A 144,179-nucleotide genomic window follows, 5' to 3' on the forward strand; every position below is an offset into this window, starting at 1 on the left:
GGTTTCCCATCGCTTCCGATTCACGTCAGGTGAAAGCAGGCGGGAAGGGCTGGATCTTTGAGGTGAGCGCCTTTATTGCACTGCATGTGGGCCCAGAGAAGCAGGAATGCTTCATCCAGGTCCAACAAGCTCACCTGGCCAACAGGAACCCTGTGATCAGCCGATCCCCCCCGGATGTTGGAATCTCCCTGATGCTGGACCCCCGCGATCCTCTCCAAGGCCCACCCAATGTCGTCCACCTCCCCCCTCTCCTCCTTCTCCCACAGCCCACGATCTCTCTCCCTCCCTCCTCTTTGATTTGCAGCTCCTTTCCCTCCTGACAGGCAGCCAACCTGTCAATCTGGATGCCTGGCGCGTGAGAAACGCAGAAGCACAAATACTTACTTTCAGTTGAGTTGTGATCGCAGATTGTGACGCATTCATTTGGCCCCCAGGTTCCCCAATATTGGCATGGCAACTAAAGATAGCTTGAATACGTGAGCACGCAGTGCTCCAACAAGAGGGATAAGAAACTCAGAATAATTAAATATAGAGAAAAGTGAACGATATATTGAGCCAGATTTTGCTGTAAAAATAACAGTGAGGCTAATAGCGCTTACCGTGATTTATGTGCAAATCGAACAGTAACGTCCGGCGACCGCACATGCGCAGTTAAACGTGAAAATCGGGAAGTTGCCGTTCGAGATGCGATGCCCCTCCAAAAGCAGTGCGAAAATGGCACCTCGCCAGCTGACTCACCGTTCAATTATAGTGAACGGCATGAAGTTCCTGTATTTACCTCATAGATACGGACTAAACTCGCCAAAAATGTTAAGTCAAGTCATTTCAAGTCTAAGTATCCTTTTAACATCATGGTAAGTCTTAATTACTGTCAAACAACCTCTCTGGCACTAAAAATTAACTTTTAAAAGAGTGAAGTCTCATTCCTTCAGATTTTAATTATTGTTGGACATTTAAAAAAGTACAAATTCTTTTATTTTTACTTTTTCTTTATGTCTCTTAATTCAATATTTCTTACCCTCTCTTTGTTTCACTTACTGTACTTAATTTGACATTGAATTCACAATTCTAACACTTCCTGGTTCAGACTCTGCCCTGTTATTAACGATTCTTCAATCTGAGTGGTTGAGGAGATACACAGTTGCTTGCCCTGTTCACACAGGTCCCGGATGCCCTGTAGAGGGTGTCCTGCTGAACGCCTGTCCCATTGACAGTAACTTGCTGTGTAAAAGCTCACAGAATGTCTATGGGCAATGCAAGTCTAACAAACGGTTAGCGCCATTCCTTCGCCGCTCACAGCAAAATCCAGCCCAATGTGTGCGTTCAGTTATTCTTCCCTGGGTTGGCCATCACTGGGTTCTGTCCTTGACTTGTACACTTGTTGCCTGATTTGCTTGCAGCTCTGAGATTTCGAATTGGAATTAACCCTTTTTGCAATCCACAACTCACGCAGGATACATTGATTCTACACAATGGTCTACACACATCTTTTGTTTTTCTTTTTTTAATGCCATTTGTTTATAGTGAAAATAATAAGTACAGTTAGATTTACACTCAGGGGATGAAGTAACTTATTGCCAATACTAGGCCTTCAGAGAAAATGGCCCCTTAAGTATGCCAAGTGATGATTCTTTTTAACCATTCTATTAACCAATGTTCTTCATGTGCTTTCCATGTCTGACCAGTAACAGGCAATGGACATTGGTGAAATGTCATCCATCACCAACGCCTCAACTGACCTTGAAGTCATTAACTTTTTGGGCCTCCTTGGTGTATATTATGAGTTTTTAATGTCACTCAGGACCGGTGTTAAGAGTCAGTTTTATTTAAATACATCTGTTAGATTTATTAGTAATGAGATAAGTTAAGAGCTGACGTACGCTGGTGGGGTTTCTATGTGCACGTATTCAGAGGCCCCAAGAAAAACAGCCTTGCTTTTGAATTTAATCCCATCTCCCCCATTCACGCCTCAGGTGCCTAGCTACACAATCTACAAGCCAATGTTCAGTCATCCTTCATAGGACCGACCAATGCTGGTTGCTAACATCTGGCTGTATACATGTTGTCTGTTTTGTTTGCAGCCCTGGATTTCAAATAGACTGCAAGATTAGAAATAGCTTTCCGGCCCTTTGTGGTTCAAAACTATCGAGTTTCCTCTAAAAGCTACATAGACTACATGCAGAACCAGCCTCCATTTTGGCAAGTGCAGCAGTGTCCAAGTAGAACTGAAGGTGACTAAGTACCCATGCGTCCATCAATAACCACTGTAACGTCTGCACTCTACAAACATCCCTCTCTCCCTTCCTCATGGATCTGGCTCCTTGGTGTCCATGGATTTCTGTATATACAGGGTTAGGCCAGGTCCACAGGATCTTGTTCCAAACTGCTCATGTTCTTAGACCTTAACCATGGTGAGACCATTGGTGTCCACTGGAAAGTTCATCAATCCAACTTTGTCCACCTTCCTCCTAACTGCGAAACTCTTGTGTACCGGAGCTCCCACCGTCGCGAAGGACACGTGTACCGCGCTGAGGGCAGAGCTCGTCTGGCTGGCTGATTCGGAGTTGTATGCATCTGTAAAACAAAAGTTGAATTAGATTTAGCTCCACCAGTGTATAACCCCACCAATACCCCCTAAAATACATCCTCCCACAAGAAGTGACGTCACTAACAGACCTTTATTTGGCCCTCAATGTTCTCCCCTCTTCCCCCAAAGCTGCTGACTTTTGTTGGGTCACGGTCCCATGGATAGCCATAGTCTCCTATTACCTTGCTCCGGTGGTGAAAGCCTAGATAGTAAGTGCAGGCAGGCTGACATTTCAGTACCTTCTGAGGGAGTGCCGCACTGTCTTTTGGAGGAGACATTAAACCACGGCCCCATCTGTGCAAATAAGCTCCAGTGACGACACTTCAAAAAGGTATTTCATAGGCCATGATGCACTTCGGGACGTCCCAAGGTCATGAAAGGTGCTACATAAATGCAACTTTTTTCCTGCTTGCTTATTATTGCACTCATAACTAGTGCCCACATAAATCACTGTGGCTGCAGTCGTTAGTATTTCTGAAGCAAAAATCAATATCACATCTGCCATAATCTTTTACCTTCCTCATAATCTATTTAATACTAGTTAAGGGTCTTCTCCAAGTGCAGCACGAATCAATAAATACTATTTCAGATGAGTTATCCGAACCAAAGCTTCTACTGCAAAAATTGCACCTGGTAATGCGGCCAATGTAACCGGGGTAAAAGAAGCTCCATTTTTAGTAGCCAGTCACTATATTGTATTATGACTTCATGAATTCACACTTTTGACTCCTTCTTCAACAGAAAAACCAAATACAATCTCTATAAACTGTCACAGGAATTGTGTATGTCTGCCCAAAGAAAGCATTATAGGCAGAGTCAAGTTCTGCAAAGGCCAGCTTAACTAGCGTAAATACACAATTTTGTCCTGTCTAACATGTCATATCAGACCCTTTCTGAGAAGCATCAAGCTTACAACAGCTGACTGCTCCACATTGGCAGAGCAAAAGAGGGGGAGAGGGGAGAAAACTGACAGGTGGAAAGTCAACACTGCATCACAATATTATTCATAAACTCAACCTACCTCATAACTGTGGCTCTTGCTGCTAAGAGAATTATGGGTGGAAATACTTTCGATCTAAAGTACTCTCCTCCCCACTGGAAAAAAAATCATTCATAGTTTCTCCTATTAAGAGGACATGTTGCAACTTTTTATAGTGAAAGTGCAGCGAGCCTGAGATCCACTCTATGTTGGGTTCCACGCCAGACAGGACCTGCTTGGGTAGCTCTCAGTAGGTCAAGGAGAGATTGACAGTCATCATGGTCTTGGATGCCAATCATTGCATTGTACGCCAACTAATTTTTTTTTAATTGCACTGTTTTCTCTCTCCAAATGCAAGTGAGAAGATTTTGATTGGGAGTTCCTAAAAAATGCCGATAAGCCATAACAAATCTAGAACCGCAATGTCCCCACCACCACTTCTCAATTGACCTCGTCTTCTCTCCTCTTTTCAAATTTGATGGTGTCCAGCACTTTGGGCTTTGGCCTTCACCTATTGTCCAATCCCCACTACTATTATGTTTAAATCAAACAGGATCATTTTATATCTTTTTTTTTATTCGTTCACGGGATGTGGGCGTCGCTGGCAAGGCCAGCATTTATTGCCCATCCCTAATTGCGCTCGAGAAGGTGGTGGTGAGCCGCCTTCTTGAACCGCTGCAGTCCGTGTGGTGACGGTTCTCCCACAGTGCTGTTAGGAAGGGAGTTCCAGGATTTTGACCCAGCGACAATGAAGGAACGGCGATATATTTCCAAGTCAGGATGGTGTGTGACTTGGAGGGGAACGTGCAGGTGGTGTTGTTCCCATGCGCCTGCTGCTCTTGTCCTTCTAGGTGGTAGAGGTCGCGGGTTTGGGAGGTGCTGTCGAAGAAGCCTTGGCGAGTTGCTGCAGTGCATCCTGTGGATGGTGCACACTGCAGCCACAGTGCGCCGGTGGTGAAGGGAGTGAATGTTTAGGGTGGTGGATGGGGTGCCAATCAAGCGGGCTGCTTTATCTTGGATGTTGTCGAGCTTCTTGAGTGTTGTTGGAGCTGCACTCATCCAGGCAAGTGGAGAGTATTCCATCACACTCCTGACTTGTGCCTTGTAGATGGTGGAAAGGATTTGGGGAGTCAGGAGGTGAGTCACTCACCGCAGAATACCCAGCCTCTGACCTGCTCTCGTAGCCACAGTATTTATATGGCTGGTCCAGTTAAGTTTCTGGTCAATGGTGACCCCCAGGATGTTGATGGTGGGAGATTCGGCGATGGTAATGCCGTTGAATGTCAAGGGGAGGTGGTTAGACTCTCTCTTGTTGGAGATGGTCATTGCCTGGCACTTATCTGGCGCGAGTGTTACTTGCCACTTATGAGCCCAAGCCTGGGTGTTGTCCAGGTCTTGCTGCATGCGGGCTCGGACTGCTTCATTATCTGAGGGGTTGCGAATGGAACTGAACACTGTGCAGTCATCAGCGAACATCCCCATTTCTGACCTTATGATGGAGGGAAGGTCATTGATGAAGCAGCTGCAGATGGTTGGGCCTAGGACACTGCCCTGAGGAACTCCTGCAGCAATGTCCTGGGGCTGAGATGATTGGCCTCCAACAGCCACTACCATCTTCCTTTGTGCTAGGTATGACTCCAGCCACTGGAGAGTTTTCCCCCTGATTCCCATTCACTTCAATTTTACTAGGGCTCCTTGGTGCCACACTCGGTCAAATGCTGCCTTGATGTCAAGGGCAGTCACTCTCACCTCACCTCTGGAATTCAGCTCTTTTGTCCATGTTTGGACCAAGGCTGTAATGAGGTCTGGAGCCGAGTGGTCCTGGCGGAACCCAAACTGAGCATCGGTGAGCAGGTTATTGGTGAGTCAGTGTCGCTTGATAGCACTGTCGACGACACCTTCCATCACTTTGCTGATGATTGAGAGTAGACTGATGGGGCGGTAATTGGCCGGATTGGATTTGTCCTGCTTTTTGTGGACAGGACATACCTGGGCAATTTTCCACATTGTCAGGTAGATGCCAGTGTTGCAGCTGTACTGGAACAGCTTGGCTAGAGGCGCAGCTAGTTCTGGAGCACAAGTCTTCAGCACTACAGCTGGGATGTTGTCGGGGCCCATAGCCTTTGCTGTATCCAGTGCACTCAGCCGTTTCTTGATATCACATGGAGTGAATCGAATTGGCTGAAGACTGGCTTCCGTGATGGTGGGGATATCGGGAGGAGGCTGAGATGGATCATCCACTCGGCACTTCTGGCTGAAGATGGTTGCAAACGCTTCAGCCTTGTCTTTTGCACTCACGTGCTGGACTCCGCCATCATTGAGAATGGGGATGTTTGCAGAGCCTCCTCCTCCCTTTAGTTGTTTAATTGTCCACCACCATTCACGACTGGATGTGGCAGGACTGCAGAACTTTGATCTGATCCGTTGGTTGTGGAATCGCTTAGCTCTGTCTATAGCATGTTGCTTCCGCTGTTTAGCATGCATGTAGTCCTGAGTTGTAGCTTCACCAGGTTGGCACCTCATTTTTAGGTACGCCTGGTGCTGCCTCCTGGCATGCTCTTCTACACTCCTCATTGAACCAGGGTTGATCCCCTGGCTTGTTGGTAATGGTAGAGTGAGGAACATGCCAGGCTATGAGGTTACAGATTGTGCTGGAATACAATTCTGCTGCTTCTGATGATGGCCCACAATGCCTCATGGATGCCCAGTTTTGAGCTGCAAGATCCATTCTGAATCTATCCCATTTAGCACGGTGGTAGTGTCACACAACACGTTGGATGGTGTCCTCAGTGCGAAGACAGGACTTCATCTCCACGAGGACTGTGCGGTGGTCACTCCTACCAATACTGTCATGGACAGATGCATTTGCGACAGGTAGATTGGTGAGGACAAGTAAGTTTTTCCCTCGTGTTGGTTCGCTCACCACCTGCCGCAGGCCCAGTCTAGCAGCTATGTCCTTCAGGACTCGGCCAGCTCGGTCAGTAGTGGTGCTACCAAGCCACTCTTGGTGATGGACATTGAAGTCCCCCACCCAGAGTACATTCTGTGCCCTTGCTACCCTCAGTGCTTCCTCCAAGTGGTGCTCAACATGGAGGAGGACTGATTCATCAGCTGAGGGAGGACGGTAGGTGGTACAGGACATACCCAGGGATGGTGATGGAAGAATATGGGACATTGGCTGAAAGATATGATTCTGTAAGTATGGCTATGTCAGGCTGCTGCTTGACTAGTCTGTGGGACAGCTCTCCCAATTTTGGCACAAGTCCCCAGATGTTAGTAAGGAGGACCTTGCAGGGTCGACTGGGCTTGGTGTTTTGCCGTTGTCGAGTCCAGTGCCTAGTGGTCCATCCGGTTTTATTCTTATGACTTTTCGTAGCGAGATTTTACAACTGAGTGGCTTGCTCGGCCATTTCAGAGGGCAATTAAGAATCAACCACATTGCTGTGGGTCTGGAGTCACATATAGGCCAGACCGGGTAAGGACGGTAGGTTTCCTTCCCGAAAGGGCATTAGTGAACCAGATGGGTTTTTACGACAATCCGGTAGTTTCATGGCCATCATTACTAATAATGGTATTTTAATTCCAGATTTTTATTTAATTAATTGAATTTAAATTCGCCAGCTGCTGTGGCAGGATTTGAACTCATGACTCTGGATTTTAGTCGAGGCCTCTGGATTACTAGCCCAGTAACATAACCACTATACTACCATACCCTCTGTGATGTGACAATGCTGAACAGGCAGCTAGAGGTACATGTCTACTTCCAGGCCCCTGTCACCCATGAGCGTCAATCCTCAGACAGTTCTGCTCTAGGATCTAACTAAGATCCCACCCTTCCTTATCCTGATTTTTCTTTAGGTGTATTTGTAAGCTGGGCATATGGTGGCAGATTGGGTTATCACATCACTCGTTCGACTGTAGTTGTGCCAGGTCCATCACCATCAATTTTAAGATGGAGCAGTCTGCTGGCACGAGGCTTTCCGTTGATTCGCGCAATCCTGAGAATTGGTCAAACTCACCAGTGAGGGTCAGTCAGATCAAATCTGAGCCAAGGCTTGATTTAAACTCTTGACCCTCCCCATGGTTGAGAGTCCAGAAGTCTACAGTCTGGGCTCTCTGTGCAAGCTGAAACAAAACTAATAAATTAGAATTTAATGTTACTCAGTCGATTGTACCAGTGATGCATTTGGCCTTTTGCTGCTGGTCTGAGCTTTTGAAAGGTCCGTTGGGGTTTCTTCCAGCAGCAGTCTGATTTCTCGCTGCGATTCCCACCTTCGGTGTTATTTTGTCTTCTATTTCGTCCGCCCAAGACATATTCCAATCCCAAATCCGACCAGGTTCAGATTCTGGGTACCCATTTGTGACCTCTGAACTTTCTGAGGGATTGTGGGATACAACAGTATCAGGGAAGGCAGTAGGCAGAGCTGGAATTAGAGAAGCAAATGAGTTATAATCATGGAATCAATCTCATTTTATATCTCAAGGAACAGCCAAATATGTGTTGAAAACTAAAGTAATAAACTAAGCTACGGGCAGACCAAAAGGTGCAGCAAACATACGAATTAAAAGCAGGAGTAGGCCTTTCGGGCCCTCGAGCCTGCTCTGCCATTTGATAAGATCACGGCTGATCTGATTGTGCCCTCAACCCTACTTTCCCGTCTACTTACTATAACCTTTGACTCCCTTGATACAAAAGGATTCAAATATCAGGGACACAAGTTAAAAATCGGACTTAGGTGGAGTGCAACCTCAGAGGGCTGTTGGTGGACAGTAACATGGTTCAAGAGACAATGAGATGAATTTCTGAAGACAGCGGGGACTGAGGAATATGGTGAGAAGGTGAACTGGTGAGTTTGATCCATCAGAAAAGCGCTGGTTGTGCCTTATGGCCATCTCTTGTTCCTAAAAATACTGAGCGAGAGACAGCGAGAGGGAGAGACACAGAGAAAGAGGCAACAGAAAGGGAGATAAAGAGAGAGAGAGAAATTAACAGACAGGCAGAGAGGGTGAGAGACAGAGACAAGTAGAGGGGCAGAGAGAGGGGAGACAGAGGCAGACAAGAAGAGAGCGACAGTTGGACACAGACAGAGAGGGAAAGAGCGAGAGAGAGAGAGAGAAGAAAGACAGGCAGTATGAGATACAGAGAGAGATAGGTAGAAAGACAGAGAGAGAGGGGAGAGAGGAGAGAGACAGACAAAAAGAGAGGAACAGACTGTCGGACGTACAGAGAGAGGGGGAGAGAGAAAGGGACAGAGATTTTACAAGCTTAAAAACCTATTTGATGTAAAGTTTTTCATAGTTATTCAGACTATATATGACTAGTGACACAGTTACATCCTTGCTTACCAATCTCATTGTGTATCACAGCGATAATAAACGAGGACATCTCAAGATATTTTTTTCTTTCCAATTTTCCCACCTCCTCTCCTGGACTTACCATCTCATATTAGTGCATCAGGGGCCAGCGACCCTCGGGTATCCCTTTCTTGAAATGTGAGCCTGAGCAGTTTCAGCAGGCTATTTTACCATGAAGGGCATCACAGCTGAGCCCAAGCCTGTACTCACTTGAGGTTTACAGCTTGAGCTCTCTGTTGGGCGGTCGGGAGCTGGGGGCTCGGGATGGCGGGCGCGAGCGGGGGCTATGGAGGGCGGGCGCGAGCGGGGGCTACGGAGGGCGGGCGCGAGCGGGGGCTACGGAGGGCGGGCGCGAGCGGGGGCTACGGAGGGCGGGCGCGAGCGGGGGCTCGGGAGGGCGGGCGCGAGCGGGGGCTACGGAGGGCGGGCGCGAGCGGGGGCTACAGAGGGCGGGCGCGAGCGGGGGCTCGGGAGGGCGGGGCGCGAGCGGGGGCTCGGGAGGGCGGGCGCGAGCGGGGGGCTCGGGAGGGCGGGCGCGAGCGGGGGGCTCGGGAGGGCGGGCGCGAGCGGGGGCTATGGAGGGCGGGCGCGAGCGGGGGCTATGGAGGGCGGGGCGCGAGCGGGGGCTACGGAGGGCGGGCGCGAGCGGGGGCTCGGGAGGGCGGGCGCGAGCGGGGGGCTCGGGGGGGCGGGCGCGAGCGGGGGCTCATGATGACTTTTCCACCTAATTCGGGAGCACTGAGGCCAGTGACTCGGCTGAGATCACTAACAGTGAAAGTGGGGAATCGCGGACTCTCTGCTCTACACGGCCTCGTACTGACTTTACTCAATCGGCCATTGGGGAACTAAGAAATACTCTCTCCAATCAATGCCATTTTAATTGTAAAACAATTCCTGTAAACTAGACACAGCGGCTTGAAGCAAACACGACTCTTGTGAGATTTGCATCATCACTTTGTTCAACTATAAAGTTGAATGAGAGCAGGGCAGATTTAGGATACAGAAGCAGATTAATTAATTGAAGTACTGACTGCTGCTCAATCAGCATTTCTATAGCCCCAGTCTCTGGATCAAACCTTAATGTAGGCCATAAATATCACTGTCTCAGAGACACAAAAAACCCAATAAACGCTGACCCCAATTTAAATGCATTTTACAATTACCCAGTAAATGAGCAGACAAGCAATCCAATAAAACAGGACTTTTACATTTCATTTAATCTGTGCAGTGCACCGTTCGGAAAACGGGCCTGCTGCAAAGGTCAGGGGAGTATGTATTTATCATCGTGACATGTGTACTGTACAGTCCATTTACAAAAACCTTCACAGCAGATTTGAACACTTTGACATCAGCGTTGTAGTGCGTCCATCCAGGCACTAGAGGGGGAAGTAGGAGTATTCTGATAGAACAAAGACCAGGCTGGTCTGTGTCATTTGGAGCGACCATGGACTCTTCATGTCGATAAATAATTAGGGCCTGAAATTGGACTGGGCCTCCAGCCACAACTCCAGCAGGAGACCAGCCGACCGCTGCTCCCCCCTTCCCCCCCCGCCCTGGGAAACGCTGCAGACCCAGTTACACCAGGTCTTCGCCATTCTCGAGAGTTTCCTTGTTGACTTTTAAGGGGTGGGATTTCCATCTGTCCCTTACACAGAAAATGCCAGGCAGGGAGCAGGAACGTGAAATCCCAAAGATGGGAGTTTCCGTTACTGATTCACAGTCGGGACAAGACGTGTCACACACACAGGATAGTGTGTGTCATGCACACAGGAGAGAGTGTGTCACACACACACAGGAACACACAGGAGAGAGTGTGTCACACACACGGGAGAGAGTGTGTCACAAGCACACAGGAGAACGCACAGGAGAGGTGTGACACACACACACGCGGAGAGGGTGTCTCTCACACACACACACACACGAAGAGAGGGGAGAGTGTCACACACACACAGGAGAGGGGAAAGTGTCACACACACACACAGACACACACACAGGAGAGGAGAGAGTGTGACACACATACACAGGAGAGGAGAGAGTGTGACACACACACACACACACAGAGGAGAGGAGAGAGTGTGACACACACACACAGGAGAGGAGAGAGTGTGACACACACACACACACACACACACAGGAGAGGAGAGAGTGTGACACACACACAGAGGAGAGGAGAGAGTGTGACACACACACACAGGAGAGGAGAGAGTGTGACACACACACAGAGGAGAGGAGAGAGTGTGACACACACACACAGGAGAGGAGAGAGTGTGACACACACACACAGGAGAGGAGAGAGTGTCACACACACACAGAGGAGAGGAGTGTGACACACACACACAGGAGAGGAGAGAGTGTGACACACACACACAGGAGAGGAGAGAGTGTGACACACACACACAGGAGAGGAGAGAGTGTGACACACACACAGGAGAGGAGAGAGTGTGACACACACACCGGAGAGGAGAGAGTGTGACACACACACACAGGAGAGGAGAGAGTGTGACACACACACACAGGAGAGGAGAGAGTGTGACACACTCACACAGGAGAGGAAAGAGTGTGACACACACACACAGGAGAGGAGAGAGTGTGACACACACACACAGAAGAGGAGAGAGTGTCACACACACACAGAGGAGAGGAGAGAGTGTCACACACACACAGGAGAGGAGAGAGTGTGACACACACACAGGAGAGAAGAGAGTGTCACACACACACAGAGGAGAGGAGAGAGTGTGACACACACACACAGGAGAGGCGAGAGTGTGACACTCACACACAGGAGAGGAGAGAGTGTGACACACACACACAGGAGAGGAGAGAGTGTCACACACACACACAGGAGAGGAGAGAGTGTCACACACACACACAGGAGAGGAGAGAGTGTGACACACACACACAGGAGAGGAGAGAGTGTGACACACACACAGGAGAGGAGAAAGTGTGACACACACACACACACAGGAGAGGAGAGAGTGTGACACACACACAGGAGAGGAGAAAGTGTGACACACACACACACACAGGAGAGGAGAGTGTGACACACACACACAGGAGAGGAGAGAGTGTGACACACACACACAGGAGAGGAGAGAGTGTGACACACACACACAGGAGAGGAGAAAGTGTGACACACACACACACAGGAGAGGAGAAAGTGTGACACACACACACAGGAGAGGAGAGTGTGACACACACACACAGGAGAGGAGAGAGTGTGACACACACACAGGAGAGGAGAGAGTGTGACACACACACAGGAGAGGAGAGAGTGTGACACACACACAGGAGAGGAGAGAGTGTGACACACACACACAGGAGAGGAGAGAGTGTGACACACACACACACAGGGGAGGAGAGAGTGTGACACACACACAGGAGAGGAGAGAGTGTGACACACACACACAGGAGAGGAGTGAGTGTGACACTCACACACAGGAGAGGAGAGAGTGTGACACACACACACAGGAGAGGAGAGAGTGTCACACACACACAGAGGAGAGGAGAGAGTGTGACACACACACACAGGAGAGGAGAGAGTGTGACACACACACACAGGAGAGGAAAGAGTGTGACACACACACACAGGAGAGGAGAGAGTGTGACACACACACAAAGAGGAGAGAGTGTCACACACACACAGAGGAGAGGAGAGAGTGTCACACACACACAGGTGAGGAGAGAGTGTGACACACACACAGGAGAGCAGAGAGTGTCACACACACACACACAGGAGAGGAGAGAGTGTGACACACACACAGGAGAGGAGAAAGTGTGACACACACACACACACAGGAGAGGAGAGAGTGTGACACACACACACACAGGAGAGGAGAGAGTGTGACACACACACAGGAGAGGAGAAAGTGTGACACACACACACACACAGGAGAGGAGAGAGTGTGACACACACACAGGAGAGGAGAAAGTGTGACACACACACACACACACACACAGGAGAGGAGAGTGTGACACACACACACAGGAGAGGAGAGAGTGTGACACACACACACACAGGAGAGGAGAAAGTGTGACACACACACACACACAGAGAGGAGAGTGTGACACACACACACAGGAGAGGAGAGAGTGTGACACACACACAGGAGAGGAGAGAGTGTGACACACACACACAGGAGAGGAGAGAGTGTGACACACACACACACAGGAGAGGAGAGAGTGTGACACACACACACAGGAGAGGAGAGAGTGTGACACACACACACACAGGAGAGGAGAGAGTGTGACACACACACAGGAGAGGAGAGAGTGTCACACACACACAGAGGAGAGGAGAGAGTGTGACACACACACACAGGAGAGGAGAGAGTGTGACACTCACACACAGGAGAGGAGAGAGTGTGACACACACACACAGGAGAGGAGAGAGTGTGACACACACACACAGGAGAGGAGAGAGTGTGACACACACACACAGGAGAGGAGAGAGTGTGACACACATACAGGAGAGGAGAAAGTGTGACACACACACACACACCGGAGAGGAGAGAGTGTGACACACACACAGGAGAGGAGAAAGTGTGACACACACACACACACAGGAGAGGAGAGTGTGACACACACACACAGGAGAGGAGAGAGTGTGACACACACACACAGGAGAGGAGAGAGTGTGACACACACACACAGGAGAGGAGAGAGTGTGACACACACACAGGAGAGGAGAAAGTGTGACACACACACACACAGGAGAGGAGAAAGTGTGACACACACACACACACACAGGAGAGGAGAGTGTGACACACACACACAGGAGAGGAGAGAGTGTGACACACACACAGGAGAGGAGAGAGTGTGACACACACACAGGAGAGGAGAGAGTGTGACACACACACACAGGAGAGGAGAGAGTGTGACACACACACAGAGGAGAGGAGAGAGTGTGACACACACACACAGGAGAGGAGAGAGTGTGACACACACACAGGAGAGGAGAGAGTGTGACACACACACACAGGAGAGGAGAGAGTGTGACACACACACACAGGAGAGGAGAGAGTGTGACACACACACACAGGAGAGGAGAGAGTGTGACACACACACACAGGAGAGGAGAAAGTGTGACACACACACACACAGGAGAGGAGAAAGTGTGACACACACACACACACACACAGGAGAGGAGAGTGTGACACACACACACAGGAGAGGAGAGAGTGTGACACACACACAGGAGAGGAGAGAGTGTGACACACACACACAGGAGAGCAGAGAGTGTGACACACACACACAGGAGAGGAGAGAGTGTGACACACACACACACAGGAGAGGAGAGAGTGTGACACACACACAGGAGAGGAGAGAGTGTCACACACACACAGAGGAGAGGAGAGAGTGTGACACACACACACAGGAGAGGAGAGAGTGTGACACTCACACACAGGAGAGGAGAGAGTGTGACACACATACAGGAGAGGAGAAAGTGTGACACACACACACACACCGGAGAGGAGAGAGTGTGACACACACACAGGAGAGGAGAAAGTGTGACACACACACACACAGGAGAGGAGAGTGTGACACACACACACAGGAGAGGAGAGAGTGTGACACACACACACAGGAGAGGAGAGAGTGTGACACACACACACAGGAGAGGAGAGAGTGTGACACACACACAGGAGAGGAGAAAGTGTGACACACACACACACAGGAGAGGAGAAAGTGTGACACACACACACACAGGAGAGGAGAAAGTGTGACACACACACACACACACAGGAGAGGAGAGTGTGACACACACACACAGGAGAGGAGAGAGTGTGACACACACACACAGGAGAGGCGAGAGTGTGACACACACACAGAGGAGAGGAGAGAGTGTGACACACACACAGAGGAGAGGAGAGAGTGTGACACACACACACAGGAGAGGAGAGAGTGTGACACACACACACAGGAGAGGAGAGAGTGTGACACACACACACAGGAGAGGAGAGAGTGTGACACACACACACAGGAGAGGAGAGAGTGTGACACACACACAGGAGAGGAGAGAGTGTGACACACACACAGGAGAGGAGAAAGTGTGACACACACACACACACAGGAGAGGAGAGTGTGACACACACACACAGGAGAGGAGAGAGTGTGACACACACACAGGAGAGGAGAGAGTGTGACACACACACACAGGAGAGGAGAGAGTGTGACACACACACACAGGAGAGGAGAGAGTGTGACACACACACACACACACACACACAGGAGAGGAGAGAGTGTGACACACACACACAGGAGAGGAGAGAGTGTGACACACACACACAGGAGAGGAGAGAGTGTGACACACACACACAGGAGAGGAGAGAGTGTGACACACACACACACAGGGGAGGAGAGAGTGTGACACACACACACAGGAGAGGAGAGAGTGTGACACACACACACAGGAGAGGAGAGAGTGTGACACACACACACAGGAGAGGAGAGACTGTGACACACACACACAGGAGAGGAGAGACTGTGACACACACACACAGGAGAGGAGAGAGTGTGACACACACACACAGGAGAGGAGAGAGTGTGACACACACACACAGGAGAGGAGAGAGTGTGACACACACACACAGGAGAGGAGAGAGTGTGACACACACACACACACACACACACAGGAGTGGAGAGAGTGTGACACACACACACAGGAGTGGAGAGAGTGTGACACACACACACAGGAGAGGAGAGAGTGTGACACACACACACAGGAGAGGAGAGAGTGTGACACACACACACAGGAGAGGAGAGAGTGTGACACACACACACAGGAGTGGAGAGAGTGTGACACACACACACAGGAGAGGAGAGAGTGTGACACACACACACAGGAGAGGAGAGAGTGTGACACACACACACACAGGAGAGGAGAGAGTGTGACACACACACACAGGAGAGGAGAGAGTGTCACACACACACACAGGAGAGGAGAGAGTGTGACACACACACACAGGAGAGGAGAGAGTGTGACACACACACACAGGAGAGGAGAGAGTGTGACACACACACACACACACACACACAGGAGAGGAGAGTGTGCATCGCGAACACGCACACAGGAGAGAGCGCGACATGCACACAGGACAAAGCGTGACACACAGGAGGACACACAATATGGAGTGTATGACATTAAAGATAAAAAATGGGAGAGTTTGCCGAGACCTACTAAATATTATTCAGTAGGAGAGTCAATCGCTCATATCGGCAGTAAAGTTTAAAAATATCATCTATTTTGCTGCATGACACTCTGAATAGCTCCATATTTTTAAATGGGTTTGCAGTCTGTCACTCTTACTGATCATAAAGGTCACTTCTAACACTTCACAGATTTTGACAGCCACGTACAGGGGAATGCCCTGACTGCAGTGTGTTGTACACAGACTGGGCTGATATCTTATCCTCACAAGGCATCAGGGATTCAGACACTGATCTACCCTAACATACTGGGGCTCAAGTGCACTTCCTGCCTCACTAGATACCAGGGACTTGGGCGTCAGGAACTCCACCACATACCCACCAATGAGGTAGAGGTGATGTGGGCAATGTTGTGGATGTGGAAGTATGTGATCTTAGGATATGGAGTTAGAAGCTTTGCTCCCAGATGAATAGGACAGCGAGCCTGCGGATGGTTTAGTTCAACCTTAGTGAGCAACCGGGGAGGATGGAGTCGGGGAGAAAGGTGACGAGTTTTTGGCGGGAGCCCATTAAGATGGCCTCAGCTGTCCCAGTGTTCTGGCTCATCCAGGACATCCAATTGAACAGACAGACACACCGGACTTCAGCTTAGCATCTCATCTGAAGGGTGATACCTTCGTTCCAACCCTCCGTCAGTACTGCGCTGGAGTGTCAGCTTAGGTTATGAGCTCAAACTGGATTGGAGGCACAATTTTCTAATTTAGAGGCAATAGTGCTAGCAACTGAGGCAAGGTGATACACCTTAGTGACCAGAGGAAACCATCCCTGCTGGTCTTTGATCAGAAAGACCTATATTCAAATAATGTGAGCTAGATGGAAGTGAGAACTAGAAGTAAAAAGGGCAACATTGGTCGGACACTCCACCCGAATCACCACACTCTACAGCTTCTGCAAATAAGGTTACCTGGATTACAGATGGCTGGCTTACTTTCGTTGCCTTCGATTCATGGGATGGTACTTTCACCTCTGTCATGGGTTCAAACCTCACCGCAGAGACTTGAGTACATAATCTAGACTGACACCTCAGTACAATACTGAGGGAGCGTTGCATAGTTCAGATGACACATTAAACTGAGGCCCTGTTTGCCCTCTTAAGTGGATGCAAATGAACTCATGGGTACTATTCTAAAATGACCAGGGGAGATCTCCCTCGGTGTCCTGGTCAATATTTACCCCTCAACCAGCATCAATAAAAACAGATTATCTGGTCATTTACCTCATTGCTGTTTGTGGGATCTTGCTGTGCCGCAAAATTGGCTGTCACATTTCCTATATTAGAACAGTAACTACACTTCAAAAGTACTTCATTGGCTGTAAAGCTGCTTGGGACATCCTGAGGTCGTGAAAGGTGCTATAAAAATGCTAGTTTCCTTCTCTCTTTCCTTCACAAAAAGAACTTAATGGCACAGTACATAAATAAAAGCAGAGAGGTGCTGTGCCAGGATTTGTGATGAAGTGTTCCGTCCAGAGTTACTCTCTCTTCCCAGACACTAATGCATTTGGCCTATAATGCCTGTTCAGGCACTGGTTTATTAAAATGCCTCAAAAGTAGGGTATTAAAACTCACTGGAGATTGTTTGTGCACTGGTTTGAAGCTTCTTAGGGCTATTTATAGCAACTGAAATGGTTGGATTGGATTATTGAGAACGATTGTTGGAGGAAATTACTATGCGGGAAAGTAAGAATAGCAGCATCAGCAGAATGCTACAACATTCCATTTACAGCCGGACTGTAAATACACTTCTTATCAGACAATGTTGTTGCTTCAAAACATCCGCTGTAAATAGCGCTGATTGCACAAGTTTTGAAATTATATTCTCCCCCAACACTTCATCCAGGAATCTGGCCAGACTCGCTGTCTGGTACAATGGGCTCTGCCTGCACAGAAAGTGTTTGGCAAAACTTTCCATTTATTGCAAACACACAATGTTGCTATAAATCACACTGAAATATGCCAGATACCAGAACATTAAGGACACACTGCTCTTGTCGCTTCTGTGCTACAACCTGCACGGGGAGTGCTTTACAAGTCAGTGTAGAAGAAGCTTTACTCTGTATCTAACCATTGCTACATTTAACCTTGGAGTGTTTGATGCAACAGCGTAGAGGGAGCTTTACTCTATATCGAGCCAGCGCTCCACCTGCCCTGGGAGTGCTTCACTGGACAGTGTAGAGGGAGCTTTACTCTGTATCTAACCAATGCTGTACCTGAGCTGTGGTTGTTTGATGGGACAGTGTAGAGGGAGCGTTACTCTGTACCTAATCCATGCTGTACCTGACCGGGGAATGTTTGATGGGAGCGTTTAGAGCGGAGGAGTCAAATGTACGGCCCACGGATCCTGCTCGTGGAACAGGTTCACCTGGCCCACAGACCGAGATTTCTTGCGTATGGACCTAACAGCTGATCAGCCCCGCCCACCCACCCGCCAAATCCCACCTGTAACGGCCAAGCATCCTTGGTGGACTCTGGGTAATAATCCGTTACTCCTCGAGCCTCCGCTGACAGTCACGGGACATTCTTTTATTGACAGTGTAATTAATCAATGGGAAGCTCGTGGCAATGAGGTTCCAGCCTATAGTAAGCGGCAGGAAGATGAGTCTGCCCGGAGAGGTGGGAGGCAGTTTTTGGTATGACGAGTTCCCTGGTGCCACGCAGTGGGCGAGTTGGTAAAGGTGGTGCAATGAGCCCCTTGCTGAGGTAGGTGCTCTGTGTTGCCTGGGGTTATAAGCACTGGAGCAATAAATAAATGCCGCTTACAGAGGGCGACTGTCAAGGGAGATCCTGCAGGACCGGCCCCTATAATTGGGCGGACTGCTCGTTTCCCTGGGGTTCATTTCCCAGTTTCTGCCAAATCTGGGGCTGCGGCCCCTCTGATCGCGGAAGACTTCAAACTGATAGCCAGGAAGGGATGAGCAGTGCGACAAACCTGGCAGCTGCCACCACGGTGACAAGGCATCAGGAATTTACGCAATGGCGTTGCATATTCATCCCCACTTCTTTGAGGAAGTGACAACCCGAGTGGACTGTAGTAAACCCCATCACATGGTGCACCTCGACTTCCAAAAGGCTTTTAGCAAAGTTCCACATGAAAGGCTTTGCATTAAACTCAAAGCTGAGGGGATTCAGGGTAATCCCTGGGAATTAAAGTAACTGGTTGAAGGGTAGGAAACAATGAATACCATTTGAAGGAGTTATGCTAGAGGGGGTGAAGTAATAAGTGGAGTATCTCAAGGCTCAGGACTGGGACCGCTGCCGTTTCTAATTTATATAAACCACCTCGATTCTGTTTCCACTGCCAGGATGGATGGTAACCAGAGGACACAGATTTAAGATAATTGGCAAAGATCTAGATGTGGAGAATTTTTTTTACGCAGCGAGTTGTTATGATCTGGAATGCACTGCCTCAAAGGGCGGTGGAAGCAGATTCAATAGTAACTTTCAAAAGGGAATTGGATAAATACTTGAAAAGGAAACATTTGCAGGGCTATGGGGAAAGAGCAGGGGAGTGGGACTCATTGGATAGTTCTTTCAAAGAGCCGGCACAGGCACGATGAGCCAAGTGGCCTCCTTCTGTGCTGTATCATTCAATGATTCAGAAACTCAATGCAAAGTGGTCAAATTTACAAATGATACCAAACTAGATGGGACAGTGGAATCAGAAGAGGCAGCTCAGAAATTACAGAATGAGTTGGGCAGGATCAGCAAGTGAACAGAACAATGGGGGATGAAATTTAATGCAGGTGTAAAGTGCTACATGTAAGGAAGAAAAATACATGACACACGCAGTCCATGACTGGTGTCGCAGTAGCTCAGGGTGAAACTAAAAGAAGTCCTGGAGTCTCGGTAAACCCAATGCTAAACATCATCAGTCAATGCAGAACAGCAATCAACAAAGACAACAGGATGTCCAACTATCTGGAAAAAATAGTAGACTCTGAGTTAAAGGAGGGAATGATCACATTTTATGGTGCTCCACTCAGAATACTGCGTCCAGTTCCGGTTGCCAAGAAACAAGAGAAGTTCGAGTGTTGGGGACAATGTAGAGAAGAGGCTGATCTACAGGTATCAGCGAGCAGCAGCACCAGTAAATAACATCTAAATAAAAGTACCAATATGGTTTAATTTATCTATTTCTATTTGAATAACTTTTGCTGAATGTGTCCCACACTGTATAAAAGGAGTTTGACCACCCCTGTGTGGAGAGAGCTTCACTCTGCACTTAACCCATGCTGTACCTGACCTTAGAATACCTCATTTGGACACTGGACACAGAGTAGATACAGGTTCCACTCCCTAATGCTAATGTCTTCTAGCTCCATGAGAATAAAAATTCACCCCCCTCAAAAAAATTTAAAGTGAGCACAATTTTTTTTTCATTCCTGCCCTCTGCTCTACTCCTTCCCTTCTACACTCTTCTCTCCTCTCCTCTCCTCAACTCCCCTCCCTCCTGAATGCATTGACTCCTTGCTGGGGTACAGGGTGACAGACTCCCTCCTGTACCTTGCTCATATGACCATCAATGATGAGTGAGACTTGACGGTGAGTGTCGGAACACTATTCAACCACAGGGTGCATCAGAGAGGAGCCCAATCCTGTCCTCACTCGACAGCAACACAAGTTCACTTTCCAGCAGGGGTCACAGCCAGGAGAAGGGACCTCGTCATATCTCTCCTGCCCCCCCCCCCCCCCCCCCGTAATAGGTCAAGGGTGCTGAGGTTAATTACAGCACTGCTGCCACTGCCCTGGCTGAAATGAGCTAACTCATCTAACATCACATTGAAAGGTGCGATTCTACAGCCCTACACTCCCAGTGGGGGGGCAGTGCTCGTGGGGAGAGCAGCTCGGCTAATCACAGGGTCCGCCCAGAGCACTGCCCCTCCCCCACCCTCCCCCCCCACCCCCCCGGCAGTGTGCTAGATCAGGGCATCCCTAAAAAAGATAAAAAGAAAGATCTTGCATTTATATAGCACCTTCAACAATCTCAGGATGTCCCAAAGTGCTTTACAGTCAATGAAGTACTTTTGAAGTGTCGTCACTGTTGTAACGCAGGAAATGCTGCAGTCAATTTGTGCACAGCAAGGTCCCACAAACAGCAATAAGATAATGACCAGATCATCTGTTTTCAGTGATGTTGGTTGAGGGATAAATATTGGCCAGAACACTGGGGAAAACTGCCCTGCTCTACTTCAAATAGTGCCATGGGATCTTTTAAATCCACCTGAGCAGGCAGGCGGTGCCTTGGTATAACATCTCATCTGAAAAACAGCACCTTCATCAGTGCAGCACTCCCTCAGTATTACACTGGATTGTCAGCCTAGATTTTGCACTCAAGTCTCTGCAGCAGGACTTGAACCAACAACCTTCTGACTCAGAGACCAGATTGCCACCAGCTCACACCTATCCACATGACCCCCCCTCCCGGTCGGTATGGCTCTACAAGTGGCCGAGCCGTGCGTCTAACACGAATCCCCAGGCTGATTATTATCCCAGGCCTCGGTTCTGTTCGGACGCCACGTTGAGATTTACCTGCGTAAGAGGTCTCCGTCTCCGCTTGCGTCAGACCGAAACAGAAACTGTCAACCGCCACGGCGAGAGCTTGGGCGAAGTTGGCATCCATGAGGAAGGAGCCATCGGAGGAGCTGACCATGCTGCAGCGGGCACTGGTGAAATTGTCCTCAGACACCGATCCCCAGCCGTTGGCCAGCGACCCGGCGAGGGAACTCTCGCACTCGCTGAGGCTGGAGGTTGGACTGTGGCAGAGTCTGCGAAAGAACTTGTGCGAGTTCACTCGGGCCACCTCCACGTCCAGGTCATCGTCCTCGTCGTCATAGTCCGCAGCATCTGTTTCCAGGTCAGAGAGCAGCGGTCCGCAGATGTAACCGTATGTATGGGGAGGCGAGAAAGGTCTTTGAAGAGAGGACAGGCTGTCTGTGAAGTGCCTGTATCGAAAAAACATTTAATTATTTCCCATCGCCAGGAACTTCCTGAACGACCGACAACAAATGGCATTGATACAGCGCCTTAAGCGTAGTAAAACATCTCAAAGCCCTTCACAGGAGCGTATTCAGACAAAATTTGACACCGAGCCACTTAAGGAGTTATTAGGACAGGTGACCAAAAGCTTGGTCAAAGAGGTAGGTTTAAGGAGCGTCTTAAAGGAAGAGACGTAGAGAGGCAGAGAGGTTTAGGGAGGGAATTCCAGAGCTTAGGGTCTAGGCAGCTGAAGGCACGGCCGCCAATGGTGGGGTGAAGGAAATCGGGGATGCGCAAGAGGCGAGAATTGGAGGAGCGCAGAGATCTCTTGGGGTTGTAGGGCTGGAGGACATTACAGAGAAAGGGAGGGGCGAGGACACGGAGGGATTTGAACATGAGGATAATCATTTTAAAATCGAGGTGTTGCTGGAGTGGGAACCAGTGGGCAGAGGGGTGATGTGTAAATGGGACCTCGTGCGAGTTAGGATATGGGCAGCAGAGCTTTGGATGAGCTGAAGTTTACGGAGGGTGGAAGATGGGAGGCCGACCAGGAGAGCATTGGAATAGTCAAGTCTGGAGGTAACAAAAGCATAAATGAGGGTTTCAGCATCAGATGGGCTGAGACAGGGCCAGAGATGGGCAATGTTAAGGAAGTGGCAGTGGCCAGAAACTGAGCTCAGAGTCAAATAGGACGCCAAGGTTGCAAACAGTCTAGATCAGCCTCAGACAGTGACCAGGGAAATGGATGGAGTTGGTGGCTAGGGAACAGAGTTTGTTTACTGAAAACACCGTGGGGAAATGAGAATCAAGCAGTTCCTGTTACAAGTAGCTGATTCACAACGTCAGTTTTACGTTCATTGAAAATCCACACCAAAGTATCTATTTTGAGCGAGGTAGAAATTGTACAGTAAGTTCAGCCTAAGAACTTTTAGCAAAGGAATCACAGGAACTCCCTATCCCTCAACCTATCTCCTTTCCTTTCCTGTAAGTGCTGGGATATGGTTCGACAGTACCAGCTGCTCTCCAGTACCTCACGCCAAGCGGCCATTGTTCAGACTCGAGCATTGACAGGCTACTCATAGGCATTGCAGCCCATCTGAACTCTGTCTCCATCAAACGTTCATACACAAACACTTTCCAGCAGGGCTAACTAGAGAGCGGAAACCTGGCTGATTTTTCTCCTCCCTAACCTGAGTGAGCCCTTATGCCAATTGTAACGTCGGAAAATAGAAATCAGAGTAGGCCATTCAGCCTCTCAAGCCTGTCCCGCCATTCAATTAGATCACGGCATCTTCACCACAATCTGAAAGAAAGAAAGAACTTGCATTTATAAAGCGCCTTTCACGATGTGAAGACGTCCCAAAGCGCTTTACAGCCAATTAAGTATTTTTGAAGTGTAGTCACTGTTGTAATGTAGGAAACGCGGCAGCCAATTTGCCCACAGCAAGCTCCCACAAACAGCAATATGATAATGACCAGATAATTTGCTATAATGCTGTTTGTTGAGGAATAAATATTGGCCAGGTCACCAGGGAAAACTCTCCCCCCTCTTCTTCGGAATAGTGCCAAGGGATCTTTTACGTCCAACTGAGAGGGCAGAGGGGGCCCTCAGTTTAACGTCTCATCTGAAAGACGGCAGTGCAGCACTCCCTCAGTACTGCACTCAGCTATCTCAACACTGTACCAGAATCAAAACTGGTACATTCCTGGTCTGTATGTCTCAGTGCAACACCTGGCAGTGCATTTACCAACTGAGTTATAAGTGGAGCCCTATAATTTTAAATTAAAATATTAAACGTACATGTTACTGTGGTGGCATACCAAAGGCATGCTGGGATAGCTTGGTTGCTGGATGACCTCATTTCAAAATGGCTCCCAAAATAACTTTTTCCCCCTCAATAACCTAGTGTAACTCGGATTGTTGAGTGTTGGGCATGCTCATCAATCACTGCGATTAAGAGTCTACCCATCAAACACAATCTCTCTGCCTCTCCGTTCATTTTTCTCCCTCCTCCTCCCCCAACCTTCGATTTGTTCTATTTGTGCTTAAAATTCACTGTTGCTCAACATATATCCCTGATTAATCTACCTTGCTTCTGGAAAAAAAACATTATTCACTTAAAATCCACAGATTTGTTTTTGCAACAAAGAATTCAGGCATGACGCAGAATTTCAAACACTGGCAGCATTTGCTTCAATTTAAAATTGCTGAATTGATCGCTTAAGTTTCACCCTCAGGCTTATGGACTGACTTAGGTGAAACAATACGGGATCAGGACGTTGTTGCAGTGCACGCACACATGTGGAGTGAGGGAACTTAGTGCATTAAAAGCAGAAGATTCACATTGTCCATTCTCCGGGGACAATAACAGATGAGTTGGCTCCCCATGGTGTCAGCCGTAACTCAGTTGGTAGCACTGTGGCCTCAAGGTTTGCGGTTCAAGTCCCACTCCAGTGACTTAAGCACAAAAATCCAGGCTGATACTTCAGTGCAGTACTGAGGGAGTGCTGCACTGTCAGAGGTGCCGTCTCTCAGGTGAGCCATTAAACCAAAGCCCTGTCTGCCCTTTCAAACGGATGTAAAAGATCTCATGGCACTATCTGGGGAAAAAACAGCAGAGTTCTCCCTGGTATCCTGGCTGATATTTATCCCTTAACCAACATCACTAAAACAGATTATCAGGTCATTAACAAGTTGCTGCTTGTGGGAGCTTGCTGTGCACAAATTAACTTCTGTGTTTCCCTACAATACAACAGTGACTACACTTCAAAAAGTACTTCATTGGGTGTGAAGTGTTTGGGATGTCCTGAGGCCATGAAAGTTGCTATAAAAATGCAAGTCTTTCTGAAGGACAAGAAATTTTAATTCTTTGATTTAACTGGAATTATAGTGAGGCCGACCATTTAATTTCAACAACGAGTCCACCTGAGAGATTGTGAAGGCAATTGTCTAAGATTGAGGTTGCATTGTTAGTGACAATACATAGAATGTATTACACAGAAACTGGCCATTGGACCCAACGTGTCTATGCTGGTGTTTATGCTCCACATGAGCCTCCTCCCACCCCACTTCATCTAACCCTATCAGCATAACTTATTCTTTTCTCCCTCATGAGTTTATCTAGCTTCCCCTTAAATGCATCTATACTATTCGCCTCAACTGCTCCTCATGGCAGCGAGTTCCACATTCTTACCACTCTTTGGGTAAAGAAGTTTCTCCTGAATTCCCTATTGGATTTATTAGTGACTATCTTATCCGTATGGCCCCTAGTTTTGGATTTCCCCACAAATGGAAACATTTTCTCTACGTCTACCCTATTGAACCCCTTCATAATTTTAAAGACCTCTATCAGGTCGTCCCTCAGCCTTCTCTTTTCTAGGCATGTTCGAGTGGAAAGTTACTAAGAATTTAGGAAACTCATGAAGACTCCTCAAACCTTTGGTTACCCTCGTCTGTCAGCTCCAGGTACTGAGCTACTTGGTCTGGCCGGAGGCCATTTTCAGCGTTGTCGTTTGCTGACAGCGAGAGGGTGACAGTGGACAGACGGCTGTAGCACGTAGTCTGACAGGACAACTCGTCGTCCCCCGGAGGAGACCAACTCTCCACCCTCGTTTTTCCTGGCGAGACCGTGCTTGATTCTGAAAACTTTGTAGATTTGCTTGGCCTGAAACAGAACACCAATACAAGTGAGACTCTCCCTTCAATTTTCCCGCAACTGCCTCTTCCTGAAGACGTTCATGCTGAGGAATGGGTGCCAATAGCCCTCATAGGAAGCTGAGAACAGGAGGAGGCCTTGCGGCCTCTCAATCCTGCTCCATCATTCAGTTAGATCATGGCTGATCTGTACCTCAAATCCATTGATCCCTATCCTTTGATCCATATCCCTGGATATCCTTACCTAACAAAAATCTATCGATCGCAATCTTGAAAATTTCAATTGACCCAGCATCCACAGCCTTTTGGGGGAGAGTGTTCCAGATTCCCACTACCCTCTGTGTGAAAACTGCTTTCTGATTTCATTCCTGAATGGCCTGGCTCTAATTTTAAGATTGTGTCCCCTTGTTCTGGAGCCCCCACCAAAGGAAAGTTATCCGGTATTTTGCCTGATTTATTTCCACATGTAAACCAAGAGGGCGAGTGTCAGCAGAATATGTGAATGGGGAGACTATGCACAATAGCAAAGTCCATTCCTATTCTCGCCCAACATCCACAGGTATCCAACTTCCAGTAGTGGTCATTGGATAGGCATCCAGAGTGGGGGCCCAGGCTGATCTTTCCCCTCCCTAGCTCAGGCATGCTGGGGAAATTATAGCCCCATCACTATCCTTCCCCTCTAATCTGGTGACAGAGTTGGGGTCGCTGGTAGTGTGGTCAGTTGCATCAGTTTCACTTTTAAACTACAGTGTTTCCAAAGGATAAGTAAATGCAGTTCCCCTTATCCTTCCCCCATTTTTCTCAATACTATAGAACAGTCCTTACCTTTCCTGTGTACCCTGGATTTGCCCAGGTTTCTGTATAGGGAGAGGTGGAGGAGGTGGGAGGGCATCCACCAGTTTTAGCCCAAAACCGTGATGCTGGATCTTTGGAGAACAGAAAGTTTTCAACACTTTCTTCCCATCACCTGCCAACAAGACATAGAGGTTACAATCACAGGGCAGAAGGAGTAGAGAATGGCATTTGGGTAACTGCTTACCCAATCCAGGCATAACTTTTCAGCTTGGTCCTCCCATTATACTGTACAGACCCAGTTGTAAATGATGGCACTTTCTTAGCGATGTTGCTCTCCGCCGTGTAGGGTGTCAACATATCGTTACAACCCTATAGGTTAATACGAGGCTAACTACTGAAGAGCAATCTCATTTTCAAATCGCACAAAGATGAGGCCAATACTTAGTATAAATACACTACAATATCTGAGAGCAATGGTGAACAGCATTGATCACTCCAAAAGAAAGAAAGAACTTGCATTTATACAGCGAGTTTCACGACTTCCCAAAGCACTTTACAGCCAATGAAGTACTTTGGAAGTGTAGTCACTGTTATAATGTAGGAAGTGCAGCGGCCAATTTGTGCACAGCAAGATCCCACAAACAGCAACGTGATAATGACCAGATAATCTGTTTTTTTTTTCGTGATGTTGATTAAGGGATAAATATTTGACAGGACACTGGGAAAACTCTCCTGCTCTTCTTCAAAATAGCGCCATGCGATCTTTTACATCCACCTGAGAGGGCAGACGGGGCCTCAGTTTAACATCTCATCCGAAAGACGGCACCTCCGACAGCGCAGCACTCCCTCAGTACTGCACTGGAGTATCAGCCTGGATTTTGCGTTCAAGTATCTAGGGTGGAACTTAAGCCTACAACCTTCTGACTCAGATGCAAAAGTGCTACCCACTGAGCCAAGGTTGGCACTCTAGAGGTCTCACTGTGTCTTTAGCAGGAGGAGCGAGTGATTGGGTAGGTCTCTCTCTTTGTCTCTCCTGAACTGCTGGGCAGACCCAATCAAAACTGATTATGTAACTTTGATTGTCATTGTTGATTGGAAGGTTTTATCCAAATGTTGATTCTTTTCATCCTCCCTATTTCCCAGATATATAAATACCACACACTTCTTTGTGCAATTTGTTACTACTGATAATGTTCATCTTAACCTGAGCTTATAAATAGCTACAACTATATTCCTGAATGGCTTCAAAGAAGTGGCTTGAGGCTCGTGGCTGCTGTAAACTCCATTCCATTTACATTGCTGGGCAGAGTCCACATCACCATTGCAACCGACAAACAACTGGGAAGGTCCATCCAGACCAGTGAATGATAGACAAACCGTTGGCCAGAACTGATGGTGGTGGTGGGAGTGTATATATTTGCCACCGGCTGCCTGTGGAGTCCACAACTCACCGTGGCATTCGGCAATACCAGAGAGAGACTGGGACATTGGAACCGGTTCTGGGGGAGGTGGGACCAGTACAAATTGGACGGTCTGCATCTGGGCAGGACTGGAACCAATGTCCTAGGGGGAGTGTTTGCTAGTGCTGTTGGGGAGGGTTTAAACTAAAGTGGCAGGGGGATGGGAACCGATGCAGGAAGTCAGTGGGAACTAAAGTGGTGACAGAAACAAAAGGCAGTAAGGGAGAGTGTACAAAACATGACCGGACAGATGGTCTGAGAAAGCAGGGCAAAGACCAAGGGAAGTCTAGATTAAACTGCATTTATTTCAATGCAAGAAGTCTGATGGGCAAGGTAGATGAACTCAGGGCATGGATGGGTAAATGGGACTGGGATGTTATAGCTATTACTGAAACATGGCTAAGGGAGGGGCAGGACTGGCAGCTCAATGTTCCAGGGTACAGATGCTATAGGAAAGATAGAGCAGGAGGTAAGAGAGGAGGGGGAGCTGCGTTCTTGATTAGGGAGAACATCACGGCAGTAGTGAGAGAGGATATATCCGAGGGTTCGCCCACTGAGTCTATATGGGTAGAACTGAAAAATAAGAAGGGAGAGATCACTTTGATAGGATTGTACTACAGACCCCCAAATAGTCAATGGGAAATTGAGGAGCAAATATGTAAGGAGATTACAGACAGCTGCAAGAAAAATAGGGTGGTAATAGTAGGGGACTTTAACTTTCTCAACATTGACTGGGACAGCCATAGCATTAGGGGCTTGGATGGAGAGAAATTTGTTGAGCGTATTCAGGAGGAATTTCTCATTCAGTATGTGGATGGCCCGACTAGAGAGGGGGCAAAACTTGACCTCTTCTTGGGAAATAAGGAAGGGCAGGTGACAGAAGTGTTAGTGAGGGATCACTTTGGGACCAGTGATCATAATTCCATTAGTTTTAAGATAGCTATGGAGAATGATAGGTCTGGCCCAAAAGTTAAAATTGTAAATTGGGGAAAGGCCAATTTTGATGGTATTAGACAGGAACTTTCAGAAGTTGATTGGGAGAGTCTGTTGGCAGGCAAAGGGACGTCTGGTAAGTGGGAGGCCTTCAAAAGTGTGTTAACCAGGGTTCAGGGTAAGCACATTCCTTATAAAGTGAAGGGCAAGGCTGGTGGAAGTAGGGAACCTTGGATGACTCGGGAGATTGAGGCTCTAGTCAGAAAGAAGAAGGAGGCATATGACATGCATAGGCAGCGGGGATCAAGTGGATCCCTTGAAGAGTATAGTGATTGCCGGAGTAGAGTTAAGAGAGAAATCAGGAGGGCAAAAAGGGAACATGAGATTGCTTTGGCAGATAAGGCAAAGGTGAATCCATAGAGATTCTACAAATACATAAAGGGCAAAAGAGTAACTAGGGAGAGAGTAGGGCCTCTTAAGGATCAACAAGGTCATCTATGTGCGGAACCACAAGAGATGGGTGAGATCCTAAATGAATATTTCACATCGGTATTTACGGTTGAGAAAGGCATGGATGTTAGGGAACTTGGGGAAATAAATAGTGATGTCTTGAGGAGTGTACATATTACAGAGAGGGAGGTGCTGGAAGTCTTAATGCGCATCAAGGTAGATAAATCTCCGGGACCTGATGAAATGTATCCCAGGACGTTATGGGAGGTTAGGGAGGAAATTGCAGGTCCCCTAGCAGAGATATTTGAATCATCGACAGCTACAGGTGAGGTGCCTGAAGATTGGAGGGTAGCAAATGTTGTGCCTTTGTTTAAGAAGGGCGGCAGGGAAAAGCCTGGGAACTACAGATCGGTGAGCCTGACATCTGTAGTGGGTAAGTTGTTAGAGGGTATTCTGAGAGACAGGATCTACGGGCATTTGGAGAGGCAGGGACTGATTAGGAACAGTCAGCATGGTTTTGTGAGAGGAAAATCATGTCTCACAAATTTGATTGAGTTTTTTGAAGGGGTAACCAAGAAGATAGATGAGGGCTGTGCAGTAGACGTGGTCTACATGGACTTTAGCAAAGCCTTTGACAAGGTACCGCATGGTAGGTTGTTACATAAGGTTAAATCTCACGGGATCCAAGGTGAGGTAGCCAATTGGATACAAAATTGGATTGACGACAGAAGACAGAGGGTGGTTGTAGAGGGTTGTTTTTCAAATTGGAGGCCTGTGACCAGCGGTGTGCCTCAGGGATCGGTGCTGGGTCCGCTGTTATTTGTTATTTATATTAATGATTTGGATGAGAATTTAGGAGGCATGGTTAGTAAGTTTGTAGATGATACCAAGATTGGTGGCATTGTGGACAGTGAAGAAGGTTATCTAGGATTGCAACGGGATCTTGATAAATTGGGCCAGTGGGCCGATGAATGGCAGATGGAGTTTAATTTAGATAAATGTGAGGTGATGCATTTTGGTAGATCAAATCGGGCCAGGACCTACTCCGTTAATGGTAGGGCGTTGGGGAGAGTTATAGAACAAAGAGATCTAGGAGTACAGGTTCATAGCTCCTTGAAAGTGGAGTCACAGGTGGATAGGGTGGTGAAGAAGACATTCAGCATGCTTGGTTTCATTGGTCAGAACATTGAATACAGGAGTTGGGATGTCTTGTTGAAGTTGTACAAGACATTAGTTAGGCCACACTTGGAATACTGTGTACAGTTCTGGTCACCCTATTATAGAAAGGATATTATTAAACTAGAAAGAGTGCAGAAAATATTTACTAGGATGCTACCGGGACTTGATGGTTTGACTTACAGGGAGAGGTTGGATAGACTGAGACTTTTTTCCCTGGAGAGTAGGAGGTTTAGGGGTGATCTTATAGAAGTCTACAAAATAATGAGGGGCATAGATAAGGTAGATAGTCAAAATCTTTTCCCAAAGGTAGGGGAGTCTATAACGAGGGGGCATAGATTTAAGGTGAGAGGGGAGAGATACAAAAGGGTCCAGAGGGGCAATTTTTTCACTCAAAGGGTGGTGAGTGTCTGGAACGAGCTGCCAGAGGCAGTAATAGAGGCGGGTACAATTTTGTCTTTTAAAAAGCATTTGGACAGTTACATGGGTAAGATGGGTATAGAGGGATATGGGCCAAGTGCAGGCAACTGGGACTAGCTTAGTGGTATAAACTGGGCGACATGGACATGTTGGGCCGAAGGGCCTGTTTCCATGTTGTAAACTTCTATGATTCTAGGGAGCTGTGCCACCTCGTAAATCTTACAGCACCGACACCAAAATTAGGGTTGGTGCCAATAGATGTTTTATAATGGGAAGGAGCACTTAAGAGGTAGAGTTAGTACTCCGTCTGTCTGGAACGATTATTTCCCTGCTTGTATACAGATTAAAATAAATCACTTGTTTTATAGAGTTTTTGATCTGATCCAATCCCAGTATAACGATATGTCACCCTATATAACTATATAGTTCTATATACTTTATACTGCCCTATATATTGTATTATGTAACTAGATACTCTAAGTACCATATACCACCCTATATAACGATATGCTACATATATAACTATACACTGCAGTTTATACTACATATCGTCCTAAATACTACCCTTTGTAACTATATACTGCCCTATGTGTTGTCCTATATAATTATATGCTACCTTATAAACAACACCTTATACCATATACTGCCTTTTACACTCTATATACTGATCTACATACTGCCCTATTTACTATATACTGTCATATATGCTATACACTTCCTACATACTGCCCATTATACTCTATATATTGCCATATGTACTATATACTGCCTTTTACAATTCATACTTATCTATATACTGTATAATACTCTATATACTGGCTTACATCCTATATATTGTATATGGCAGAACAGGCTCAAGGGGCTGAATGGCTTACTCCTGCTCCTATGATCCTATTTTACTGTTTATAACTCTTACTCTGGTACTGTGATGCCTCACTTGGTGAACAGAACTGAACCATCCAGAACCTGCTTCCAATTTCACCCTGCGTCCAATTTCACCCTGGGTACAATTTCACGAAAACAGCAGTGCAGGGGGGTTCTAGCTGTAGTTACAGTGTGAATATCAGCGAGTTATAAGATTACTACTAGGATATCAGGGCATTACACATATTACTACCAGTTGCATATAGACTATCACTGAGTTATTGTATCACTGTTGCTTCTGAGTGGAATCAAAAATCCCCCCACCTCTGGTTTCCTCCGCGAATCTCTCCCCCGCCCTCGGCCTCCCTTCCTCCCCTCTTCCCCCGCCCTCCCCTCCCCTCGGTTTCCCCTGCCCTCGGTTTCCCCTCTTCCCCCCACTCTCAGTTTCCCCTGCCCTCGGTTTCCCCTCTCCCCCACCCTCGGTTTCCCCCACCCTCGGTTTCCCCCCACCCTCGGTTTCCCCCCACCCTCGGTTTCCCCCCACCCTCAGTTTCCCCCCACCCTCAGTTTCCCCTCTCCCCCCCTTTCTCGATTCACCTCTCCCCCGACTCTCGGTTTCCCCCCGCCCTCCGTTTCCCCCCATCCTTGGGCGGTCTCCTGTTTCTCAGAACCTCTCGCACAACAGCAGCTGGCACTAAACCACAAGCAAAAATACTCAATTACGGAGAACCCGACCTTTATAAAAGGTAAACAAAATAACATTTGTAGACATCATGCAATCAGACGTCACGTGACCAGATGTCACGTGACCCTTTACCACATGGTCTGGTGACATGTAATCAAGCCTCAGGAGTTGGAAACTCTAGCCCAAACGCAGGTAACCAGGTTTATTTTTAAGAAGAACATAATGAACGAGATACATTCAAATAGGTAAAATTATTTCAAGGAAAATGAGCAAGGCAAGTTTGAGCTAATAAGCCAGGATTCAAGCTCCTGTTCATTATTCAGTGACTCAGGCTGGACGTTGGGACCAAGCTCAGCTGTGATAGCCCCATGATCAAATACACTGCTGGCACTCACTGTCCAGACATACACAATACTTGGGTGAGGGACCAGAGAGCTGTCCCTACCTGAGGAACTGTACTCCAGTCACTTTAGAAGAGCAGAGAAAGGAAATGAAGTATCAGGTTAACAGAGCAACTGTGAGTCGGTGCTGCTCTCTAGAGGCAGAAATCAGCAACTGCATGGGACTGGGACTTTTGAAAGACTTGTATCTGATCACATCTCAGAAACATCCCATAAACAGCAGCGATGAATATCCGAGATGCTGTAAACTGAGGACAAATCCCTGCATCCAGAACAAGCAAACGCGGCTCCGTTTGACATCTCATCCAAAGGACAGTGCCGCACTCCCTTAGAACAGCACTGGAGTGTCAGCCTAGATTATGTGTTCAAATCCTGGAGTGGGGCTTGAACACATCACCTGCGCTGACTCCGAGGTGAGAACGCAACCGACTGAGCTAAACTGATTTAGAAAGAAGACTTGGCGGTTTGAAATATGGGGATCGAACAAGATTGTGGCACAGACAGGACCAATGTAGAAATGATGTACATCCCTCACAAGATAAATGACGAGCAGGGGGCAGGACCAGGGGTGGGGTCTCCCTAAACAGTTGTAGTGCCGGCTGGTATGTCGAGTGAGTGGAGGCAAATCGGCATCCACAAGAGCGTGTGCACACCCCACCAGTGGGGTCTAGGCCAGGCGACCTGGGTAACCCCCATGGGTGGATGATTGTGGCAGTTTCTGTGGGCATGGGGCAAGCGGGAATAAATGAGGAATTTTGTGGACCACTAATTTAGACTTCGGTTCATGCGCTCCCTGGGAGGGGGGGGGGGGAGGGGAAGCAGAGAGCAGGAGGAGGAGGGGAAACCGCTGCGCGGCGGGAACGAGCGCCGCTCCCTGCCCGGCGGGACCGAACGCCGCTCCCTGCCCGGCGGGACCGAACGCCGCTCCCTGTGAAGTGGGAGCACTTTTAATTTGGATGGTCCAGTTAATTTGAAAGAGGGCAGCACTGGTTCGTGATTGTTCTGGTCAACATTGCTGCTTATGCCTGGGTTGACGCCTCTATCAGCCCAGACAAGGGAGGTTCCGATGTAGGAAGAGGGAAAATCTCGCTAGCAATCCAACTCCTGATCACTATCCTACTGGAAAACAAGAGCTGGGAGAGGACAGGATTGGCTCAGGTTGCAAGCCGAGTAGCTCACACATGAAGAATGGCTACCTTGTGTGAAGTATTGAGGGCTGTTAGCATCCATGAGGAAAGGGGAAAGTAGGAGAGAATATTGAAATGATAATAAGATTTGGAATTCTGTGCCTTATTAAATAAGGGTCAGTACAGAGGACGGGTCAGTGGTGTGGATACTGCATGATGCACATATCACTTTTGTTCCAAGACCCTAACTTTGAAGTTGGGCAGATTAGGTGAAAGCTTCCAACGGATCAGATCAAAGCTCTGCAGTCCCGCCACATCCAGTCGTGAATGGTGGTGGACAATTAAACAACTAACGGGAGTCTCTGTAAACATCCCCATCCTCAATGACGGCGGAGTCCAGCACATGAGTGCAAAAGACAAGGCTGAAGCTTTTGCAACCAGAAGTGCTGAGTGGATGATCCATCTCGGCCTCCTCCCGATATCCCCAGCATCACGGAAGCCAGTCTTCAGCCAATTCGATTCACTGCACGTGATATCAAGAAATGGCTGAGTGCACTGGATACAGCAAAGGCTATGGGCCCCGACAACATCCCGTATGTAGTGCTGAAAACTTGCACTCCAGAACTAGCCGCGCCTCTAGCCAAGCTGTTCCAGTACAGCTACAACACTGGCATCTACCCAACAATGTGGAAAATTGCCCAGGTATGTCCTGTCCACAAAAAGCAGGACAAATCCAATCCGGCCAATTACCGCCCCATCAGTCTACTCTCAATCATCAGCAAAGTGATGGAAGGTGTCGTCGACAGTGCTATCAAGCGGCACTTACTTACCAATAACCTGCTCACCGATGCTCAGTTTGGGTTCCGCCAGGACCACTCGGCTCCAGACCTCATTACAGCCTTGGTCCAAACATGGACAAAAGAGCTGAATTCCAGAGGTGAGGTGAGAGTGACTGCCCTTGACATCAAGGCAACATTTGATCGAGTGTGGCACCAAGGAGCCCTAGTAAAATTGAAGTCAATGGGAATCAGGGGGAAATCTCTCCAGTGGCTGGAGTCATACCTAGCACAAAGGAAGATGGTAGTTGTTGTTGGAGGCCAATCATCTCAGCTCCAGGATATTGCTGCAGGAGTTCCTCAGAGCAGTGTCCTAGGCCCAACCATTTTCAGCTGATTTATCAATGACCTTCCCTCCATCATAAGGTCAGAAATGGGGATGTTCGCTGATGATTGCACAGTGTTCAGTTCCATTCGCAACCCCTCAGATAATGAAGCAGTCCGTGCCCGCATGCAGCAAGGCCTGGACAACATCCAGGCTTGGGCTCATAAGTGGCAAGTAACATTCGCGCCAGACAAATGTCAGGCAATGACCATCTCCAACAAGAGAGCGTCTAACCACCCCCCCTTGACATTCAACGGCATTACCATCACTAAATCCCCCACTATCAACATCCTGGGTGTCACCATTGACCAGAAACTTAACTGGAACAGCCATATAAATATTATGGCTACAAGAGCAGGTCAGAGGCTGGGTATTCTGCGGCGAGTGACTCACCTCCTGACTCCCCAAAGCCTTTCCACCATCTACAAGGCACAAGTCAGGAGTGTGATGGAATACTCTCCACTTGCCTGGATGAGTGCAGCTCCAACAACACTCAAAGAAGCTCGACACCATCCAGGACAAAGCAGCCCGCTTGATTGGCACCCCATCCACCACCCTAAACACTCACTCCCTTCACCACCAGTACACTGTGCCTGCAGTGTGCACCATCCACAGGATGCACTGTAGCAACTCGCCAAGGCTTCTTCGACAGTACCTCCCAAACCCGCGACCTCTACCACCTAGAAGGACAGGGCAGCAGGCACATGGGAACAACACTACCTGCACGTTCCCCTCCAAGTCACACACCATTCCGACTTGGAAATATATTGCCGTTCCTTCATTGTTGCTGGGTCAAAATCCTGGAACTCCCTTCCTAACAGCACTGTGGGAGAAACTTCACCACACGGACTGCAGCGGTTCAAGAAGGCGGCTCACCACCACCTTCTCAAGGGCAATTAGGGATGGGCAATAAATGCTGGCCTCGCCAGCGAGCCCACATCCCATGAACGAATAAAAATAAACATTCTTGTAGGATGAGGGTTCATTTCCGCAGTTTCTTAATCTCAGTTGGTCAACAGGGGGCCGGGTAAGGCACTACTGAATGGGGAGGGAGGCACAATTAGAAGCTAAGCTGTTCCCATTGCTTGGTGACCCCTTCTGAATCATTGGTTAGAATGACACAGGCAGAGGATGCTATCTGCACAGAATAGGGACAACCTCATAGAGGAGGGTATAATTATAAAATGTGGATTAAAAGAAACGTTGGTTAAACCAAAAGTAAATAAAATGGGGAATGGGTAGCGTTGTCAGTTAGAACGTAACCCTTTCCATTCAAAACTCACATAGACTGTGGACAGACATCTCCTCTCTCTGCTCACCATAAGGGCCCCATGTGGAACGAGTTAGAGCAATCAGTCTCATTTCAGTTTCGAGTGGGCAATGTAGAGAGACAATTTTTTTTTAATATTCGTTCATGGGATGTGGGCGTCGCTGGCGAGGCTGGCATTTATTGCCCATCCCAAATTGCCCTTGAGAAGGTGGTGGTCAGCAACCTTCTTGAACTGCTGCAGCCCGTCTGATGAAGGTTCTCCCACAGGTAGGGAGTTCCAGGATTTTGACCCAGCAACGATGAAGGAACTGCGATATATTTCCAAGTCGGGATGGTATGTAACTTGGAGGGGAACGTGCAGGTGCTGTTGTTCCCATGTGCCTGCTGCCCTTGTCCTTCTAGGTGGTAGAGGTCGCGGGTTTGGGATGTGCTGTTGAAGAAGCCTTGACGAGTTGCTACAGTGCATCCTGTGGATGGTGCACACTGCAGCTACAGTGCGCTGGTGGTGAAGGGAGTGAATGTTTAGGGTGGTGGATGGGGTGCCAATCAAGCGGGCTACTTTGTCCTGGATGGTGTCGAGCTTCTTGAGTGTTGTTGGAGCTGCACTCATCCAGGCAAGTGGAGAGTATTCCATCACACTCCTGACTTGTGCCTTGTAGATGGTGGAAAGGCTTTGAGGAGTCAGGAGGTGAGTCACTCGCCGCAGACCTGCTCTTGTACCCACGGTATTTATATGGCTGGTCCAGTTAAGTTTCTGGTCAATGGTGACCCCCAGGGTGTTGATGGTGGGGGATTCAGTGATGGTAATGCCGTTGAATGTCAAGGGGAGGTGGTTAGACTCTCTCTTGTTGGAGATGGACACTGCCAATGTGGTGCAATGTAGCGCCTCAATCAGCACCCTTCCAGACGTATTCTGGCCTCATTCAGGCAAGATCCCTAAAATGAAGGTCAATTCCTTCATGAAAAAGAGAATGCTGCTGGCTTTACCTTTGTGGCTTAATCCTGGGCTGGTGATGGGGCCAAACACGTTCCCTGTACTTGGGTTCCGACTGACAGTAATTACGGATCCATTATTTCCTAGAATTGGAAGCAAAAGAGCTCAATGAAAGGCTAAAAATGATAAAGGAACATCAGTCCCCTGGCTTCCTCAGGCTATGTACAACCCAGACTATCATGGACTTTGTGAAGAAAGGGTGTATAAAGTTTGTCTCGCCCACCAAGAGTCTACAAAGTTCCTTCACCCATCCCACCAAAGGTCTAGAAAGTACCTTGTCCCACTTCAAGGTACAAGGTAACATTTACAAGGTAAATCGAGCAAAACTCCAGTGTAACTGGCCTTACATCCTATGTTATAGATTCTGGAGTGGAAGGCTGGATTGGCCATGTGTGAAATGGGGAGATTTCTCGGGTGCCTCCGTTAATGGTTCTCCAGCATTGTTTTAACAGCGCCTCCCCCTTTTTCTGTGAGAATCCCAAAGAATTCCGTGCCCTTTCGGGGGAGCTAGTCCCCCTGTGCAGTGGTTACTTTCCCTGCCATGAAAATATCAACTGCAATATGAACTGCAACTCAGACTAAGACTATAAAAAGAAATTTACAGCTCAGAAACTGAGCACACAGAACAAACCTCCAGTGAGCGGGAAGATGGTTTTTCAAAGCTTATAGTTTTTGGATTGATTAATGTGTTCATATGAAACAATTTTAATAGGCATTTAAAATAACCAGGTTAAAGAAATCGGGTTAAAACAGGTTACAGTAAAAGGGATAAACAGCTTAAAGTGAAGAGTTTAAACGGTTTAAACAAACAGGTCAAAATAATGGAATTTAATAAACAGATCAATAATAAATAAGTTAAATTAAACAGGTTGAAACAAATGGGTTAAATAAATTGGTTGAACAGGTTAAAATGAAACAGATTAAATAAATGGATTAACATAAATAGCTTAACATAATGGGTTAAGATGAACGGGTAAAGCAGGCTAGAATAAATGGGTTTAAATAGTTATACTAGACAGGTTAAAATAATTGATTAATGTCTAAGTTAAAACTGCAATTGCAAATAAGCACATTAATGGATTTTTACTCTAATGTCACACAGCGTGATCCCAGCTGTCTCCATTAATAACCTAATCTTCACAGTTCGGGGTAATTATCACTAATAGTTACTATGGAAATACAGGCAAACAAATCACAGACTTTTTTGGGAGGGAGAAGGGTTTGAAACAAAGGCACCGACTCCATCAGCTCTGATTTCTAGACTCTGAGGATTCGGGTTAAAACAAGAGAAATGTATAAACATCAACTTCCTCCCCCTCTCTGCCTCAATTTATTCCCACCTTTTCTCCATCAGTTATTTTCTCGTTTCCCTTTCCTGAAACTGTTGACTCCTTGCCGGGAAATGGATTCACGGACACTAGGAAACCTCCAGTGCATCCAAGTGAGAGGACAGTCGGCCAATTTGTGACCCTACGCAATGAGTGTGGGCAGGCTTCTCGACCATTGGAGGCATCACAGCCGAGCCCAATCCTGTGCTCACCTGACATCTGAGCACGTGCACTCTCAGCAGAGCGTTGTTGGATAGTGATTGGGCGCAGGAACCCTAACCAATTCTTCACTGCCTTAACCAGCAGCGGTGAGGCCAAACAGCAAGCCCCTGATGGAGCACTGGCTGCGATCAGCTATCTGGGCACAGACCAGTGATTAAACTTTAGACCTTTGTTGTTCTGTACAGCTCGGTAACTCTCTGCCTTAAGTGTTCTGTCTCATTTGCTTTCTCTGCACCAGCTCGATGTGGAGTGTTGACAAGTGCACTGAAGCCAGGCCTCAGGCTGTTCTGTTAAGCCGTGTGTACAGTTATACAACAAGGAAACTGTCTGCAGAATTCCAAGTGGCACATTCCGTAACAAAAGCGAGCCAGTTGCTAGGCATCGTGTCGAATGGACTACTTTGTGCCCATTATACCGTGCCTCCTGTGCCAGCTGATCAGAGCCTGCCAAATATCAGCCACTGGAATTGACAATCACTTTTCTGATTTTAAAATGTGGCCCAATATATAGAGCTCTTTACCATGGGTACGGTAATATGGTGGTTATGTTACTGGACTAGTAATTCAGAGGCCTGTGGTAATAATCCAGAGAACATGAGCTCAAATCCCACCCATTGCAGTTTGAGAATTTGAATTCAGTTTAACAAATTTCTGGAAAGCAAAATCTCGTATCAGTAAAAGTTACCACGAAACTGTTGGATTGTCGTAAAAACTCACCTGGTTCACTAATGGGAAGGAAAGCTGCTGTCCTTACCCAGTCTGGCCCATATGTGACTCCAGTCCCACACCAAGGTGGTTGACTCTTAACTGCCCTCTGAAAGGGCCTAGCAAGCCACTTAGTAATGAGGGATGGGCAATAAATGCCGGACTTGTCACATCCCCAGAATGAACTTTTAAACATATGTACTTTTTCCTTCTTATTTTCGAGCTGTCTTTCCCCCCCCCCTCTTCTTCCCTGAATATTGTACCCCTAGTCTAATCCTCTGGTCCCTCATCCAGTCACACACCCTGAGAGTCAGCAGGATATGCGACTGTGGAGGGCATCAGTGCGGAGGCTGCCTTGCTTATACGACTCATTTAAATCGGTTTTTGCTTCTCATCAACATGACTCTCGCTGCCCCGAGTGGCTCAGTGGGTAACAGCACTGCATGGAAGGCCCCCGATTCCATCTCCAGTCTGCTCCGAGTTAGCTGATCTCAGCTGTTGGGACACAATTGCCTGCAGCAAACTTGGATTAGGAAAGGGGGAGGGGAAATCAGTCAAATTTCCTGCTTCTTATCTGTACAGTGACCTTTGCTGCAACATGTTCCTATGTGGATGCTGGTGGGGGGGGGGGGGGGGGGGGGAAATGTGATTGGACTCGGCGTGAGGTCCCCCTTAGTTGAATAGCCTGTTGACATTCACCGGCAAGACTCAAATAGCCACTTGGGTAAAGTACCAGAAGACGATGACCACCCATGGCACCATAGCACAGTGATGGTGCCAACACCTTCAGGGAAGGGAGGGAACGGAAGTACTATTGTGAGATTTTTTTTTTAAAAACTAGATTATTCCAGGCCTGATAGTGTTTCAATCTCTCACCTTTATTGCAGTTTTTATCCCACAATTCTGGATTTGGCTGTAAGTAGAGTGTTGGTTTCCGTGGTAACTTTGTAGCTTCCTGGCCGAAGTTGTTGATGTTGTTTCTGTTTATGTTGTTTTTCAGCAGCGGCAAAGGGCTGTGGTCTGGAGTCACCTGAACTGTATAGCTGGAAACCGTGGACCTCTGCAGGAGCGGAGTACTGAACGTCTTCAAATCTGTTCCTTTAATGTCAACGCTGAACGTCCCGTACAGGCTGTTGTCGGGCACTATAGAGATGCCCTGGGCTTTCTTCTCAACTGATGAACCTACAAGCAAAGGAGGGAGATTCAAATAAGAGAGCCCTAGACTTCCTGTCAATCCACCAAGTATCATAGAACTATCTTCCTAAGTGGCAATGAGTGGAACTCAACAACTATTTCAGACCAGCATTCTAGTTGGCCTGGGCCCAGTCATTTGGTGATGATAGCTGGGTGTCACTGTTTGTTATGGAGTGAAAGCAAACAATGTATTGCTGAATCTTGAGCAAGAATCTACATTCAACATTGTTCCTTGTACCCATTACTCCATTTGGATGGTGTTTACTGGTTACTCAAGGAGGAAGCAATCTAATTAGAACTAAAAAAAGGAGGAACGATGTCATTCTAGCGTTCTCCATATAGAACTTCCCTTTACATGTAAAATACATCTGTTCAGATCTCCATCAAGAAACCAATAATTACTCACTGTGAGTCAGATAGATTCTGTTTTCTAACTCTGAGGTTTATCGAATTCTTGTGCTCATCAGGATGAAGAACATCAGTGGTGGAGGATGGAGCACTTTGCACTTCTTGCACCCATTGTAAACAAAACATCAAGTCCGATATATGACAGGTTAAATGTGTAGGAAAGCCCCAACATTGTGCTGTATCCCCAAACTCAGAAGCCTCCCCAGTGCTTCAGCGTGGCATTTTTCACTTCCTGTAACAGCCATCCTCTCGGCCTCTGGCAAACTCTTGGATCGTCACCTACATTGGGGTGAACCATTTATCTTCACAAATCCAATTGACAGCAGGGATAACAGGTGGAGTTGACTGTTGGAGATGCCTTGTGACTGTCCCAAACTGATTTCACATGAGAGAGGGAGAGACAGAGAGAGAGAGAGAGAGACGAAGAGAGAGGCAGAGAAAGAGAGACAGAGAGAGGCAGAAAGACAGAAAGAGAGACAGACAAACAGAGACAGAGATGGAGACAGAGAGAGGCAGGAAGAGAGAGAGACAGAGACAGAGAAAAAGAGACTTTCATCTAATGAACCTGCGACTGATTCAAAGCCAGATCTCAGAGGTGGGAGAACAGAATGGTCCATCACCCAAAACGCCAACTTCAGCTCTTCAGTGTAGCCTGTTTCTCACTAACACCATCGGGGAGCACCATCACCACAAGAACTGCAGTGGTTCATAGAATCATAGAATGATGCAGCACAGAAGGAGGCCACTCAGCCTATCGTGCCTGTACCGGCTCTTTGAAAGAGCTATCCAATTACTTCCACTCCCCTGTTCTCTCCCCATAGCCCTGCAAATTTTTCCTTTTCAAGTATTTATCCAATTACCCTTTTGAAAGTTATTATTGAATCTGCTTCCACCACCCTTTCAGGCAGCGCATTCCAGATCATAACAACTCACCGCGTCAAAAAAAATTCTCATCTCCCTCCTGGTTCTTTTGCCAAATATCTTAAATCTGTGTTACTGAACCTCCTGGATTCAGTTTCTCCTTATTTACTCTATCAAAACCCTTCTTAATTTTGAACACCTCTATTAAATCTCCCCTTAACCTTCTCTGCTCTAACAAGAGAAGGCCCAACAATATCTCCTCAGGTCAACCAGAATTGGGCACTAAATGCGGCCTCGCTGGGAACATGTTTTTAAAAGAAACTTTCAGTCACTGGATTTGTGCCACTCCGTGACTCCCGCCTCACCTGCTTTCCGGTATGTTGGTTTCTCCTGGCTGCGCAGCCAGAGTGGCTGCCTGCTCCCGGGACTGAAGCTCATGGAGCAGCTGCTGGATTTCCAGGAGTTTGACAGCCAGGGCGAATCCGTCAGGTTCATCCTGGAAAAGAGCGAAAGGTTGTCAGGCCAGCTGTCCGCTGATCAGTCAAATAAAAACGCTCACCTCATTCCGGCTCAGCTTACCTGTGTTTAATTATAATGTCCTCGTTGGCCAGTCTGTACAAGCCTGCGGTGCATAAAAATAACATGAATTAATAAGGCAGAAATGGGGCCTCTGCACTCAGGTGTGTCTGAGATGGTCTAGTCAAGAAAATTTGTGCCTTGTGGGGTTTTGTTCAGTTTACACACTCTGATGTATCAGCTAAAGATTAGGTGAATAATAAATGTGTCAACAAAAGGTCGTGCAAATTGCACAATGACACGTTCCGGGTGTAGAGCCTCAGAAATCGGCCAATCGTGGGGAGTACTTTATGGATAGACGCCCCCAGCACACGATGGCTCTGCACCAGGAGTAGGAAGTCCAACAATTTACCCACTGACCCAACTTGAATTGGTGCCCAATTCTTACACTTCTAATATCCAATATGCAGGTGAAACATGGTGTGATTCACTGAACAGCACAGCCTCATCCCACCATGTGAAGCCACCATTGTAACCATGGATTCTTATACCATGTAAACACGACTAGTATTGTTCCCCACAGTGTAATTAATATGTAGGACAGGCCCCTAACGAAGGCAGTTAATGCTGTAATAATTAATGCCTTTAAAAGCAGTTGGATGAATATCTAGTTAGGATCAGTAATGAGGCTCAGAAGGATAATAATGAACATAGATCAGTGGTTCTCAGACTTTCTTGATCGAGCCTCTCAAAAATTCAGTTAACTTCTTCTGTTCCATTAGCCATGAATGGTGAAGTGTTTTAAAATTGCAAGGCTCAAATTCTCTTCACTCTCTCTTCCTTCTTTTCTCTCCACCTTCTCCTTCTCTCTCTCCCTGCTCCTCTGCTTCTATCTCTCTTCCTCCTCCTCCACTTCCATCTCTCCCTCCTCCACTTCTGTCTCTCTGCTTCCTCCTCCAATTCCATCTCTCTCTCTTTTCCTTCACTTCCACCTCTCTCCCTCCTCCACTTCCATCTCTCGCCCTGCTCCACTATTCAGCAAATGCTGCTCTGTGACTAACCACTAGGTGCAGTACAAGAGTAACTGATGTTATATAATCCCCCCCAACACTGAGGGAGCCCCTGGCCTTTCTTCACACCCATTCTGACAGCATGTCCTGGACAGACAATTCCTTGTGTGGGGAATCATGGCCCAACATCCTGCATCTTACCTAAAGTGCAGGCACCAAACACTGGGGCTTAAGGGCATGTTATCTTCAAAAAGCAGCTCCATGGTTGAGTAGCATCCACCTGCTTGCCCTCAGCTCAATGTTACTACTTTGCCAAGTCTCCAACCTCTAGTTAACGTGTACGGTGATGACGATAACTTGTCACCGGGTCTCTCTCACCTTTTCTTAGCCTGTGTTTCTTCTGAATATTACAGCGTTTTGTGTGGCGACAGTACAAATACACACTGAGCACCATCAGAATGATCCAGATCATGCTCCCGGCACTCGCAATGAAAACCGGCCGCCTCACAAACTCCAGCACCAGTCCAAGGATCGAAGACTCTGCTGACTTTTCCTGAGCGAAGGGCTCTGAGATTTAAAGATTACAATTTGAAGATTCACAGCAAACGACTATTAAACATCCTGAACTATTAAACCGCAGGTAATTACAACATGTAGTGGAGTCGTTTATTGTCTTTATTGACACATCTTGCGAACATATGAAAATGACAGGCAGGAAAAGACCTACAGCCTGTCTCACACAGTTGTGATGCTTTATGCATAGAAGCTGTAGCTGGACAGAGGCTGTTAGTCGGCCACTGTGTAATAAGAATCTGCCTGACCGTTAGTATACTGATCCCGTCTGATTTTTATGGAGTCAGCTTCATTCACATAGTGTGAGCGAACTCCCGACCTATATCGGGCTTGTTGTTGGGAACTCAGGTGGGGAGTGGGGTGGGGGGTGGTGGGGGGAGGAGACTAGTGGTGGAAGATCGGTGGAAAAGGTGATGGATAAATTTAAAGGGATCTGGCCAGTTAAAGGTAAGTGGCCGCGTATGTGGGGATAAAAATGTTCACAGCGATTACAAAGATGGCTAATATTTTCAATGTGTATTTCAGCCTCTGCAAAGGTTCACTGGGCAACACAAATGGCTGACGACCCAGTGGCCATAATGATAAATGCGGAGTGCAGCATTCAATCTTCCTGTTTCAAAGTGCAGGTGGTGCAGAACCAGATGGTAACATGGATTGTGGCTGTTGCCCTCCCCAATGGCCAGCAGGGCAGCATTCCGAGAAGGAGGCAGGGGGAGAGGACTTGCGGGCACAGCTGACTGTTACTGGCAGTGCCAGCTCTTTGCTGCAGGTATTCTTGCAGTAGATGGTACAGTTCTGTATCTGGCTGCCTGCTGACCTAGAGCCTGTATGGACAATTCTGCACAATCATTGGCAGGTAGATGTATCTCTGGGTGGACGGGTGGGCAGGTCATGACAGGAAAGTGGAGTAAGACCCTGGTGCGGCCTAAACTTCCTAACATCGCTCCATTGCTCCTCCTCTTCTTCCTCCAAAAATCGTAACCATGGGGGAATTCCCATTGGGAAACCCACTGTCCCAATATCACGCATGCACCAAAAATATAGCAGTGCCAGAATACTCGGTACAATGCTCCCTGATGAACTAAGTGGAAACAAAAAAGAAACAAAGGAGGAGGAAAAAAGATTTGTAAATACTCTTAAAAATAATGTGACAAATCTTACTATTGGGATCTTTCTGGCACCAGTATACCAGTAAAGAACCTGACCAGAAAATCAGATGAGGTGTTAAATGAGCAGAAATCTGGCATGATGGATGTTTGCCCATCTCTCCAAACAGTTACGCTCATTCTACACGTTAATGACGTACAACCAGAAAGTCTACTCCGTAACTGCTCCCAGACAGAGCCCTGTGTTACTGACTCTGGCTCCAGACCGGGGTGGAGAGGCACATCCCAGCTGTTACACCAGGAAATCCATCGCTGATCCCGCGGGGTTCACAGGGAGCAGCCTGCACAGAGGGGGGCCTTCAGCAGTGTAGGGGTGTAGTTCCCCTGACAAAGAACTGGAAAGGCCAGCTGAACAGTTCCAGGCCGGAAGGGGGAATGCTGAGTCCCTCCCCTGTCCCGAATGGCCCCGTGTTAGGGGTTCGCTCAACAAATTTGGTGAAAAAAATTGCCTGCTATCTTTGGAGGTTCAAGACCCCGACCACAACCCCAGCCTGGACCCCCCTCATAGGGCCTTCTTGTGCCCTTCTCTATTTCTCGCTGTGTCTCTTTCATCTCAGTTCCAGCAACATCCCAGAGCTCGCAAATAGTGAACTAATGCCTAAAGATAAATGGAGCCTTGAGTGAGGTGGGGAGATATAGGCTGCACAATATATTATGATGACCAATGCAACAAGAAGCTCCTGCCTTTGAAAAGTAACCTGAAATCTCTTGGCTGGCAAAGCGACTTTGCCGTCCTTTTACGTTCAACAATTTTTCTTGACCCGTTCCATAAAATGATTTTACTGCTCCAGCTCCATAAAAATCTCTCATCTCTGAAATTATTCTGTCTTCTTGTTTGTTCATTTTACTGCGTAGTGTCTGTAACTGGGTTGCATGTGTTAAAAGGGATTGGGTCTATTGGCCTCTGATCCTGGGAGATTGATGGGGATGAATGAGGGAGCTGAGCGTGTAATGTACACAATTCCTGTTTTCCCGTTTCCAATTGAGTATCCGACATGATGTGAAATAACTCTGTCTCAATCCTACAGCGCAGGACGAATGATAAATGATTGTTTTCTGTTCAACTCATTACAAAGCTATACAACGGCACAGAAAGAATCAACAGCGGATAAATGAATAGATCTTTCATTATTTAAAAAAAAATGAGATTGTTACATTTCATAATCACACAAGATAACCTTTGCATGACTTGTGCAGACTACAATCTATCCCATGTGAGATTAGAATTACTTACTTAGGAAGCTTCATAGATGTTGTGCAGGTGGTATTTAATATCCAGGGTAAGGGGTTGAGCAGATCAGAGACAAAGAAAGACTTGCCTTTGTACAGCACCTTATTGCCTCTCTTAAAAGCACCTCAAGGTACTTCACATACGATGAATTGCTTTGACTGTTGTTATGTAGGCAAACATGGCGGCTATTGTATGCATAGCAAGATCCCATAAACAGTCATGAATGTGCAATTAATCTGTTTTTGGTGGTGTTGGTCAAGGGAGTGAGGTGTTAGTCAGGACACCAGGAGAACATACTGCTCTTCTTGCAATACTCATATGGGTTCTTTTACATCCATCTGAACCACTGATAGTGCAGCACTCCTTCAGTACTGCACTGAAGCGTTAGCCAAGACTATGGGCTCAAACTCCTGATTTGGGGCTCGAACTCATGACTTTCTGACCGAGCCCTGAGAGTGATCCCAACTGAGACAAGCAGACAAATCAGTTCACCAAGTGCATGCAATCCACAGACAATTCAGACAACTGAATGTTGGAAGCCCAAAAGAGATAAAGAGTCCCACCCGAAATCTCAACCCATCGTTCTCTTTCAGAAGCTAACCTCAGTGTATTGTTCCAATTCAGAGAGCACTGGGTTCAGGTGCTGTGCAATTATTTTACCTCCCTAGTTTTTTCTTCAAGGCACTGACTCCATTCATGCCCTGTCAGCAGGCCATTCAGGCCACAAATAGAAGTAAATGAGTATGATCTCATTGTCATTCCAGAGACGTGGCTGCAGGGTGACCAAGGCTGGGAACTGAATATTCAAGGATATTCGACATTTAGGAAGAACAGGCAAAAAGGAAAAGGAGATGGGGTAGCGCTATTAATAAAGGATGAGATCAGTACAATAGTGAGAAAGGATCTTGGCTCAGAAGATCAAGATGTAGAATCAGTTTGGAACTAAGAAACAGCAAAGGGCAGAAAACATTGGTGGGAATTGTTTATAGGCCACCAAACAGTTGTGGTAATGTAGGGCACGGTATAAAGCAGGAAATTAGAAGTGCTTGTAACAAGGGTAATACAGTAATCATGGGGGACTTTAATCTACATATAGATTGGGCAAACCAAATTTTCACTAATACTGCGGAGGACACATTTCTGGAATGTATACGAGATGGTTTTCTAGATCAGTATGTTGAGGAACCAACTCGGGAACAGGCTATTTTAGATCTAATACCGTGCAATGAGAAAGGGTTAATTAATAATCTTGTTGTAAAGGAACCCTTAGGGAAGAATGACCATAATATGATAGAATTCTTCATTAAGTTTGAAAGTGATGCAGTGCAATCCGAAATTAGGGTCTTAAATCTAAACAAAGGAAACTATGAAGGTATGAGGCCCAAGTTGGCTGTGGTTGATTGGGGAACTATATTAAAAGGTATGACGGTAGACAGGCAATGGCTAGCATTTAAAGAATTAATACATAATTTGCAACAAATATATATTCCTTTAAGGCACAAAAACCCAAGAGGAAGAGTGGTCCAACCGTGGCTAACAAGAGAAATTAAAGATAGTACTAAATCAAAGAAAGGGGCATATAAAGTTGCCAGAAAAAGCAGTAAGCCTGAGGATGGGAAGCATTTTAGAATTCAGCAAAGGAGGACCAAGAAATTCATAAACAAAGGGGAAATAGAATAGCAAGAAACATAAAAACGGACTGTAAAAGCTTCTATAGGTATGTAAAAAGGAAAAAACTGGTGAAGACAAATGTGGGTCCCTTACAGACAGAGACGAGAGAATTTATAATGGGGAATAAGGAAATGGCAGAGAAATTAAACAAATACTTTGGGCCCGATTTTAGCACCCGCTATCAGGTGCGTTCTCGGCGGGGGGGGCCTCGAAAATCGTAAAATCCAGGATCCCGACCGGATCCCGCCTCGATCCCGCCCACTTCCGGGTTCCCCGCTGACGCGCCGCGTGCGCGCGCAGCCCCTGCTGGTGGGAATCCCGCAGGCAATTAAAGCCAGCGGGATGCCACTTGAGAGTATTTATGTCGCTATTTCAGGTCATTAACTGACCTGATTAAGGGACTGTGTGTGATTTTGGATCAACATAGGACTGTTTCACACACTGGGGGAAACACTCCCAGATCGAATGGACGTGTTGCAGCTGTCAGCCTGTGGCAGCTGCAAAGGTCCATTTGACAGTGGGGTGGGGGGTGGGGGGAGACCCTCACTCATTGCAGGAGGCCACTCTGTCATTTGGGACAAAGTTTGGCCTCCACCACCCTCCTCCTGACGGTCAAAGTCACCAACCTGCAAACTTACCCCGGGGTCCGGAGACATGTACCTACCTTGCGGACCCCCTCAGGTGTACATCTTGCGGATGGGGGCCGCCGTGGCTGCAGTCATGACCCCCTCGGAGGGCGAACAGCATCACCAGCCTCACCATCCATGCTGTCCACCTCTGACACGTGGAGCTCCCCAACAGAGTGCTGTGACACATCCACCTGTACAGCAGGAGGGAGGGCTACCGCAGAGAGAGATGCGTCGCAGAGGGCACTACCCTCGCCACAGGGTCCACAGACTGAGGCTCAGCCTCCTGGACCTCTCTGAGCAGCAGTGCACACGGAGACTCAGAGTCACTCGACGTGTAGTCATGGACATCTGCAGCCTCTTTCATGCCGAGCTGCTCCTGGCTGGCCCGTGCACCATCTTCCTACCTGTCGCTGTCAAAGTCACCACTGCCCTCCCGAACTTCTCCTCCACAGCCTTCCAGGGTGCAACCAGGGACATCGCCGATGTCTCTCAGTCGTCTGCGCAGAAGAGCCCTGCAAATACACCTACACCCACTCTGCAGTGACACAATGGGTGGCATCAGTTGTGGGTCCTCATAGTGATACCCAGGAGCGGGCATTATTGCACAAACCGGACAGGATTCACGAAGACATGGCAGTAGTGGTGCCAATATAATGTGTGATGTGAGTTGTTCTGAAATTCAATAGAAGTAACAACCATGACAAACCCTCAAACACCCTTGTGCATCCCCTTCATGCTCACAACACGTTTGCCTTACGCTGCCTACTGCACATATGTGATGCATGCCCTGTGGCTGCAGCACAGGTGGTGGCAGGTTGAGTGAGGCTGGCCGTGAGAGAGATGCACGAGAGGGTGAGTATGGGATAGAGCCATGAGATTGTATGAGGATTGGGTTGCGTGGTAGTGGCGGGGTGAGTACTGGAGAGGTGAGTAGGTGCAGGTAAGATGAGGATGGGGTTTGAGTGGGTATGAGGGGTGATGTGACAGAGTAGTGTTGGCAGTGCAGAAGGAGATGTGGGGTGGGGGCAGTGATGTGGCAGACGGAGTGTAGGGGAAAGACTACATGTACTCACTGTGGCTGACCTACTGAGGTCATTGGACCGCCTCCTGCACTGTGTGCAGGTGGGCGATATGTTGGTGGTGCAGGTGACCTCCTCTGCCACCTCGAGCCAGGCCTTCCTGGTGGCAGAGGCAGGCCGCTTCCTCCCGCCCGCCGGGTGGAAGATCTCTGTCCTCCCCCTCCTCCTCACCCCATGTATTGATACCTGGGGTGAGATGATTGCAGCATCTGTCAGTGGAAGACTGCCCCTTTAAATAGAGCGCCTCCAGCTGACAGATCTTACTGCGCATGCGCAGCCCGCCCGACGCGCAGACCCGGAGGAGCAGGTAAGTGGCTCCAATTAGTGGGTTGCCTGCTGCGATTGCGCGGGAAACCCACTAATTTCACCGGGCGCGTTACCCATGCGCCCGCTTGCCCACCCGCCGGGAACCTGCACCCCTGCTAAAATTGGGCCCTTTGTGTCTGTCTTCACGGAAGAAGACACAAAAAACCTCCCAGAAATATTAGAGAACCAAGGGACTGGCAAGAATGAAGAACTGAAGGAAATTAGTGTTAGTAAAAAAAAATAGTACTGGAGAAATTAATGGGATTGAAAGCGGATAAATCCCAAGGACCTGATGATCTACATCCCAGGGTTTTGAAAGAGGTGGCTATAGAGATAGTGGATGCATTGGTTGTCATCTTTCAAAATTCTATAGATTCTGGAATGGTTCCTGCAGATTGGAGGCTAGCAAATGTTAACCCCACTATTTAAGAAAGGAAGGAGAGAGAAAACAGGAAACTACGGACCTGTTAGCCTGACATCAGTAGTAGGGAAAATGCTAGAGTTTATTATGAAGGATGAGAAAACAGGACACTTAGAAAAAAATAATAGGATTTGGCAAAGTCAACATGGATTTATAAAAGGGAAATCATGTTTGACAAACCTATTGGAGTTCTTTGAGGATGTAACTAGTAGAATAGATAAGAGGGAACCAGTGGATGTGGTGTATTTGGATTTTCAGAAGGCTTTCGATAAGGTCCCACACACAAGGTTGGTGAACAAAGTTAGAGCACATGGGATTGGGGGTAATATTGAAAATTGAGAATTGGATTGAGAATTGCTTAACAGACAAAAGACAGAGAGTAGGAATAAACGGGTCTTTTTCAGGTTGACAGACTGTGACTAGTGGGGTACCGCAGGGATCGGTGCTTGGGCCCCAGCTATTCACAATCTATATCAATGATTTGGATGAGGGGACCAAATATAATATTTCCAAGTTTGCTGATGACACAAAACTAGGTGGGAATGTGAGTTGTGAGGAAGATGCAAAGAGGCTTCAAGGGGATATAGACAGTGAGTGGGCAAGAACATGACAGACGGAATATAATGTGGAAAAATGTGAAGTTATCCACTTTGGTCGGAAAAACAGAAATGCAGAGTATTTGGGAAATGTTGATGTTCAATGGGACCTGGGTGTCCTTGTACATGAGTCACTGAAAGTTAACATGCAGGTGCAGGAAGCAATTAGGAAGGCAAATAGTATGTTGGTCTTTATTACAAGAGGATTTGAGTACAGGAGTAAAGATGTCTTACTGCAATTATAAAGGGCCTTCGTGAGACTGCACCTGGAGTATTGTTTACAATTTTGGTCTCCTTACCAAAGAAAGGATATACTTACCATAGAGGGAGTGCAACGAAGGTTCACCAGACTGATTCCTGGAATGGTGGGATTGTCATATGAGGAGAGATTGAGTAGAGTAGGCCTGTATTCTCTAGAGTTTAGAAGAATAAGAGGTGATCTCATTGAAACATATAACATTCTTACAGGGCTCAACAGGGCAGATGCAAGGAGGATGTTTCCCCTGGCTGGGGAGTCTAGAACCAGAGGTCACAGTCTCAGAATAAAGAGTAGACCATTTAGGAATGAGATGAGGAGAAATTTCTTCACTCAGAGGGTGGTGAATCTTTGGAATTCTCTACCTTAGAGGGCTGTGGAGACTCAGTCATTGAGTACATTCAAAACAGAGATCGATAGATTTCTAGATATTAAAGGCATCGAGGGATATGGGGATAGTGCAAGAAAATGGCGTTGAGGTAGAAGATCAGCCATGATCTTATTGAATGGCAGAGCAGGCTCGAGGGGCCGGATGGCCGACTTCTGCTCTTATTCGACCATGGGAGATGTCATCGCTAAGCCTCATCCTGTCCTCACCCAATGCGTGTACTTTCCAGGAGTGATCACTGGATAACAATCAGCTGTCGGAATGCTGGCTGATTTGTTTTCCCCCTTTCCCTAGGCCAGGGATCTGAAGCTCCAGCTGATATCAGCTAACTCAGCAAGGACTGGGCTTTGAGTGTGAGTTCTGGCTGGTCTGTTAGGCTCAGTGCTAAACCAGGCAATGCAACCATTCTCAAAATCACCGGGGGCGGGGGTGCAGGTGGCGCAGTCTATATACTTTAAAAACAACAGCAGTGGACTGATGTAATGCTATGGCTCAGTGGGTAGCATGCTTGCTTCTGAGTCAGAAGGTTGTGGGTTCAAGTCCTACTCCAGAGATTTATAGTACATAATCTAGGCTGATACTTCAGTGCAGTAGTGAAGGAGCACTGCCTTTTCAGATGAGATGTTAAAGCAAGCCCCTATCTGCCCTCTTAGATGGATGTAAAAGATCCCATGGCACTACTTTGAAGAAGAGTATGGGAGTTCTCCCCAGTGTCCTGGCCAATATTTATCCCTCAACCAACATCACTAAAACAGATGATCTGGTCATTTATCTCATTGTTGTTGGTGGGACCTTGCTCTGTGCAAATTGGCTGCCACGTTAACTACACTTCAAAAATACTTCACTGGCTGTAAAACACTCTGAGGTCATGAAAGGTGCTCTATAAATGTAAGTCTTTCTTTTGTCGTTGAGTCTGAAGGTTGTGGGTTCAAGCCCCACTCCTGCGCTTGAGCACAAAATCTAGGCTGACACTTCAGTGCAGCATCGAGTGAGTGCTGCACTGTCAGAGGTGCTACCTCTCAGATGAGCTGTTAAACCGAGGCCCCTCTGCCCTTTTTCTTTCTAACTGTCGTTCTACGAATGCTATAATAGCAGTTTCAATATCTTGCAAATTGAGCACTCAAATGCCAAATGATGAACTTGTGTTCGAGTGGTCACTGTCTCACTAAAAACATCCTTCTTCATGGTGCATGGAGTCAGTGGATGGAGACAAAGCAACACGGGCAAGTAGCATTCTCACCTTGATGCCCTGTAGGGTACCTGTGGAGCAGTTTCTGGATCAGGCTGTTCCAGGAAGCAAAGTGACTCAAAACCATCACCAGGGCCTCGATTACCTCAATTATAAAGGAGCTGACTCACAGACCTCAATCTGACCTAAACAACTGGCTTCTGGGAACCTGTAGAACCAGAGGGAATGGGAAGAAAGACTGGGAGCATTTAACCTAAGGCTTTCCCCTGCGCCCTCCCTTCCCCACACTGACCTAGGTAGACGAATTGTGGTTTGGTGTTTACTCCAACTCCGGCACCATTGATTGCTGCGATCTGCACACGGTACTCAATTCCAGAATTCAGACCGGGTATCTCCAGCCGGTACGTACTGCCATCCACTGTCCAGTTCCTGTGATGTTGCGTCTCGTTCCCCAAACACCAAACCTGTCACACAACAGGCAGAAAAGGAAGGATAACATTTTATATCATGTAGATCATACTTTGACCCTGCAGGGGGCCATAATACGATGTCAGGTAAACGGTCCCTGTATTACTAAGTATGGAAGCCTGAGGCCCAGAACTCACCCAAGGCGGCCACCTTGCCCATAAGCGAGTGGCAAATGCACAGGGGGTTGGGACCCTGCCCACAAGCCGTCCATTGTACTCTGTAGAGCAAAACTTTAATTCATAGTCGGCTATATAATGTGGCCTGTTAATAATCATCTGTTTGGAACAGGCGCTGAGGCGCACAAAAAAACGTCCGGTACTCCTGGGCTGGCGAACCCTTCCCCACGTGGACAAACCCTGCTGACGTGGGAGAAATGCCCAGAAGGCAGCCAACATCCCTTCACTGGCTGCTGGCACCTGATACACTGGGAGTGCCAGGGCTGGAGTATCATGAGTAATACACCCGGAGCGTTAAAACATCAGGTAAATGAGCTGACCTCGTGCTACCTGGGGAGGTGGGCTCATTTGGGTGCAGCATAAAGTGTGCTCATCGCATTATCTTCCCCGTGTGTCCTGGCCATAGGTGTGGAGGGAAAACTGAAACATTTACATATACAGGAGTCAGCACGGAATCACAAGGCATACAACACCAGACAGGAGCAAACTGACTGCTTGTTAAACAATGAAATATTAGTAGTTTTATTATAAATAACATTATGATCCATTTAAAAAAATATTTACACCAAATATATTTTATGTGAATTGTGCCCAAAAGCTGAAGTCAAATTTTTTTTTGCCTGTTTCCCTCCTCTTGGGTTTGTGGTTTACAAATTCTTTTAGTGTATCTGGCAGAAAGTGACCAATCATTGTGCCATTAGCCAACTCCACACTTCTCAATCTGAACAAGCTGTGTGCAGACACCAAAATGGAAGAGAAAAGAATCAGCACTATTAGGAAATGTTTGTACTTACCGGTTGACTGGCTTGGACATGTACGTTCTCTTCATGCGAGTGTGTGCTGCCTTCAGTTCAACCTTGCTACAGGCCCCCAGTTCAACCCTGCTACCAGGCCACAGTTCAACCCTGCTACCAGGCCCCAGTTCAACCCTGCTACCAGGCCCCAGTTCAACCCTACTACCAGGCCCCAGTTCAACCCTGCTACCAGGCCCCAGTTCAACCCTGCTACCAGGCCCCAGTTCCACCCTGCTACCAGGCCCCAGTTCAACCCTGCTACCAGGCCCCAGTTCAACCCTGCTACCAGGCCCCAGTTCAACCCTGCTACCAGGCCCCAGTTCAACCCTGCTACCAGGCCCCAGTTCAACCCTGCTACCAGGCCCCAGTTCAACCCTGCTACCAGGCCCCAGTTCCACCCTGCTACCAGGCCCCAGTTCCACCCTGCTACCAGGCCTTACCTAAACACCTGCTGTGATCATGAACAGCAACCAGAGGCTCAAGGACATAAAGGGGGATATCATCAGAGACAATTCTGGGATTTTGAGTGGGGGAGATAGAGGGAGGGGAAACCGCCTACAACAAATCTGGACGAATCATGTCCTCCTCCTCCCCCTCCCACCCACCGCCAGGGATAGCAACTCACGTCTATTACACCACGATACAACTTATCAGTGCTCCGACTGCCTCCAAAATTATAGTACGTACAAAAAGGCACAGCTGCATTCTTCATTTAGAATCTGTGCTCATTGATCGAGTTTGTTTATGAAAGCCAGATTTGAAGGCTTGGCACTCAAAGTAGAGATGGAACACAATTAGAGGAATCTTAGGAATGTACCCCGCTGGCAGGGGGCCTTTGCCAACCAGAGATTTGGGCACAAGCTGCCCACAATTTTCCAATGGTCACAACAATTGTGGGCAGAGCGTGGCTGAATTTCTGAAATGCACGGCCAGAGGATGAGGCTCCGTGTCAGGACCACGGGCTCCTGGGCCAGGAGTTCCCGCTGAGCCGCTCCGCCACCGTAACTTTTCTGGAAATGGGGCAGAGGGCCCCAGCTATCCGCATAAAGGGGGTTGCCCACCACACTTCTGTCGAAGGCACAGCGGCGGAGCGGGCACAGCGGCGGAGCGGGAACAGCGGCGGAGCGGGCACAGCTCCAAGGAAATTCTCACCTATAAACTACCCCTAAGCACTTGGATACTGGGGACCTTGACTTGTGACTTAAGGGGGGCTAATTTTCCGAGTTTGCACAATTGACGGGGCCTCACCTGCTGGCCGCACAGGTCAGTAAATCCCGGGCTCACTGCCCACGATTAATGGACAGAGTTCATGGGCGGTGTGCCCACGATTTCCATACATGCGCAGCCAGCGGACAAGGGGAATTGTCTCAATGAAGTCCTTCTCGTCAGTGAAATACAAATGCAGTGAATCACTACGCTAGAACCATAAGGAAAAACTAGAATTGCTGGAGTCCTGAGATTGAAGCACAAACTGCTGGATGCACAGAGTATCTGAAAGAAGATGGGTCAACACTTTGGGTGGAGCCCTTCATCACAACATGCAGCAACTCGCCAAGGCTTCTTCGACAGCACCTCCCAAACCCGCGACCTCTACCACCTAGAAGGACAAGGGCAGCAGGCGCATGGGAACAACACCACCTGCACGTTCCCCTCCAAGTCACACACCATCCCGACTTGGAAATATATCGCCGTTCCTTCATTGTCGCTGGGTCAAAATCCTGGAACTCCCTTCCTAACAGCACTGTGGGAGAACCGTCACCACACGGACTGCAGCGGTTCAAGAAGGCGGCTCACCACCACCTTCTCGAGGGCAATTAGGGATGGGCAATAAATGCCGGCCTTGCCAGCGACGCCCACATCCCGTGAACGAATAAAAAAAAAATTTAAAAAAAAGTTTTTGATGAAGACCCAAAACGCTAACCTATCGTTCTCTGGTTCCTGCAGGGGCTTTGAACAAGTTTATCCAGTGACTCGCGGAACCGCACAGACTAGGAAGGTCCCGGTCTGTGCTGAGCTAGCTGAGCTCAGCTGGGCGCTGGTAGAGTTGTGACAACTGGGCTCAGTTCCCCCCAGAAGGAGAAGAGAACGGGAATTCAGACACGGCTCCTGTTCCTGATCACTATTAAGCAACGCTCGAGTCAATTCAGGGCCCCTATCTTATTCTCTTCAGATGTTGATCGAACTGCTCTGTAGTTCCAGCATTTCCTGTTTACTTGAATTCACTAATCTACTTGGATACAGATATCCATCTTCATAACGATTAGTGTAGCAATGGTATTGATTAAAATATCCAGTGCATTGATCCCTTTCCCCCAAGAGTTCTTCTGCAAATGTTTCATAAAAATTCAGTCATTGAAGTAAATGCATATTCAGTACGGAGGGCCAACTTCCCATGGCCTGCAGTCACCTGGGCACAGAACCAATCAGGGCCTGGCAGACAGTTGCTATGGAAGGCAGCTCCGCTCACCTTTGATCATCCTCCTCTGAAATCAGGGCTCGTCCTATATGGTCTATCCTAGTTCATTGTTTCTCAGGGCCTCAGAATGGTGGATTAATGTGCCTCCCTTTCTTTCTGCCTTTTAAAACAGAAGCTTGGTATCACTAATTTCTCAATCATCAGTTATCGCATCTTCTTCATTCTGCCTTCCAGCCCTGGTGATGTTCTGCAATATAGGCTTTGGCCCTTATTTATTTTTTTTGGCCCTTGCTATTTTGTTTTTCACTTTGATTTCCTGGACCGTTGTCTTCCAGGGACACCCGCCAACATTCGACAAGGTTCAAAACAAGGTGTCAGGCATCCTGTTCACACAGTCCTGAAGGCATTGCCATGGATACTCAACAGGATTTAAACTAGGTGGCAAATCCCCAACACTGTATAGTGTTCAAGTTCAAGGAGGATGCTGTTCCAGCACATTGAACCATATGGGAATCCTTCACGAGCGACTTATGCTTCACAGGAGCTTAAATGGCTTTCAGGTGGGGTGGTGAGTGTGTATATTGTGATGCACAAGGCATCGCAGTCGTGTGGGACAAGCTGGATGGACCAGTGGGCTTTTTCCTGTCTGTCGTTGTCGTATGTGAGAATATGTACCATTTCCCAACAGGCCTGTAGCAGACATGTTTCTGGAGAATTAAACTATTAAACAACTAACGGGAGGAGGAGGCTCCGCAAACATCCCCATCCTCAATAATGGCACAGTCCAACACGTGAGTGCAAAAGACAAGGCTGAAGCGTTTGCAACCACCTTCAGCCTGAAGTGCCGAGTGGATGATCCATCTCGGCCTCCTCCCGATATCCCCACCATCACAGAAGCCAGTCTTCAGCCAATTCGATTCACTCCATGTGATATCAAGAAATGGCTGAGTGCACTGGACACAACAAAGGCTATGGGCCCCGACAACATCCCGGCTGTAGTGCTGAAGGCTTGGCTCCAGAACTAGCCGCACCTCTAGCCAAGCTGTTCCAGTACAGCTACAACACTGGCATCTACCCGACAATGTGGAAAATTGCACAGGTATGTCCTGTCCACAAAAAGCAGGACAAATCCAATCCGGCCAATTACCGCCCCATCAGACTACTCTCAATCTGATGGAAGGTGTCGTCGACAGTGCTATCAAACGGCACTCACTCACCAATAACCTGCTCACCGATGCTCAGTTTGGGTTCCGCCAGGACCACTCGGCTTCAGACCTCATTACAGCCTTGGTCCAAACATGGACAAAAGAGCTGAATTCCAGAGGTGAGGTGAGAGTGACTGCCCTTGACATCAAGGCAGCATTTGACCGAGTGTGGCACCAAGGAGCCCTAGTGAAATTGAAGTCAATGGGAATCAAGGGGAAAACTCTCCAGTGGCTGGAGTCATATCTAGCACAAAGGAAGATGGTAGTGATTGTTGGAGGCCAATCATCTCAGCCCCAGGATATTGCTGCAGGAGTTCCTCAGGGCAGTGTCGTAGGCCCAACCATCTTCAGTTGCTCCATCAATGACCTTCCCTCCATCATAAGGTCAGAAATGGGGATGTTCGCTGATGATTGCATAGTGTTCAGTTCCATTCGCAATCCCTCAGATAATGAAGCAGTCCGTGCCCGCATGCAACAAGACCTGGACAACATCCAGGCTTGGGCTGATAAGTGGCAAGTAACATTCGCACTAGACAAGTGCCAGGCAATGACCATCTCCAACAAGAGAGAGTCTAACCACCACCCCTTGACATTCAATGGCATTACCATTGCCGAATCCCCCACCATCAACATCCTGGGGGTCACCATTGACCAGAAACTAAACTGGAACAGCCACATAAATACTGTGGCTACAAGAGCAGGTCAGAGGCTGGGTATTCTGCAGCGAGTGACTCACCTCTTGACTCCCCATAGTCTTTCCACCATCTTCAAAGCAGAAGTCGGCAGCGTGATGGAATACTCTCCACTTGCCTGGATGAGTGCAGCTCCAACAACACTCAAGAAGCTCGACACCATCCAGGACAAAGCAGCCCGCTTGATTGGCACCCCATCCACCACCCTAAACATTCACTCCCTTCACTATCGGCACACTGTGGCTGCAGTGTGTACCAGCCACAGGATGCACTGCAGCAACTCACCAAGGCTTCTTCGACAGCACCTCCCAAACCCGCGACTTCTTCCACCTAGAAGGACCAGGACAGCAGGCACATGGGAACAACACCACCTGCACCTTCCCCTCCAAGTCACACATCATCCCGACTTGGAAATATATCGTCATTCCTTCATCGTCGCTGGGTTAAAATCCTCGAACTCCCTACCTAACAGCATTGTGGGAGAACCTTCACCACATGGACTGCAGGCGGTTCAAGATGGTGGCTCACCACCACCTTCTCAAGGGCAATTACGGATGGGCAATAAATGCTGGCCTTGCCAGCGACGCCCACATCCCATGAACGAATTTAAAATAAGGATGTCCTGTGAGAATATTGTTCCAAAGCTCCATCAGTGAAGTGAAGGTCCATTATACAACTCCAGAAGATGAACGCTCTCTCTCTCTCTCTCTCTCTCTCTCAGACAATGCAAGCAGCTGGTTACAAATCACACATCAAAGACCAGTTGTTTTCTGCTGAAGTACTCTGACCAGATGGGGGTCTATGCACAGTTTTAATGTATTTTCCGGCAAAAGACAGAAGTTTGTACTTGTAGATTCTGGTGTGAACAATGTCGAGCAGGGCAACTCTGCTGCCATTGCATGAGTAATTGGGGAAGAAGCTGAGAGCCTCACTCTTCTTGAGTAAGCAGCATTTTTTAGTCTGAGCCCACAGAAATCCTTCCGAGTCACACCTAAAACCGGCCCAAAATCGCAACGACCTCCACGTTTCTTGTTCTGATGGATGATGCCAAACCAAACTGATCTGGTCCTGTTGCAGTAATACTAAAGTAGGATTTACTGTGGAGACTCTGCTGTACATTGTAGACATTCTGCAGATTTATGAATTAATGAATTACTTCTCAGATGTCCTGAAAACCTCAGCAAACTGCAGTGAGTGGTCACAAACAGTGATTTTTAAGAAGGTGAATATTAAATCTGTTCTAGTTGAATTTTCAATGATTTGATGATTAGCAAAATGTCTTCGAACAGGTCCCTGCAGGCTAACTCCTCATTGTTTCCATCTCAAAAAGTAATGGCTGAAATATGTTTCCTATTTCAGCCATTATTATACCATTACTTTTTGATTTACCTCATCTTCTCTTCTGCTCTATTCAATCCTGCACTGTGGGCCATGGTCCTTAATCCAAGTTTCTCCAAAAAAAGAACCAAAATCATTTTGAAAACCTGAATGCCAAATTAAATACCTCGATACCCTTCCTCTCAAACATTTGCTGAAAGCCACGCACCTGACCTATTCAGTGAGCCCGCTGCACAAACACTGTTCTGCTGTGAGTACAGAACAGTCCTACATATTGAACTGGAATTGCAGTACAAGCAACTCAGAGCAGAAGGTTTTCTTGGAGGTTCACAGATTGCATTTCGCCTGGTACAATTTGATCTTGATTTTCATTTTCAGATTTCCGTGACTCTTCCCAAATGCACTGTACACATTCCATGCTTATCCGTTATGTAATCATACCTTGTAACCTTTAATGATGCCGTTATGGGACTCGGGAGGAGGAGGCTCCCAGCTGACCACAATGCTGTCATTCCTACTTTCTGTTGTTGCAATGATAACGCTGTGAGGAGGGGCATCTGGTACTAAACATGAAAGACAAGAGATGGCAGATTAAGAGAAAATACCAAGCACTCACCTCAAAGCTACAGCATTAAAAGTCTCATAACCCACTTCCATCCATAAGATATTATGACAGTTTTGGAAGAGAACTCTATCAGATGTGAGAGGGATGTATTGTAGGCCCCGTTTGAAAGGATAATGTTCTAGTCCATTGTTTCACTAATGTTTAGTCAAGGGCCACAATGTTGAACAAAGAAGGCCCACCTCCACCTTCTCAAGGGCAACCAGGGATGGGCAATAAATGCCGGTCTTGCCAGTGATGCCCACATCCTGAGATTAAATACATGTTAAAAATGTATTGCTTGAGGGTCAATCTCAGGAAGGCTCTAACACACTAAAATGGAGTGATGGAATGTATGTCTGCACCCACAGTCCCCACTTGGTGAGCTCCTGATATCAGTCACTGAGTGCAGACCAGCAACCTGCCTACAGGGAACAAACCCCATAGGACTAACAATTCTGTTAAAATTCTAGGCCCTATAGCTTCAACACAGCCCCTTCGCTTGCTCTATAGACACTGGGATAGCCCCATTTTCCAACAGAACTCTCGCTTTCTCTCCCTAGACTGCAAGAGAAGTAATGAGAAGAGCTCTAACGACTGCCAACTCTAACGACATCCCACAACCATGAATAGAAAGCCAGACACGTGGAAAGAAAGAACTTGCATTTCTATAGTGCTTTTCACAACCTCTGGACACCCCAAAGCGCTTTACAGACAATTAAGTATTTTTGAAGTGTAGTCACTGTTGTAATGTAGGAAACGTAACAGCCAATTTGCGTACAGCAAGGTCCCATAAAGAGCAGTGTGATAATGACCAGATAATCTGTTTTAGGTGTTGGCCAGGACACCGGGGAGAACTCCCCTGCTCTTCTTTGAATAGTCCCCTGGGATCTATTATGCCCTGAAAAGTCAGACTGGGCCTCGATTTAACATTTCATCTGAAAGACGGCACCTCCGATAGTGCAGCACTCCCTCAGTGGAGTGTCAGCCTAGATTTTGTGCTGAAGTCTCTGGAGTGAACCTACAAACCTTCTGACTCAGAGGTGAGTGCACTACCACTGAGCCATGGCTGCCACCTTAAAGCAGTGAGATCTGCAGAGGATTGCAGGAGATTGTCCACAAATGACCCCAGCCTTTATTACAAGCACCACCGTTCTAGCCCTCACGCAACCTAGCCTTATCCCTTCTAGCAGGTGCCTTTGGACCCCCAGTAAAAAGCACTAGGATGGAGCAATGTACCATCTCCATCTCTCACCTTCCTCAGGAACCCTTCCATGCTTTGTGTTGCTGTCTGGACTGTAGAACCTTCCGCTGTACGCCTGAACCTTGAACTCATACTTGTAGCCCCTCTTTAGAGTGGTCAGCACAGCGCTGCGCTCGATGGGACTGGCAATCTGCTTCTCCATCCATTCCGTGCTCGGGGGCATCAAAGAGCGATAGAAAACATTAAATCCCTCGATGTATTGAGACGGTGAAATGACCTGCAGAAGCCAAAAGGGGAGAAAATTGAATGAGTTTTGTGCAGGTAAGTGAGCTCACATTCGGCCCCCTTTGGGCGCTGGCTTAAATGTATTGTTTCAAAGGAGAAAATTCAAGTGGAATGACAGGGTTGAGTTGATGAATGAGTTGATCTTGCTCACGGCAGCAGTAGGGGTGCTCAAATTGGCATAAATATCCTACAGCTTCCAAATCGTGATCTCTATCCTGTGTCTCCTATTGGAAATTGTCCATGTGTGGACATCGTCTGATGTTACTTTAGAGTCCAACTGGAGAAACGGAATTGGATGGCACACAGTGACTGGTTTAAGCAAGTATAGCTTAAGGCCTCAGTACTAAAGCTCTCTGAAGCTGTTTGAGAAAGATGTGCCTGTCCCGAACAACTGCCAGGAGAATACAAGGCCTTTCAGAAGATTCTCAAGGTGGTGGCTACCATTGTTGGGGATGGGAATACCTTTTCACTGTTGGCATCTTAAGCGTGAATTTTACGAACGGATCTGCCAGTACAGATCGCAACTCGGGGCAGCGAATATCAAGAAATCGTCGGCACACCTCCCACGATTACCCAGTACGCACTTCCAGTGTAACATGACGCTCCATGTCAGGAATGTACTTATTAATGCAAATGTTGAACATCAGGTTTGATGTGGAGTAAAGCTCCCTTTATGCACTCCCAAGTTAGCTACAGTATGGATTAAATGCAGGGTTAAGATCCTGTTACACTGTGCTAACAATTTGCCTTACAATCAACATTAGAAGAGCCTCCCTTACACAGGTTAGCGCAAAGGCTCGATGTGACAATATGTACAATGTGGTACTGTGCTGTACCAGGAAGAGATGCTCTCAATCCACACTCCCAATTGGCTGATCCCATTGATAATGTTATTGAAAAATCAGCCAGGATTCTCGGTTCTGATGACTATCCAGTGACCTGACTGTGCTGAAAGGTGTTTCCACGTACATCTCTAGTGATCATTGCTTGGCTTGATAGGATTCCCTCCATGGATGAATAACCTATCACCACTCACTGTTTAGGCTCACGCATGAAGAATAGCCACTTGGTTGAGGTGTCACAGGGCTTCTGGCACTGAGTCAGGAGAGGAGAATGACATTATCCACACTAATCATCCTTGTTACATCTGAGTTGAGAGCCAATTAGCACCAAATGCTAGTTTCATGCTGTGGTCTAATGCATACTGGGAGACAGGTTGAGACTGGCCAAATTCATTTCACTGAGGACTTGCAGAGAGAGATGATTTTCATCCCATCACTCAGTGTTGAACATAAACCCAGATCCCAAAGGTGAAAGTTCAGTGTGCAGCAATTCTCTAAATACCAAACTGAAGTAGCCATCGGAATCATGGAACATATTTTGGTCCAACCATGTACAATTTACACTGCCATCGATTCATTCCCATTTATTAAATCTCTTGAGGGAGCTGATTAACTACAGATATATACTTCAAACTTTTTTTTTATTCGTTCATGGGATGTGGGCGTCGCTGGCAATGACAGCATTTATTGCCCATCCCTAATTGCCCTTGAGAAGGTGGTGGTGAGCCACCTTCTTGAACCGCTGCAGTCTGTGTGGTGAAGGTTCTCCCACTCAACGATTTCCAAATAATTAAGGAAACACTTCATATCGTCAGCAGAAGATTGCATCAAAACCGATGTGGAAAGTGACAATCACGCATATAGTAAAACAGTGACCGCTTGAAAGTTAGAGGGAAAGACTAGATGCCCACCTTCCAGTGGAGATGGACATGCGAGGATGATGGAAGGACAGTAATATTGTCGAGGTAAATCCGGACATCCAGCAGCTCCCGATGAGTATCTTTCTGCCTGTCCCCCTGACCAGTATCAAGAGCATCTGAAGATAATAAAACCAATAGATGAACTAGTAAGGACAGTGTGATCCAGTGCAGATGTAATAATCTATCTTCCTTTTTCAGATGCTGACCGACCTTGCTGTATATTTCCAGCATTGCCTGTTTCTATTTCATACTCTGTTATTGCCTGTTGAATAAGGATCTGTCCATTTTGAACATACAAAAACAAAGGACAGGGAAAGAGTAGCTGGTCCCATTCTGCCTTGGTGCAATTTATGCACAACATGACTCCCATCTGTCCTATTCCCTCCTCACCCCCATCCCACCTCCAAATTACCAGCCCTGCATTTTTCAGGAAGGGGCAAATATAGAGGGAAAAAAAATCCTAATATAGGGAAAAAAGAACTCTGGGAAATTCCTCTCCGACTCCTGAAGGCAAGTTCCAGGAGACCTCAATCACTGGAAGACACATTCCCCAATTCTCCACCTAACTTCTATATGTAATGATGTCGGCCATAGTCAAGTACCCATCCAGCTCCCTTTTTAACATTTCTAGTAAATCTGAACTCACCGCATGACCTGCCTCGCCCCCCCCAGCTTCCGATCTCTCCCCCCACACTCCCCCATTCCCCCACCATTTTACCCTGTACCCCCAGCGAATTTCTACCCCATGAAGTATTATGCAAGTTAAATATATTACTGTTGGTTACTTTCCATTTTTTTTTGCTTCTGTGCAATTTCCTGACTCAATAAATTAAATTCTTAGTTTTAGCCTGAAGCTTATGGTCAGACAGCATGGTGAGTTACCACCTTTCAAAGTGGACAGGAGAGTGTGGAGGGCACACCACATAAACTCCAGTGCATCATTACTGCGGTAAAAAGACCATCATTAGTCTGTGGATGGGTGCCCCATTCATATCATGTATAAGAAAGTAAGTTCCAGTTCATAGGAGATACGGGTCTAATTTGTGCTAGTACATGAACGTAAAGAACTGTAACAGCAAAGATCCAGAAATTACTCTCGCGATACAACTTAAAACATTCATACCAAATCTCTCTCTCCGCTATTTTTGCAGATAACATCAGCGCCTTTTACCCTCATAATTCAGTCCATTATTTTTAAGTATTTTAAACTGAAAGGTCTCTGCCTCCACCTCTGGTTGTTTGTGGTTTCAGCTTTCCGACTCATCAAACTCGTTTGTTGTCCTCGGTCAACCATTTCAAACTCAAATCGCCCACACTTACCTCGTACAATTAGGGAGACTGTCACAGCAGCTGAACCAACCGCATTCTCAGCTAGGCAGGTGTAGCGGCCTGCATCATTGAGAGTTGTGTAATGAATCTTTATCATGTTATCAGAGTTCACCTCGTACCTGTTGAATCAAAGCTGCAGTTAGAACACAATGAAGAGAATCACTTTCTTCCCTCCTCTCCTGTAGGCACTAACTCATGCTGTGCTGTCATACCTTGAGTCCTAGAAGCCTTCCAGTGCCTCTCCATACTTTGTGTAAAGCAGAGGTTAGAAAGTTTAATGAAGGGGAATAAACTACACATTTAAAAAAAAACATTAAAAGTAATGCTTTTATTTCAGTGCTGTACTGAGGGAGTGCCGCACTGTTAGAAATGCCGTCTTTCGGATGAGACATTAAACCATGGCCCCGTCTGCCCACTCAGGTGGACATAAAAGGTCCATGGCATGGTTTGGAAGAAGAGCAGGGGAGTTCTCCCCAGTGTCCTGACCAATATTTATGCCTTGGCAAATTGCTGGCCGCGTTTCCTACATTACAGCAGGGACTACACTTCAAAAGTACTGCATTGGCTGAAAAGCACTTTGGGATGTCCCGAGGACGTGAAAGGCGCTAAATAAATGCAAGTTCTTTCTTTCTTTCTTTGCCAAATGCTTTCTGTGGAAAAATGGTCAAAAAAAATCCCCAAACCGTAACAATGTTTTAGTTCCAGGAATGTGATCCAGTTGGTGAATTTACTGTATGGATTATTCAACCACTTATCATTCATTTAAAGCCACTTTTCACTCACCTCCCTATGGGAAGGTCTCCGTTTTCCCTCTGCCAAAGCACATGAGGCATCGGATCACCACGGGCCTCACAGGAAAACTGCACGGTATCACCGGCCGTGATTGTTGCGTCACTCGGCCTCTGGACAAAGGTTGGCTTTTCTGGAATAAGATAGAAACACTTAGAGCTATGTTATCTCCAGCAGCGGAAATTGGAAGCAGGACCTGCTGCCTTTCCCCATTTCCCCACACCGCCCAAGAATGAATGAAAGGTGGCTGACTGAAAGTTATTCAAATTCTTGAAATCTGAGCTAGCACAACGTTGAAGTGACAATGACAAATCCAGACACTGGATGAGTTAGAAGTTGCACTGGAATCTTACATACATTCGCAAGAGTAGAACTTAAGTTTGTCCCATTGGATTACAGTGCAGCACTCATAGGTAGTACCGAGGGAGTGCTGCATTGTTAGAGGTGCAATGTTAGATTGAGGCTGCATCCAACTGCTCAGATGGGTATAATAGATCCCACAGCATTATTAAAAGATGAGCAGGGAGTTCTCCCAGCGTTCTGACCAACATTCCATCAACACCACCAAAAGCAGTTTAACGGATCATTCATCACATGTTCCATGGAGTATTCGATCATCTCAGTCTATACCTATCCTTGTAACCTCCAATTCTATTCCCAGCCTTTAGTGAAGAAGTTTTGAGCTCTGCTAACACTTGTAAGATCTCGCTCACCTAGTACGGACATTCGGGCAGCCTTACTCTCCCGCTGTCCCACTTTGTTCGTCGCGACACAGACGTACACTCCGGAGTCACTCCTGTGAGTGTAGGAAATGGCGAGTTTGCCAACAGTGATCTGCAGCAAAAGACAAGACATGAAGCTGAAACAAAGTCCAAACGGGGCAAGGGTTTTCTCTGTGATGCTCTCCTGCTAAGCAGACAGAACACAAATCACAGAAAGATTTTTTTTTAACGAGACAGAGCTTCACTATATAAAGGTTACACAATAGTGAAACAGTCAACTTATTCACCAGTTCTAATTTGCATTAGCTGGGACTCCCAGAACGTTAGTCAGGATATCACATTTCATTGTTAGAAGCCCAGTTGTCTACTTCGTATTTACAATATGATAATCTTCTTTGTCACAAATCTTTCCCACAGTCTCAATACGTGTGTAGAAACAGGACAAAATAGCAATTTTACCCAATAAAGAGAAAAGTGGATGTCTGTTGTTATGGTGACAGATATTCACACCGCAAAAGTATCCTGACAAGAGATTTCTAAAACAAGGAACCGGTCTTGAACTAACCTTATTGATGTCTCTAGTATCTCTTGTGCTGTGTCTCTCATAAAAGTATTTCACCCGTGAGAAGAGAATACATACACGTCTAATATTACTGTTCACATCACAGACTACGCTGCTTGGGGAAGGGGGAAGTAAGTAGAATTTTTTTGGGGCTGGAAAGTTGCCGCTCAGTGGCGGTCTCGGTAACCTGATACTTGGTCCCCAGTACTCCAGGGACCTGTTAGTGATCAACCAGCTCTCCTGCCTCTGTGATGGAACCTGGAATGGGGAGCCTGTCACTGGAGGTTAGGATCCTGCCTACTTGGCTCCAAGATAATCCTGCAAGCCACTGCCCTAAAGGATACAATGGCCCTAAGAGAGACAAGCAGTGGGAAGCTTGCCAACAGCATGTACTGGTAAGCTGTAGTGTGCACACTTGGGGGTCCCTGAGCTTTCCTTCCTGCCAACCTGTGTGAATTTTTCTGGTTTAGGTAAGTGAGGATGTTTCTCTATGGGGACAGTGTGTGTATTCCATATCAGGCAAACAGAAAACCTCCTCATCTGAGTTCCTCAGTAGTTTGGTTTGGAGACTCTTGAGCATTGCGATGGGTTTCCACACCAACCAACTGACCAACATATCTTACAAAAATATTACTGTTCTTTACAGCTATAACAGGCCAGGTTTGAAGCAAGTGATGGACTCACTCTGTAACGGTCGTCCTTTTCGTTTAGAGGAGCCCCATCCTTCTTCCACGTTACAGTCGGCTCTGGATGGCCTCGGGGAGGCAGGCATTCCATTTCTGCTTGCTCACCCAACGCCACCACCACATTGCTCGGCTGTAGTCTGAACTCATCCCGCAAAGCTGAAATGAAACAAGATCATTAGCACAAGTGCACTTAATCTCTAGATGTCCCGGGTGCAACACTTTTATGAGAGGCCCAGCACGCCAGCTATTAAAGAAGACCCTATGCTAAACGATGACCTCTAGCAACCACACTCCTGCCAATGACAGGACATCTAAACTAGCCATTAAAATGGTTCCTACAGCCACAGCCATGACAACGAAAGACCAATTATATTTTTCAGTGCTTCCTTGGACTGCCCCACCCATTCATGAGGCATGATTTTAACAACCCCCCAACCCCGACCAACGGGAACAGATCCGGGGGGAGGGGGGGAAATTAAGATGGCGGGAGGATTTGCATTGGTTTCCCAACGCGTTCCCGCACCCCCCCCCCCCGCCCCCAATCTTAACTTGCCTGAATTCAGGCATGGGAAGGCCGCCCCGCCCCTGAGGAGCGGAGGCCTAATTTAAATGGTGGAGTCGTGTCCGATGACATCACCACGACATGCACGCCATTTTAACTGCGGGCCAGCTAAGGACCACACAGTCTCAAGCCCGCCGGCAGCAGGCACCATCCTGGTCACTGGAAGCTCAGGTCAGTTCATTATTTTTAATTTTTTATAGATTCCTTGTGGGCAGCAGTGCTCCTCCCGGCTCCAAAAGGATATCTTGTACCTCCTGTCCCACTGTCCCAGGCTTCCCTCCCCCACATCCCTCGGCCATGAACCTTGTCGATCTCCCACCCCCTTCCTCACCGACCTTGCCGGGGACCGTTTCCATGGGTTCCCTGGGGCAGCCTGGCCCCCCCCCACCCCCCCGTGTCCCCACCCCCACCCCCCCTGTGAATTTCAACTCTTGCATGCCGACCTGACGTCATCCCCACCAGCTTCAGGCAGGAGTCAGAATCCTAACATGCAAATGAGGCCCGGGAGTTAAAAAGGCCCAGGCCTCACAATGAACTGTTCACGGGGGTTTCCCTCCCGCTCTGCACCCTGGCCGCTCTGAATGTTAAAATCAGAGCAATGACGTCTCTAGAGATTATCTATGTCGCTACAGGAGGGTCTTTGTTTGTCAGCTAGTCTCAGACATGCCTTTGGGTCAGAAGGTTGTGAATTTGACTTCCCTACTAGCGTTTGAGCTGAAAATCTAGGCCGACTCTCCAGTGCAGTAATGGGAGAGTGCTGCATTGTCAGAGGTGCTGTCAGATGTTAAGCAGAGGTCCTCTCTGTCAGTGCTGATGGTTTAGGGTCAGGATGGCTACACATCCTACCGCACTATTTGAAGATAAGCAGGAAATTCCTCTGGTGTTCTGGCCAACATTCTTCGTCTGCCCTCTTAGGTAGACATAAAAGATTCCGTGGCACTGTTTCAAAGAAGAGCTGGGAAGTTCGCCCCAGTGTCCTGGCCAATATTTATCCCTCAACCAACATCATTAAAACAGATTATCTGGTCCTTATAATATTGCTGTTTAAGGGACTTTGCCATGCACAAATTGGTTGCCGCGTTTCCTATGTTATAACAATGACTATACTTCAAAAGTACTTCATTGGCTGTAAAGCACTTTGGGATGTCTTGAGGTCGTGAAAGGTACTATAAAAATGCGAGTCTTTCTTTCTTTCAACCTGCACTGTCAAAAATAGACCAACTGGTCACTCAACTCATTTCCGTTTATGGGAGCTTGCTGACCCAAAGTGGCTGCCCTGTTTGCCTACATATCAGTGACTGCTCTCCAAAAGTAATTCATTGTGGTTAATACTTCGAGGTGCTTCAACATGAAAAGCCACTATATAAATGCAAGTTGTCTTCTGGATGAAACGTTAAATCAAAGCCCCATCTGCTTGCTCAGGTGAATGTAAAAATTCCCATAGCACTATTTGAAAAGAAAAAACTGTTCTCCCGATGTCTTGGCCACTCTTTACCCCCCATCTGACATCACAAAACAGATTAACTGGTCATTATCTCATTGTGGGACCTTGCTGCGTGCAAACTGGCCCCTCCGTTTGCCTTCAAATTAACAGTGACTACACTTTAAAAAGGAATTAATTGGCTGTGAAGCAAATTAGGATACCCTGAGGACATGTAAGATGCTATATAATTACAAGTTCATTCTTCTTTCTTTAATAATTATTTCACACCGACTGCCTCTGAACAACAGTTTTAAAATATAAAACTCAGCAAAGAGATACTAAGAAACCAGCAAGTGCACAGAAACCTCAGTGTATAGCGTTTAGGATTATATTTCAATTCAGTAGACTGCACTTTCCCAACACAGTGACAATTGTTAAGTGTGTAGTGTTATTTAATTCCAAAGATTTTTCCCTTTCATTTCTGTGGCAGAAATTTGTGTTAATGGTGCAATGGAGTGCTATCAACCAGCAGAGGGACTATCAGTGCTGATAAATGGATAAACAATTCTCAAGGCTCGAATAACAATGGTGATAGTCGTTGTATTCTCCACAACAGAGGATATCTCACAACCAGCTATGATACACAGTAAATACCCTCCACTCCAAGAAAACACCTCACTGGGAGCTTGCCCAGTTGGGGAAGGGGATGGGAGTGGAAGAGGGGAACACAACTTAAATGCCTTCGGCAACTTAAAGGGTCCGGGATCTACTATTTTTCAAATTGCAAAAGCTGCGAGGCTGATTGCCCAAAACAACTGCAAGGAGCGGAGTGGGCCTTAGAGCAGCCTGGTTCTCTGATAGGGCAATAGAAATGCCACTCCAGTAAGTGAAGCGGATAAGAGAGGCCTTGTTCGGCACTAATTGCCACTGGCCCCTAAGGGGAATGAGAGGAAGTAGTCACCAATGTCATTGCCTCCAGGCATCCATTGAAGCAATACAAGAAACATGCAATGACCTTACTATAACCTTCCATTACTGAGTGTGCCATGTATTCCATTTAGGATTACCTCCCTTTCACACTGTTTTAAAATACTTTCCCACTTTACCATTACTCAGAGATGTGCGCTCTACATCCCCAACCTTCACCTGGAAATGTTCCTTCGCTCACATCCTTGCATTTATTCAGCCCAAAACATTCTTCCCAATCTAATGCGGCTCAATGTTGAATGCACGCATCATAACTACTATAGGCGAACATGAGGGTATTGCTTCTTGGTTATTGGAACTTCTCACTTCTTTCACTCTGCTTGCAGGAGAAGACAATCCATAACACCCGGGCGAGGGCAGTGACTGGAGATGGTCCCCTAACTTAAACGAGGAAGAAGCCCTCCACATTCTATGAAGGGAGCTATAGAGTGCAGGAGATTGGAAAGTAGGAGCTATCCTGTCAGCTCAGCATTTGTAAACAACTTTGGCTATTCTTCTATCTTGTCCTAATCCGCAATTAATTTACTGCCATTAAAACACTTTACCAAGATACTCCATCTACTGAAGGCTGGTCATCAAAGAAAAAAAGAAAGACTTGCATTGATATGGCGCCTTTCACGACCTCAGGACATCCCAAAGCGTTTTACAGCCAATGAAGTACTTTTGAAGTGTAGTCACCATTATAATGTAGTATACACAATAGCCAATTTGCACACCGCAAGGTCCCACAAACAGCGAGGTGATAACAACCAGATCATTTGTTTTAGTGATGTTGGTTGAAGGTTAAATATTGGCCAGGACACTGGGGAGAACTCCCCTACTGTTCTTTGAAATAGTGTCATGGGATCTTTTACCTCTACCTGTGATGGCAGATGGGGCCCTTAATGTCTCATCTGAAAGATGGCACCTCAAATAGTACAGGACTCCTTCATTCCCACAACCTTCTGACTCAGAGGCGAGAGTGCTACCACTGAGCCACGGTTGTCATCTGTCTGCCTCCTCTCTTTCTCTAGATGCCACTGGAACCAAAGCAGGCCCTCACTAAATCCGGACAAACCAGCAATTCACAACACAAGCCATCACTCCTTCCTCCCTCCCTCCCAAACACCAGCACAGAGAGATCTATCACAGGGGATTTAGGGAATGGACTAGAGGGGAGTTCACTGGGTTAGATACACAGCACCAGTCAACCAGAGCAGGCAATGGTGTCAGAGGAGGATAAGGATGAACCTGCTGTCCAGAGGACCAGCAAGCGTCCTACCTGAACATCAAGTGTTGGTGCAGGCACCGAAGATCGTGCCAAGGAAAGGCAGATGGCAATACAGTTGGAGAAGTCCACTAGATGCATGAGCCGTGCATGACAGTTTAGAAACCGTGCATGCCACAAAGGAGCATGTGACAGATCCAGAGAAATTCTTCAGCAGAGCCTCACGACACAGGCATTCAAGGATTCTCCAACAGATGCTCCTATTGTATACGTAGAATTCTGAGGTTCCAAGGTAGAACAAGCAATCTCTTCCAAATTCAACAGGTTTGGAGATCATTTAGAGAGAACCGTGAGACAGGGTTTCAATTAACTTATCAGTGCCATTGGATCTTCTATCCTGATGATCAGTGGCCATGGTGAAGCAGTAACTAGGGCATGGCTGAAATGGGCACAGATGATGGTGCTGTCTCCCAGGATGCCAACATAGCCGGGCCCTCCTGTGATGGTTGCAGCAGCTGACCACACAGATGCAGGAGTGGCAGAGCCTGTAGCAGATCCGTTTAAGGATTCAGTTACCAGGAAGTGAAGGCTACCTCAGTCCCAAGATGCCATTATGAATTTACAGCAGCCAACTTTCTCATGTGCTAGAAGAAAACTCTGGGCACTCACACATGATGTGACTGGTAATAAAAAAAATCTGGTAGCACTGGGGGTTATGTGTATGGGAACAGTGTTGTGCTTTGCCTGCCTATTTCATCAAGGGCCACAACCAGTAGATTTGTGAGTTGTATGGAAAAGGTAAATAATTGATAGTTGAAGGCATATTTCTGAAGGGCATTGAGGAAATGAAGAGGTGTCCCGTGTCAGAGTTTCCTGAATGGCTCTTGCTGCCGGTATTAGATTCTGCATTGCACCCTCTTCATACTCTGTTTGGTCATTGCCCTTCCTGCACCGGGGCCTTCAGAATGATATCTTAAACAGATCTGCTCAGATAATGAAGCAGTCCATGCCCGCATGCAGCAAGACTTGGACAACATCCAGGCTTGGGCTGATAAGTGGCAAGTAACATTCGTGCCAAGCAATGACCATCTCCAACAAGAGAGAGTCTAATCACCTCCCCTTGACATTCAACAGCATTACCATCGCCAAATCCCCCACCATCAACATCCTGGGGGTCACCATTGACCAGAAACTTAACTGGACCAGCCACATAAATACTGTGGCTACAAGAACAGGTCTGAGGCTGGGTATTCTGCGGTGAGTGACTCACCTCCTGACTCTCCAAAGCCTTTCCACCATCTACAAGGCACGAGTCAGGAGTGTGATGAAATACTCTCCACTTGCCTGGATGAGTGCAACTCCAACAACACTCAAGAAGCTTGACACCATCCAGGACAAAGCAGCCCGCTTGATTGGTACCCCGTCCACCACCCTAAACATTCACTCCCTTCACCACCGGTGCACTGTGGCTGCCGTGTGTACCATCCACAGGATGCGCTGCAGCAACTCGTCAAGGCTTCTTTTTCAGCACCTCCCAAACCCGCGACCTCTACCACCAAGATGGACAAGAGCAGCAGGTACATGGGAACAACACCACCTGCACGTTCCCCTCCAAGTCACACACCATCCCGACTTGGAAATATATCGCCGTTCCTTCATCGTCGCTGGGTCAAAATCCTGGAACTCCCTTCCTAACAGCACTGTGGGAGAACCTTCACCACACAGACTGCAGCGGTTCAAGAAGGCGGCTCACCACCACCTTCTCAAGGGCAATTAGGGATTGGCAATAAATGCTGGCCTTGCCAGCGACACCCACATCCCATGAACGAATAAAAAAAAATACCTTTTTGCAGGGCAGAATTGAGCCGCAAACAGCAATAATCCTTGGAACCCTTGCCAGGTATACTGCAGGACAAGTCCAGATCAATCCAGCCATAACCTGCCAGTGGTGGATGCTGGACATTATACCTTTACTCAACTGGTGTCCTTAAATACTGCACAGATAGCGTGATCCCTAGCTCCAGGGAATAGCCTTGATAGACGAGGAGTCACTCTGAGACATACCTTTGTGGGTCAAATAATAGTGGGGCACTGGACTGCCTTGAAATAAGGACATTGTGGTAGCTGCCTGGGAGGTGAGTATTGACATTCATAATGGTCAGAAACAAACTGCACATTGGGAGAGCGGAATACTTTCCCTCTTAGAGTAGGTCGTGGCATTTTGTAATGAAACACATAGGGCCCAGGGGTAAAATTTATAACCCCTGGACCGTCGGAAATTCTGCCACTTTATAAAATTGTGAAAACCCTCTCATGCTATTGTCAGTTGTCCATGGGGTTGGCAATAAAATTGTTTGCTCAAGCAAACAAGGCATTGGTCATTTATACATCTATGGACACCTGATTGCCTTATATTGTTGATGTCCCCATTGGAAGCTTGAAATGATCCTTGAGTGTAAAGGTTTAGGGTGGTTATAGTGTTGACAGACATCAGTAGACCGTACCTGTAGGGGAAGTTGGTTGCAGGTCTGGTTGGAACATGAGCAACATGGCATTCCTTATAAATTACAGCCTCTGCGTGCACTAATCTTCTGACAAGCACGGATATGTAACACCTCTGCCTGGAATTCTGGTGTGTGAGTACCAGAGAGTGGGTGTAGAGTGCCTTACCTGCAACCTGATCTGCCCGACATCCTCCTTTTCCTCCAAAAGGCAGAGATATAAGGAGAATTCCCATGGGGAAACCCACTGTAGCTCTATTGCCACTGTTGCAGAAAAAGCCAATAGTACTTCAATCACCACAAAAGCTCTTAAAAACCCGCAAACAAAAACACTGAGAAATAGCCTTACAAAATAGTGGTCCTCTTACTGGGCTCTTTAAGCTTAATCCTGAACCCAACACAGCAACTACCAGCCCCGGAAACCCAGTTTATATGGATTGTGCATCCCCGATTTTCATCGCTCCACCATTGGCGACCGTGCCTTCAGCTGCCTAGTCCTCAAGGTCTGGAATTCCCTTCCTAAACTCTTCGCCTCTCTACCTCTCTTTTCTCCTTTTAAGACGCTCCTTAAAACCTACCTCTTTGGCCAAGCTTTTAGTCACTTGTCCTGATATCTTATCATAGAATCACAGAAAGGTTACAGCACAGAAGGAGGCCATTCGGCCCATCAAGTCCGCGCTGGCTCTATGCAAGAGCAATCCAGCTAGTCCCACTCGCCCGCCCTTTCCCCATAGCCCTGCAAACCTTTTCCTTTCAAGTACTTATCCAGTTCCCTTTTGAAGGCCATGATTGAATCTGCCTCCACCACCCCCTCAGGCAGTCCATTCCAAATCCTAACCACTCGCTGTGTAAAAAAGTTTTTCCTCATGTCACCTTTGGTTCTTTTGCCAATCACGTTAAATCTATGTCCTCTGGTTCTTGGCCCTTCCGCCAATGGGAACAGTTTCTCTCTATCTACTCTGTCCAGAACTTATGTGGCTCAGTGTCAATTTTTGTCTGTTAACACTCTTGTGAAGCGAGTTGGGATGGTTTACTATGTTAAAGGCCCTATATAAATGCAAGTTGTTATTGTTGGTGACAGATAAACAGAGACAGAGAGACAGAGCTATTTTGGGAAATGACGAAAAGTTAGTGGGGCAACTTTTCCTGTTCCTGTACATATTTGGACGGAAAGTTGGACGGGCTCCTTTACTAGTGTTCGCTCCACCCATCCAATCTCCCGTTCATTGCATCCAGGCAACCCAATACACCCAAATGGTTGACAGGACAAGCTGCCTGAGTGAGTTTCACTGGTCTAAGGTAGATCACTATCATCTAATACAAGAATACAATAGAAACTGTAAAGCTTTCTGCACATCCGCTGGACCCATCTGTGTTTGCAATCCCTATGTCCAAATTGTGAGGTTTTCCACTATGTATAATTGTTTTTAAAATATTTGAACAGTTCCCGGGTGCAGTATTACATAGAATTTACAGCACAGAAACAGGCCATTCGGCCCAACTAGTCTGTGCTAGTATTTATGCTCCAAATGAGCCTCCTCCCACTCTATTTACTTCATCTCACCCTATCAATATATCCTTCTATTCCTTTCTCCCTCATGTACTTGTCTAGCTTCCCTTAAATGCACCTATGCTAATCACCTCAACCACTCCATGTGGTGGCAAGTTCCACATTAACATAAGAACATAAGAAATAGGAGTAAGAGTAAGGCATACGGCCCCTCGAGCCTGCTCCTCCATTCATTAAGATCACTGCTGATCTTCAACCTCAACTCCACTTTCCAGCCCGATCCCCATATCCCTTGATTCCCCTAGAGTCTAAAAATCTATCTATCTCAGCCTTGAATATACTCAATGACTGAGCATCCACAGCCCTCTGGGGTAGAGAATTCCAAAGATTCATTTTGACCACTCTCTGGGTAAAGAAGTTTCTCCTGAATTCCTTATTGGATCTTATATCTTATATTTATGGACCATAGTTTGGACTCTCCCACAAGTGGAAGCATCTTCTCTACGCCTACCCTTTCATACCCTTTCATAATTTTAAAGATCTCTATTAGGTCACCCCTCAGCCTTATCTTTTGTAGAGAAAAGAGCCCTAGCTTGTTCAGTCTTTCCGGATAGTTGCAGATCAGTGGAAGTTTAGAGGTAAACTTTCTGCTAAATGCAGTTTAGGATCTTCAAAAACAGTTTGACTGAAATGAGCATCGGTGGATTTGTAGTCTACCACCTTGCTGGATAGGGCCTGTGCAGTTCAAGCCGTAACTGTGACTCTCACCTCCCGCCCTCTCAGCGGGTCAACAGCGACTCTTTTTATTTAATTAAAGTCCTGACTGACGATTGCACCTTCCAGGCCTCCTGCACCGCGCTCTCAAATGTCACCATGGTAGGATTTGTCGCCTCAGTTAACAGACAGGGCCTCTCCCCGTCCCACAATTCATCTGGACAATCTGGCTGACACAGTAAATGGCTAACAAGGCCTCTGGGAAGCTGTAATGTTAATGAGGGCCTTGTAGCCTCTTCAGAGCTGCGATCACTAACATATTGTTCATTTGAAGGCCTGCTCATGCATATCGGATGCTGTTTAATTGCAGCACAAATTAAGTGTGAATTATTTTCCTTAATGAGCGCTGTTGGCAGGAGCACTCTGTCACCATGCACCTCAGGGGGAAAGAAACTGCAAACACTGAGTGTTCTGAAGAGGGTGAAAGGACAATACTGGCCAGGCAGTAAATTTTCAGTATTAAGAACGCTTATAAAGCAACTAAATGAGGGCCTTGGAACAAGCCTCTCTATATATCCCTAACATAGTCTTCACTCCCCTTTACGGACTGTATTGCTCTTGGTAAATATTAATTCTCCTGAATTTTCTACTTGCAGGGGATGTTTCCACTTGTGGGGGAGACCAACACTAGGGACCATAAATATAAGATAGTCACTAATAAATCCAGTAGGGAATTCAGGAGAAACCTCTTTACCCAGAGAGTGGTTAGAATGTGGAACTTGCTACCACAAGGAGTAGTTGTGGCGACTAGCACAGATGCATTTAAGGGGAAGCTGGATAAGAACAGAAAGAAGAAACGAATAGAAGGATATGCTGATAGAATTAGATGAAGCAAGGAAGGAGGAAGCTCGTGTGGAGCATAAACACTGGTATAGACCAGTTGGGCCGAATGGCCTGTCTCTGTGCTGTACTTTCTAGGTAAATCTATGCAATTATTAAAGGGATGAGCATTCAAATATACTCATATTTGAAACATTAAAACTTTAACCTTGTGGATGGGGTCAGAGAACGCAAAGCTTTTCGGGGACCACCAAGAATTAATAACTCACGTTCTTCTCTCCACCCACCTCCTTTCCCCCAGTGACACTGAGGATATGAAAATAGAACCATCATCTGATCTCTAAAGCAATGAATTCTGAATTTACCCCTCCCCAAACCACCAAGGGAACAGAAGTAGAACTCCCATCACCAGGGAGACGGAGTATCTAATATCTAAATCACACCCCCGCCAACTGCCGGAAAAATGCCACAAAAAAAACCAGTCAGCAGAGAAGCGGGCAAACCTTTCCTTTCTGAATGTTATGGAAATGGATACATAACCAGCCCACTGCCAACCCCCCAACCTGAAAACTTGATTTAGACCACCCCAGAGTATCGACTCCTGACAGTGTCAGCCGATGCTCAGTGGTACCACTCTTGCCTGAATCAGGAGGTTGTGGGTACAAGTCCCACTCCAGAGGTTTGAGCAAAAAATCTAGGCTGACACTCCAGTGTAGTACTGAGGGAGTGCGGCACTGTCGGAGGTGCCGTCTTTCAGATGAGACGTCAAACTGAGGCGCCATCTGCACTCTCGGGTTGGCGTAAGAGATCCCATGGCACTATTTAAAGAAGAGCAGGAGAGTTCTCCCCGAATTTCCTGGCCAATATTTATCCCTCAACCAACATCACTAAAACGATTATCTGGCCATTATCACATCGCTGTTTGCGCAAATTGGCTGCCACATTTCCTACATTACAACAGTGACTACACTTCATAAAGTACTTCATTGGCCGTAAAGCACTTTGGGACGTCCTACGGTCGTGAAAGGTGCTATATAAATGCACCTCTTGATTTTTTCTTTCACCTTGGGCAGATTTAGAACTTGAATGTTGGACCAATGCGAGGTGTGAGCTTTGCCAGAGTGGCCCTTGTAAACTGTTAAATCTCAATCTTCTTCCAGGTCTGACAAAAGGTCATCGACCTGAAACGTTAACTCTTTTTCTCTCTCCACAGATGCTGCCTGACCTGCTGAGTATTGCCAGCATTTTCTGTTTTTATTTCAGATTTCCAGCATCCGCTTTTGTTTTGATTTTATTTGGAACGTGTACTCCCACCTTGAGATCCCTGCAAAGCTGACGAGAAATTTATTGAGTCTACCTCCCTTGAAAGAGGCATGAGGCAAAAGTTCTCCACTGAATGTCACCCCGCCCCCCCCCATTTGATGTCTTAATCACTAACATGCTGTTGAAGTCATCATCAGACACAGTCTCAGAGCATCAATCCCAGGCATTCCTGAAAGAATTGCAGCCCCACCTTCTTGCATATGATGCTGTTGTTGAAAGAGTCGCTTGAAGATACAGGGGTGAATTTCTGCGGGGCTTCATCTGCCCGTCCAATGAGTGAGAGAGCTCCCCACAGAAGTGCGTTCTGCTCATTCTCAACCAATGGGCCATGCAGTAGGATATTAGACCTGAATCTGCCCTCTGTGATTGACACAGTAATCCTGAGACAGACAGTTCCCTAATACTCCATGATGAAACTGATAATGTGACCAACCTAGCCTAGCCAATTGCTGGGATTAGGAGAGGTAGGACTAAAGGCCAGGACTCTTCCCATTTGGTTCCTGATAATCCTCTGGGCCAATCACCTAACAGGTAGGGTGGCCCTAGCTGGGCAAACAGTGAGAATCTGACCAGTGGCTTACCCGCACTAAACCGGTACCAATTAAGCATGTTAAACTCCTGAAGTACTCCTGTGCGCATTTGCGGTGCCTGAGCTTTGGCTCTCGCGAACCTGTACCTAAGATCTCAGGACTTGGGTAAGTGAGGTGTGTCCATACAGGGAGGGCGTGTGTACTTAATAGTGGACAAGCTGCAATTCTATTTACGTGGATTACTCAGTAGTTTGGTTTTAAGCCTCTTCAGCACAGTGATGGGTTTCTGCACATCCAACTGACCAAAACAAGAAGTATGTTACAGGATGGCTCACCTGGTGTCACAGTTGAAAGACATTAATAAACAATTCTTTCCAGTGATTTGTGACATTTTCTTTGTACGACTGTTGGTTCCTAATGGCAAATAATTCACAAAACAAATATAGACAATCATTCGATGCCAATTATGTGACATCAAGTTCTGTGAAAGGGGAAATAGTATTAAAGATTATCACTGATTATCAGAACTGGTAGCCCGGTTCCTAAAACAATAAAAGATGTGCTTCTTTACTTGTTGAGTCTAACCAGGATTCAATCTCAATGTTATGGACCCTAAGGCCATCTTTAAATGACTAATTCCATGCTTCCAGCGGGAAGTCCCCGATCAATATTATCACTGGCCAGAGATAGGTTGACAGCACAATAGCCCCAATTCTCAGACCCACACTATCTAGTTAGCACAGGAGAGCGGAATTAACCCTTAAATTTATTTCTTTCCACTGTGCAAGGCAATGCTGAAAAGGCTATCCAGGTTATTTATTTTCCAATTGTCCCCCCTCCTTTCCTGAAGTTTCTAACCCATGCTGGGGTATGGATACAGGCTGTCCTCAGATACTTCTTCCAAATGGCAATTCATCATTATGGGCCTAGACCGGCTATTCAACTATAGAGCTTCATTCTTTCCCCACCTGAGTGGGTACATGCATGCTTACCTGGAGGGATCAGCGCTGGGAACCAAGCCTGACTTTTTGCCCTTCCTGATGACAAACTATAGCACTTATGCTATTGCACTGGTGAGATCAGCCCACGTAGCTCAGATTAGGGACTGAATACAAGTCCATTCCGGTCTGTATAAATCGGTACCACATCACACGGAGGCATTAGGGAGCCCCTCAATCCATTTGAAATAAAAACAAGAACAAAGCACTATCCAGGTTTTAGAGATTTACAAGTTTTGACAGAAGATATGAGGTTCAGAAATGCATGGTGCCTGGTGTGGAATCACACGCACAACTTTGCTTTTCGACCTTAAGCTCAGGATCTCTGACTCGCGGGTGCTCAAGATTTGACCTCTGCTGCCCTCAATACACAAGTCTCAGCAGGCCAAAGTTGGGCCACAAAGTGGAGCATTCTGTGTTAACGGAGCACTCCATTGCAAGGACAACAAAGACTAGGGCAGCGAGAGGACAACCTGTGAGAAAGAACCTCAGCCAATAATAAAGTATACTCACTGCCAGGGGCCTGACCTTCCCATCTGGTATGTATGGCACTTGCATATTGTTATCTGAACACTAGATGGCCCCCTGATAGGAGTTAGCACATTGTAGCAATTACACTCCAAGTTCTCTCTTGTATTTTGTTATTCTTTGACAGGAGTGTTCCAGAGGGTCTGGAGATAAAAACAGCTAGTTATTAGCACACCTACATAAGTGTTCATTCGGACATAACACCATCCACCTGGCTAAATGGGGCAACAAAGGAGAAAGTGGCTGAAGAAATCAAGATGAATAAAGCTGCCCCCAAGCCTGACTAGCCTGACCTGCTTCAGCTTCTCTGACTACTACAGTGGGCTCAGGGACTCGAAATGCCTCACTGGCAACATTAAAAAAAAACACAGCCAAAGCCACAGATGTATTACACAGGTGGCCAAGGGAGAGTAGAATTCATTCTAGAACATTCCACTGAGGGTGCCGAGTACAAAGGATTGTGGGATCAGATCAGTCAGCATGACCTCCATGCACCAGCAGTTGTTTGACAAAGATTTATGAGCACTACCTGAACGTCCGTTTAAAGAACAAGGGCTTGCTTTATAGAGAAATCCTAAACAATGGAACATGAAAAAGATTAGAATCAAACCCGACAGGAAAAAAAAAAATAAATAAATCTTTTGATGTGATTAATGGAGTGTTTAACATATGGAGAACAAATGGCGGACCAATGCAAGAACTAAAGCAGATCAAAAGGGTTATTAACTGGTTCAAGCTGCTGGCGATCAGGTTTCCTGACAGCCTGTATTGTAGTTTCTGTGAATTTTAATCAAATGTCGTCTTGTGTTTTGATTTTCTTTCACTAACCGATTAAATCTGGTCAGTTTTGTGCGTCTGGAATTAGGCATCTAGACTGCCCCAGCTCTCTTCATCAACACTGGCCAGATCCTATGCATAGAATTACATAGAATTTACAGCACAGAAACAGGCCATTCGGCCCTATGCCTGTGTTTAAACTCCACACGAGCATATACGCGAGATATTTGGCCGTGAGCCGTAGGCTTGAGGCATTGCCTTGTACCAAACACGGCTAAAAGCTTTGACCTGCATGAGGCAACCAAGTGAGATTAATGTTAACCCTTTTTCTCTCTTTGTCTTGTCTTTTCACAGCCCACCTCACCATAGTGCAGGGCGGGGGGGGGGAGGGGGTTGCAAGAGGTTTGCTCTCTGTAGCTGCACAGCAAAAGATCTACAAACTTATAAGACCTATAGTTTTGATAGAGGTCTTTCACTAGTAGAATACTGAATGCTGAGATAGCTCCACCTCCATCATGATCTGATTTCTCCCATTATCCAGCCAAGAAAACCCAAGAGAAATACCGAGAATTACCACAAATCCATCCATGAGAAATTGTGATCTTGAAGTGCGACATCCATTTCTCCCACTTTTGATTCCCGTTGAGTGTGGAACAGCTGGTTGGCCTGCTTAGGGCCTTTAATGGGGAAGGTATTTGTCGCAGAAGACGCTTTCAGTCCAAAATACGTGACCGTAGTGTGTGTTCCATAGTGCGGCTTCTTTTCAAAACGTTCTTTTTTTTTAAACCCAAGCTGAACCTTAATAGAAAGCCCCTTCCCCACAGAATCCAAAAGACCAACACTTCAAACACCTGGGACGGGAGCAGCAGTGTCTGTTTGCTGATGCCGTGCAGTGTGATGCTTGGAGTGGGCTCTCTTATACAGCACTGAAGACAAAACTGGAGGAACAATAATGGAAAGGTAGGTACTGCATAGATTTATCAGGGTCAGAGTGATCTCCTGGACTAGTTTTGATCGCCTGTGGTGGGGGGGGGGTTGGGGGAATTTCCCAGATTTTTTTCCCCAAATTGGCCTAGGTTTTTATCTGGTTTTTCGCCTCGCCCAGGATACCACATGGGTTTCAGGTGAGGTGGGGAGTGTATATGTTGTGGTACATAAGGGATCACAATTGTATGGGACAGGTTGGATGGACCAGTGGGTCTTCTGCTGTTCGTCATTGTTCGTATGTTCGAAAAAGACTCAAGAGTGAACTTCTCTTGATTGGCTCCAGATTACATAGAATTAACAGCACAGAAACAGGCCATTTGGCCCAACTGGTTCATGGTTTATGCTCCACCTAGAGCCTGCTCCCACTCCACTTCATAACCTTCTATTCCTTTCTTTACTTCTTGATTTGATTTTATTTCCAGTGGCAGGTAGGTTTAGCATTTGTAGACGTTCAGGGCCGGCTGGATCCTTGAAATAATGCCTTGTAAATCCTCCTTCACTCACCGTGACGCAACCCTTGATGTGTCTGCAGATAAAAGCTCTTCACACTCACAGAACTGTGACCAACTCTGGCACAGCTTCTGTCCACCTGTTAATCGTACAACTGCATGGGACAGGGTATCTGTACTGCAGCCGTATAAAGGTCAGGAGCTACCGAACTGGAGTATTGTGAAACACAGTGAACATTCTGCATTAGACACGAGGGGGGTGATTTTAGGAGGCAAATGTGGGTGCGTTCGGGGCGGGAAGGCTCCGAAAATCGCGCAAATCCCGTTCAGATTCGGAAGCCGGCTCCAACCCACCGACTTCCGAATTACCCAGGGACCCACCTGTGTGCGCGCGCTGGCGACCCGAAAACGGAAGTCCCGCCGCCAATTAAAGCCGGCGGGATGACAGTTAAAGAGCCAAATGTACCTCACTGAGGTACTTAAGGCACTTTACCTGTGACAGATGACGGGATTAGAAAGATTTTTTAAACTTACCTGGGCGGCTTGCCCACCGCTTCTGATTCACGCTCTCGCTCTTTCTCGCCCTCCCCACCCCTCACGTTGCAGCTCCTGATGGCAGCCAGCCTGTCAATCAGGCCAGCTGCCGGGCGCAAAACCCAGAGAGGACATTAACCACTATCAATCAACGTGCGATCGCGTCGGAAACGGTAGGTTTGGTTCATGCGGGTTTGCCACGTGCCCAATCGCCCTCCCCCGCTGCCATCCCGCCTACCCGCTAATATCGGGGCCGAGTACTCAGTCACGTGGGAGTATTGTGCGTCACTAATAGCATGTCAAGTACAGGCTCCGCCCGATTCCTTTTATATATTTTGACTCATTTCACTTGGACATAGTCAAAGTGCCATTTGAAAAGAATGAAAGAACGAAAAAAAACTTGCATTTATATAACGCCTTTCACCACCTCAGGACGTCCCGAAACGCTTTACAGCCAATTAATTACTTTTGAAGTGTAGTTGCTGTTGTAATGTAGGTAACGCGGCAGCCAATTTGCACACAGCAAGGTCCCACAAACAGCGAATTTCTTGAGTGTGTTCAGGACAGCTTTCTGCAACAATATGTCCTAGAACCAACATGGGGGCAGGCCATATTAGATTTAATAATGAGTAATGAGCCAGATTTAGTTAACAGCCTAACCGTGCGTGAAGATTTATCTAATAGCGATCATAATATGATCGAGTTCAGCATTATGTTTGAAAGGGAGAAACCCGTAACAGCTACTAAGATTCTAAATTTAGGTAAGGTTGACTTCAATGGGATGAGGCAGAGACTGTCTACAGTAAACTGGGCAAATCTGTTAATGGGTAAAATGACAGAAGATCAGTGGAAGGTGTTCAAAAAAGAATTTAACATGATACAGAACCAGTTTATACCCCTAAGGGGCAAGAGCTTTACTTGCCAAAAAAAATCTATGGATGACAAAAGGGGTAAGGGACAAAATAAAACTAAAAGAAAAAGCATACAAAAATGCAAAAATAGCACAGATCCTGGCGACTGGGAGAGATACAAGGAACAGCAAAGGGTGACAAAACAGAGCTACAAAAAGAGAGTATGAAAAGAAACTTGCAAGGGATATCAAAATCAACACAAAACATTTTTACAATTATATTAGGAAAAAGAGGGTGGTCAAGAGCAATGTGGGCCCTTTAAAAACTGATAATGGTGATACTGGTATATTAATAGATTAAGTGAATGGGCAAAACATTGCAAATAGATTTCAATGTAGGCAAATGTGAGGTCATCCACTTTAGACCTAAAAAGGATAGATCAGAATACTTTCTAAATGGTGAAAAGCTCGAAACAGTGGAGATCCAAAGAGACTTAGGGGTCTATGTACATAGATCATTTAAATGTCATGGACAGGTGCAGAAAATAATCAAAAAGGCTGATGGAATGCTGGCCTTTATCACTAGAGGACTAGAAGGCAAGAGGGTAGAAGTTATGCTACAGCTATACAAAGCCCTGGTTAGACCACACCTGGAGTATTATGTTCAGTTCTGGGCACCGCACCTTAGGAAGGATACATTGGCCTTGGAGGGAATGCAGCGTAGATTTACTGGAATGATACCTGGACTCCAAGGGTTAAATTACAAGGAGCGATTACACAAACTAGGGTTGTATTCCCTGGAATTTAGAAGATTAAGGGATGATTTGATCAATTTTTTCAAGATATTAAAGGGAACTGATGGGGTAGATACCGAGAAATTATTTCCGCTGGTTGGGGAGCCTAGGACTAGGGGACATAGTCTAAAAATTAGAACGAAGAATTTCAGGAATAAAGTTAGGAAACACTTATACACGCAAAGGGTGGTAGAAGTTTGGAACTCTCTTCCGCAAATGGCAGTTGATTCTAGCTCAATTGTTAATTTTAAATCTGAGATTGATAGATTTTTGTTAACCAAAGATAGTAAGGGATATGGGGCTAAGGCGGGTATATAGAGTTAAGTCATAGATCAGGATGATCTTATTGAATGGCGGAACAGGCTTGAGGGGCTAAATGGCCTACTCCTGTCCCTATGTTCCCAGCAATATAATAATGATCAGATATTCTGTTTTAATGATGGGTCAATATTGGCCAGGACAGTGGGGAGAATCCGCTTGTTCTTCTTCAAAATAGTGCCATGAGATCTTTTACGTCCACCTGAGGGGTCAGACGGGTTTAACGTCTCATCCGAAAGATGGCACCTCTGACAGTGCAGCACTCCCTCAGTACTGCACTGGAGTGTCAGCCTACATTTTGTGCAGTAAAGTTGAAGACCATAAGGATAAGTGAGGAAAGACACAAGAGAAAACTGGCGAGAGGAGCTGAACAGAGAGACTGGGAAAGAGAGGGAGACCAACAGAGACACACAGGTGATCAATTGATAAAAAGGCGGCTGCATATGGGAGGGTTTAAACTAATGTGGCAGGGGGAGGGGCACTAGGATGAAGCATTAGAAACAAGATACAAGGTGCACAGAGGACTGGGAGAGACAAACAACATTATTCCAGAACAGTTGCTTCCAAATTCCGATTGTGATGTTTGCTTCTTGGTTCTTGTGCTGGCTGGGCAGTGCCCACCGTCATTCGACTGGGCAGGTGGGCTTAGTGCATAGGCAGCTGTGCTCGGGGGAGAGGAAATAATGGCAGCCTGCACAGACGGGCACTGACACCAGCTGGTTCTGTTTGCCATTCACAACACTGTGCTGTTAGCAACCAGGGGAGGGGGAGCGAGATTGGGGACCACCTTATTCAGAGTACAGTTTCGTTCCTGAAGTTAAGGCTATCGGTGAAGAGAAAGCAACGTAGAACGGTTAGTTAACTTACCCTCCGTCAACTCAGGATCAAAGATACAGATCAACTTTTAGTTTATTGATTTAAATAGAAAACCAGTGAACAATCTTTAGCAGTAGGTTCGTATTGTACTTTAAGGAAATACATTTCCTTGATAATGGACTTGTTAAAGATTTCTATCTCATGATGCAGAACTCATTGACATTTTGAAATGTTTGCCAAATAAGCTACATGCCATGGGCATAGCAGACTCCAATCATGCACCGCATCCCACCCCCCTCCCGCCCTCCCACCGAGCCTGGCACAGATTGAATAGCTTAAAAACCACAGGTCTTGCCATGAGCTTCACAGCTCCCATGAATGAATTTAAACTTGTTTTTGTGTTCAACGGTCTGAAAGCTTGAAAATATAAACAAGACAGAACCCAACCACTTCCCCTTCACATTCTGAGGCACCACCATCGCTGAGTCCAACATCCTAGGGTTCACCAGAGACTAGAAACTCAACTGGACCAGCCACATAAATGCCATGGCTACTCGAGCAGGTCAGAGGCTGGGTAACCTGCGATGAGTGGCTCACCTCCTGACTCCCCAAAGCCTCTCCACCACCAACATGGCACAAAGCCGGAGTGTGATGGAATACTCTCCACTTGCCTGGATGGGTGCAACTGCAACAACACTCAAGAAGCTCGACATCATCCAGGACAAAGCAGTCCATTGGATCGGCACCCTATCCACTGGCTTAAACATCTGTTCCCTCTACCACTGGCACACCATGGCTACAGCGTGTTCTATCTACATGATGAACTGCAAGTCACCAAAGCTTCTTCAGCAGCACCTCTCAAATCTGCGACCTCCACCATCTAGCAGGATAAGGGCAGCAGGTGTATGGGAACACCATCACCTGCAAGTTCCCCTCCTAGTCATACACCATCCTGACTTGGACATATATCGCCGTCCCTTCATCGTCGCTGGGTCAAAATCCTGGAACTCCCTACCGAACAGCACTGTGGGAGCACCTTCACCACACGGACTGCAGCGAAGACGGCAGCTCACCACCTTCGAGGGCAAGTAGGGATGGGCAATAAATGCCAACCTTGCCAGTGACACCCACATCCCGGGAATGAATGGAAAAAAAGTCAGACTCCTGAGGGACCCTGACCAGGCTTTAAGCTGCTTTGAAGCTGCCCACCCGAGACCAGCCAGCACCAGCTTATCCCAGAAGCGCTGGTCTCATGCAGTCGTCCAAAGCCGAATGTGAAACAGCCGAGATGACCCTAAAACCAGCTGCTGAGAAGACAGGATTCTAGACACAACCCCAGCAGTTGCCATTTGGTTTGCTGCCAACTGCTGTCACCGCCATTCCCCAGAATGCCTCCACTGGCACCTGTCACGCTCCATGTGAAAGAAGCTTTAAAAATGACAGTGCACAAACCTTCTGCTGCGGTACATCGCTCCCAGACTAAACTTTTGCAGTTTCTGAACTCTCGACAAAACTACTGTCTAAAAATGAATTGAAGTCGGTATGTTTTGCAGGACCCGGGTTCAAAGCGGGTGAACAAAAAAAGAAATTGTATAAAGCAGAAACCATGACCAAACAAGTTGCCTCAAACCTGCATCACACCCAAAACAAGCACAGTCCTGCCAGATAGGAACATAAGAAAGAGGAGCAGGAGTAGGCCGTACGGCCCCTCGAGCCTGCTCCGCCATTCAATAAGATCATGACTGATCTTCTACCTCTACTCCATTTTCCCGCCCTATCCCCATATCTCTTGATTCCCTTAGTGTCCAAAAATCTATCGATCTCAGTCTTGAATATACTCAGTGACTGAGTATCCATATCTCTCTGGGGTAGATGGTCTGGACATATCAATAAACTCCTCCCACAGACACCATACTGTTAGTATAGGGTTACCAACCCTCCAGGATTGTCCTGGAGTCTCCAGGAATTAACGATTAATCTCCAGGACACTGCTGCGAGCAACACCAGGGAGAAAATCATAGAGGCTTTAAAAAAGTGGATTTTTTCCCATTTTCTTTTAACACTTTTGTTTATTGGTTATAAAAATATTGGGGATGTGTAAAAAAAAAGGCTGCTTGATGGACAGTCAAGAATTATACAATTGAGTAATGAAGTCTGTTCACTTTCACAATTGGCGGAGCAATACAGTGCCCTGTGAGGATGGCTGTGTCAGGTGACCAATGGCAGGGGCATGGGGGCGGGAGGACATGTGATGAAACTTCCAGGAATACGTCCAGGAATCAGTGTTGGCAACCCTTGATCAGTACGTACAACAGATTCATAAAATGTACATCAATGTACAGTTAATTATGCAATGGTTTCAGAATACATCTATGTGTAGAGTGACTTCAAAAATAGATACTTGAATGTACTTTAAGAATCCAATAAATAATAATAACAACAACTTGCATTTATATAGCGCCTTTAACGTAGTAAAACATCCCAAGGCGCTTCACAGGACCATTACCAAACAAATTTGGCACCGAGCCACATAAGGAGATATTAGGACAGGTGACCAAAAGCTTGGTCAAAGAGGTAGGTTTTAGGGAGGAGAGAGAGAGAGAGCGAGGCGGAGAGGTTTAAGAAAGGAATTCCAGAGCTTAGGGCCTAGGCAGCTGAAGGCACGGCCGCCAATGTTGGAGTGATTAAAATCAAGGATGCGCAAGAGGCCAGAATTGGAGGAGCGCAGAGATCTCGGAGGGTTGTAGGGCTGGAGGAGGTTACAGAGATTAGGGAGGGGCGAGGCCATGGAGGAATTTGAAAACAAGGATGAGAATTTAAAATCGAGGCATTCATGGACCGGGAGCCAATGTAGGTCAGCGAGCACGAGGGTGATGGGTGAACGAGACTTGGTGTGAGTTAGGACACGCGCAGCAGAGTTTTGGATGAGCTCAGGTTTATGGAGAGTGGAAGATGGGAAGCTGATCTGAAAAATGTAAAGGAGAATGCCAGTGCATGACAGTAACAGTTACTGTACCAGCTGGTAACCACCTCCCAAGCTCGGAGAGACGGGCAAAGTCCCGACACTTTAAGAATGACCCTTCTCTCTGCTCTATCTTAGGCGGATGAACCTTGAGCTGCCTCCTCCCTACTCTCAAAAATCCTCACTAAACTTCTCGCAGTCTTTTAAAGTCTTCTCAAAACCAATTTCTTTGATCCAGTCTTCAGTCATCTCTCCAACCTCCCCCATTAAACACAGCGTTCACTCCCGCGTGACACAACTTGGGACCTTTGAGCATGTTAACGACACACCTCCGTTAATTAAAAGGAAAGTGCTGGTGAGGGGAAGCCCTATGCTTCAGTACAGTGAAACAGGCATTATATACGGCTGGTGATATAACAACAGTTACCCTAATGACTCGATCTGTAAATGCATCGCCCGGTGTGGAAGTAGCCGTACTGAACAGGAGAATCCCAGGTTTGATTCCAGTCCGTGATGAGTCAGTTGATCTCAGCCATGGCTGTTTTTAGCATTGTACAATTGTCCTAAATACCCCTGGGTTTGGCGGGGTGAAATATCAGGCAAGGTACCAGTCCTGATCAATATTCATGGCTCCCTGCTGGGAAGTGTAGCCATCAGGTGAAGACAGGGCTGTGATGCCTCCCTTTGTCAAATAGACTGCCAACGCACGAAGAACGGACACTTGGGTGAGATAGCAGAGAGCAGTCAACACCTGTGGAACCATAATCCCAGCATGTGTCAGTACGTCCCTTTGGAAGAAGAGGAGAGAAATGGCACGGGGAAAATAGGAACAGTATTAAGGAAAGTGAAAGCTTTATAAATCTCTGGTGGAGTTAAAACAGAGAGTTGTATCAGGAGCTGCAAAGACCGTCATCAAAGCCTGGCATGTTTTATTAGGAGGAACACTGACGGCTTGACTCAATAGACCAAGAAGAAAGAGGCCAATGTAAGTGCTTGAGGTTTGTTGCAGGGGGGAAGTGATCACTGGTTGCGCGCATTTCCTTTTCCCATGGGCATCACCCCTTAATTTGGCCCCATGGTCAAAAGCATCCTTGTATAACCTGGGACCACATAAATTATCACCTACTAATGGTGCAGTGGCATGGTGCTGACTTTACACATGGGCCCATTTGGTCTCAATCACTGTAGTAACCAGACTGTGATTCCCCTTTCCCCATATGGTGGTTTTTAAAGCAGGGGTGTTGAATCTTCAGCCATAGGGTCACATGCAACCCCTGAAACCTGGCAATCAGCTCCTCAAAGCCCAGGGATCCCAGTGGATAAGTCCTAAATCAGTACACCAATATTGGAGGTATATATAAGTTAATGGGAACCTGGATTTATGTGTGGCTCGAGGCATGTACCTGTGTGACCCTCAGACATAAAGCCTGGACACCCCTGTTGTAAAGGGTGATAACGTGTATTTAGTTTGGGCACAAAGAACCTGTACAAAGGGTTACAGTCTATTTTTCACCTGTTACCAGATTGAGCTAAAAGTGACAGTTCTCACCAAAAGCCAAAAGCTGCTGGTATTTTGTCAATGAAACAGAATTGATTCAATTTTTTTCCCTCACTCTCTGTCCTGAAGATACTGATTCCACAGGTTGTTAATAGCTCTCCTGCACCTCATCCATTGTTCATTTAATGTTATATTTTTAGGGTTTTTATTGGAGTTGAGGTACAGATCAGCCATGATCTAATTGAATGGCAGAACAGGCTTGAGGGACTGACAGGCCCACTCCTGTGCCTATCTTCCTTAATAATCCAGCATTGAATGATAAGGGAATAATAATTCAATTTTAAATAACTTCATATTCAACAGCTAGCTTACAAACTCCATCTTAATCAGTTGTCTAATTGAAACTTTGATATTTAAGGGAACATCTTTAAGTACTCATACATAAACTGATGTATCATTACCACCAAGTGATTGTTTTCATGTGTGTGGCTGGATAGCAGAACCTGAACCTGTTCTCATACACTTTCCAGCAAAGGTCACTGGGCACGATCAGGAATAGAAGCCCTGGTTTATTTACCACTTCCTGGCCCAGGGACAGTGGGGCTAATTGTAGCACCATTGCTGCCTCAGTCAAGATCAGCAGATTCAGTACAAACTTGGATCCTTCCTGGTCTGCACAGTTAGAATCTTACAACACAGATTGAGGCCGTTCGGACCATCGTGCTTGTGCTGGCTCTTTGAAAGAGCTATCCAATTAGTCCCACTCCCCTGCTGTTTCCCCACAGACCTGCAAATTTTTCCTTTTCAAGTATTTATCCAATTCCCTTTTGAAAGTTATTATTAAATTTGCTTCCACCACTCTTTCAGGTAGTGTGCTTTAAATCATCACAAGTCGCTGCATAAAAAAAAAATTCTCTGCATCACCCCCTGGTTCTTTTTACAATTATCTTAAATCTGCATCCTTTGGTTATTGACCCTCCTGCCAGTGGAAACGGTTTCTCCCTATGTACTCTCTCAAAACCCCTCATAATTTTGAACATCTCTATTAAATCTCCCCTTAACCTTCTCTGCTCTAAGGAGAATAATCCCATCATCTCTAGTCTCTCCGTGTAACTGGAGTTCCTCATTCCTGGTACCAGTCTAGTAAATCTCCACTGCACCCTCTTTCAGGCCTTGACATCTTTCCTAACATGTGGTGCGCAGAATTGGACACAATACTCCAGCTGAGGCCTAACCTGTGATTTATAACTTCCTTGCTTTTGTACTCTATGCTTCTATTAATAAACCCAAGGATCCCTTATGCTTTAACAGCCCTATCAACTTGTCCTGCCACCATCAAAGATTTGTGGATGTGAACCCTCAGGTCTTTCTGTTCTGTTCAGTATCACACAGGGAACTGCCTTTACCAACTGAGTCACAGGGAGAATGTAAAGTGATCAACAAAAGAGCACACTACTCACATGCCACATACAGCGATGCATTCTTACTCAAGGCGTATCCCAGGTGATTCCGTGCCACACACGTGTATATACCCTCGTCTGACTTCCCTTTGCGCCCCTGGTTCAGTTGATAGAAGAAGAGGGAGCCGTGCGGCAGCAGTGTGCGCTGGGACTGAGGGTCGTCCTTACTGGTCTCCACACGCTCGCCATTTCTGTACCACTCGATGAGCGGCTGAGGCCTGCCCTCTGCCCGACAGTTCAAGGTAGCCGGCTCTCCCCTGAAGACGGCCAGGTCAGTTGGATGTTCGATTATCTCAGGGGGAGATTCGTCCAGACGCAGTCTGGAGCCTGAAATACAAATTGCAGCTATTAGCAACTGAGTACTGGTGTGTTTGTGATACAATGGCCTCAAAACTGCGTTGTTTCCTCAATTGAATCTGAAAATTAGAGAAGGATTAGGGTAATAAGTACAGTGGTGTAATGGTTATGTTTCCTTGACTAGTAAATCTAGACTAATAATTCTGAGAAGGTGAGTTCAACTCCTGCAATGGTAGTTTGAGAATTTATGTTTTGAACAGCTGGTATCAGCAATCGTGATCACAAAGCTGTCGGAGAAGTTCATTAATGTCCTGTAAGGAAGGAAATCTGGCCTATATGTGACTCCAGTCTCACACCAACTTGACTATTAACTGCCCTCCGAGAACTCCACGTTCCTCCAACTCTGGCCTCCCCCACTTCCTTCGCCCCACCATTAGTGGCCGTGCCTTCAGCTGCCTGGGCCCTGAGCTCTGGAATTGCCTCTCCAGCCCTTTCCTCCTTTAAAACTCTGCTTAAAACCTACCTCTTTGATCAAGCGTTTGGTTACCTTTCCTATATCTCCTTCTTTGTCTTGGTGTCAATTTTTGTGTGAAAATGCTCCTGTGAAATGCCTTCAGATGTTTTACTACATTAATACTGTTATATAAATGCACGTTGTTGTTGTTGTTGTTGTTGAAGTGGCCAAGCAAGCGGCTCAGTTTAGGGATGGCCAATAAATTCCAGCCTTGCCAGCAACACCTACGTCCCACAAATTAATAAACCAAATAGGTACTGACTTGTGCAGGTGTACTGTTTCAGAGCCTCTAGAAACCCCCCCAGTACCTCACCCAAGTGGCCGTTCTTCATTGATGACCCTACGCAACGAGTGCCTACAGGGTTTAGAGGGCATCACGGTGGAGTGTGATTCTATCCTCACCCAATATCCACCACACAGGCACACTTTCCACCAAGGGTCACTTAATCGGGAACGGGAACCATGACCAATTTTCCTCTCTCTGGCCTTGGGGCAGTGAGGCCAATTATAGCATCCCAACTGCTGTCCAGGCCCAGATCAGCTAACTCATCTCAGATCTTCCAATCTGTGCGGCTCTTCTCCACTGGGACAGCCAATCAATCTTCTGTCATCAGCATCAAGATTACTGTTTCTTTTCTTTGATATTTCGATGAATTTGTTTTCAGTTTTGCCCCAGCATCTAACCTGCGCCCTACCCCACCCGAGAGTACCTGATGTGTCAATGTGGAAATAAGTTTAATTTTGCATCTAACTTGTGCTGTACTCAACTTGGAATGCTTGATAGTGAAGAGTGGAGGTTGACTTACTCTGTATTTAATCTGGGGGTACTCACGAAGGAAATTGGCTGCAAAAAGTAGGAAGTGTTGCATTTCACAGCATTGCCGCCCCTCGCCTAGATGAGCACCAAATTCAACCAAATATACCGAGGTAGAATTTCTATTACTGAAGTTAGGATTGAACAACACCCATGGAAATTTTACCCCCTGACCTTTACCTTACTGCTGTAATTTGTCATTGTCAAAATAAATCCAACTCTCTCTCTCTGAATCTCATTCGTTATCCAATTGTCCCAAATCCCCACATGACCATGTTTGGCCTGTCTGCAGCTGATGATGGTCCAAAGTGCAAGAACAGAATGGTTTCGAGGAATGTGTGTGAGCGCAGCCCATGTGCGAGCGTGGCCCGTCTGACAGGGCGGCCCGTGTCGCTCCATAATTGTTTTCCTGTGCAAGGCTGCGCTCAGACGGAAAGGATGAAAAACATTCACACTGCTTCCCTCCCACAGCTAACAAAACAGGAAACCTTTCCAAATTGTACATCACGTACGCTGAGATCTTGTTGTTCCGATCACCCTTGCCCCAAACCCGGACACTGTGTTGGACTATGCAGAGTTCCAGTTTGACTCAGTGGAATGTCATACAGGAAAGGAGTCCATCGATTCCTTACATCAACAAAACTCTTGATACATCTGTTCCAGAGCCGAGTTTATTTTAAACTGGGAGCAAGAGAAAAGAAGCAATTCCAAGTTTCTGGGTTTTCCGACTGGAAGTTGCACCAGTTTATAAGGAAATCAAACCAGTGCTGACTTCCTCACTAGATAATTGATTGACAAGGTTTTAGAATTTGTACAGTTAACCAAGAAAGCTGGGACATATCACCAGAACAGTATAGTGTGAGTCTTTTTAGCTGGGGCTTCTCAATGCACTGGTCATACCTCATTTGGAGTAGTGTCCTGTTCAGGTCATCAAACCACAAAAAGTGGACACCATGTTTTGGAGAGGCTGAAGAGGAACCTGACACCTCCTAAACAGCACACAGGTGTAAAACTGCAACTCCAACTGCGAGACACCTCATTCACAAAAGCACAGCCACATACAAGAAAGTCAATCTGAACCTCAGACATTGCATGAATTTTGAATTAAAGAAAGAACTTGCTTTTCATGACCTCAGGATCTCCCAAAGCAGTTTACAGCCAACGAAAGACATTTGAAGTGTAGTCACTGTTGTAATGTAGGAAACACAGCAGCCAATTTGCACACAGCAAGATCCCACCAACAACAACAAGATAAATAACCAAAGAAACTTTTTTTTTTAAGTGTGATGTTGGTCAAGGGATAAATATTGGCCAGGACACCAGGGCGAACTCCCCTGTTCTTCTTCAAATAGTACCATGGGATCTTTTACATCCACCTGAGTCGGCAGGCAGGACCTCAGTTTAACGTCTCATCCGAAAGACGGCACCCTCTTCAGTGCAGCACTCCCTCAGTACTGCACTGAAGTGTCAGCCTAGTTTATGCACTCAGGTTGCTGGAGTGGGACTTAAACCCACAACCTTCTGACTCAGAGGTGAGAGTGCTACCACTGAGCAACAGCTGACACAAATGAAGGAACAGAGAGACAGGTACAGAAAGGTGGGTCAGGCAAACAGACACAGCACATCTAAAATGTTCACCGCTCTCCAATCTTTTTAATATAAAAATGTTGGATAATTAAAGCTTTTTGGGGTGGTGGGACAGTTATTGTCTGCCCACTTTCCCTTATTAGACTACCTTTGATCGAGAGGCAGGTGATGCGTCTGCTTCTAGGTCTCTGACTGTGGCCTCTCTTCCTGGTCGATGGGAAGTGTGAGAATGACCCTGGATGACCCCTCCCCTCTTCCCTATGGGGTGAAGCATTGCCCTCTAGTTAGCATCTCTTTACAGGGGGATGCTGCTGAAATCAGGATTGCAGGCACCAGGCTCCATGGCAGAGTGTACTGGTGCTCAGATGTTCTGTGTCCACAGCACAGATCGCCAACTCCATTGTTCTTGGATGGCAGTCTGAAGCAGCCATCAACCAACATAACACCAGTCAAGATCTGTTCATGCCACTAAGAACATAGGAACAGGAGCAGGCCATTTAGCCCCTTGAGCCTGTACTGCCATTCAATGAGATTATGGCTGATCTGTGACCTAACACCATATCCCTTAATACCTTTGGGTAACAAAAATCTATCAACTTCGGTTTTAAAATTAACAATTGATCTAGCATCAACTGCCGTTTGTGGAAGAGAGTTCCAAACTTTTACCACCCTTTGCGTGTGGAAGTGTTTCCTAACTTAACCTCAAAGTCCTGGCTCTAATTTTTAGGTTATGTCCCCTAGTCCTAGACTCCCCAACCATCGGAAATAATTTTTCTCTATCCACCCGATCAGTTCCCCTTAATATCTTGAAAACTTCGATCAAATCATCCCTTAATCTTCTAAATTCCAGGGAATACAACATTACTTTGTGTAATCTCTCCCCCTATCAGCTGAGTCCTTCTTTGCAATCTTCCTGGTCTGAAATATTGAACGTACACACAAGAACAGGACATGGATTTGAGGGATTATCTGACCAGGTAAGGGAGGGTTTCACTGCTGTATTTAAGAATGGCATTTTTGGAAGGGGGAGGGAGGGGATTGTGAATTTTCTCCCCTCCCCTTCCTTTCTATCCTGAAGGTGCTGACTGTCACTGGTGTATGGATCCATGGGCACCAGCATTCCTCCAGGTATCTCACTCGAGTAGCCATTCTTCAATTGTAGGCCTAGTGTGACTGAGATAGAATATTTCCACCCTGAGCCTTATGTATTTACATGTATTTTAAATAGTGAGGGTTTAAAAATGAGACTCCTCTTTCACTCATGTCATCTTGAGCACGAGTGCTTCCTACCCGCCATATTGGAAACTTAGGCGCCCGTTTAGTACACGAGAAAAAGGGGCAGCTCCATCGAACTTCTAGGCCAATCTTTCTTGGGCTGTGAGATTGATTTAAGCACAAGGTTTTCTCTCATGAAAATTGTGGCAGATTATCGGAAAGGTGGATAATTGGAGTGTGGATGAAGGAGGTTCCATTGTATTCACTTATCATGTGCTGACCTCATTGGAATTTCCTGTACTTTGACTTACCCCAGTCTCATGTATCCTGCACAAGGATGACAGCTCCTCAGAAACCACTTCTCTGTTTATCAAGGACTCTGCTGTGAAAGCTGTTTCCATGTTCTGTCGCAGCAGTGGAGGGGAGGGAATGGGGGGTGGGGTAAGTATGGAAACTGGGCTATTTCTACCACAGACAGGAAGGCAATGGGTGTAAGCATGGAGCCAGTGCGTGGCTCTGGAATCCGAGCCAGTCCATTCTAAACAATAACAACTGAGGCTTGATGTCAGGATGTCCGCCTTTTATTCTGTAGGGGCTCTGAAAGAGTAATGTTTGTGATAGGGTACTGTCGTTGGTGTCTTTGTATGTGAGGCTACAGGGACAGTTTAATTTGGTTTATGCAGGTTCTTGATGACAGAGTTTGCTCCTGTTTGTGATGGGTGCATCTCTCACCAGTATCTCCAGGTGACAAGACATTTAAAGTATGTGTTTGACAGGTTAACGGAATCACTAGCAAAAGGCTGCACTACTGACGGTGCAGGTTTTCTAACAGTACGACAGTGCTGAGACTGAAGCATGTTTCTGTGTCACATTCTCACGAACAGTGCCAGCAACAAGTGGATTTTTTCTGTTGCTCTTGGAATGTTGGCAGGGCAGTATTTATTCCCTAAGTTGCTCTGAGGGTCCTAAGTGTCAACCAAGTAATGTGAGAGTTGAGGCATATGTAGGCCAGATCAGGTAGGGGGGGACAGTTTCCCTTCCTTGAACCAGTTGGGTTTTCACAACAGTCCAGTCACTTCCATTGTCATTTTCCTTTCCTGGCCCTAGCCCATAAATTACCAGATCACTGAATTCAGTTTCACAACTTGTTATGGTGGAATTTGAACTCACAACCTCTGGGTTACTAAGCTAGTTACCACAACTACTACACCACCATGACCATAAACCTTTAACTCCTCTCCTGCTTGATTGGTTTGCTCGTATTAATACCAGCCTTGCTAGAGCAGAGACAGATCCCTGTCCTCACTAGATGGCCCTTCATGGACTTTCCAGCACGGATTACAGGAAAACAATCAGGAGCAGGAATCTTGGCCGACTGTCCCCTCCCCAGCCAAGGACACGGAGATCAATTGTAGTGACTGCAGCCACCCTGCCTGGAATCAGACAACTTAGATCAGACTAAGAATCATTATTTGGATTAAACTTGCTGCTTTATAGGGGCAAGCCCCTTGCACACAGTGGTTCTTTGTTCATTTGTATGTGCCCGTTTGTTTGTTTTTGTGTATTTTCAGTCCAATAATTAGACTTTACATTTGTTTTTTTCCCACATTTCTTTTCGCATGATGGTCAACGTGCCCAGAGTGACCGAGGAACAGGTGTAGTCCATTCAGCCCCTCGAGCCTGTTTCACCATTCAATTAGATCATGGCTGATCTGTATCTCAACTCCATTTACCTGTCTTGGTTCCATCTCCTTTTGGGGATAAGCCATCAGGACCTCAGTAGAAACAAAGAGACGTTCCCTAGAATTCAGAGGCACCATTTTATGTTTAAAGATGGAGGGAGGCAGAGGCTACGAGTTACCCTTTGTTCTATTTAAGGTTGTGCTTTATTTTCTTTTTACATAATTTCTCCTGTAGCTCTGACTTTTATTAATTATTTTGATGGCCGTTAGTGGAGGGGAGGTCGGGGGAGGGGGGCGGGGGGAGTAAGAAGAGAACTGATGTGAACTGGGGTGTGAGTGCGGAGAATCAGGCTTCACGGCATTGTGATACCCATATCCTGTGTAAACAATTTAACAAATCAGATTTATTAGACAATGTCAATGCACACCCATAATTTTTCTATAAGAAATGTGGAACCCCCCACCCCACTACGATTTTTCCCCATTACCTTCCACTATGCAAGAGATCCATTATCTTTTCTAGAGTGGGGGGTTGTGTCAGCTTTTGCCAGTTTCTAGGTTGGCATGTATGGAGATATTTGGATGGATTCTCATCTTCACTGACGGAAGGGGAACGACCACAAATTATTGACCCCCCCCCCCGGTGCTGGAATGTTGGGTAACTTGGCTTATGATCCATTACACTCTCGGAGCAGCTGAGGGCTGGAATTTCCTCTGCCATACCCTACCGAAATCAGACCATATAATGACGGTAGAACAGGAAAAATGAAGAGGGGGAAGTCTCCCGCCAGATCCTTATCCCTAAAAAGACTACGCGAGGTTTCCTCCCCCACCCCACAAGATCTTAGTCGCCCATCGCTTGACCACCCACATTTGAATGGCGGTGGGGTGGGAGGGGCTAACGAAGCCAGATGATTTTTTTTTGCCTTCCTGCCACTATACCACCAACTCCAAGTAAGACCAGGAGAGGTGTGGCGGTGCTTACTGAAACAGTGAAGGGACTGAAGGAGGAAGAGTTCCTGTCCTGGCCGCCTCTCACTCTCCTAAGTGATTCTTCTACCAGCTTCCTCTATGTGGGCTCTTCCCGAACCATTGCAGCCGAGGATTTTTTATCATCTACAAGGCTTTCTGCCCCATTTAAATGGTCCTGCAGCAAACGTACAATACCGCGAGGTTTTCCTGGGTGGCGGCGCTATCGCCAGGAACCCGCCCTGCAGGTGTAATGAGGCCCAACCCAGGAAAACAGGTCTCGGTCACAGTGAGGTCAGGGCAGTGGGCGTTCGTGCCAACCCAACCTCCCTTCAGTGGTGAAACTACCCTGGATGAAAATTGAGCCCTACATGTCATCTTCAGCTTCAGACATGTTTTTGAGCCATCACTTTTAGGGGGGAAATGTGTCAGCATTTGTTAATTTCTAGTTTGGCATATATGGAGAGTAACAGAGGCACAAAGAGAGAGCGACAGAGGCGCAAAGAGCGAGCAACAGAGGCGCAAAGAGAGTGCAACCGAGGCGCAAAGAGAGCGCAACCGAGGCGCAAAGAGGCGCAAAGAGAGAGCAACAGAGGCGCAAAGAGGCGCAAAGAGCGAGCAACAGAGGCGCAAAGAGAGTGCAACCGAGGCGCAAAGAGAGCGCAACAGAGGCGCAAAGAGGCGCAAAGAGAGAGCAACAGAGGCGCAGAGAGCGCAACCGAGGCGCAAAGAGAGTGCAACCGAGGCGCAAAGAGAGCGCAACAGAGGCGCAAAGAGCGAGCAACCGAGGCGCAAAGAGAGAGCAAGAGGCGCAAAGAGAGCGCAAAGAGAGCGCAACCGAGGCGCAAAGAGCGAGCAACAGAGGCGCAGAGAGCGCAACCGAGGCACAAAGAGAGCGCAACAGACGCGCAAAGAGAGCGCAACCGAGGCGCAAAGAGCGAGCAACAGAGGCGCAAAGAGAGAGCAACCGAGGCGCAAAGAGAGAGCAAGAGGCGCAAAGAGAGCGCAACCGAGGCGCAAAGAGAGCGCAACCGAGGCGCAAAGAGCGAGCAACAGAGGTGCAAAGAGAGAGCAACCGAGGCGCAAAGAGGCGCAAAGAGAGAGCAACCGAGGCGCAAAGAGGCGCAAAGAGAGAGCAACAGAGGCGCAAAGAGGCGCAAAGAGAGAGCAACAGAGGTGCAAAGAGAGAGCAAGAGGCGCAAAGAGAGAGCAAGAGGCGCAAAGAGGCGCAAAGAGAGAGCAACAGAGGCGCAAAGAGGCGCAAAGAGAGAGCAACAGAGGCGCAAAGAGAGAGCAAGAGGCGCAAAGAGAGAGCAAGAGGCGCAAAGAGAGAGCAACCGAGGCACAAAGAGAGAGCAAGAGGCGCAAAGAGAGCGCAACCGAGGCACAAAGAGAGAGCAACAGAGGCGCAAAGAGCGAGCAACAGAGGCGCAAAGAGCGAGCAACAGAGGCGCAAAGAGAGCGCAACAGAGGCGCAAAGAGAGCGCAAAGAGAGCGCAACCGAGGCGCAAAGAGCGAGCAACAGAGGCGCAAAGAGAGCGCAAAGAGAGCGCAACCGAGGCGCAAAGAGCGAGCAACAGAGGCGCAAAGAGCGAGCAACCGAGGCGCAAAGAGAGAGCAAGAGGCGCAAAGAGAGCGCAACCGAGGCGCAAAGAGAGCGCAACCGAGGCGCAAAGAGCGAGCAACAGAGGTGCAAAGAGAGAGCAACAGAGGCGCAAAGAGGCGCAAAGAGAGAGCAACCGAGGCGCAAAGAGGCGCAAAGAGAGAGCAACAGAGGCGCAAAGAGGCGCAAAGAGAGAGCAACAGAGGTGCAAAGAGAGAGCAAGAGGCGCAAAGAGAGAGCAAGAGGCGCAAAGAGGCGCAAAGAGAGAGCAACAGAGGCGCAAAGAGGCGCAAAGAGAGAGCAACAGAGGCGCAAAGAGAGAGCAAGAGGCGCAAAGAGAGAGCAACCGAGGCACAAAGAGAGAGCAAGAGGCGCAAAGAGAGCGCAACCGAGGCACAAAGAGAGAGCAACAGAGGCGCAAAGAGCGAGCAACAGAGGCGCAAAGAGCGAGCAACAGAGGCGCAAAGAGAGCGCAAAGAGAGCGCAACCGAGGCGCAAAGAGCGAGCAACAGAGGCGCAAAGAGAGCGCAAAGAGAGCGCAACCGAGGCGCAAAGAGCGAGCAACAGAGGCGCAAAGAGCGAGCAACCGAGGCGCAAAGAGAGAGCAACCGAGGCGCAAAGGGCGAGCAACCGAGGCGCAAAGAGAGCGCAACCGAGGCGCAAAGGGCGAGCAACCGAGGCGCAAAGAGAGCGCAACCGAGGCGCAAAGGGCGAGCAACCGAGGCGCAAAGGGCGAGCAACCGAGGCGCAAAGAGAGCGCAACCGAGGCGCAAAGAGAGAGCGACCAAGGCGCAAAGAGAGAGCGACAGAGGCGCAAAGAGAGAGTAAGACCCCGAGAGTGAAAATCACAGAAGAGTGAAAATAACTTAGCCGTGTCTCCTGTAATAGGGATACAACTTTGCTGTGTGGTACTTGGTCTAAGATGTTGTCTGTCTTGGGTGTATACAGAATGGTCTTTCTGAAAACGTGAGGGTAACTTCACACATCTCCCGCTCACAGCTCACTCGAAGGGAGTTCAGGTCAGAGATAGGTCTCTGTAGCCCCAATTCCCCGACCTGTGTTTCCTTCCCCGCTGGCAGTGCAGGACTGGTGAGGTTACCCAATGATGCCATCGTGTTGCTGCCCTCACACGGCATAGAGCTGAGTAATGCATAAAGCTGTCCGTGCGGAATGATCCGGAATTCAATGGCGCCGAGGCAGCCATGCCTGCAAGATTACACTGCCCATTCATAAGCAGTAAGGCATTCATTAGAAAGTAAAATCGCTAACAGTACTAAGCTTGCGTTCTATGTGAAAGCGGCCTTATTTGAGCCCAGGGGATTATGAGCACAATTGATTGTTGTACTAGTGAATCGTGCACTGCATCCAACGCAATGAAGACAGGTCACTTCTTCCCACAGGACAGCTGAAATACTCTTGATAGTGTGAAATATCTGAGGCCATTAAAGCTGACTTTGTTTTAACAAAATCAAGTTGCGACGTCAATGGCGTAAAATATAGCTGCTGGCTCAGAGCCTTATGGGAAGGGAGCACACCGGTCAGAGGCTAACCTGCGATACCAAGGCCCGATTCTTCATTCCGTGCTCCTGACTGGTAACGTTCTCCGCCTGGAAAAATGATACGCATGACTTTTGACCTGTGGCTAATCCATGATTTTCCCAAAAATTTACCGGAACAAAATGACTGCTGTAAACACGAGTCACCATTTTCAGGAGGAGGAAGAGAAAGGGGAGAGAATCGGAGAGAATTTTTCAGGAAAAAGGGGAGAGAATCTGAGGGAATTTTTCAGGAAAAAGGGGAGAGAACCTGAGGGAATTTTTCAGGAAAAAGGGGAGAGAATCTGAGGGAACTTTTCAGGAAAAAGGGGAGAGAATCTGAGGGACTTTTTCAGGAAAAAGGGGAGAGAATCTGAGGGAACTTTTCAGGAAAAAGGGGAGAGAATCTGAGGGAATTTTTCAGGAAAAAGGGGAGAGAATCTGAGGGACTTTTTCAGGAAAAAGGGGAGAGAATCTGAGGGAACTTTTCAGGAAAAAGGGGAGAGAATCTGAGGGAATTTTTCAGGAAAAAGGGGAGAGAATCTGAGGGACTTTTTCAGGAAAAAGGGGAGAGAATCTGAGGGAACTTTTCAGGAAAAAGGGGAGAGAATCTGAGGGAATTTTTCAGGAAAAAGGGGAGAGAATCTGAGGGACTTTTTCAGGAAAAAGGGGAGAGAATCTGAGGGAACTTTTCAGGAAAAAGGGGAGAGAATCTGAGGGAATTTTTCAGGAAAAAGGGGAGAGAATCTGAGGGACTTTTTCAGGAAAAAGGGGAGAGAATCTGAGGGAACTTTTCAGGAAAAAGGGGAGAGAATCTGAGGGAATTTTTCAGGAAAAAGGGGAGAGAATCTGAGGGAATTTTGGAGGGGCCAAAAAAAGAATCCTTTTGATGTTATTATTGGAGCCCTACTATGCGCCTCGCATCACTGAATTAACCTTACTATTTTCCTTCTTTTTCCATTTTCTCGCCTCCTCTGGCGAGTCACCAGTGTCAGCTTTGGCTCAGTGGGCAGCATCCTCACCTCTGATGGCAGAAGTTGTGGGTTCAAGTCCCACTCCAGAGACTTGAGCACAAAATCTAGGCTAAGACTCCATTACAGTACTGAGGGAGTGCTGCACTGTTGGAGGTGCCGTCTTTTGGATGAGACATTAAACCGAGGCCCCAACTGCCCTCTCAGAATTAACAAGCCAGCATTAAGTAGCAATTACCGTAGAACTGAGAAAGACATAATTACAGTAAATGCTTGTTAATAATTCTGGAACTTGTGGTTGAAACGAGACCTCAGAAGGGAAAAGCGGGTGCTAAGATCCCACGGCATTATTCAATGAAGAGCAGGTGAGTTCTCCCCAGTGTCCTAGCCAATATTTATCCTACAACCCAACATCACTAAAAAGCAAGTTATCTGGTCATAATCACATTGCTATTTGTGGAATCTTGCTGTGTGCAAATCGGCAGCCGCGTTCCCAACATTACAACAGTGACTACACTTCAAAAGTACTTCAGTGGGTGTAAAGTGCTTTGGGATGTCCTGACATCATAAAAGGTGCCATGTAAATGCAAGTCTTTCTTTAACCTTCAGTCCTCACCCAAGTGGCCAGTGTGCAAGCCCAGGCTGTGACCGTCAGTGGGGCTATTTGACTGGGTGGGGAGTCACGGCAGCGGTCACTTGATAGCTGATATCACCCTGCCACCCAGGCTGATATCAGCTAACTCGGCACAGCCCAGGGATTGAACCTGGGATCTTCCTTGCCTGTATGGCTCAGTACCACGCATGGCAGCATATTTACCCACAAAACAATCAGGGATTGCTTTTTTAATCTTAGCTTGGTTCTTCCCCGGCTTGTACAGTAATAACTGTTTACTAGCACAGGAGACAGATTATTGACACATGATCACTGCATTCCAAAATAGAACAGAAATAACAAGCCAGCATTAAGTAACAATTAACATAGAACTGAGAAAGACATAATTACAGTAAATGCTTGTTAGTAATTCTGGAACTTGTGGTTGAAATTGGACCTCAGAGGGGAAAAGCGGGTGCTAAGAGGACCAATTTAGAAGGCCAACATCCCGCAAACGCCCGATATCAGAAACACGTCCTACGTCATATTGGTTTGGTCGTGGTAGAGGCGTTCCTGACGGCCACCTAAAACAGGTGTTAGGCCCCTTGAATATACTAATAATGGGCTTGACGCCTGTTTTAGGACCCAACCCAGAAATTGGTTTGCACTGAATGCAGGTGTCTGGCCTGCTGCATTCTGGGTTACCTGGTCTATATATGGCCTAACCAGTGGTCCTGAAAGGGGGCCTCAAACTTTTCCTCAAGTTGGAAGATCTTCTACACTCTAAATCTTCAGGATAAAGCTCTGTGCCATTTTCTCCTTGACCCATGAGACTATTTGAAGGAAACCACAAGAATGTTAATCTGCACCCACACCTCGCACCTGCAGGCCCCACCCCACGCCCACATCCACAACTCTGAGCAGTTGCATTACACCAGCTCTTCAACTACCATCTACCAGATCATATGATCATCAGGGTCTATCCTTATACTTAGAACAGTCAACAAACCGATAATTAGCCAGCTCTTTGTTATCAGTAATGTCACCACACGGACTGCAGCGGTTCAAGAAGGCGGCTCACCACCACCTTCTCGAGGGCAATTAGGGATGGGCAATAAATGCCGGCCTTGCCAGCGACGCCCACATCCCGTGAACGAATAAAAAAAAAAAATAAAATAAAATAAAAAATCCCCAAGGTATTAATTAATTTTTGCGAACAATCATTCCACAACTCCAGGGGAAAAATACTTTATCTAATTTACCATCTCAATTAAGGTGGCTAACTTTACACTTACAGCTTCTAGCTCTGTAACCACAGTGCAGGTTAATGGCACTGAGCCATATAGACCCAGAGGATAAAAGATTCAATCCCCAGTCTGGGCTGAGTCACCTGATCTCAGCCAAGGCAGCAGTAGGGGACTACAGTTGGCTCCATAGGCTATAGGAGTGGGATAACATCAACCTACACTTACTTGTTATTCATTGACCCCTACTGCAAAGTTAGCAAGTATAAATATCAAGTGTAGACAGCAATCCCTCAGACACCCTGACCTCTCCGTGCCTCTTGACCTCCCCGTGTCCCTGACCTCCCCGTGCCCACCCCAAACCCCCTTGACCTCCCCCAGCACCCTGCTGACCTCTCCAAACCCTCCCACCACGACCTCCCCCAACCCCCACCAATGTTCACTGTCGGGGCTCAGACATGAGAAATAGACCGGGTTGCTGGCGCCCATGGAACTGCACTATAAGATAATTCAGCATCTTTCAGGACAGGAGAGGAGAAAACTAGTGGGGAAAAGACCTGCATCATCTTCCCCCTCTGGGGAATGAAAACAAGTTAAATTCTGTGAACCTGTCATCATAACCTGAATCATCTACTCTTCTCTGAATCCTCAATGTCCTTATGAAGGGAGACACTCAAAACTGTACTGAAAATAAGTCAATGATTCTACTCCATGGTGGTAATCACATTACTCGATGTCCAGCATCAGTGCTTTTAACTTCATTAAACAGTTACTGGCTCTATCCCATGGGGTGGTATCAACATTAGGGGTACTAATGATGCTGCAGAAAAAGATCTCTTTTAAGGACCAGGATCATTCTCTGATGAGAAAGCTCTCTTTCTAAAGTACTTCAGTGTTCCCTGCACCCATTGGGAGAGTAAGAACGTAACCTCCCCAAAGCCTCTTCTTCAACTGCGTGTTCAATTCCCCATCCTTTCATCTCCAGTCCCTACCCTCTCCTTAACCCACACTTGGTGTCCACCATATCCCTTTCCTCCTTATTGTAAAGTGCGCCAACATGTCTTTCTGCAGGAGTGTATATAATTGCAGGTTGTTGTTATGACAGGCCCCCAGGCCTCTTCGGATGACATCAAAGTTACAGGCATTACCATACTTGCCACTTAATGTCCACAGTGCAAACATGAACAAGACTCTGAATCCCTCCCCACCACTGCTAAGGCAACACTGAAATCAAGATGGATGTAATTGCACACCTCACACGTCTTCTGATGTCATGTTTCCCACCATCCCTGCAGGGACAGGCCTGGCCTCTACTCTGAATCGTTCTCTGGTACCAAATAAAGACTCACCGTGGGTATCACAACACTCAATGCAAGTTAGATTTTACAAGCAAAATGCATCAGATGAAATAAGGCAAGGTGTCTCCTAACTGATCCTGCCGTCTTGGATTTGCACCAGGAATCCTGGTGCTATGTAGCCTGATTGCATCTCCTGTGACAGTGCATAGCACCAGCTGTGTGTACCCTACTGGTTGCAGAGTGAGCTGAATGGTGAACATAACCTACAAGGCCCATACTGCATCTCATGGTACACCTGACCTCAACAGCAGGTAGGACTAATCATTTGAGCGGAGTTTGCCCTAAACCCACCAAACATAACTGAGAAAAATACTAAGTTATCTAGAGGTCTGGGATAACATCCTGAATAGATAAACTAGACATACATGCCAGGGAGAGCTGCATTGTCAGAGAAAGTGCCAACCTTCAGTTAAGACGTTAAACTAAGGTCCCATCAGCTGGCGCGGTGGACGTTAAAGATCCTATGGCATGTTTAGAAGAGGAGCAGGGAGTTCTCCCAGTGTCCTGGGCAACATTCCTCGTTCAATCAACAGATTAACTGGTCATCCATCTGATTATTGCTGGCACCATGTTCCTGGCACAGAATGGCCATTTCATTTGCTTACATAGCAACAGTCACTGCACTCCCAAAAACGAATTAATTGCATGTATCGCTGAGATATTTTGACAATATAAGGAGCTATATAACTCATAGGATCATACAGCACAGGAGGCCATTCGGCCCATGGTGCCTGTGCTGGCTCTTTGAAAGAGCTATCCAATTAGTCCCACTCACCCATTCCTTCCTCATAGCCCTGCATTTTTTTCCCTTCTGAAAGTTACTATTGAATCTGCTCCCACCACCCTTTCAGACAGTGCATCACAAATCATAACAACTCGCATCCTGAGAAAAAATCTCCAAAAATAACTAGTATGAGATTGAAATTTATCCCATTGAAATGTTTCTAATGAACTATTGTTGTGTAGTTCAAGTGTCTTACATTAAATATAACAAATATACAAATACATCACAAGTGTTAATATTTGTCAAGTTCAAAATGCTTGCTACTTCAATTAATAGCAGGCAATCAAAGCCACTCAGCAACATTAGTCAAACAGCAGGTCCTTGTTCTTTTCTTCTTCAGGTAGGTTGACTGGTGCCTTTCCCCAAATCCAGCAATGAGATGAATGGCCAGTTAATCTGTTTTCTTTGGTGTAAATTGAGCAAATTAACAGACCCAGTGTCTCCATGAACACTTTCCAGCAGGATTGATTGAGTGTAGGGAACCTGGCTGATTTCTCCTCTTTCCAGCTCAGATGGTCCTGAGGCCAATTCTAGTAGCCAACCACCAGCCAGGCTAAGATCAGCACAAACTAAGGATTGAACCCAAGTCCTTCCTGGTCTCTACAGCTAGGATCCTGGGCGTTTACTAAACAAGCCATTGGGAGAGGCTAACTACAAAGCATTAATATAAAGTAATAAAACACAGAGACTGGCTTCTTGACATCACATGAATCACCAACGAGAAAATTGTGTGTACATTATAAATTCATAATTTTGGCAAGGACTAATATTTGCAGGGGGGATAAAGGAGGAATTGTAATTAAATTCTGAATAAATGCGGATCTTGTTTCCAAAAGTGCAAAGGAAATAAAATAAGCTGTTCTTTTTAAAACTTAAATTGATTTAATTATTGGTTTGTTCTGGCTCCTGTTAGTGCCTGTACTTCTGTGTGCATGTAGAATTTGTTGTGTCTGGATAAGCACCTTAAACAGGAACCATTTCAGATGGACCTGTTGAGCATGTCGTGTCCCTTTTAAAAGTTCTCTGGCTAGACGCTGTTGTATTTATGAATCAAAGCCACAGAATACATACTTCTTAAACGATCTCACCCACATCACAATGATTTACAGCCTTGCACCCAAAAACACGCATTTTAGCAGCTTCAAAGCAATATTTACGGAACCTGAGCTCTGTTTACACGAACTAATTTTTGCTCTGTACAACTTTTATCTCGTCACATCAACAATCTCTTTCAAAATCAGACTGCACGCGATTTAAGAGTGGCGATCGACAAGAGACCACCTGACACCAAATTATTTATTTAAAGGGCAGATTTTTCAATAAACAAAGTTAGATGGTTTTGTTAAAAAAAAAGTTAGATGGTTTCATAAATCCAACGACTGACATTGAAAGATTTCATTTTTCCAGTTCCCAATAAAACTGAAGAGGAAGCTGAGATGGAAGTCAATGGGAATTCTCCTTTGTAAATATTAAATAGAAAGTAAAATCCCAGACTTGGCCTCCTAGTGGGCGAGAGAGGACAATTTTATAAAATACAACAGTGAATTAATCTGACCCCCAACAGTAATGAGATGCATTTTGTAAATAATTAAAATATTAACAGTATTACATTAAATGTGTTTCATTTGAAAATGTATCCAAATAGCAAGTTAAGCATTAAAATTTTTGTATGTAGTGTCTTACAATTAAGCAGTTTTCCTATATAAATTAAAAGCAAGAGTAAAAAGCTGTTTATTTGTAATTCCTAGGATTGTATTGAAAGTTCTAAACAAATATAAAATAGCAACAAACGTGTCACTTGCAGTGCAAAAAGTTAGAACAAAGTTTGCAAACTTTCCGCTCACCTTCCAAAGAAAGGAAAAGTTTCCAAAGGAGCAGGACCGTGAGGACCAACGCTGCCCCGGTCTCCATCCGATCTACTCACTGGGCATCCGAGAGAGAAGCTCCGCCGCCAGCCCCACTTTCAGCAAAAATCCCAAAGCTCAACAAACTAGACTCTCAGAAAAGTTTAGCAAACTTTCAGAAAAAGTCTACAAACTCTCAGCAAACTTTCTACAAACTCCCAGAAAACTTTCTACAAACTCCCAACAAACTCTTAGAAAATGTTTAACTTTCAGCGCTGCTCCGACCCTTCAAATCTCTTGCATCCTTTCTTCTTAGCCGAGTCTGTTTAACTCCCCGCTCCTGCTTTGCTGCGGTTTATTTGAAGTTTCTTGGAGCACAAACCTATCTTCTAACGGTGTTTTGCTTTCCCTCCTCCCCTTTAATTAGGATTACATTTTGCCTGATGCCATTTCACCCTGGTGCAGATGATGGGACCCGCATCCACAGTCCCCTATCACATTGCTCACTCACCACCCCGGCCCCTCCCTGCCATTTAACTCTTTCAAGGCTGCAGATGGCTGTATTAATAAAACCTGCTACCGTTCAGACCAAATGCAGTTAGCTCCCTTTAAAGAGGATGTCTCTACATCCATACCCCTCAGTGAGATAGTCCAAAATCCAGGACTGAGCAAATAATCCAGGCTGACACTTCAGTGCAGTACGAAGGGAGTGCTGCATTGTCATAAGTGTAGAAAATAGACGAGGGGTTAAAAGGAGGTCCATCTGTCCGCTCAGGTGGGTGTTAAGATCCCAGGGCACTATTTGAAGGTTTTCTGTCCTGACCAACATTACTCCCTCAACCACCATCACCAAAAATAGATTCACTGATTATCCTTCTGTTTCTGGGACCTTGCTGTGCACAAATTGGCTGCTGCATTTGCCTACATCACAACAGTGACTGCACTTCAAAAGTAATTTATTGGCTATGAAGTATTTTGGGACATTAGAGAAGATGACAAGATGCTATGTGGATGAAAGTTCTTATTATCAGCACCCTTAAAGGGGACATCTCTCCAAGGATGTCCTCCCAAATAATGGAGTTTCCCCACTAGTGCTACTTCAGGAGCAGATATCACCATCAGCATCTACTGCTTGCTATCTGCAGCCTTAAGCAGGAAGTCTTGCGAGTGTCAATACATTAAAGGCATTTTTGGCATTTTGACAAGTGCAGCCAAAGACAGATGCTCAGTTCTGTTACTGTCAGCTGCACTGGGAAATATAAATGGCCTGACCAGCAGAAAGAAACCACATTGTAAAATGTAAAGCCGCCATCCCCTGTACCCACACTCTACAATCCGGTCTCCGCATTTCACATCAGACCCCAGCAGATCCACGGAGACTGGTGTCTGATGACAAATATAAATGGGGAGAGCAGTGCGCAGAGGTCACGCAACCCAGCAACAAAAAGAAACACAGACAATTTCATGAGACATCCGTCCTTTTTACTGTTGCCCCCAGCTGAACCCTGGTGTTGTAATATCACTTAATATTTTATAGAAAGAGTGCATCTTTCCATTAGTAACCATTTAAACATTAGTTACAAAGAGGGGCGATATAAGCCAGGTCAAAAAGAAGTTGGGGAGGGCACCATACACATCCATCCACCTCCAATCCCCACCCTCCTTGGTAGCACCTTGGTAGGATCCTAATGCATCTTTTTATTCCGTCATCCCACAAAGCTTTATTATTTAGTAGGTGTTAGCCTTGGCTTTGCGGTAACACTCATGCCTGTGATTCAGAAGGTTATGATTTCAAACCCCATTCCAGAGACTTGACCATGTAATCTAGGTGAGCATTTCAGTGCAGTGTTGAGGGAATGCTGCACTGTTGGAGGTGCAGTCTTTCAGATGAGATGTTAAACCAAAGCCCCATCTGCCCTCTCAAATGGATGTAAAAGATCCCACGGCTCTAATCAAAGGCTTGGGAAGTTCTCCCAGTGTTTTGGCCAACACTTATCCCTCAACCAACATCTAAAAAAACAGATGACATAGTCATTTATTTTATTGCTGCCTATGGGTCCTTGCTGCGTGCAAATTGACTGCCGCTTTTCCCTACATTACTGCAATAATGACACTTCAAAACTGCTCCATTGGCTTTAAAGTGCTGTGAGACATCCTTAAGTCATGAAAATGCTATATAAATCTTTTATTTTTGAGCAAGTGATTTTGTATCACTCAGATCCATTCAGAAACAGGCATTTGCATTGCCTCAGGTACTTTTTATGCAAAATTACATGGCAGTGAAATGTGAGATCAAAATAGAAAAATGCGAGCATTTATACAGCACCTCATTGAAACATGTCAAGTGCTCTACCCAGTGAGCTAGTTTTGGGGTGTAGTGGTTGTTTTTAGGTAGGTAAACATGGCAGCCATGCTGCAGTTGTGACAGCAATAAGATAAATAGCCAGTCAATCTTTTTATTGTGATGTTGGTTGATGGGGGAATGTTGGCCAAGACACTGGGAGAACTCACTGCTTCTTCACCCGAACATGTTGATGGGACCTTGGCCTAGTTTCTTATCCAAAGGTTAATATCTCTAACAATGCAACTGTCCCTCACATAGAAATTACAGGCCATTCGGCCCAACTGGTCTATGCTGGAAGTACTGCACTTGAATATATGCCTAGATTATGTGATCAAATCCTGGTGTGGTATTTGAACCAACAAACACCTAACCCAGAGATGAGAGTGCTACCAACTGGAGGAGGTGGGGGTGTAGGACATGGGTAAGGGTGCGGCAAGGAGGAGTTATAAAATGCATTAGGGCATATCTCTACATAGTACAGTGCATCTGGCAAACTCAAAATCCTGCCTGGTGCATTTCAAACCTCAGCCCAACAAAGTTAAAATATTTCAGATATCCAGCATCCGCAGTATTTTGCTAAAGTTAAAATATCGGTGGAATCCAGACCACTGTAGATATAGCTCAGGTGGATTTCCAAGAAAGCACAATGCCATGGATCAGGAATGGCTCAGTGTTGGTATTTTTCATTAACAAAGTATATTTCCCTCATGAGGGCAGATGGGGCTATGGTTTAATTGATAAACAGCACCTCTGACAATGTAGCAATCCTGCAAACTGTACTGAAATAACAGCCTACCTGTCATACTCAAGTCCTGGAGTGGGGCTTGAACTGACAACCATCTGACTCAGAGGTGAGAGTGCCACCACTGAGACAAAGCCACAATACATTATGAAATGCTTTTCTGTATCTCATAATATATTTACCTGAAATTACTGATGCTGAGGGTAACTCATGATTATGGCAGCCCTGATTTGGTGGCTGGAGATATCAAGAACTATCTGAAGAGATGTTTTACCCCAGAGCCACTGCAGGCAGCCATGTCACAGCAGTGATGTAAATACCGTTACTGTCATTGCTAGGTGTCTTTTCTGTTCTGACTCTGGGCAGCCTTCCCCTACGGGTGAGAGATGCAGTTTTTCCATCATTGGCTTACACTGACCTTCCTCGGGGATCAGTGGAACATCAGCAACAAGAAATGAAAGTCATGAATAATAACATTTCAACCAACTGCGCAGGCTGAATCTTCTGCTGGCAAAGCATTTTGCCTGATGCATTGGCCCCGTGGAATCTATTCAACTAAGGAGACACTCACTGCACTGGGAGCAAGGCCAAGAGAACTAGTTCAAATCTAAAAGAGAACTAGTTCAAGGTCTATAGGGAACCAGTTCAAGGCCTATAAGGAACCAGTTCAAGGCCTATCAGGAACCAATTCAAGGCCTATAGGGAACCAATTCAAGGTCTATAGGGAACTAGTCCAAGGCCTCTAGGGAACTGGTCCAAGGTCTATAGGGAACCAGTTCAAGGTCCAAAGGGAACCAGTTCAAGGCCAAAAGGAACCAATTCAAGGCCTATAAGGAACCAGTTCAAGGCCTATAGGGACCCAATTTAAGCCTAATAGAGAACTAGTTTAAGGCTAATAGAGAACCAGTTTCAGACACAGGCCATGGGATTGGGGAAGAGTCTAAATACTACAGTGACACAGTGGGCCAGAATTTACCGCAGCCAGCAAAGGAACGCCGCCCACCGTTTGGTAGACTTTCCCTTGCCCATTTGATTTCCATGAGCTTCTGCACAGCAAGTTGCTGGAAGTGGGAGACAGAAACGGCAGGACATCCTCTACAGGGCATCTAAGATCTGTGTGAACAGGGCAAGCAACTGTGTATCTCCTTAACTAATCAGATTGAAGAATTGTTAATGAACAGAGCAGAGTCTGAATATTGAATGTCAAATCAGGTACAGAAAGCAAAATAAAGAGAGGGAAAGAAAAAGAATGGATTAAGAAAGAGAGAAAAAAGAGACAGAAAGAAAAAGTTACAAAAATTTAATTTTTTTTAAATCTCCGACCACAATTAAAAGCTGAAGGAATGAGACTCCACACTTGTAATAGTTAATGTTCAGTGCCAGAGGTTGTTTGGCAGTAATTAGGACTTATCACCCTGTTAAAAAGGATACTTAGACAGAAAAGGATAAGCCCTAACTTTATGTGGTGAGTTTAGTTCATATCTACCGTGTAAATACATGAACTTCACGCCATTCAATGCATTTCAATGGTGAGGCAGACAGCGAGATGCCATTTTCGCGAAGCTAACAGCAGAACACACATCTCGGGCAGCAACTTCTGGATTTTCGCGTTTAACCACGCATCGGCGCTCGCCTGAAGTTGCTGCGCGATTAGCGCATAAATAACAGTGAGTGCCATTAGCCTCACCATTATTTTGACTGTAAATTCTGGCCCAGTGAATTACAGTAACTGGGAGTCTCCATATAGCTTGAAATCACAGATTAGTACCGTACACTTTTCTAAAATGGTCCAATGACAGTTTTTGCAATTTTCTAACTCTTTTCCTGAGGATGCATTGAGCTTCGACAGTTGGTGTGGAACCAGCTCAAGGAGGAGATAATTCATTACTTCAGCTTCATTTCTTGTGTAGTGTAACTGCAACTTCAAAATGTTCCCAGGTGAAAGAGTGTCTTCAAGATTACTTTCAAACATTTTCATGCTGGTGAAAAGAAGACTGCCCAACATCTGTGTCCTAATATTAAAAACATAACCCACAACTGGATGAAGAATGGAACTTCCATACCTGGATAGCGCTCTGCTTGCCTGGTCAGAGAGTGATGCAGAGCTGGCAGTATAACTCAGCACTTGTGGACAGAACATTGCTCTAAGCAGATACAGCTTCAAATTGGAGCAGCACCATAAATTAGAGACAGGGACTAACCTGTAGAACTCATGCACGTCATAACCTGACAGACTACATCTCAACATCTTTCCATTATAAATACTTCAATGATTTGATACAAAAGGGAAAATGAGTTTGACAGATTCCAGCACCACTGCCTCATCTCTGACTAAGTGGCCCTGAAATGCATGACCCATGACCTCAGTGGTAAGGCCAGGATCAAACCCACTGGTGAACTCCAGCGCTGACCCCACCAAAGTTTGCAGGACCAGTGGCACCAAATTTCCATGGGGATGGCGAGTGCCCTTGTCCATCTCTGATGCCCACCTGCCCCATGCAAACGAAAAAATCTAGCATCTGCCTGCCTTTAGGTAGAGGGGGTTGCCCAAGCCCAACCCCCTCTCCCCCCACCCCCAGCCTCTGTTCAGCACCCCCTCAGCACACTAGCACATCCTAATGCCTTTTCTTTTTAAGTGACAGTCTTCTGGAGTTCATGCTGCTTCCCTCCACTGGACTTCCCCTTAGTCGGGTCAAATCCTGCCTATCTGGACGCTCCCACATCTCATCTCATCAGTGTACCGGCTTCTAGTCCTACATCAAGTCCTGACTGAGCTGAGGATGTGGGAACTGCAGGGAATTCTCGGCTCCAGCTCTGCCCCCGAGGGCACCACTGATGTCATCAGCCTTGCAAGGGACAGACAAGAAAACCTGGGAAATGGCAGGGACCTAACACAATTGGTTCCTCTGTAGTTTTCCAGTGGGTTCTGTTGGTGTTATGGTGAGACCTCAATGTTGGAACATAGGAATTGCTAGACTAAAAAATACCAAGGTGCACCCAGTTCACCTTCATATGATACGATGATAATGGAGTTGTTGACTAATTATAGCAATCAATTTCTATCACTTAGTCTGCAACAGGCCCAGACATGAGGCAAGGAAACCCCCAGTGGTGGAAAGCTTTGGGAACCATAGGTCCAAAGTAACCTGTTCCTCCAGAGCCTGCTACACCGAAGAATCCCTGGAGAAATTAAGGGCCGATGTATTTAAAATAATCCAAAATGATGACTTTCATCAGAAAAACAGATGATTGCCATGGGGTTTCTCAGGTGGGAGACTGGTGGATCTCCCAGAGAAACAGCCTCAGCAGCTAAAAATGGTGGTTTAGACGGTTTTCCTTGGGGTCTAACGATCCCGTGCCAAAGTTTCAGCAGGAGGTCAGGAGAACCCAGTGGAAGTTCAGAAATTTTTTATTCACAAGCTGGGATGAAGGCTCAGGGCCCCTAGTGCAGGACTTCACCAAGGTTAAAATGAGTAGGACAGAAGCCAAGATAAATCAAAAAGTGATGGTTAGGTGATGCCGAGGTTGTAAGAGGAAGGGAGAACTGAGACAGGAAAGGAGTTTAAGGGACAGATTTTCCTGTTCTTGTGCCTGAGATTATTAGATTGTGTGAGTACAGCAAAAACAGGAAAATCGAGCAGGGAGGAGCATTGCCCTAACAGAGTCCTCCCAATTTCCCTGTATGCTCTGTGCCCAGGAGATCCAAAAGCCCCAGGTGCAGAAACAGGAAAATCAGTCCTAGGAGATTCTACATAATATAGCGGAAGAAATAACCAGGCCTTCAGAGTGTAGTAACGAGCCTTAGAGCCCATAGGATATCTATATTTAACCACATAATGCCCAAGGTCATTAATGTATTATAATGTACACCGTACATTAAACCCCCTGGTAATCATTGGTAGCTTACTTTCGATAAGCCTGCAGTAATGAAGCAATTAGTGTTACTTCAATAAAGGCTCTCCTGTTTCGCATTAGCTCCAAAGTAATGCTTGAAAGTCGTTGATCTGGAACTGCTCAATGGCAAAATGCACCACCAAAGGTTGTATTGATTTCTGCAGCCTAGGAAGGTCCTAAATTCCATCCCTAATCAGCGCTGATATATTTCCTTTCGGGCACTGGTGAGACATGATAATTGGCCTCAGTGTTCCCAGGGTTCCTGCTCCTGTTAGGCATTCGATGGCCCCCAACTGGGAGTGCATATGTGTGGACATCAGGTGTGGACTAGGGTCAGGCTGCCCCCCTGCGGTTGAATGCATGGTGATAATCACGTTCTATGAAGAATGGCCACTTGTATAAGGTACCAGAAGGCTGGTACCACCTGTAGAATGAAACCCCAGCACCTTTCAGGAGCGGGAGAAAGAAAATTGGCCAATTATTTGGGATCGGGCTACGAATATCTGACGGTAAGGCGTTCGTATCTTTAGATCTTCGTTAATTTTAAAAACTCACAAAAAAACATGAAAACTCGACCGTCCCAAAACTCTCTCTTGCTCAACCATGCCGTGCGTTTTAAATATTTTAGATGTTCCGAAGTGTTTTTTTTGTGCACTTGGAACTTTAAACATCAACATCAAAAATGGTTGTTGCGCTTTTTATCTGGTACTATTATTTTTCATTATTAGATTCCTCTGGGACGAAGACAAGGCAAAAAAAAGCTCCCTCAGAAATGCTTGCATTTATATAGCGCCTTTCACGACCGCAGGACGTCCCACCAATGCTTTACAGCCAATGAAGTACTTTTGAAGTGTAGACACTATTATAATGTAGGAAATGTAGCAGCCAATTTGCATACAGCAAGGTCTCACAAACAGCAATGAGATAATGAACAGATAATATGATTTAGTAATAAATATTGGCTAGGACACCAGTCAGAACTCCCCTTCAAAGTAAGGCCATGGGATCGTTTACATCCATCTGAGAAGGGCCTCAGTTTTATATCTCATCCCACAGCCAGTTCCTTCACACAACAATGCAGCCTCAGTACTACACTAGAAATGTCAGCCTAAATTATGTACTAAAGTCCCTGAAGTAAAATTTGAACCTTAGTAGGTGAGAGTGCTACCCACTGAGCCACCTGAACATAAGCTTGCAGTTATCACAGTGCCTCTTTATGCTGCAAGCTCAGTCATTGTAGAACAGTGTCACACTGCACACTGCCACAAACAAATCCCTTCAAGCATGTTTGTCAAGCAGAATTAGACTTTTTTTTTAGAAAGAAAATAATGAATTTAATTAATTTTTAGGGACTGTAGCTCTTGAATGGTTAATTAGCCAATTAAAGGAAATGAGGGACTGATTGGTGAATAATAATTGTTTAGACTCAAAGGAATTACTGCACTTGTTTGAATGCATGAGTTGCAGTTTGTCTTTTATGCAATTATGGTCAAATGATATTTTTCACCTCGTTTTACTTTTATTAATTTCCTCCTCATGTTGAGTTGGGGGAGGGAGGAAACGCTCCCAGGCTTCTGGCACTACCTCACAATCCCGCTGAGACAGAGGCCTGGGTTTGACTCCAATTGTCCCTCCTTCCATCCCTGTGATCAGTACTTACCACGGATGAGAATATTTGCCAAGGGGGGGGGACCCACAGCAGTAAATGCATCTTGTGCACATTCGCTGACAGTATACGAATCAAATGAATTGTGTGGTAGCCACCCTGAAGTATTTGAAGAAATATAAGATGGCAGAGTGCTAGCTGCAGTGGTTGGCAGAGTAAGGTTAATTCTGCGACTCTGTGATATTTTCCCCCAATTAATTTTAATGGCTAGAAAATCATGGACTGTGGCCTGTGACGTCTGCTGGGAGCACCAGATTCCAGAATCACCCCAAAGTCCTATCATTTCTGGTTTTGATTTCACGGATCAGAAGAAAGTCTCCTCGCTCCACTGGCTTTTATTGGCCTTGGGCGAAATGAGTTTGGCGCAATCCCAACCCAGGGTACAGAATCCCTGCACAGAACTATCTGTAATTCTGTAATGAGGAAAGATTGAACAGGTTGGGTCTATACTCATTGGAGTTTAGAAGAATGAGAGGAGATCTTATTGAAACATACAAGATTCTGAGGGGACTCGATAGGGTAGGTGCTGAGAGGATGTTGCCCCTCATGGGGGAATCTAAAACTAGGGGGCATAGTCTCAGAATAAGGGGTCACCCGTTTAAGATGGAAATGAGAGGAATTCTTCTCCCAGAGGGTCGTGAATCTTTGGAATTCTTTACCCCAAAAAGCTGTGGAGGCTGAGTCATTGAATACATTCAAGGCTGAGTTCGACAAATTTTTGATCAGCAAGGGAGTCAAAGGATATGGGGAAAGGGCGGGAAAGTGGAGTTGAGGTAAAAATCAGATCAGCCATGATCTCATTAAATGGCGGAGCAGGCTCGAGGGGCCGAATGGCCTACTCCTGCTCCTATCTCTTATGGTCTTATGGTCTAATTCAGCACTAATTGGCAATAGATTGATTATCTCACCGGAGACCGCAGGAATGGCTGGAGTGGGGTTGGGGTTAAGTTATATTGTAGAGGCAGAGAAGAGGGAGCTTTATTCTGTTGCTAAAGCCACTTCGATATTGGTCTTTGTTTAAATTGGATTCCAAGAGCCCAGTGTCCATGAGTTTTCTTCTAGCTTTCATACTGTTGAATCTGGTGTCCAAAAGCCAGCGGCAGTCTTGTAGACACAGGTCGATACCAGACTCCTGGAATCTGACTTAAAACACCTTAAAAGACCTTTAACTGTGCTATAACCAACTAGGAAGCATTTGATGCTGATACTAGTGCCTAATATTATAAAGTTCCAGTTTCAAGTACTGACATTCCTTACCTTGAGGAGCAGAAAATCAAAAAGACACAAATGCTTTTATTGAGATACAACCAGACATCTGAGTACTACGGCTTACAAATAATAGCCAGCTACAACTAAAACTGATGTATTTCATCTTCTACCCTGTTGTGGCTCAAATTTAAAACCCTCATCCTTGTGTTCAAATCCCTCCACGGCCTTGCCCCCTCTCTATCTCTGTAACCAACTCCAGCCCTATGGGAACTCTGTGTTCCTCCAATTCTGGCCTCTTGACCATTCCCAATTTCTTTCATCCCATCATTGGCAGCCATACCTTCAGCTATCAAGGCACTAAGCTCTGGAATTCCCTCCCTAAACCTCTCTACCTCTCTCTCCTTCTTTAAGATGCTCCTTAAAACCTATCTCTTTGACCAAGCTTTTGGTCACCTGTCTTAATATCTCCTTATATGCCTCAGTATCAAATTTTGTCTGATAACGCTCCTGTGAAGGGTCTTGGGACATTTTACAATGTTAAAGTTGCTATATAAATGCAAATTGTTGTTGTTGCTTTCAAAACCCTCTTAAAAACTCCTCTTTCCCCCCTCCTTCCCACCCTTTTCCTTCCCCCCCACCTCGGTTCAGTGTTCACTCATTGTCCATTTCCCCACTAGTAAAGCAGCCTCTTTGCACTTGAGGTGAACTATAGAAATGTAAGTAGCCTAATAACTGTAAAAATTAAAGTTAATATTGAAGCAGGGGGCCAGTACTAACAGAAACCTCCTGCCATTCTGGGTATACATCACAATTTCAATAAATAACATCTGCAATCCCAAAACCCCTGCCTCCTAATCCTGTGTTAGGTGTTTGTTAGCCCAACATCACAAAGAGTTTTAATAAATGCTTCCTTCAAGTCTCCAATACAGTCTACTCCTGGAGGTTCAAAATCATTTTATGCACTAAAAATATTCTGCATTGTGCAACAATTTAAATTAAGCAGCTTTGGATTAGGAGGAGTAAACTGCATACAATTACAGGAACAGATTTATCTTCCCTCATTAAACTGAGTGGATTGATTCATGAACTGCAGCATCTATTATTTTATGGTACTTCTAGATCATCAGTCATACAGTAACAAGCTTAAAATGCATTGCAAAAAAATTGAAATCCCCCCCAGATCCAGCAATAAAGTATTGAGCCTTTCATTGATACAATGCTATAAAAGAGTCAAACAAAATTCATGGCAGTCGACATAAATTCACTTGCTTTTAGCTCTCCATGAGATGCAGATTCCACATCCTCTGATAGCGCACTAGTGATTCCTTTAGGCACTATTTTAATGCAATAGCTAAGCTTGTTTATTAGTGCCTTAGCGATTATGTTAAAATATAAAGTAAATGTATGAGGACGCATTAACCAGTGAACTAGCAGAGGAATTTTATTAAAACGTATTCTTGGGATGTGGATATTGCTGGCAAGGCCGACATTTATTGTCCATCTTTAGTTGCCCTGCTGGAGACAACTGAGTGGTTTGCTAGGCCACTTCAGAGGGCAGTTAAGAGTCAACCACATCGGTGTGGGGCTGGAGTCACATATAGGCCAGACCGGGTGAGGACAGGTTTCCTTCCCGAAGGGACATTAATTAAAATCCTAGATTGCTGTTCTGAGGAACAAATGTACACAAAATATATGGAATTCTGTGCAAGTTATACATGGAACAAGCACAATCTAATGGGGATTTAATACATAACAAATCCAGTGGAAATTCGATATGAAACAAGGGTAATCCAGTGGGAATAACCGTGAAATGAACATGGCCCAAAGGGAATTTTACACAAAACAAACACAATCCAATGGAATTCACACGAACCAAGCATTGCTCAATGATAAAACAATTCCACTAATTAACAGACAAAATTAACACTGAAAGACAATTTCAAATCCAGCTGAATCGGGCTCTCGACGCATTGGGATAATTTCTCTTATTCTGTTCTTTAACCAAGAGAATTTGGGTCTTCAACTAATTGTTAGCTTGTGGCCTTGACATAATATTTCCCTGTTAGTGGTAGTTATACTGCTTAGTGTTTTATTTAAAAAAAATAAACTTTCAACTAAAACTGCCTCGAAAATGGAGCTAAAATCAACTGAACAAAAATGAGGTCAACATTTTAAGAACGATTTTTCTGGAATTCTTCTGGTGAAGTGCAGTTAGTTAGTGAAAGAATATAAAACGGTGAACGATTTCAAGAGACGGTTTCTGGAAGAAAGCTTCCCGATGATGGGTGCTATTTTTTTTGTAGGGCTGAGCATAAGCCTTATTTTCAAAGACAGAGTAGCTGATTTGATGGTGGGATCATATATCACAGTTCTATTCATTTCATAGATCGGTAATCTGTTTCATTGTGGTAACAATTCATCCAGCTCTGGATCTCCAGCCTCATTACTTTACACAGGAAATCCCACAATCTGATCAACATTGTTCTTTCTATATATTTGTGTTTCCTTTGAATTCTTCAAATATTTTTAGATGGAAAATTAAGTATATACCTATACATATAAACATACACAAACATACACACATGCATATCAAATATAAACACACATATATACATATACAAACATACACACACATATTTAATATACACACATATCCACACATACATGTGCACTTATTGCTAGTTTATCATGCAGTATTTAATAACGGTGCATAATTCATGTAATTTTTAAATATTTCTTAAGCTTTGCTGTCTGTTTTGCACACCTTGTTCTCTTTGTATTTATTAAACTGTAAGCTAATTATAGAGCAGCTCTAAATGTATCCCCTGGAATCTATAAACAGGATATTTAGGCAGTTGAAACTGACCGACGTTAAACTTGCCGCAGACAGAAACTCGACGATAGTTTTCAGCGCAGAACATTTAATTTCTGACCGCTGCAATTTTTTGTTAACATTTGTGGGTTTTTTTAGTTATTTAAATTTACTCCAGGTCTTTAATAAACTGCTTTCACCCCTTTGCCCAGTTATGTAGAATTTCTCAATCCGGCGTCTGGTTGTTGTTAAAGAAAAAATATATATTTTATTTTGCTAAAAACTTTCAGGGAGTCACTTTGGTTTAATTTATGCAGCGTGATAGCGGTTTGGAATATTATTGAAAGGAATGATAAATTAAACTTGTTCCCTGGAAATCTCGGTCAGTTACATTTAGTTTGTTTGTGTGGTGAGATGGCAAAATACTTTGGTGAAAAATAATGTCACCATGTACCTTACATTTACTTTAAAAAAAACACGTAGAAACTTTTTTAAAGGAAAAAAATCTTGTTTTTAATAGCGGGATGTTTTGACAACTATAAATACTTTTTGCTGATCGAAGGCATTGTATTAATCTCAAATTGAAGGCATTCGGTAAACAAAATATATATTTAAAAGAAAATAGCATTCATGTATTTTCTCACTCCCTGTTTCGTTTTAAGAGATTAAATTCACTAGTAATAATTTCCAGTTTATAAAGACTAATTTAGTTTCGATAAAACTTAATTGGAATGCTATTTGTTTTTCGTTCTGAGAGACTCAAGTCTGGGATTTGACCCGTGCCTCTACTTCAATAGTAAATAGATATAAAGGGACATGCCCAAGTATTATCTCTATACAGGATGCTCCAATGGTTCAACAAAGAGACACTTAACTAGTTTTACATATTTCTTTTAACGGGGGAAAAAAAGAGAGGCGCAGTTAACTCAAGTCAAGAGAGAAAAGGCGGAATTGCATATCAAAAAGGTCATTAAAATTTGTAATCAGCCCCATTGTATCGAAGCTAAAAGTGTTTATTTGAGGACAGAAAGAGAGAGAGAGAGAGAGAGATGCTTGGAGTTTGCCTCTTGTTATCCCAATCTTGATTGTTGAAGGAAAGCAATAAAAAAAAGGGATGTTTAAAGAAGGCTTGGTACTTACTTCGAGATCTGTAGCTGGGCTTGAAGGAGTGCAGATGTCTTGTCCCTCTCATTGGCCTATCCAGGGGACAGGTACATTGACATTGGCAGACTTTAGAACTCTCTGCCCCGGCAAAAAAGGAAAGATAAAGCAAAAGCAAAGCAAGGGAAGGCATCATATAGGGAATGGGCTTGGGGGAGAACCTTCTTCCGTGGCTATTAACAACGCCAACATCAGCAGCGACCGACTTAGTCTGTGTGGCTGCCTGGTGCCTGCCTGAATCAAGCCCCTTGGTAAATTATTGGAATTTGTTATCATGCATGTTTGCAACTGCTTTTGTGCTTTTTCTCTTCTTTTTCTAAGTTGTTGAACAATGGGGGAGAAAAGCTTGATGGCACCATGCTGAGACGGAGGCTGAGCAGGGGGACCAGGGCTGACTACAACATCTGTGACATCCAGAGAGGGGGAAGAGAAAAAATAAAGGCAGATTTTTTAACATAACTTAAAAACAGCGCTGTCAGAAAGAAACATTCCCAACACAAGGCCATCCTCTGCATCTTTTTACTTGTGGAATTCCTCAGGAGAAAATATGTTTTACGCCTAGATTATTTTTTCTTCTTTCTCGAAGATCAGGGAGGTATGAGTTTGCCATCCTTGAAAGATTGTCACATAAAGGATGTCAGCCCTTTAGAAATTCTGTTTTCAAACAGTATTGACTATCCTGTGATAGATTTTACCGCTTGTCTGCCCTGCCTTTGTGAGGCTTCTGTTGAGTTCGGGGAGCTGGAAAGCAAATGAAACATATTCTGTTTGTTGAGAATGACAAAAAAAAATTCTAAACAGTAACAATTATTACAATGACTCCCAGCTATCCCAACAAGTTGGGTCTTCAAATAAAATTGTCAGGGTTTAATTTTTTTTATTTTAATGATATTTTGTTTCCAGGAGTATTAACCATCCTGTCCAAAGAACCACTTTGAACTCAGAATCAATCTGAATTAGCAATGCAGGTTTCAGTTTGGTGGGATACTGCTAACCATGTCCAACCAGCTGACATTGCATTGTCGTTTCCAATGCACTCAGTGTTCTCCAGTTTTAATTTTGGGAGGAAACCAGTTTTAATTTGCATTTAATGGGATAGAAATTGGGCATTTGCTTGATATTCAGTTTGATTGAAGTAAATAGAACAGAATATCAGGCGGGGAGTGTAACAGGCAGCTGATTCAATCCTGCTCATTTTGCTCTACTGCCATTTCTACCCCAATATTTTAAGACACTCTCTGAAACATGCACTTAACACTGGCATTCTGAAGATGGGCGAGACCCAAAGTGTGCCAAGAATCCAATCTCCAAGTTCCGTCTTCGCAATGAGGACACCATCCAACGTGTTGTGTGGCACTATCACCGTGCTAAATGGGATAGACTCAGAACAGATCTAGCAGCTCAAAACTGGGCATCCATGAGGTGCTGTGGGCCATCAGCAGCAGCAGAATTGTATTCCAGCACACTCTGTAACCTCATGGCCCGGCATATTCCTCACTCTACCATTACCAACAAGCCAGGGGATCAACCCTGGCTCAATGAGAAGTGTGGAATATCATGCCAGGAGCAGCACCAGGCATATCTAAAAATGAGGTGCCAACCTGGTGAATCTACAACTCAGGACTACATGCATGCTAAACAGCGGAAACAACACGCTATAGATACAGCTAAGTGATCCCACAACCAACAGATCAAATCAAAGCTCTGCAATCTTGCCAAATCCAGTCGTGTATGGTGGTGGACAATTAAACAACGAATGGGAGGAGGATGCTCTGTAAACATCCCCATCCTCAATGATGGCTGAGTCCAGCACGCGAGTACAAAAGACAAGGCTGATCGATATCCCCACCATCACAGAAGCCGGTCTTCAGCCAATTTGATTCACTCCACGTGATAGCAAGAAACGGCTGAGTGCACTGGATACAGCAAGGGCTATGGGCCCCGACAACATCCCAGCTGTAGTGCTAAAGACTTGTGCCCCAGAACTAGCCGCGCCTCTAGCCAAACTGTTCCAGTACAGCGACAACACTGGCATCTACCCGACAATGTGGAAAATTGCCCAGGTATGTCCAGTCCATAAAAAGCAGGACAAATCCAATCCGGCCAATTACCGCCCCATCAGTCTACTCTCAATCATCAGCAAAGTGATGGAAGGTAGTCGACAGTGCTATCAAGCGGTGCTACTTGCCAATAACCTGCTCAGCAATGCTCAGCTTGGGTTCCACCAGGACCACTCGGCTCCAGACCTCATTACAGCCTTGGCCCAAACATGGACCAAAGAGCTGAATTTCAGAGGTAAGGTGAGAATGACTGCCCTTGACATCAAGGCAGCATTTGACCGAGTGTTGCACCAAGGAGCCTGAGTAAAATTGAAGTCAATGGAAATCAAGGGGAAAACTCCCCAGTGGCTGGAGTCATACCTAGCACAAAGGAAAATGGTAGTGGTTGTTGGAGGCCAATCATCTCAGCCCCAGGACATAGCTGCAGGAGTTCCTCAGGGCAGTGTCCAAGGCCCAACCATCTTCAGCTGCTTCATCAATGACCTTCCCTCCATCATAAGGTCAGAAATCGGGATGTTCACTGATGATTGCGCACTGTTCAGTTCCATTCGCAACCCCTCAGATAATGAAGCAGTTCGAGCCCGCATATAGCAAGAGCTGGACAACATCCAGGCTTGGGCTGATAAGTGGCAAGTAATATTTGCGCCAGGCAAGTGCCAGGCAATGACCATTTCCAACAAGAGAGAGTCTAAACACCTCCCCTTGATATTCAACGGCATTACCATCGCCGAATCCCCCACCATCAACATCCTGGGGGTCACCATTGACCAGAAACTTAACTGGACCAGCCATATAAATACTCCGGCTACAAGAGCAGGTCAGAGGCTGGGTATTCTGCGGCGAGTGACTCACCTCCTGACTCCCCAAAGCCTTTCCACCATCTACAAGGCACAAGTCAGGAATGTGATGGAATATCCTCCACTTGCCTGGATGAGTGCAGCTCCAACAATACTCAAGAAGCTCAACACCATCCAGGACAAAGCAGCCCGCTTGATTGGCACCCCATCCACCACCCTAAACATTCACTCCCTTCACCACCGGCGCACCGTGGCTGCATCGTATACCATCCAAAGGATGCACTCCAGCAACTCGCCAAGGCTTCTTCGACAGCACCTCCCAAACCCGCGACCTCTACCACCTAGAAGGACAAGGGCAGCAGGCACATGGGACACCTACACGTTCCCCTCCAAGTCACACACTATCCCGACTTGGAAATATATCGCTGTTCCTTCATCTTTGCTGGGTCAAAATCCTGGAACTCCCTTCCTAACGGCACTGTGGGAGAACCTTTACCACACGGACTGCAGTGGTTCAAGAAGGCGGCTCACCACCACCATCTTCTCAAGGGCAATTAAGGATGGGCAATAAATGCTGGCCTCACCAGCGACGTCCACATCCCATGAACGAATAAAAAAAAAGTGCAAATCCTGCATTTTCAATGGATCTCATCACTTAAGAACATAAGAAATAGGAGAAGGCCATTCGGTCCCTCGAGCCTGCTCCGCCATTCAATAAGATCATGGCTGATCTTCGACCTCAACTCCACTTTCCTGCCCGATCCTCATACCCCTTGAATCCCCCAGAGTCCAAAAATCTATCGATCTCAGCCTTGAATATTCTCAATGACTCAGCATCCACAGCCCTCTGGGATAGAGAATTCCAAAGATTCACAACCCCCTGAGTGAAGAAATTCCTCCTCATCTCAGTCCTAAATGGCCGATCCCTTATCGTGAGACTATGCCCCCTAGTTCTAGACTCTCCAGCCAGGGGAAACAATCTCTCAACATTTACCCAGTCAAGTCCCCTCAGAATCTTATATGCTTCAATGAGATCACCTCTCATTCTTCTAAACTCCAGAGAGAATAGGCCCATTCTACTCAATCTCTCCTCATAGGACAACCCTGTCGTCACAGGAATTAATCTAGTGAACCTTTGTTGCACCGCCTCTAAGGCAAGTATATCCTTCCTTGGATAAGGAGACCAAAACTTTACACAGTACTCCATGTGTGGCCTCACCAAAGCCCTGTACAACTGTAGTAAGACTTCTTTATGATGCCAGGGTCATTTGGTACTGTTTGCCTCCTGATCACTACCCAGCGACCCCTGTTGAAAAGCATGTGCGTGTGTGTGTGTGTGTGTGTGTGTGTTTGCGTGTGTGTGATAGATTGTCGGGTTACGACCTGGCTCTAAGCTGAACCCACTTCTCTGGAATTTAATGTCAAACTCAGTGAGCCTGTGAGCCCCTCCTTACACAGGGGGGTGGTGGGTGGAGAATCAGGTCTACTGCTATCCTTGAGCTCTCATCTAAGGTAGGGTCACTCCGGAAGAGCAGGCTTATTGAATTTGCCATTTAATGTAAAACAGTATTGGGAATTTTCTGTTGAACAATTTCTTGTGCTTTCCACTAGTAATGTAAATTTTTCTAAAATAGCAATTTTGTTTCAACCCTTCAATTTTTTTTCCTTTTCCTGCTCAGGCTGTTATCTCACACATTCTGGTACCTTGCACAGGTGACCATTCTTATACCTACAAAGAAGAAGGGCAGGAAAAGTCCAGCTGGTCTATCAAGCCTGTCCACCCTCATGATGGCTGGAGCATCATGTCTAGACACTTCCTACCCCCCACCCCCCATCTTCCCTCTTGCAGCCATGTCACCCTATGGGAGAGGCAGAAATCTGGAAAATTCCTCTCCAGCCGCTCCCCCTCACCCCATGCAGACAATCAAAACCAGTCCAGCAGATCACATTGATCATGCGTACATTATTTTATGAAACCAGATAGTGAGTGGCGGCAGGTCATTCAACCATAAGGGGCTTCACAGCTGAGAGCGATCCTGTCCTCACAGAGGCACTTTTTTTAAGCAATAATCCCTGGATAGCGATTAGGAGCTGGAATGCTGGCTGATGTTTTTCCGTTCCTAGTGCAGTTCATTAGGGCGACCTCAACACCGCCCTGGCTAAGATTAGACAGCTCGGTCCCCTCCAAGAGTTGAACTTGAGACCATGCTGGTCGGTATACTTCAATTCTGATTTGCTGTTCTTTGTGTGTGGAGAACACAGCAGAAATGGGCTGGTCCTGATTAAACATGTAAAGCATTCAGTTGGATGCATTATTCGCCGTTCCTTCATCATCGCTGGGTCAAAATCATGGAACACCCTACCTAACAGCACTGTGGGAGAACCTTCACCACATGGACTGCAGCGGTTCAAGAAGGCGGCTCACCACCACCTTCTCAAGGGCAATTAGGGATGGGCAATAAAAACCAGCCTTGCCAGAGACACCCATAGCCCAAGAATGAATTAAAAAAGACTAACAAATTTCAATTGGTGTTCACTGAATAGAAATAGTCACTAATCAGGGAATTGTTTTGTGATGATATGGGTCTGTTTAAATCCCTGGGCCTGAATTTTAACCTGGAGCCGATAAGAGAGCGAGGGTTAGGGGAGGGGTGGGGGGAGGATGGGGAGGGGGGGTTTGTGGACAGGAAAACAGAAGTAACGTTTAAAAATTTTTTAAAGGTTTCCCACCCGATAGCTGACTTGATTGACAGGTGATTGTCTGAAAGCAGCTTGGGAACGGATGGAAGGTAATTCAGAGTTTGGATGGTGGAGGGTTGGGGACAGATCGGGATCTTAGAGGGTTGGATGGGGGGTTGTCGGGGACAGATCAGGATCTTTGGGAGTTAGATGGGAGGATTGGGGAGAGATCGGGATGTTTGGTGGTTGGATAGGGGGGTGCAATTGCGGGATGGGTGGGGGAAATCGGACATCGTTAGGGAGGTGAGCAGTCGGACATGGGGGGGGGTCTCGGACATTGGAGGGGGGTCTCGGATATCGGAGGGGGGTCTCAGATACAGGTGGGGGGGGAGTCAGCCGATCACGGAGGTCCGATCATGGCAGGTAAGTTTGTTGGGCCAGAAGGAAACATTGCTGCTCCTCCTGGCCCACAAGCAGTGCAATAATGGCACTCACCTCATGATCCGGTCCTTCTCGCCTCCTTTTCACTGGCGAGATTCACGAGCCCCGGGAAACCCGCACTGGAGGCGTTAAATTTAAAGGTCAGTAAAGTTCAATTTAACAAGTTCTAATTAACGTCTCATAAGGTCAATAATTGCTGCGATAAATACCCGCCCGCCTGAACTAATTAATGTCCTGACTGTGGTGAGTAGGATACACGCACGCATCCAAATGCGCCTCCGTTAAATCTGGAAGTGGACGTGTTGGAGCCGGGTTCTGTTGTGCTTGAAAAATCAATTATTTTAACCACCCACCTGCCCCCAACCCACCCATTCTTGGGGGTTAAAGATCCCCCCTTCCCGGTGTCAATTCCTTGCAGAGAACTAGTAGTGGCAATCGGACCCTTATCTAATATCCTGGTTATGTTGGCTCCTGCTGCCTGGGATCTCAACTGGTTCCAGTTGCCTGTTTGGTAATCGGATGGGGCAGATTTTGTAATTCATGACAGCTACAATAAACGTGTTAAAACGTTATAAAATTTCAGGGCCAGGCCTAAAGAGCAGAAGAGTGGAACTAATTGGATAACTCTTTCAAAGAGCCAGCACAGGCACGATGGGCCGAATAGCCTCCTTCTGTGCTGCATGATTCTATGTGCTGATCAGCAAAGGGCACAATGTGTAACACTGCACCTCTAGACTCATCTATTCCAATGCTCTCCTGGCTGGCCTCCCATCTTCCACCCTCCACAAATTTGAGCTCATCCAAAATTCTTCTGCCCGTATCCTAACTTGCACCAAGTCCCGTTCTCCCATCGCCTCTGCTCGCTGACCTACATTGGCTCCCGGTCTGAGAACGCCTTGATTTTAAAATTCTCATCCTTGTTTTCCAATCCCTCCATGGCCTCGCCCCTCCCCAACTCTGTAACCTCCTCCAGCCCTACAGCCCTCCGAGATCTCTGCGCTCCTCCAATTCTTGCCTCTTGCACATCCCCGATTTTAATCGTTCCACCATTGGCGGCCGTGCCTTCAGCTGCCAAGGCCCTAAGCTCTGGAACTCCCTCCATAAACCTCTCCGTCTCTCTACTTCTCTCTCCTCCTTTAAGACGTTCCTTAAAACCTACCTCTTTGACCAAGCTTTTGGTCACCTATCCTAATACCTCATTATGTGAGGTGTCAAATTTTGACTGATAATGCTCCTGTGAAGCACCTTGGAGCGTTTAACTACGTTAAAGGCGCTATATAAATGCGAGTTGCTGTTGTTGTTGTCGGATCATCCTCATCAGATGCATTCTGATTTGTAGTTAGACTCCTTGTAACTTGTAAGACACACTTATGTAAGAGCAGGACTAGGTTAGAAGCTAGGCGGTTCTTCTTTTCCCAGAAAATAGAGGACCTGTGGAACAGGCTGCCGGCTCGTGCGGTGGACGTGAATTTGCTGAATTCCTTCAAGCGAGAGCTGGACCTGTTTCTGGTTGGGGCGGAGGTCACCCTGTACAAGAGGTAGGTACCTGGTAACATAAATCAGAGCCAGCGTGATCTCTTCGACTAGTTTACGAACGCCTAAGACATTCGGAGAGGGATTTCCCAGTTTTCTTTCCCCTCAATTGGCTTGGGTTTTTATCTGGTTTTTCGCCTCTCCCAGGAGATTACATGGCTCCAGTGGGGTGAGAAGTGTCTGTACCGTGATGCACTAGGCATCACCACTGAATGGGACTAGCTGGATGGACCAATATGTCTTTCCCTGTCTGTCAGTTTTGTATGTTCCTGCCCAATATCCAAAGCCAAGCAAGCTCATGATGCTAATTTTGTTTGTCTTTGCCCAGTTTGGAAAGGTTACACTGCACATCAGTCAGAACAGGCTCGATGGGCTGAATGGCCTACTCCTGTTCCTATGTTCCTGTTCTCATTCCTGCTGTACCATATAACAAGGGAGCTAATCAACGCAACTAAACAGAAACCAAGTCTGTTCTTCAAGCTTTGTTTCAGACTGAATCAAAGATACATTCCACTCTGCACAAGAAGTCCTGGTTTGTATCCAATTCAATCCAGGATCAAACTGGTGCTTCATGCCAGAGTGAACCTGCCAACATATCCTGTATTGAATCTGGCAGAGAATGCAATAACTCTGCAGTCAATCAGTGACTCATTCTGGAGTAGGTCTGGTACAGTTTGAATCAGGCAGTCAAGAAGGCCATCAATCACAATCACTCAGACTTCAGTGAAGTGTAACAGTGGTTGTGTGAAAATTCCACTTGAACTGTGAAAAGCACCCCACAGTATAATTATGCATTTTCGGCTCCCAGACTTAAGTTGTGTCTGGAAAAAATGGGTGTCTGGTTGGGAACAGGACTGAGGGTTATAAGGCTAAGTACAGATTGAATGCTGTGTGGAATATGAACAGACCCTGAGCTACTGGGACCGTGGAAATGTCACTGCAAGGAAGATCTATGATGTGTGATGCAACAAACTTACCAGCTCGCCCTCATTCCAAGGGTCACATCCTCATTACTGAATAACCACTCACATTGTTTAATATACGGACACTAATCTCAGTTTACTGGCATGTTTTGCATCAAACAGGATAAATTAAGTGTTTGTGACAACCCAAAGCTTTCTGAGGGCCTAAAGCAGTCCCTGAAACCTCAGTAAATTTAGCTACCCGCCCTGCCTATCGCATTTGGCTGAGCTTTCACTCATATAAAATTTTCCATAGGTCGGAAGGCCTGAAGCAGGATCTACGGATAGGAAGACATTCTGGAGTTTTAGTTGATTTATTTTTGGGAACGAGGAGCAGCTTTGCAGAACCTTTCTCAGGAAATTAAATGAATTGGGTCGGGTGCAAGTTGAAATAGGCCTGAAAAAAGAAATGGCCTGATTGGCCCTTTGCGTTTTCCTATGGCGTCCATTATTTCTCCTCTTTCTTTCTCTCTTGTGTGTCGATGTACATACTTTGCTCTGTAACCATTCCTATCTTATCTCCTTTGTATGAATGTATGAAAAGGGACAGGGAAGGAACCATCTAACACCTGACCCATCCAGATATAGTGAGAAATAATTGTCACGGGTGTTGCTGTTTACAACGGGCAAATGGGTGAGAGGTGTAGATGTTTAAGAGATGGCTGAGACAGTACATTTATTTCTTGGATAAAGATTTAGTGCAGGCACTCATTTCTGCAGGGGAGGAGAGGTACTTAGTTCGGTCTATAAGCCCTGGCATGCACCACCCAGTGATGTGTTGCAATTGGTGATATTTTTGTCACCACCCCCTTGACACACGGCATTAGTGTTGTTTGTGATGTTATTTGGGTTATGTAAAATAGTTCATGTTGATGATTCAAACCATGGATGCGTTTTGAACCATAAGACTGATCCCTGGCATCAGAGGACTGAGTTATAGTCCAGCAATTTTATTTTAAATTCACAAGCTTTCGGAGGCTTCCTCCTTCCTCAGGTAAATGTTTAGAAACATTTACCTGAGGAAGGAGGAAGCCTCCGAAAGCTTGTGAATTTAAAATAAAATTGCTGGACTATAACTTGGTGTTGTAAAATTGTTTACAATTGTCAACCCCAGTCCATCACCGGCATCTCCACATCATCAGAGGACTGAACTGCGAAGGAAGGCTAAGGAAACTTGGGCTGTGAAAGAGGGAAACTTCAAACAGACTTCATAGAGATATATAAATGGTATAGAAAAAGTAAATTGCTTCCAACTAAACCATGACAAGAGGTCATAGGTACAAACTGACAAAAGACAAATTATAGAATGCTTTTAATGTCGAAAAACCTCCCAAAACACTTCACAGAGGCACAATCAAAAGAATGGACACCAAGCCAAGGAAGGAGCTATTCTGATGGATGGTCAAATGCTTGGTCAAAGATGTGGGTTTTAAGGAAGGTCTTAAAGGAGGCGAGGGAGGTGGAGAGGCGGAAGGGTTTAGGGAAGGAATTCCAGAGCAATGGATCTAGACAGCTAAAGGCATTGCTGCCAATAGTGGGGTAAAGGACTATTAGATGTATATATGTCTCTCCCTCTCATGCACGCTATCCCAGCTCCTCTCACTCAGTTATTTACGCCAATTCATCAGATGTGGGTGTGTCATAGTCCAGTACACATGTACCAGCCACTGTTTCATTCTCTCCATCTCTCTCACTCTGTCATACACATTTGGCAGCTCTTCTGTCTCACACACCCTATATCTCTTTATTTCTCTGTCTACCACACTTGCCAGTTCCTCCTTCTGGGTTGCCAATTCCATTGGTCAGTGTGTGTTGCAACATCGAACATGCATTTGTAAACATTTCGTCTCGAGTATTTTTCTTTTAGAACAAATTTACAATTCCACTAGAAATTGTGAACAAAGGAATCGTTACCCACCCTCCCTGTCTCTCTCGCCAGCTCTCTCTTTCTCTCCTTCTCTCTATCTTTCTGTCCCTCTCTGTCTCTCTCTCCCTCTCTCTTACTGTGTCTCCCTCTCACCTATCTCTCTCTCTGTCTCTCCACATCTCTTTCTCTCTCCATCTCTCTCTTTCTCTCCCTCTCTCGCACGCTGTCCCAGGTCCTCTTGTTCAGTTACTTACGCCAACACATCAGACATGTGTGTATCATAGTCCTGTACACATGTACCAGACACTATTTCATTCTCTCCATTTCACTCACTCTCGGTCATACACATTTGGCAGCTCTTCCGTCTCTCTCTCTCAACCTCTCTCGCTCTCTCTCCCCATCTCTCTTTCCCCATCACTCTCTTTCTCTCCCTCTCTTTCTAGCCTACTGTCTCTCTCTGTCTCTATCTCATCCTATTTCTCTCTCTGTCTCTCCCCATCTCTCTCTTTCTGCCTTAATCTCTCTGTTTCTTTCTCTCTCCGTACACCTCTGTCTCTCTCCCCTATCTCTCTCTCTCCCCTATCTATCTCTCTCTCCCTCTCTCTATCTCTCTGCCTCTTGCCTCTCCCTTGCTGTTGCATCTGATGCCAGCCATCTCTTCCTTGCTTTCTCTCTTTCATTCCCACACTCTCACATAGTCTTGCAAATTTCTCTTTCACACACACATGCCGGCCAGCTCCTCTTTCTTTTCCTGATCCAAGTAGAATAAATTCCTAATTATTAATGAGTTCCTTGCTCAGCACATTGAATATTGTCAGTTCACTGCCTGTCAGTCATCTTTCACATAATGCCAGCAGAGTTTAATTCTGATTCAGCTGCAGCCCCAAGGGTTCAAAGAGCTGAGGTACAAATATTGCAAATTATTCATTTATATCTTATTCATAAGCGTCGCTTAAAAACTTGATTCAAGCATAAATGTTCGAGTAAAGTAAATTATTAAGGTTCAGCTGCACAGCAAATATGATAAGCACAGTGAGTTATTTTTCCAATTGTTCATGAGTTGGGAGGATGGGGGGAATCCTGCAATTTATTCCCAGTTTTCTTCCTTTCCTCACTCTCATCCCCCGAAGGCATTGGCCCCGATATTTACGGGGAGGCGGAGTGGGAGCGGCATGTTAGCGGCCGGGAAACCCGGAAATAATGGGAAGGCAGAGCCACTGCGGAATTTAACGGCAGGACCACATTAGAATTTCATTTCCACTTCCCACAGATTCAGAGGCTGGCCGTTGTCAGGCGTGAAAGCCTGCTGTACAAGGCCGTAGCCGGGGATCGGAGAAGAGGGCGGAAGGGAAGGAGAGATCGCCGGGAGGTGGGGGGGGGCGTCGAGAGATCGCGGCAGGTTTACTTGGGGGGCTGGCGGGAAGCACTCCTGCTCCTCCTGGCCCACAAGCTGGAAACGCACTTACCTGCTGGATCTGGCCATTCTCGCCTCCCTTCAGCTGTTGGTTTTCCTGAACCCCGGGAATCCCGCGCTGGAGATGTTAAATCCAAATGGCTGACAAAATCCGAGGCACATTAACATATTATAATTAACAAACCGACTCTCGAGAGCGAGTTACTTGGCCGTCCCCCAACCCGCTGCGTTCAGTAGGCGCGTTCGCGGAGGTTTGGAGTCGGGTTTCCCATTTTTAACAATTTAACAACCCCCCCCACCCGACCCCCTCCCGCCCACCCTGGGAGGGGGGTTAAAATTCCCCCATTTACTCTCACTAAAGAAAAAAAGACTTGCATTTATATAGCGCCTTTCATTACCTCAGGATGTCCCAAAGCGCTTTACAGCCAAAGAAGTACTTTTTGAAGTTAAGGAAATGCGGAAGCCAATTTGTGCAGAGCAAAGTCTCACAAACAGCAATGTGATAATGACCAGATAATCTATTTAAATATTGGCCAGGACACCATAGTGCTATGAAATCTTTTACATCCACCTGAGAGAGCAGGCAGGGTCTACGTTTAACATCTCATCTGAAAAACTGCACCTCCAACAGTGCAGCACTCCTTCAGTTCTGCACTGAAGTGTCATCCTGGATTATGTTCTCAAGTCTCTGGAGTGGGACTTGAACCCACGATCTTCGGACTCACACTCGACAGTACGACCACTGATCCACGGCTGACATTTATCCTGCATAATGTAGGTTAGTTACATAACAGGCAAAGGGAGGACTTTGCCCTGCATTACGTAAGTTAGATGCAAGATCATAAACATTGACAGAAACAAAAGTGAGATACACTGCATTCACCTTTACCCACCCACCTTATTCCTGTTGTTTTGCCTGTCTGTACTTGCCCACCTCCCCAATTCCTGATGCTCCAATCCCCTTTACCTGCTCACCCCCGAACCTTCCCGATTCCCGATACTATGATTTCTTCTTCGCATTGCCTAGTTCCCAATGCTTTGCCTGTCTCTCCCTGCCTGGCTGACTCCCAATGATTATACTCACTATAGCTGCAGTTGCGAGGTCTCCCATTGTGCTGGTCCAGTAACGAGCTCACCCCGATTGCTTGGGTTGGGACAGGCTTCTTGTGGGAATTTGACTACTGATGAAGGTGGTAGGCTGCAAGTAGCCCCAGGGCCATATTACATGTACCACTACTGTAAACCATCACTTCAAGCAAATCAAGGTTTAGGCACCAATTTTGGGCTGCATGAGGAGAAACTGATATCCTAGTGTTAATATGTTGGTGTCATTTGAGTCTGCTTTGAGTCATTGAGTATATTCAAGGCTGAGATCACTGGATTTTTGGACTCGAGGAGAATAAAGAGATATGGGGATCGGGCAGGAAAGTGGAGTTGAGGTTGAAGATCAGCCATGATCTTATTGAATGCCGGAGCAGGCTCGAGGGGCCGTATGGCCACTCCTGCTCCTATTTCTTATGTTCTTTTGTTCTTGACAAGGGCAGCAGATGAGTAGGAACGCCATCATCTCCAAGTTCCCGTCCAAGTCACACACTGTCCTGACATGGACATATATCGCTGCCCGTTCCTTCATCATCGTCTGGTCAAAATCCTGGAACTCCCTACTCAACGGCACTGTGGGAGAACCTTCAACGCACGGACTGCAGCAGTTCAAGAAGACGGCTCACAACCACCTTCTCAAGGGCAACTAAGGAATGGGCAATAAATACGGCCTTGCCTGCGACGCCCATATCTGAGAATGAATTAAAACAAACCTTGGTTCCATTGGAACACAAGTCCTGGGATATGGGGGTTCCAATTCTGTTTCTCCTCATTATAATTTATGGTAATAAGTTCCCAGCAGCATCAGTGAGCGGATGAATGGGAGGCCTCCAGATCGAGTCACAAGATACAGCGCATCCATTATAGGGCGGAAACTCAGCAGTAATGAGTCCTGCCCTAGAATTCATCGCCAATAAAGCCTGTACACTCAGAAACTCAGCAAAAGCAGCATGTACATTCAAGCGTGTGTCTGGAGATGCAAATAAAGCTTATTCAAAGCACAGTATGGATGGTTTCCTCAGTGAACATGTAGCGTTGTACTGAGCCCTACAGTCCCAGGTCTGTGCTGAATTAGCTGTAATTGCACCCAGTGCCCCTGGAGAAAAATAAGCTGTGGTTCTTTCTCCTATCAGAAGGTTGGGGGTTCACGTCCCACTCCAGGGGCTTAAGCACAAGATCCAACCTGATGCTTTATGTAGTACTGAGAGAGAGCTGTCTTTTGGATAAGACGTTAAACAGAGGCCCCATCAGCCCACTCAGGTGGATGTAAATGATCCCATTGCACTATTCGAAGAAGAGCAGGGGTGTTCTCACTGGTGTCCTGGCCAATATTTATCCCTCCAGCAACATCAATTATTTGCCCATTATTGCACTGCTGTTTGTGGGACCTTGCTGTGTGCAAATTGGCTGCTGCGTTTTCTACATTACAACAGTGACTAAATTTCAAAAAAGTACTTAATTGGCTGTAAAGTGCTGTGGGACGCCCTGAGGTCATGAAAGGCGCTATATAAACGCAATCCTTTCTTTCATTAGGCAATAAATGTGTCTGGTGGATTTAAGGATCAGGCAGGGTTTGGGATTAATACCCACAGGATTAGGATGACGTATACAGCCACTAACAAACAACTGCGGAATGAATATAAATACTTCCCGAAGAAGCTGGTATCTCAGCAATAGTGAACCGCTGAGGGCTATGAACTGAAGCTGGAACTGCAGGCTGCCAATTGTTTGGTGTGATCCTTCACCTGCGGGTTCACGCACAGCAGGAGGAGCATTGACACGTTCTGGTCTGTCTGTCAGGTAGCTCAGGAGCAGGCCCGAGCAGCGTGGGTTCATTTTCTCTCAATTTGACCTTTAAATTGGACCCTAATCATCCCCGTAGGGGAACAGCACTTGGTAATCCCCCCTGCTCATGGGATACCATTTTCCCGAACCGCGGGATTCCACCAATCCAACACGGTGCCTGACAAAGCCAGGCACTGACAATGTGTGAAATGGAGTGAGTCAGGAGCCTCCAGTAGAAGCCTTTGTGCCGCCTCTCGGCAGGTGAGCACTCAAACGTCGGACCACACACGACCTTCCCTTAGAAATCCAAGGTACAGGAATCCTACCCCCAGACCTCTCCGTTTTTACGGCTGAATCAAGGATGGAGTCCCCTGGATGTTTTTGCGAGTTAGTTAATTTCAAAGTACATCCTACTCCAGCGGGCTGCAAAGAAAAGGAGGCACATTGGAAATGCGAGGGCCTGAAAGTGTTTTTTGTGCTCGGACAAAGGGCTGCCGGGCTATGATGGACTTCTGCTTGACTGGAGCTCAATGGAAGTGGCCCCAGCCATGGGCTGAGCTCTCATTGAGGCAGGGTCCAGCTGGTTGCCAACAAAGGGGCCGCTCTCGATTGGAAATGACATGCCACTGAAGCCCTGCTTTGTTTCAATTATTTTCCCACTATGGGAGAAAGTGGCTGCTCAGAAGGAAGGGAAGCCTTGATTAGCCAAGATCCCTCAGAAGCGTGTGATGTGAGAATAAGAAAAAAAAGAAGGTGGGGGGGGGCCTGATTCTGAGCATGCGCCAGCTCCGATAGACTCAGGGCAGACGGCCTGGCCTGATGGAGAGTCTCCCTTTCACGCTCCAACACAGGAATCGTTTCAGCACATTAGCACAAGTCAATGCCACTTAAACAAATCCCTAATGAAATATTACTGATACTGAAACAAACCGAGGAAAAAAAACAGCCATATCCCCTGCCGATCCAGCGTCAATCTCACTCATTAAAGAAACTTTAGCTGTAAGTTCTAGCTCAATACTTTTGACAGGCCAGGGCACACTTATCTCCCCCCTCCCCCCATCCCCTGTATAATTCAACATTTTGCTGAAATTTCTCTAAGGAAAATCTCATGAAACTGTTAATATCCAATTCATTAAAAAAAATTCAATATGATTAAAAGGGAAGAATAAATTGTGGGAAATAATAATGACTGACTTTTTTTGTGAATAAATTTTGGTGCTGTAATCAATGTCTGTCATGTGCCATTTTTCACACAAAGAGTAGTGGAAATTTGGAACTCTTTCCCCCCCCCCCAAAAAAAAAAAGCTGTTGAGGCTGGGGGTCAATTGAAAATTTCAAAACTGATATTGATAGATTTTTGTTAGGCAAAGGCATTAAGGGTTACGGAACCAAGGTGGGTAGACAGAGTTAAGATACAGATCAGCCATGATCCAATTGAATGGTGGTACAGGCTCGAGGGGCTGAATGGCCTACTCCTGTTCCTAAGTTCCTATTAACACCACAGGGTAAATCTTGCGAGGCCCTGCGCTGCTGTCAAGGCCTCCTATTGCAGCCAGTGCACCCTAGAAAAGTTCATAGGTGCTGGTTGCATGCAAGGGCCTTGCAAAAGTTACCCACATCTGGCAGCTCAGTGGCTCGCTTAATAAATGCACAGCCCAACGTGGAACTGAACTGTACAGACCAGGAAGGTCCCATGTTTGATTCCTGTTGAGTTTGCTGATCTTACCAAAGATGATAGGAGGGATGCTACAAATGGAGTAGGGAGCTGAGGAAACGCCTGCACCTGGTTATTAACCAGTGACCTGCTGGAAAGTGGGCACGTGCAGACTTTAGGTGAGGTTTGTCCTGTATGGTCAAATATAATCACTGTCTAGGCTCACACAAGGGTGAGATACTTGGGCCAAAGTTCCTTATCCCAATGAGAGCCAGTGTATTCGGAGGGCTTGGGAGAACATCAGAAGGAAGAGAAAAGCTTAAAAGGAACACTATTTGTCATTCAAAGAAAGAGAAGAAAGAAATATTCGATTTTGTATTCACTTCGTCCCCCCTGAAGACATTGATTTAAGGTAGCAGATCCTTAATCCAGGCAGTCATGCCAGACCCATGTTCTGCCTGGGCCGAGTTTAGTGAGGCCTCTTTGAACATGCCCACCTGCTTCATTCCCCATATGAGGCACTATTTTAAAAACTGTCTCAGGTTGCAGTTGAGTGGGAAACAAAGAAAAAAATGACAAAACCTACATTTATATAGCGTCCTATCACATCCCTCAGGAACACCTCAAAGTGCTTCACATAAAGTGAATTGCTTTGAAGTGCAGTCACTTTTGTTATGTAGGCAAATATGCTAACTAGTCAATGCACAACAAGATTCTGCAAACAGCAGTGAGGTAAATGAAGAGTTAATCTGTTTTTTGGCAGTATTGGTGGAGGGTGGAATGTTGGCCAGAACGTCAGGAGGATTTCGTCAAATACTGAGATCTTTATCATGGGCGAGGGCTTTGATTTGAAGGACAGCATCTTTGACAATGTTGTATTCCCTCATTATGACACAGCAGTATCAGCCTAGATCTTGCGACTGACTTAAGCTGATAATTGGAACTTGCCCAGTGTGAAAGTAAGGGCCCTTGCCTGTGCTATACCATTCCATAGCACACTCAGCAGCTGTCTCTCTTTTAAAAGTCTGAATTAGCAAATTCAAAATACATTCCAATTCGTTATTTATTTTACTTTCTTTTTATCCTAATCAATGTCAATCCTAGATGATGGAACATTTTCCCATTTCAGGGACCCAGTATCAGCATCAAACATTCCCAAGTCTCCTTTTGTCTCCATTGCTCCATTCTGTTTGCCTGTTATGGTCAAATATTATCCCCACCAAGGTTCTTGGGTCCTCTGCTCTCTGGACTCCATGAGATCGCTTGTCCTGATGATAAGCTTCCCATTCGCCCCTCAAGCTATGCCTTAAAACTTTCCTTGTACTTTACTGTCTCTTAAATATCTTTTACTCTCAGTCTACCTTTCCTTCTCCTTGGAAATTTGCTTGTGTTCACCATTATCCCTAAAAATAGCTGACCTCTCTTTCCCTTCTAACCAACCCCTTCTAAACTACATTGGTACTTTCTATAGGATACAAGAAAAAGTTTCTTGTCTAATAGGCAATCCTTCTGTCACCTCTAGCCTCTGACCTCTCTTTCTTCATGTCTTGCTCTATTTTATTCATACTTCCTTAGCCAATGCTGCTATGAACTTTGCTCTCTTGTTCATTCTATGCTCCAACCGATAAGCTGCTCCTCCTCCCTATAACCCCATTGTGTTGAAATCAAGATTCATTACACTGTCTCCTACTCTAACTCATTCTTTGCTCTGGACCTCAAACTGTGGATCTCTTACCCCCCTTAATCTATCCTTCTTCTTCAGGCTTTTAAAACTCAAACTTGGCATTACCTAATCACCCATTTCTAATTTACTGTCTTCTCTTTTACTCCTCCTAACTTTGTAGTGTCCTGCACTATGAGGCTTGGTCCTTTACCTTGTCGTCCATAAGAGGATGTTGCCGGTATGAGCTACTTCCTACTCTTACGGTTCAGGGCTCTCATTTGTGTCTTATCAGCAGTAAGGTCCATGCTGTTGAGGAGCACTTTTATGTTGTCATCCCATTTTGTTGTGGGTCTGCCTCATGGCCTCTTCCATGTTGGTGGTGGTTTGGTGGTGAATGCTCTGGCAGGGTCAGACTCAGGCTGTCACATGAGGTGTCCATACCAGAGGAGTTGGTAACAATCAACCAACCGGGACCACAGTGGTTGCTTAGTCAGGTTGCGGACAGTCTTGTTTAAGATTTTGTCCTGAAGCTTAACCTTTAGTAGTGTGGGAAGCAATCTAGAATCAAATCCAACCTCTCTGGCCCAGAAATGGAACAATTGAAACTGTGGAGTCTCATTCCTTCAGGTAGTGAATTGTTCTTAGAGATATAAAAAATATTAAATTTAACATTTTTCTTACTTTTCCTTTCTGTCTCTTTTTTTCTCTTTCTCGCAATCTAACCTTTCTTTATTTCTCTTTCTATTTCCTTCTCTGTCATTCCTCTGTTTCTTTCTCAATCCTTAAATATCCCTCACAATGTCATTAACAGCTCGCACTTCCAGCAAGTTATGGCGCACAGAAATTTCAAGCTGAAGGGTGCAGGAAAAAGACTAACTAACCCGAGATGCCCCACTCCAGCGAGATCACACCCATTATAAACAATTCACGCTTGGAACTTCAAGTATGAGGCAAATTCCTCTCAGAGTATAATTATATTTAGTTCAGTCTGTACAGCTGTCTCTTACAAGCTGGAAGACAGTTTTATGTCACTTGGCGTAAGGGAAGTGTCTGTAACAGATAGAATTAGATGCAAAAGAGAAAGGATGCCTCAAATGGTTCCTGACAAAAACATCGGAATCCTTTGTGCAATGGCCTTACTAAGAGGTTTAGGCAGTTGTGACTCGGAACTGCCTTTGTCTCACAGCTGGATTAACATGTTGCACCCCAAGTTGAACCAGTTACATGGCAGAGCTCCCTTCTTATACAACCCCTCCAACTTTATCCTCCTGAAGGCACGGACTGTTGCTGAAGTATGGTTTCACTGGCCAGTCTCTGCTACCTCACCCGTGACCATTCCTCATATTCGAGCCAAAGAGTGAGGGGAGAATGTTAATTTCCACTGCCTAGCAGAAACCCGGCAGAGGGGGCAGTTAAAATGGGGCGGAGGGACTTACCCACTCCTATCCCATCCCGATCTGACCAGACACAATCGTGTTAAACTTGGCTCATTGGTAGACTCTCACCTCTGAGTCAGAAGGTCGTGGATTTAAGTCCCAATCTAGACATTTGAGCACATAATCCAGGCTGACACTTCAGTGCAGTACTAAGGGAGTGCTGAACTGTCGGAGGTGTTGTCTTTCGAATGAGACAACTGAGGCCCCGTCTGGCCTCTCAGGTGGACGTAAAAGAACCCATGGCACTATTAGAAGGAGAGGTCGTGAAAGGCGATTTATAAATGTAAGTTCTTGCTTTCTGCCTTGGAGTATGCAGATCGGGCTCTGATGATATCATCTGCTATTTTAACCTGAGGCTTTTTTGAGCGGGAAGTCGGGAAGTGGAATGCTAATAAAAACGGCCTTTAAAATCGACCCGGCCTCCCTTCTGTCGCTCACGGACAGGCACTGCATCTCGCCCGGGAGCAAAAATCGACCCCTGGACGTCAGCGGCCTATCCACTCATCACAGCTGAGCCCAATTCTGGCCTCGTCAGGCAGTTGTGTACCTGCACTTTCCATCAGGAACCACTGGAATCCTGGCGGAATTTCCCATTCCAATCAGAGAGCTGTTGCGACTTACCAACTAAGCATCCCCAAGTAGAAAAGCTTGAAAACCACTGCTCCTCAAGATATCCTCTAAAGAAGAGGCTGTCCTCCATTGACAGGAGTCAGGAGGATCCCACAGGAAACATTTGCTGCATGTCATGGTCCATTAACTACGCTGATGGGGAACTGTCCTTTTTGTTTTGTGTCTCCAATAAATTTGCTGAGGCTTACCTCTGTCCTGAGATGCTGTCGGCCTCATTCCAGACCATAGTTTCTTTCTCTTTTTGTCTTTTATACTCCAACAGTTCCATTAATATTCATTGAATCCAACAAAGCCCAAAGATTTTTTTTCTCTCTCTAATTCTCTCCCGTTCTCCTCCTCCTCAGTAATACATGCTCGGGTACAGTCCCACTGGCACAAGCCCTCCTTCTGGTGTCTCACATGTGAGCTCAGACTGTCAGTGTTGACCATTGAAGGCCATCAAAGGTAAGCCCAATTCTGTCCACAACTGACATCTACACACAC

At 46.2% G+C, this 144,179-nt stretch overlaps 1 protein-coding gene across 1 annotated transcript; it reads right to left on the minus strand.

Moving 5' to 3' along the window:
* Positions 1-1,038: 1,038 nt before the first annotated feature.
* Positions 1,039-110,346, minus strand: robo4 (roundabout, axon guidance receptor, homolog 4 (Drosophila)). The gene is made up of 20 exons (XM_067971054.1): positions 109,847-110,346; positions 92,838-93,164; positions 68,268-68,425; positions 67,013-67,133; positions 66,294-66,432; positions 65,502-65,629; positions 64,173-64,297; positions 62,186-62,411; positions 60,771-60,892; positions 53,533-53,704; positions 44,114-44,302; positions 42,789-42,831; positions 42,575-42,705; positions 40,623-40,928; positions 37,486-37,575; positions 26,582-26,723; positions 25,539-25,766; positions 21,655-22,067; positions 7,742-7,990; positions 1,039-2,574 (listed from the first exon to the last, which is right to left on the minus strand). Exons 1-20 carry the CDS (start codon positions 109,911-109,913, stop codon positions 2,396-2,398), a joined length of 3,555 nt encoding a protein of 1,184 aa, XP_067827155.1. The 5' UTR covers positions 109,914-110,346; the 3' UTR covers positions 1,039-2,395.
* Between the last annotated feature and the right edge of the window lie 33,833 nt (positions 110,347-144,179).

Source organism: Heptranchias perlo, chromosome 33 (assembly GCF_035084215.1).
Source record: "Heptranchias perlo isolate sHepPer1 chromosome 33, sHepPer1.hap1, whole genome shotgun sequence".
Lineage (NCBI taxonomy): Eukaryota > Metazoa > Chordata > Chondrichthyes > Hexanchiformes > Hexanchidae > Heptranchias > Heptranchias perlo.

What these genes read in the sequence shown, in the direction of transcription:
- robo4 (XM_067971054.1), bottom strand. Translation starts at nt 109,913, where the DNA reads ATGGAGACCGGGGCAGCGTTGGTCCTCACGGTCCTGCTCCTTTGGAAA. An exon ending in ACAGACGAGGGTAACCAAAG is followed by an intron (nt 22,068 to 25,538) that starts GTTTGAGGAGTC and finishes TTTTCGATACAG; the next exon opens with GCACTTCACAGACAGCCTGT. An exon ending in AAAGGCCAAATGCATCACTG is followed by an intron (nt 2,575 to 7,741) that starts GTACAATCGACT and finishes TTTGTTTTACAG; the next exon opens with ATGCATACAACTCCGAATCA.